The following is a 144,179-nucleotide window of genomic DNA, read 5'->3' on the forward strand; positions in this document are numbered from 1 at the left end:
AAGTCTAAAGAAAACTAAAAGTTTTAAACATTAAAAATACTTAAATATTTTACATGAGTCCTTCATAAAGTATCTACTAGAAGATAATCTTCAGCCATCTCAGAAATCACTGGAAAACTATGACAATAGACCACTGGTAAACACTTAATCCACTTAGCTGTAGAATTAAGATTAAAACAAGTATGGGGATTGTGTTTAGAGAAAAGAACACAATGATATGAACATGGGCAATTAGAAATGCTATAACTAACAATAGTTTGAAGAACGTAGGAAAAGATATGCAAAGTTTAAGTATAGTGATTTTCTCACGCTTAATGCTGAAGGTAAAAGCAATTACGTTAAAGCTAATACATCACAGAAAAGAAGTAAAAGTTTATTTAATGTTACAAAGGTAATTGTAAGAAAAAAACAATCATCTAAAATGAGATAGATGGTAGGAGGGAAGAACAGAGGGAAAGAAAAAGATACATATATATGTATATAAAAAAAAATTATATATATGTATAAATTTCAGTGTTACCCATGGTGGGGAATTAATAGATAATGCCAAAAGTGAATTATGAAAGGTGGTAGTTATAAAGGATAAACAAGTACAAAAAATATATAATTCTTCAAATTTATCATAAAAAACAGACACACACCTAAAGTGATAAAAACAAGCTACATGATGAAAGAATTTTAGACTAATAAAAACAGAAGCCAAACACAAAGTAACATAACAAAACTTGGAACAAACATACCTACCATATCATTACATACAAAAGGACTAACTTCACCAAGTATAAGAAAATGATTTGTAGATAGTATCACAGAGCAAACCCCACTGTGTGCTATACAAAAACAGATATAAAGCAAAAAGATTCAGAATGATTTAAAAGAATACAGTAAATGCATATAAAAAAAAATGCATATAAGGCAAGTATAAACAAAAAGAAAATAGGATTGCAATCTTAATCTCAAAGTTTAATTCAGCACATAAAACATTAAGACCAAGAATAACATTTTATAATAGCAAAGGGTACAATATATGGAGAAGTTCCTCATATCTATTCGTCAAATAATATATTGACATTCCTGAGGCAAAAACAAATGATACAGTAAGAAATAGACAGAGCCACATCATCGATAGGAGACTTACTTCAATTCCTTTAGAGTATAACATATCAAAAACAAAAACTAATAATAACAAGGACATAGAAGGACTTAAAAACAATATATAAGGTAGTTCTCATTGATGCGTATCAGTCCTATATCCTGAAAATCAGAGAATATACTTGTTTTCAGATACCCAGTGAATAGTCATAAAGAAAAATATATATATTAGATGACAAAGAAAAAAATACAAAAAACAGTAATATTGAAAACATTACCTGGTCACAATGCAACAAAACAAAATCAGAAAACAAAAATCACCTACTTCCTGGAAATTCAAAAGTTTTCTGTCAAACAATTATTAGGTCAATGAAGATAGTCATATACAGGAAGTCCTCAACTTATCACAGGGTTCCATTCTGACGACTCTGTCGTAAGTCAGTTCTGACCTAAGTCCAATACCTCATTTTTTTTTTCCTTAGTTTTCATTATTATTGCCTTTTATTACCAGTATCTTTATAAATCCAATCTTCATTTTCCTTGGGGGTTGGAAACATTACATAGAAACTTACAGATACAGACTTTAATACATACATCTGTACATAGACACATAAAACATACACAGTCATAAAAAGTTCCTCTGACAATGAAGAAGATTTGGACAGCATTGGCATTTTGTCAATTGTGGTAAGAACTCCATTTGTGGAAGGTTCTGGATCATCTGGATTATCCCTGGGAATAGAGATGGCATTTCTGGTCAGAAAATTAGTGAAAGTTGTTGATATGGTCCTTTTCTTCTTCATATACTTCGTGGTAACATTTCACTGCTTCCCAAATCTGCCTATCAACTTTACAAAGCCATCAGCATTTGGGTCCATGTTTTTAAGCAACTAAAGTGGGTTAAAACCCCTAATTTAGTGTAGAAAAAACTCCAGCTAATTCTTTTACTGTAAATTTTTTTTTTACTTCTCTCCTTCCTCCTCCTCATTATTTCTTCTTCAGCATTTCTTTCCTCTTCAAAATCCATTAAGTCTCAATCTGTCAATTGCCCTTTTTCATGATCTACGAGATGTTTCACAACGGCAATGCCAAGTTCTAAATTCAGCACTCCATCCAGATAGACAATTTTTCCAGTGATCTCTTTCATCATATTACCCTGAACAAATGCTTGGAGCATGTTCACATAACTCAGGAATTTTTTCCACATCACCTGCATGCATTTTCCCATAACTTCCTCCCAGGAAGATGCAATGTTCCAGATACGCTGAAGAGTCTTATAATCCTTCCAGAAATCATGTAATGGTACTGTAGTTCCATCTGTTGCACCTATTGCCTGAGCCAATGTAGTTCGTAGGTAGTACGCCTTGAAAGTGGCAATCATGCTTAGATCCATAGGCTGAATCAGAGCTGTCGTGTTGGGAGGTAGATACACCACTTTCACATCTTGATTCAGATCTCTGATTTGGAGTCTCCTCGATGGCGAAGGGTATGTGAGGAGGATGTCCTGGGCATTATTAAGTAGCAGCAGAATCTTGAAAGCAATGCTCTTTTCAAGGCACTGGGCAGGCACTTCTGGGATGAAATAATTTAAAAACCAATCTCCAAATAACACAATCATTATCCAGGCCTTGGAGTTACTCCTGTAGTAGATCAGCAGCTTATTTTGTCAATGGTTTTGAATGCTTGGAGGTTTCCAGAATGGCAAACAAGAAAAGGTTTTAATTTAAATGCAGCAGCATTTCCTCCAAGTAGCAAAGTGATTCTATCTTAAAATGTCTTGAAACCAGGCACCAACTTTGCCTCTTTGTGAATATAGGTCCCTTCTGGCATCTTTTCCCAAAAAACAAACCTGTTTCATCCAAGTTGAAAATCTCTTGTGGAAGATATTCTTCATCATGTATTATCTTGTCTAGCCCCCCACTGAATTTTTCGGTATTTTCAACATTGGCGTTTACTGCTTTTTCAGTTATGTGCATGTTAAAAAAAAAAAACTGTTGCCATCGATATTATATAAACAAATTCTATGTCTGAATCGATGACATCAGCCCTTGCTAGCATTAAATTACTCACGGTTGTCTCCTTGCTGTTCCTTCAGGTTTTGGAAAAGGCTGAGTGGATCATAACAAATTATGGATAATGTTACAAAGAATAGGAATTCCAGAACACTAATTATGCTCATGAGGAACCTGTACATAGACCAAAAGGCAGTATCTTGAACAGAACAAGGGGATATTGTGTGGTTTAAAATCAGGAAATGTGTGCGTCAGAGTTGTAGCCTTTCACCATACTTATTCAATCTGTATGCTGAGCAAAAAATCTGAGAAACTGGACCATATGAAGAAGAATGTGGCATCAGGATTGGAGGAAGACTCACTAACAGCCTGCATTATGCAGGTGACACAATCTTGCTTGCTGAAAGTGAAGAGGACTTGCACTTACTGATGAAGATCAAAGACTACAGCCTTCAGTATGGATTACAACTCCACATAAGGAAAACAAAAATCCTCACAACTGAACAAATAAGCAACATCATGATAAACCAAGAAAAGACTGAAGTTGTCAAGGATTTCGTTTTGCATGGGTCCACAATTAACACCCATAGAAACAATAGTTAAGAAATCAGAAGACTTATTGCATTGGGCAAATCTGCTGCAAAAGAGCTTTTTAAAGTGTTAAAAAGCAAAGATGTCACTTTAAGGACTCAGGTATGCCTGACCCAAGCTATGGTGTTTTCAGTCACCTTGTATGCATGCAAAAGCTGGACAATGAATAAGGAAGACCAAAGAAGAATTGATGCCTTTGAATTGTGGTGTTGGTAAAGAATACTGAATACACAATGGACTGCCAGAAGAAAGAACAAATCTGTCTTGGAAAAAGTACAGCCAGAGCGCTCCTTAGAAGCAAGGATGGCAAGACTTTGTCTCACATACTTTGGACATGTAATCAGGAGGGACCGGTCCTCAGAGAAGGACATTATTCTTGGTAAAGTAGAGGGTCAGCGAAAAAGAGGAAGACCCTCAACAAGATGGACTGACACACTGACTACAACAATGGGCTCAAGCACAACAATTGTGAGGATGGGGCAGGACCAGGCTGTGTTTTGTAGTGTTGTACCTAGGGTTGCTATGAGTCAGAACAGTCTTGACAGCACCTGATAACAAGGAAAAAAATCACAATCATTACCAAACATGCTAAAATAAGTATATGATAAAATTGAACATCTGTTTTTGATGAAAACTCTTGATAAAATAAAATAGAAAAGAGCTTAATATATTCTCCCTACTTCCACTTTTGCCCTCTCCTTCATAGGCTATTCTCCATACGTTCACCACAGTGGTAGTTCTTTGTTTTTTAAATAATTTTTATTGTGCTTTAAGTGAAGTTTACAAATCAAGTCAGTCTGTCACATATAAACTTATATATACCTTATTACATACTCTCATTTACTCTCCCCCTAATGAGTCAGCCCACTCCCTCCTTCCAGTCTCTCCTTTCGTGACCGTTTTGCCAGTTTCTAACCCTCTCTACCCTCCCATCTCCCCTCCAGACAGGAGATGCCAACATAGTCTCAAATGTCCACCTGATACAAGTAGCTCACTCTTCATCAGCATCTCTCTCCAGCCCATTGTCCAGTCCCTTCCATGTCTGATGAATTGTCTTCAGGAATGGTTCCTGTCCTGGGCCAACAGAAGGTTTGGGGACCATGACCACCGGGATTCTTTTAGTCTCAGTCAGACCATTAAGTCTGGTCTTTTCATGAGAATTTGGGGTCTGCATCCCCCTGTTCTCCTGCTCCCTCAGGAGTTCTCTGTTGTGCTCCCTGTCAGGGCAGTCATCAGTTGTGGCCGGGCACCATCTAGTTCTCCCGGTCTCAGGATGATGTAAGTCTCTAGTTCATGCGGCCCTTTCGGTCTCTTGGGCTCATAGTTATCATGTGACCTTGGTGTTCTTCATTTTCCTTTGATCCGGGTGGGTTGAGACCAATTGATACACCTTAGGCCGCTTGTTAGCATTTAAGACCCCAGATGCCACACTTATTTTACCAATTGACTTAGAAGTCCCCTTAAGCCATAGTCCCTAAATCCCCGCCCTTGCTCTGCTGACCTTCGAAGCATTCAGTTTATCTGGGAAACTTCTTTGCTTTTGGTCCAGTCTAGTCGAGCTGACCTTCCCTGTATTGAGTATTGTCCTTCCTTTCACCGGAAGTAGTTCTCTTCTACTATCTAATCAGTAAATAAACCTCTCCTACCCCACCTCCCCCCTCTCGTAACCACAAAAGAATGTGTTCTTCTCAGTTTATACTATTTCTCAAGTTCTTATAATAGTGGTCTTGTACAATATTTGTCCTTTTGCATCTGACTAATTTCACTCAGCATAATGCCTTCCAGGTTCCTCCATGTTATGAAATGTTTCACAGATTGATCACTGTTCTTTATCGATGCATAGTATTCCATTGTGTGAATATACCATAATTTATTTAACCATTCATCCATTGATGGACACCTTGGTTGCTTCCAGCTTTTTGCTATTGTAAACAGTGCTGCAATAAACATGGTGTGCATATATCTATTCGTGTACAGGCTTTTATTTCTCTAGGGTATATTCCGAAGAGTGGGATTTCTGGGTTGTATGGTAGTTCTATTTCTAACTTTTTAAGAAAATGCCAGATAGATTTCCAAAGTGGTTGTACCATTTTACATTCCCACCAGCAGTGTAGAAGAGTTCCAATCTCTCCACAGCCTCTCCAACATTTATTATTTTGTGTTTTTTGGATTAATGGCAGCCTTGTTGGAGTGAGATGGAATCTCATTGTAGTTTTAATTTGCATTTCTCTAATGGCTAATGATCGAGAGCATTTTCTCATGTATCTGTTAGCTGCCTGAATATCTTCTTTAGTGAGGTGCGTCTTCATATCCTTTGCCCAATTTTTGATTGGGTTGTTTGTCTTTTTGTGGTTGAGTTTTGACAGAATCATATACATTTCAGAGATCAGGCGCTGGTCGGAGATGTCATAGCTGAAAATTTTTTCCCAATTTGTAGGTGGTCTTTTTACTTTTTTGGTGAAGTCTTTAGATGAGCATAGGTGTTTGATTTTTAGGAGCTCCCAGTTATCTGGTTTCTCTTCGTCATTTTTAGTAATGTTTTGTATTCTGTTTATGCCTTGTATTAGGGCTCCTAAGATTGTCCCTATTTTTTCTTCCATGATCTTTATCGTTTTAGTCTTTATGTTTAGGTCTTTGATCCACTTGGAGTTAGTTTTTGTGCATGGTGTGAGGTATGGGTCCTGTTTCATTTTTTTGCAAATGGATATCCAGTTATGCCAGCACCATTTGTTAAAAAGACTATCTTTTCCCCAATTAACTGACACTGGTCCTTTGTCAAACATCAGCTGCTTATATGTGGATGGATTTATATCTGGGTTCTCAATTCTGTTCCACTGGTCTATGTGCCAGTACCAGGCTGTTTTGACTACTGTGGCTGTATAATAGGTCCTAAAATCAGGTAGAGTGAGGTCTCCTACTTTATTCTTCTTTTTCAGTAATGCTTTACTTATCCAGGGCTTCTTTCCCTTCCATATGAAGTTGGTGATTTGTTTCTCTATCACATTAAAAAATGTTATCGGAATTTGGATTGGATGTGAATTGTATGTATAGATGGCTTTTGGTAGAATAGACATTTTTACTATGTTAAGTCTTCCTATCCATGAGCAAGGTATGTTTTTCCGCTTAGTTAGGTCCCTTTTAGTGTCTTGCACTAGTACTTTGTCGTTTTCTTTGTATAGGTCTTTTACATCTTTAGTAAGATTTATTCCTAAGTATTTTATTTTCTTGGGGGCTACTATGAATGGTATTGATTTGGTGATTTCCTCTTCGATGCTCTTTTTGTTGATGTAGAGGAAGCCAAGCGATTTTTGTATGTTTATCTTGTAACCTGAGACTCTGCCAAACTCTTCTATTAGTTTCAGTAGTTTTCTGGAGGATTCCTTAGGGTTTTCTGTGTATAAGATCATGTCATCTGCAAATAGAGATAATTTTACTTCTTCCTTGCCAATCCGGATGTCCTTTATTTCTTTGTCTAGCCTAATTGCTCTGGCTAGGACCTCTAACACAATGTTGAATAAGAGCGGTAATAAAGGACATCCTTTTCTGGTTCCCGTTCTCAAGGGAAATGCTTTCAGGCTCTCTCCACTTAGAATGATGTTGGCTGTTTCCTTTGTAGATGCCCTTTATTATGTTGAGGAATTTTCCTTCAATTCCTATTTTGCTGAGAGTTTTCATCATGAATGGGTGTTGGACTTCGTCAAATGCCTTTTCTGCATCAATTGATAAGATCACGTGGTTTTTGTCTTTTGTTTTATTTATATGGTGGATTACATTAATGGTTTTTCTAATATTAAACCAACCTTGCATACCTGGTATAAATCCCACTTGGTTGTGGTGGATTATTTTTTTGATATGTTGTTGAATTCTATTGGCTAGAATTTTGTTGAGGATTTTTGCATCTATGTTCATGAGGGATATAGGTCTGTGATTTTCTTTTTTTGAGGTATCTTTACCTGGTTTTGGTATCAGGGATATGGTGGCTTCATAGACTGAGTTAGGTAGTATTCCATCATTTTCTATGCTTTGAAATACCTTTAGTAGTTGTGGTGTTAACTCTTCTCTGAAAGTTTGGTAGAACTCTGCAGTGAAGCCATCCGGGCCAGGGCTTTTTTTGTTGGGAGTTTTTTGATTACCGTTTCAATCTCTTTTTTTGTTATGGGTCTATTTAGTTGTTCTACTTCTGATTGTGTTAGTTTAGGTAGGTAGTGTTTTTCTAGGAATTCATCCATTTCTTCTAGGTTTGCAAATTTGTTAGAGTACAATTTTTCATAATAATCTGCTATGATTCTTTTAATTTCAGTTGGGTCTGTTGAGATATGGCCCATCTCGTCTCTTATTTGGGTTATTTGTTTCCTTTCCTGTATTTCTTTAGTCAGTCTGGCCAATGGTTTATCAATTTTGTTAATTTTTTCAAAGAACCAGCTTTTGGCTTTGTTAATTCTTTCAATTGTTTTTCTGTTCTCTAATTCATTTAGTTCAGCTCTAATTTTTATTATTTGTTTCCTCTGGTGCCTGATGGATTCTTTTGTTGCTCGCTTTCTATTTGTTCAAGTTGTAGGGACAGTTCTCTGATTTTAGCTCTTTCTTCTTTATGTATGTGTGCATTTATCGATATAAACTGATCTCTGAGCACTGCTTTTGCTGTGTCCCAGAGGTTTCATAGGAAGTGTTTTCATTCTTGTTGCATTCTATGAATTTCTTTATTCCCTCCTTAATGTCTTCTATAACCCAGTCTTTTTTCAGCAGAGTATTGTTCAGTTTCAAAGTATTTGATTTCTTTTTCCTGATTTTTCTGTTATTGATTTCCACTTTTATGGCCTTTTATGGTCTGAGGAGATGCTTTGTAATATTTCGATGTTTTGGATTCTGCAAAGATTTTTTTTTTATGACATAATATGTGATCTATTCTAGAGAATGTTCCATGTGCACTAGAAAAAAAAAGTATACTTTGCAGCAGTTGGGTGAGTGTTCTGTATAAGTATCTTTGGTCAAGTTCATTGATTGTAGCAATCAGGTCTTCTGTGTCTCTATTGAGCCTCTTACTGGAAGTCCTATCCTTCTCCGAAAGTGGTGTGTTGAAGTCTCCTACTATAATTGTGGAGGTGTCTATCTCACTTTTCAGTTCTGTTAAGGTTTGTTTTATGTATCTTGCAGCCCTGTCATTGGGTGCGTAAATATTTAATATGGTTATATCTTCCTGATCAATTGTCCCTTATATCATTATGTAGTGTGCTTCTTTATCCTTTGTGGTGGATTTAACTTTAAAGTCTATTTTGTCAGAAATTAATATTGCTACTCCTGCTCTTTTTTGCTTGTTGTTTGCTTGATATATTTTTTTCCATCCTTTGAGTTTTAGTTTGTGTCTCTAAGTCTAAAGTGTATCTCTTGTAGGCAGCATATAGACGGATCGTGTTTCTTTATCCAGTCTGAGGCTCTCTGTCTCTTTATTGGTGCATTTAGTCCATTTACATTCAGTGTAATTATAGATAAGTATGTTTTTAGTGCTGTCATTTTGATGCCTTTTTGTGTGTGTTGTTGACAATTTCATTTTTCCACTTACTTTTTTGTGCTGAGACATTTTTCTTTGTAAATTGTGTGTTCCTCATTTTCATAGTAGTTGAGTTTATGTTTGCTGAGTCGTTACGTTTTTCTTGGTTTTTATTTTGAGTTATGGAATTGTTAGACCTCTTTGTGGTTACCTTAATATTGACCCCTATTTTTCTAAGTAAAAACCTAACTTGTATCGTTCTATATTGCCTTGTTTTCCTCTCCATATGGCAGTTCTATGCCACCTGTATTTAGTCCCTCTTTTTGATTATTGTGATCTTTTACGTAATGACTTCAATGATTCCCTGTTTTGAGCATTTTTTTTCTTTTTAAAATTAATTTTAATTTGTTTTTGTGATTTCCCTATTTGAGTTGATATCAGGATATTCTGTTCTGTGACCTTGTGTTGAGTTGGTATCTGATATTATTGATTTTCTGACCAAACGATTTCCTTTAGTATTTCTTGTAGCTTTGGTTTGGTTTTTGCAAATTCTCTAAGTTTGTGTTTATCTGGAAATGTTTTAATTTCACCTTCATATTTGAGAGAGAGTTTTGCTGGATATATGACCCTTGGCTGGCAGTTTTTCTCCTTCAGTACTCTGTATATGTCATCCCATTGCCTTTTTGACTGCATGGTTTCTGCTGAGTAGTCTGAACTTATTCTTATTGATTCTCCTTTGTAGGAGACCTTTCTTTTATCCCTGGCTGCTTTTAAAATTTTCTCTTTATCTTTGGTTTTGGCAAGTTTGATGATAATATGTCTTGGTGATTTTCTTTTTGGATCAATCTTATATGGGGTTCGATGAGCATCTTGGATAGATATCCTTTTGTCTTTCATGATGTCAGGGAAGTTTTCTGCCAACAGATCTTCAACTATTCTCTGTATTTTCTGTTATCCTTCCCTGTTCTGGAACTCCAATCACACACAAGTTATTCTTCTTGATAGAGTCCCACATAATTCTTAGGGTTTCTTCATTTTTTAAAATTCTTTTACCTGATTTTTCTTCAACTATATTGGTGTCAATTGCCTTATCCTCCATCTCCCCCACTCTGCATTCCAATTGCTCAATTCTGCTCCTCTGCCTTCCTGTTGAGTTGTCTAATTCTGTAATTTTACTGTTAATCTTTTGGATTTCTGAATGCTGTCTCTCTATGGATTCTTGCAGCTTATTAATTTTTCCACTATGTTCTTGAATAATCTTTTTGATTTCTTCAACTGTTTTATCAGTGTGTTCCTTGGCTTTTTCTGTAGATTGCTTTATTTCATTTCTGAGGTCACCCCTGATGTCTTCAAGCATTCTGTAAATTAGTTTCTTATATTCTGCATCTGGTAATTCCAGGATCGTATCTTCATTTGGGAAATATTTTGATTCTTTAATTAGGGGTCTTGTAGAAGCAATCATGGTCTGCTTCTTTATGTGGTTTGATATTGACTGCTGTCTCTGAGCCATCTCATTGAGTCTTGTTTTGTTTTCTTTCAATATATGTAGATGGGCTACTAGATTGCGCTGTCTTGATTGTTGTAGCCTTTGAATCACTTATGCCCTACTACCAGCTGGTTTGGGCTGTTACCAGATATATAAGCCTAAAAGAGTCCATTCGCTATTCTTGAGTAGAATCTGATTTTGGGTCATGAAGTGTGTGGTGTAGACTGTCACCTATTAACTTAGAGGAGTAGTGGTGATAGTTGTGTGCACCAGATTCTAGTAGCAGCAGGGGGTCACACTCCGGGGGGGGGCAGAATGTTGACAGGCTTCCCCCAAGTGCCAGTGAGGTAGGTGTGTCTCTATTACTAAAGCACTTTGGTGGGTGGGCTCTGCAGCTGTACCTTAGGCACCCAATGCATGTACCTCTACATATTGGTAGGTGTCACTATCCTCAGACCCCTTTGGCAGGAGGCTAGGTGGTTTGGATGGAGCTTCAGCCCTCAGTTCCCCGTTGTGGGTCCATGAGGGCTCTGTTTAATAGGTAGAGATATCAGACCTGGGAAACTTGTCTTTCCAGTAATCCGCTAAAACGATTACAGTCAGATCACTATCAGAATTGCCTTTGCATTATAATAGCCACCTTGTTCCCTGTAGGGATGAAAGCCCAAGACTGTGGATCTCATATGCTTGGCTGGAGGTGGCTCTGTATTTTTTTTTCCAATTTCGGGAAGTCAGGGAAGGATTCTTGGTCCCTGTGTTTTTTGTAGCTGCTTCTCTCAGGCCAGGAGAATGGATTAGGAAAAGACAAAAACAAAAACACACACAAAAAAACCTCAGAGCACTTCACTCTCCGGCCCAGGAAATTCCAATGTTAATGAAGCCACCTGGGAAGGGAGGGGAGGGATCAGATAGATAGGAGAGAGTAGCACCCAGGAATATAGACAAAGTTACTTATCTTGCTTGGTGAGGACTATTTTATCTGAGATTCCGGAGAGGTGAGGGGAGTGTAGCCTGTGTGTGCTGCGGTCAGGCCCACATCCTGTGCTTGTGCTGTCTCAGAAGCCATGGTCGGTTCCTCCGCTCCCACTCGAAAGCCCAGCGCCAAGGTTCCCCGGCTGGGATGCCACACTCCAGGCTCCAAAACCAGTCGCTGCCTCCCAGTGACTTCTCCTGTCAGCCGCATCGCTGTGCTGCCTGCATGCACTGACCGGGCTTCCCCCGAGGTCACTTCAGGGGGCTAGGGCTGCGTCCCATGTTTGGGCCCTCTCAGGATGCCATGCTCAGCTCCCCTGTGCCCAGCCCAAAGCCCGGCACCAAGGTTTTCACACTGGGACGCTGGCTCCAGGCTCCAAAAACAGACCCTGCTTCCCCGTGGTTGCTCATTCTCTCGTTAGCAGCCTGCTTGCACTGGCTGAGTCTCTACCAAGGTTACCCCGGGGGCTAGGGGTTAGGGTTGTGTCCCGTGCCTGCCCCGCCTCAGCAAGCCACAATCGGCCCACCACTCAGCACCAGGGAACCGCGAGGGCTCAAGGCTGTGGCGCCGGACGCCGGCTCCAGAGACAGTTGCTGCTTCAGGACGCAGCTTTTCACTCACCTGTCACTCAGGTCAACTCTTTAGATCTGTGTTTGATGGTCAGGGTTCGTAGATTGTCATGTATGTGATCGATTCACTTGTTTTTCCGAGTCTTTGTTGCAAGAGGGATCCGAGGTGGCTTCTACCTAGTCAGCCATCTTGGCCCCCAGTGGCAGTTTTTATATGAAATTAAAATCACTTTATTCTTCTACTCAAGATGCTCTAATGTTTCTTTATCTCATGCAGAGCAAAAAACAAGTCACTACAATTGCCTACAAGGTTGTCCATGTTCTACCTCGCTCCCTATTCCTCATACTCTTGCTCACTGTTCCATCCACTCTGGCCTCTCTGTCCTTCCCTGGGCATTCTGGGCTCTCCTCTGCTTCAGGCCCTTTGTAGCTGCCATTCTCTCTGCCTTAGAAATTCTCTGCCCACAAAAGTGCATGGCTTGCTACCTAAAATTCTTCAAGTTTTTTTTTTTTTAAATCTCTCTTTAGTGAGGCCTTTCGTGGTCTCCTTATTTAGAATTTCAATCATCATACCATAGCTTTTTATATTCCCCTTGCTTGCTTTGTTTTTCTGCATAGTATCACCTTCTATCATTCTATATAATTTGCTTCTTTTAAAATTGTGTGTCTTCTCCCACTAGAAAGTAAGCTTCAAATTAGCAGATGTATTCATCTATTTTACTTGTTTTGTTCACAGAGAGCCTGTCACATAATAAACACCTACACACATGGTGTTGCCATGAGTCAGTCAACCCAACAGCAACTGGTGGTGGTAGGTAATATTGTTGGAAAGAGAGGCCTGGCAATCTACTATGGAAAAATCACCCAATGAAAACCCTATGGATCACAACAGTCTGATCCTGTGGTATATGAGGTCACCATGAGTTGCAGGTCAACTTAATGGCAGATAACAACAATATATTACTTCTGGGTAAATAAATTCATGGGAGAATTAATGGTATATTATGCAAAAGTATAATGAAAACCAAAAACTAAACCCATTGCCAACAAGTCGATTCCGATTCATAATGACCTTTGGGACAGAGTAGAACTTCCTCATAGGGTTTCCAAGGCTGTAAATCTTTTCAGAAACATACTGCCACATTTTTCTCCTGTGGAGTGATCATGGCTTCAAACCACCAATCTTTTGGTTAGCAAGTGAGTGCTTTAACCATGGGCCACTAGGGCTCCTGGTGCTAAAGTATGAGGAAGTTCTTTATATACAGTTAAGGATGAATTTCCAAGATATATTGTTAAATAGTAAATCACAGTTACAGTATAATATGTAAAATATGCTATCACTTCGTATAGAAGAAGGAGGAGGTACAAGGAAAAAGACAGAGAAAGAGGTTGATGATGATAATGAGGATGAGAAACTGGAGGAAGAGGAGGAAGATGTGGTAAATACGGATCTATTTGTATATAAAAAAAAAAAAAACCGAACCCAGTGCCATCGAGTCGATTCCGACTCATAGCGACCCTAGGATAAACAATTTCTGGAAGACTACATAAGAAACTGGTAATATAGGATGTCTTTGGCTAGGACAATTAGGTGGATTAATCGAAAGACAGGGGAGGGAGATTGTTCATATACATGCTTTTGTTTCTTTCGAATGAAAGATGAGACTTAATTATCATTTCCTAAAAATAAATATTTTAAACAAATTTTAAACAGAAACCGTTAAATGTTGATAAAAAATACAAAATATTTTTAAATGAACAAAATAACATCTCACCTTTTTCAAACTCTGGAGCGGGAAAAAACTAATATTTATACAAGAAGACATCTGTATGTTATATAACTTAATCCTTGAAACAATAATTCAAGGTAGCTTTTATTTATTTTTTTTTTAGTGTACATAGGAGTTTTTTGGTTATTTTGTTTTGTCTTGCTTTTTTGCTCCACATCCAGTCCACTTCTTGTGCCATATCCTTGATTTTGACTTGAGAAACCATCCCTTCCCAGTGCTTCAGACTGAGCTAGAGCATGTAATACAGGTTAAGCCATCTAGTCCGTCTTAACACTCTCACCACAGTTACTAGTTCTGACATGGGCTCATAACTACCTCGACCAATTAGTGACAACAAGACTCAAGCCCAGAACCTTTGGCTGATCTATTGAGGAATCGGACTCTCTCTTATACAGTCAGGTGTGGGATATAAACCTAAAGTGGACAGGGGTTACAATAAGAAGCCTGATAATACATTCAGTCAGTGAAAATACAGTGGAGAAGTAAGTCCTTATGACAGCACTTGAGCCCCAGATCAAACCCTGCCTAAAGGTAGACAACTCTACTCATGGAATTTTCAGCTCAAATTTCCTTTTTCCTTACATGTCAATTTGTGTAAGATTATATATCACTTATAACTGAAGAGCCTGGACAGAAAAAGTAGCCATTATTCCTCAGCCCCCCAAAGTATTGAGAAGTTAGAAGTCATGTCTAATGTCACAATGTTTGTGTCATAGGTTGAATTGTGTCCCCCCAAAATATCTGTCTATTTGGCTAGGCCATGATTTCCAGTATTGTGATTGTCCACCATTTTGTCATCTGATGCGATTTTCCTATATGTTGTAAATCCTATCTTTACGATGTCAATGAGGTGTGATTAAAGGAAGTTATGTTAATGAGGTAGGACTCAATCTACAACGTAAGATTGCATCTTAAAACCAATCTCTTTTGAGATTAAAAGAGAGAAGCGAGCAGAGAGACATGGCGACATCATACCACCAAGAAAGCAGTGCTGTGAGCAGAGGGTGTCTTTTGGACCTGGGGCTCCTGTGCGGAGAAGCTCCTAGACCAATGGAAGATTTATGACAAGGACCTTCCCCCAGACCTGACAGTGACAGAAAGCTTTCCCTTAGAGCTGGCACCCTGAATTTGGACTTCTAGCCTCTTAGGATGTGAGAGAATACATCTGTCTTTGTTAAAGCCATCCACTTGTGGTATTTCTATTATAGCAGCATGAGATGACTAAGACAGCTAGGAATTGTTGAAACCAAGATTTGAACTCAGGATTATTGGGCTTCAAAGCCCTCATTATTCCTACAACACCTTGATGATAAGTTCTTAGGCACCACTGAGAGGGAAAGAGATAGAGAGAAAGACAAAGACAGAAAGCGAGAAACCAAGACTGTATTGTTGGACAACAACATCAAGTATGAGGAAAGATCAAAACTTGAAGGGGAAAATTTTCTCTTAACAAAGCTAATACAAATATTAAATAGAATAGTCAGGCAATGTTAAAGACCTAAAGGTTAGTAGTGCTCTAGCTGGTGATTGTATTCAAACCACCTTTTAGGTTTTCTCTTATGGAATGTGACCAAAGACTTTTGGCAAATGGCAAAGGGAGTGATTTTATTGACTGTTTCCTTTACACCTTTCTCTAAGCCCCTGAATGGGAACATAAGAGATGAATTAATGAAATATAGTAAATAATTTAAGTTATGACTTATTCTTTACAGCCAGTATTTCTTTTGACATTTTCTAAAAAGAAAAAAAAAGTGAACAAAAAACTTACCCCAGGATTCCAAACTGCCATTGGCATCAAAGGAACTAACACCAAACGGAAAGCTCCATTCATCGGCTTCCTGCTGGCCAACAATTTCTTCTGATAAGTGCTTGTGGAAGATCACTGTAAGACACGGTCATCCACATTTTCATTCTGTTTTCCCTGGTGGCAGCAGAATTGATTTTCTGAAACACATTCTTAGTGCTTTCTACACTATAAAATGTTAGACAAATGAAAGGTTTAATGCTAATAATGGCTCTCATTATTAGCAAAATGCTGTTTAGAGCAGTAATTCTCCCCCAAGGGGAGATTTTGCCCTCCAGGGTACATGTAGCAATGCCTAGAGATATTTTTAGTTGTCTCAATTGGTAGTGGGGGGTAATACTCGCATGTAATGGATAGAGAAATTGAAGAGGAATGGCATTGCATTCATCGTCAAAATGAACATTTCAAGATCCATCCTGAAGTACAATACTGTCAGTGATAGGATAATATCCATATGCCTACAAGGAAGATCAGTTAATATGACTATTATTCAAACTTACCCACCAACCACTAATGCTAAGATGAAGAAACTGAAGATTTTTACCAACTTCTACAGTCTGAAATTGATCAAATGTAATCAAGATGCATTGGTAATTACTGGTGTGTGGAATGTGAAAGTCAGAAACGAAGAAGGATTGGTAGTTGGAAAATATGGCCTTGGTGACAGAAATGGTGGTGGAGATTATATGACGGAATTTTGCAAGACCAATGACTTTTTCATTGCAAATATCTTTTTCCAACAACGTAAACAGCAACTATACATGTGCACCTTACTGGATGGAAAATATAGAAATCAAATCTACTACATCTGTGGAGAGACGATGATAAAACTCAAAATCATCAGTCAGAACAAGGCCAGGAGCCAGCTGTGGAACAGACTCTCAATTGCTCCCATGCAAGTGCAGGATGAAACTGAAGAAAATTAAATCAAATTTGTGAGAGCCAAAGTATGACCTTGAGTATATTCCACCAGAATTTGGAGACCATCACAAGAATAGATTTGACACATTGAACACTAATGACCTAACACTAGTAGAGTTCTGGAATGACATCAACAAACATCACACAGGAAGAAAGCAAGAGGTCATTAAAAAGACAGGAAACAAAGACCAAAAAGGATGTCAGGAGAGACTCTGAAACTTGATCTTGAATGCAGAAATGTTAAAGAAAATGAAGAAATAATGAAGTAAAAGAACTGAACAGAAGATTTCAAAGAGTGGTGAAGACAAAGGGAAGTATTATAATGAAACGTGCAAAGTCCTAAAGTTAGAAAGCCAAATGGGAAGAACACACTTGGCATTTCTCAAGCTGAAAGAAATGAAGAAAAAATTCAAGCCTCGAGTTGCAATATTGAAGGATTCTATGGGCAAAATATTGAATGTCACAGAACGCATCAAAAGAAGATGGAAGAAATACACAGAGTCACTGTACCAAAAAAGAATTAGTTGATGTTCAACCATTTCAGGAAGGAGCATATGATCTGGAACCAGTGGTACTGAAGGAAGAAGTCCAAGCTGCACTGAAGGCACTGGCAGAAAACAAGGCTCCAGGAGTTGACAGAATACCAACTGAGATGTTTCAACAAACAGATGCAGTTCTGGAGGTACTCAGTCATCTATGCCACTAAATTTGGAAGACAGCTACCTAGCTGACCAACTGGAAGAGATCCATATTTGTGCCCATTCTAAAGAAAAATGATCCAACAGAATGCGAAAATTATTGAACAATACCACTTGCCAGTAAAATTTTGCTGAGTATCATTCAAAAGAGGTTGCAGCAGTCCATGGACAGGGAACTGTCAGAAATTCAAGCCAGATCCAGGAGAGAATATGAAACAAGGGACTTAAAGTACTTACCAATGAAGATCAAAGACCACAGCCTTCATTATGTTTTACACCTCAATGTAAAGAAAACAAAAATCCTCACAACTGGACCAATAAGCAACATCATGATAAACTAAGAAAAGATTGAAGTTGGCAATAATTTCACTTTAATTAGATCCACAATTAACAGCCATGGAAGCAGCAGTCAAGAAATCAAACGATGTATTGCACTAGGCAACTCTGCTGCAAAAGAGATCTTTAAAGTGTTGAAAAGGAATGATGTCACTTTGAGGACTAAGGCAAGCCTAACCCAAGCCATAATATTTTCAATCGCCTCATACGCACGCAAAAGCTGGACAATGAATCGGGAAGACCAAAGAAGAATTAATGCCTTTGATTTATGGTGTTGTCGAAGAATATTGAATATACCATGCACTGCCAGAAGAACTAACAAATCTGTCTTGGGAGAAGTACAGCCAGAGTGCTCTTTGGAAGCGAGGATGCAAGACTTTGTCTTACATACTTTGGACATGTTATCAGGAGGGACCAGTACCTGGAGAAGGACATCATGCCTGGTAAAGTAGATGGTTAGTGAAAAACAATAACACCCTCAATGAGAAGGATTGACACAGTGGCTGCAACCATGGGCTCAAAAATAGCAACAATTGTGAGGATGGCACAGGACTGGACAGTGTTTTGTTCTGTTGTACATAGGGTCGCTATGAGTCTGAACCAGCTAGACAGCACCTAGCAACAACAAGAACCCTTATGGAAGTAGGGAAAAGCAGACGTATATGTAATAAGGATGGATTCGATAGATATAAGATTAACCTCAAGTCTGAGTCATTAAAACATCTCCAGGTAGGCTTTTGGTTTCTGCAGTTTCAGGGCAGCCTGCTTTCATCATTTTGGAAGTGTTGTCACGTCTCTGGAATTTTTTTTTTTGTCTTATCCCCAATTTTAGCACCTGTTCAACCGACAAAAATGAAAATAACTCTCTTTAAGCCTACTTTGCTAGGTACTAATTTCCTAAGCTTGCCTGTCTCCCTCATACATTATGTCTCCACTCATTGCCATTAATAGGTAAGTAATCTTCCAAACCACCTGTGGCCACACTTCAACACACCTTGAGAGGCTCTTGGAAAATGCATTTTAAATAAACTCATTAGCAGAATCTGTATGGTAATCAAATAACATGCTTAAAGGAACAGAAATCCTAAATAAAAAGTGAATCTGCTAGCAAAGCTTTCACTTTCTCTCACAAACCTGGAAGGTTCTTCCTGCAGATGGCCAGGGCGAAGGCTGGAAACTTCTCAGTGGTGCAGGCACTGCCCCCCAGACTTCGCTGAGATAGACAGTTACTGAAACAATGAATTAATGAATATTCATGACTTCCTAGCCAAGTCTGAATGTTTTAGCATAGTTCTACATTTTAGTAATAAATATGATGCAGGCTTACTATTTTAAAAATTAAATTATTCAGAAGAATTTGGAGTAAAAAATATAAACTCCCTTTACCCAGCTCCCCTACTTTCTACCCTCTTTAGAAGAAATGGAAATCCTGGTAGTATAGTGGTTAAGAGCTGTGGCTGCTAACCAAATGGTCGGCAGTTCAAGTCCACCAGGCACTCCTCAGAAACCTAATGGGGCAGTTCTCCTCTGTCCTCATAGGGTCGCTGGGTCGGAACTGACTTGATGACAACCGGTTTTGTCTTTTTTTGTTGTTTGTTTTGGTTAGAAGAAATCACTCTTAACAGGTTATTATGAAACCTTCCATATCAATTTTATATTTCTTTTTTTTTTTAATTTTTAATTTATTGTGCTTTAAGTGAAAGTTTACAAATCAAGTCAGTCTCTCATACAAAAAGCTATACACACCTTGCTATGTACTCCTAGCTGCTCTCCCCCTAATATGACAGCACACTTCTCCTCTCCACCCTGTATTCCCCACGTCCATTCAGCTAGCTCCTGTCCCCCTCTGCCTTCTCATCTCACCTCCAGACAGGAGCTGCCCACATAGTCTGTGTCTACTTGAGCCAGGAAGCCCACTCTTTACCAGTATCATTTTCTGTCTTATATCTAGTCCAATCCCTGTTTGAAGAGTTGGCTTCGGGAATGGTTCCAGTCTTGGGCTAACAGAGAGTCTGTGAACCATGACCTCTGGGTGTATTTGATCATTCGATAAATATTTATTATCTGAGTTTGGCTGCTGGGGTTAAAATAGTGAACAGAACAGATAAGGCTCCTGCCTTTAAGGACCTCGCCACTTGTCACATAAACCCACGCCCAAGCAATGCAGTCAGTGGAATGATTCTGGCCTGAGGTATTGATCCAAGTGAAAAACATGAGGGGCTCTGGGGGCTTCTGAGAAAGAAGGTAATCTGTTTTTCTGACAAAACCAGCATTTTTCTTGTATTCTAGTCAGCATGATATGTAGGGTATGATATGTAGATATGAAGCCTGAAACTGCCATAGCCATTCTGCCACCATGGGAGAAGTTAGCCTCAGGATAAGGTGACAATAAGGTAAGATAGGAAAGAAACTAGGACCTCAATGACATTGGTGGACTGCTGAATCAAACCAATCCTGAAACTCAGTGTGCTTCTAGACCTTCCAGTTACAGATGCCTACAGATATTTTTCATTGTTAAATCCAGTTTACATGCTCTGCTACTCATACTACAGAGTCAGATATTGTGGGACTATAACATTGTCTTGGAAGAAGTACAGCGAATGCTCCTTGGAAGTGAGGATGGCGAGACTTCATCTCATGTACTATGGACATGTTATCAGGAGGGAACAGTCCCTGGAGAAGGACATCATGTTTGTAAAGTAGAGGGTCAGCAGAAAAGAGGAAGATCCTCAATGAGATGGACTGACACAGTAGCTGAAACAATGGGCTCAAGCATAGCAATGATTGTGAGGATGGTGCAGGACCGGGCAGTGTTTTGTTCTGTGCGATTGCTATGAGTTGACAGCACCTAACAATAACAACAATAACATTTACATAAATATTTAAGTACTCCAAACTTATAAGTAAATGCTTTATCAAGAGTAGCTTCCCAATTGAACACTTTCAATGTTCACTTTTGACAAAATAAACAGGGATTGAGCTAGATATTCTCTGTGTCTACTTCCCAGATCTAAAAGCTTATGTCTCTTTGAAAAATCCAACTATAATTACATGAAATTTTTGAATTTTAGATGTTTCAAATATAAGCTTCAAGTGTCTTATGAAGCTATTGTGCTTTATGACAAACTTCCAATTTAGAGCAGATTCTGCCAGTCGTGATTTTATTCATATTTGTTGCTTTCGAAAGTGGAGAGAACAAGCTATAATTCTGGCAAGAGGGATGGAAAGGTAGACAAAGCTCATTAGCCTTATCAGACATTTGATAATTATAAACTAACCAACCGCTGTAAGATACAGGCATAAAGCCAACCTTTGATGTCTTTGGAAAACAAGCATTCCTACAACAATTTAAAACTTTAATCACACTTAACGTATCTTCAAGTACAAAGCATATAAATGTTCTTTCACCAATTCTGTCTGAATCCAGATTATTTTCCATAGGATTGTTAGTTAAGAAGCAGCTTCTACTATGCACCACATTTAAATAATGGGCTGGATTGTTGGCATATAATTTGGGAACTAATCAACAAAATGTTTACATACACTGAATGTACTCTGTCCTGAATTAACACTGTGGTTAGACTGTAGAAAGATTAACTACACCAAAGAAATATACTCATTAGTTTTTAATGATTGTAACGGGCAGATACCATAGCTTTAAATTGCTTTTCAAAGTCTGCTTTCTATTTTTATAATCAATTTTCTAACTAAACATTCATCATCAGGACGACAAATCATGTAAGTCATACACATATTTCTGTCTCCCTACGACAGACATTGATTTAGAAAGAAAAGACAAGATCCAACCTCCAGGAAACAGCTGGTCTCCTTAGATAAGGAAATCATTGAACTGGCTTTTAACGTTGTAAGAAAAAGGAGAGAGAAAGGGGAAAAAAAGAGATTTACTACAGGAGGAGACAACAATAACCTGAACTACCTGGATGAGACAACACAATTTATAATTCATACAATGTAACTTGATTATCACATTTCTAAATAGTCAATTTTAAACTCTAGGTTATGTTTGCTCCCAAATCAAATCTGCCAGCCTTGTCACTGATACAGTGAAACCTGTGAGGGCCAGAACTTGACAGCACTGCCTTGTTTTTCTGGGTCTTGCAAGTTTTCCACCTTTGACAAAGTGCACCCTTACCATTTTTCTATCACTCGTTTTAGTGGAAAATACTTGAGTTTTCCTTCTCTGACAAGTGTCCACCTTACACAAGTTCTGGCTTTTGCAGGTTTTACTGTAGCAAAATAAAACTTCCTGAGAAAAATCAGGTTGTCTGAAGGGGTTAAAATAGAACCGGTGAAATGCAATTTGGGGACATAATTAAGCTGCGAGACCTGACAAGCCACTCCTGAAGGCTCAGGCAGCATTACAGGTTTGAAGAAAGCTAAATGTCCAGGAAAACGCTTTATTTCCCTCTTCAACATAACCGTGTGTCACACAAAGATTTCATAGATATGGATACATGATGCTATTGGAATATCTTCAAATTTTCTGAGGCAATCAATGATGGGTAAGATTGGCCCAAACTACAGAAGTTTTAGAAACAAAAACCCAAAAACCCACTGCCGTCGGGTCAATTCTGACTCATAGCGACCCTACAGGACAGAGCTGAACTGCCCCGTAGAGTTTCCAAGGAATGCCTGGTGGATTTAAACTGCTGACCTCTTGGTTAGCAGCCATAGCTCTTAACCACTATGCCACCAGGGTTTCCTTTAGAAACAAAGGTACATTTAATTTTGGTTGCTAGGAATATCCCCTTCTAAGAAATTAGACATAAATCAGATTCTCCTTTTCTCAGTAAAAGTCTCTACTGGAAACTTCATGATGTCAACATTAAAAAAAAAAAAAATCTCTTCCATATTTAGAATTAAAATGTTGTTTTAAAAATAAAAAATGTAATTAATGAAAGACCATTTTTTTTTCCAGTCGTTTGGCTCTGTTTTAACAATAGATTTCATTGGTCAGCTTTTTAGACAACTCTGTAGAATTGGAGAACTTGGAAGTGCCTTCTCTTTCCTAATCTATGAAACGTTGGAGGCTTGGAAAAGGGAAATCCCACTGAGTATAGGAAAGACGATATTTAGAAACTTTTAATTAGCCCATCAATGCCTCCATGCTCTGCACAAACTACTAGGTGCAACGAAGAGAACAGGTGCTTATATTGTAGGTCATGCTGTTCATTCTCAGTATACATTTTGTTTTCTTATAACTCAAAGTGGTTTTAGGAAATATATTCCTAGGATTACAGAAAAAAATGGCTAATTTTCAATTAGCACAACTCCCGCATGGAGGAGTTCACTGGCATGGATAATACGAAGCAGGAGACAATTCCAAAATCCTTGTATTTGGGGATTATAATGTATTATATGATTTTAAAATAGATTTAATTTTCTAATTATATTTACCCTGCCTTAATACTAAACCAGGTTTGCCTTCCCAGGGTACACATCAACCATAACCTCTGAACGTTACAATGGTGAGAGAATCCTCCCTGGTATTTAAAAACAAAACAAAACAAAATGTTATGAATAAATACAAAATGGCTAATACTTATTTTTAGAGATAATTATAAAAGTGGAATTTATAATCATATTTTATTAAAAAACACATATGACATTAAACTTCAATATTAGTGATAGATTAGTAATGAAGTTATCCATAATCCTACCAAATACAATTGATATATTTTCACTCGAATTTGCGTGTCACCTTTCAAATCCATTATTTTATTTTATTGTACTTTAGATGAAGGTTTTATACATATTGTTTTATGACATCTGTTAACAACACAATGATATGTTAATACTCTCCCTTCTTGACCATGTGTTCCCTATTACCAGCTTTCCTGTCCCCTCCTGCCTTCTGGTCCTTGTCCCTGGGCTGGTGTGTCATTTTGTCTCATTTTGTTTTATGGGCCTGTCTAATCTTTGGCTGAAGGGTGAATCTCAGGAGTGACTTCATTACTGAACTGAAGGGGTGTCCAGGGGCCATACTCTCAGGGTTTCTCCAGTTTCCGTCAGGCCGGTAAGTCTGGTCTTTTTTCTGAGTCAGGACTTTGTTCTACATTTTTCTCGGGCTCTTTCCGGGACCCTCTATTGTGATTCCTGTCAAAGCAGTCAGTGGTGGCAGCTGGACTCACTCTGGTGGAGGCCATGGTAGATGTGGTCCATTAGTCCTTTGGACTAATCTTTCCCTTGTATCTTTAGTTTTCTTCATTCCCCCTTGCTCCCGAAGGGGTGACCTCAGACGCTACTCACCAAAGTAGAGTTCAGGACATTTTCTTTATAGACTATGTTATGCCAACTGAGCGAGCTGTTCCCTGAGACCATGGTCCCCACTGCCCTCAGCCCGGCAATTCAGCCTCACACGCATTCTTAATCCTTATTTACTTCGTTTTTAAAAGTGAGAAACTCATAAATAGAACATGAAAGAGACCTGGGGTGAATAATAAGGAAAAGAAAGAAGAGAAGCCACAGATGATGAAGGAGTGAAATAGAGAAAGGGATGGAAGAGAAAGTAAAATGAAAAGTCTGGGTAGAAAGAAGAGAGACCAAGAGATGGATAAACTGACATCATCAGAATTAGGGGATAAATTAAGGAAACAAGAGTCAGGTGATATTCCCCCCCCAAAAGAAACTATAAAAGGTCTCTCTCAGACATAAAAAAAGATGTTTGGAGGTGGACAGACCAGGGCTAGAATGAGGCTTTTATCTTTCTGCTCCATGTTCCAGCAAATAACTTCATGCTTATGGTCGTCTCATCATATGATTGCACCAACAATCCCATCCGAGTTGCAAGCTTAAAGATGGAGGAAAACCAGAAGGACGAAGAGCAGGGCCCTCCAAGTTGGATCAACTCCCTTTAAAAAGTCTTCCTGGGATTTGCACATGTTACTTACTCTTGAATCCCATTGGTCAGCACATGGTCACAGGTCAAATGCAGCTACAAGACAGGTTAGGGGATATAGTCTAAATCTGGGCAGCAATGTCAACAGCTAACATTAGGGCACCGTTACCAAAGATGAAAGGGAGAATGTTTGGTGGAGTAGACCACCAACCATTCTCAGTGCACTGCAAGTTACTGAGTTAGTGCAATCTCATCTGTACTAGAAAATAACAATCTGGACCCAGATTGACACTGATAAATCCTGACTCAGCCCCTTGTGAGTTATGAGGCCTTGTGCAAGATTCTGTGTTCAGTTGTCGTCTAAGGATTAAATGAATTAATGCATGCAAAGCACTTGGCACACAGGAAACTCAAGATATGCTAACTTGTGATGGTTTCTTTTCAAATGTTACTATATTCTAAAAATAATGGTTTGCTACACCCTGGAATTCCGTGGGTCTTAAATATGAGGGAAGAAATAATTTAGATTTTAAAAGGTTTCTTTAGGATCTGAACTGTGTTGGTCTATCTGGTAAAGATCTTCTAAAAGTCCAGTGACATTCAAAATTTATCAGGTTTTAAATTCCTTCTAGCAGTAACATTTTGTGATTCTTTGATTTTCTTATCTTTGTTATTTGAGAGATTAGGTAGGACTGCATCACTCCTAAATGCCTGAAGGTGATGTAACACTTGAAAATTGCATTTATTTCATGATGGTGGTACTTTATTTTAATGTCAGGTCTACTTTTTTGTAATCAACTTTGGGTGTAGTGGGATTAAAGCTCATAAGGACAAAAAAAAAAAAAAAACAGAGAGAGAGAGAGAGAAAGACATCCTTCAGAAACAAAAAGGTTGACCACTTTTAACCTGAACTGTTCTTATGAACTTGTGAGTCACTGACCAAGGCAGTAATAGCCCTGCTGTGATGGGGTTACCACTTCCTTCAGACCTACTGGTCAGACCTACTCCTCACCCAAGGAATCAATGATAATGCAGGCATTTGCTTAGCACATAGGTTGCCTCTTTTCATCTGCCTGCAATGTTGTGAGGTCCTGTATTATTCCCATGTCAACCACGGAAAAATGCAAAGTTCGGGAAGATGAGACCACTGACCTGAAATTCCAAAGTGGTGATTGGCTAAATCCAAACACAAATCTCAAGCAGCCTGGTCAAATACATCCCACCCTATTATTTTCCATCAAAATCAACCTCTAAAAGTGGACTTGAAGGGACTTTAATGGAGGCCCAGTCAGTGAGAGAGAGACCTTATCTCCAGCTATAGGAGGGGAGTTTGGCCTTCTCCGAGGGCCTAGAGAGAACACATTGTTTTAGTCAGGTCAAGAAGGGGCCTTTTTGTTTGCAGAACTGGTGACCAATACTTCAGTGGGCATCTCGACCAAGTGTTGATACGTGTAGGGGATTGGTTTGGTGGATTTGTTTTTGAAAGGGAAGGGAATTGTTTTATTTTGGCCACAGGAAAATGACTTATTGCTGCTTTGTACTGCACATGTGTGGTGTATGCACGTGTATACATAAGTTTGGAATTACCCAGGACAGGGAGAAATGAAGCAGATGGCAAAGACGTCGGCAGAGTGTCTGATGACCAGTAACTTTTCTCATGGAAGATCACAGAAGTCTAGAAGCTGAAGAGCTAGGTTCCTGAAGAACTGTAAAACTAAGGGAATAAGCAAAGCTACTTTTAGAAGACAAAATACTGAGCATACTTTTTAAATCAATCTCCAGGGGAAAGAATTCCACTAATTAGGAAGTGTGGGTGTGTAATGCTCTCACTTATTCAACAGACTTGTTTTAAGTACTTACTATTCATCTATGCCAAGAAGTATGGAAGAGAGCTTCCTGGTCAACTGATTGGAAGAGATCCATATTCATGCCTATTCCCAAGAAAGGTGATCCAACCGAATGTGGAAATTATAGAACAATATCATTAATATCACACGCAAGCAAAATTCTGCTGAAGATCATTCAAAAACGGCTGCAGCGGTATATCCACAGGGAACTGCCAGAAGTTCTGGCCGGTTTCAGAAGAGGACGTGGAACCAGAGATATCATTGCTGATGTCAGATGGATCCTGGCTGAAAGCAGAGAATACCAGAAGGGTGTTTACCTGTGTTTTATTGACTATGCAAAGATATTTGACTCTGTGGATCATAACAAACTATGGATAACCCTGCAAAGAATGGGAATTCCAGAACACTTAATCGTGCTCATGAGGCACCTTTACATAGATCAAGAGGCAGTTGTTCAGACGGAACAAGGGGAAACTGATTGGTTTAAAGTCAGGAAAGGTGTGCATCAGGGTTGTATTCTTTCACCATACCTATTTAATCTGTATGCTGAACAAATATTAGGAGAAGCTGGACTATATGAAGAAGAACGGGGCATCAAGATTGGAGGAAGACTCATTAACAACCTGTGTTATGCAGATGACACAACCTTGCTTGCTGAAAGTGAAGAGGAATTGAAGCACTTACTAATGAAGATCAAAGATCACAGCCTTCAGTATGGATTACACCTCAACATAAAGAAAACCAAAATCCTCACAACTGGACCAATGAGCAACATCATGATAAACGGAGAAAAGATTAAAGTTGTCAAGGATTTCATTTTACTCAGATCCGCAATCAACAGCCATGGAAACAGCAGTCAAGAAATCATAAAACACATTGCATTGGGCAAATCTGCTGCAAAAGACCTCTTCAAAGTGTTGGAGGGCAAAGATGTCACCCTGAAGACTAAGGTATGCCTGACCCAAGCCATGGTATTTTCAGTCGCATCATATGCATGTGAAAGGTGGACAATGAATAAGGAAGACCGAAGAAGAGTTGACGCCTTTGAATTGTGGTGTTGGCGAAGAATATTGAATATACCATGGACCGCCAAAAGAACGAACAAACCTGTCTTAGAAGAAGTACAACCAGAATGCTCCTTAGAAGCAAGGATGGTGAGACTGTGTGTTACATACTTTGGACATGTTGTCAGGAGGGATCAGTCCCTGGAGAAGGACATCATGCTTGGCAGAGTACAGGGTCAGTGGAAAAGAGGAAGACCCTCAACGAGGTGGATTGACACAGTGGCTGCAACAATGAGCTCAAGCATAACAATGATTGTGAGGATGGCGCAGGACCGGGCAGTGTTTCGTTCTGTTGTACATAGGGCTGCTATGAATTGGAACTGACTGGACAGCATCTAACAACAACACTACGTGCTACACCAACTTGGGAAACACTGCCGCCTATGTTCTGCATTAGGTTTTCAAAAATCCTACACTGGGGAATATCAGAGTTCTATGTCTAGAACATATATGTCTAGGGTTGGGGTGGCGCAAACCGTTAATGTGCTCAGCTGTTAACCAAATAGTCAGAGGTTTGAATTCACCCAGAGGTGCCTGGGAAGAAAGGCCTGACAATCTACTTCTGAAAAAGCCATGGAGCACATTTCCAGTCTAACATACATGGGGTTGCGATGAGTCAGAGTTGACTCAAGGGCAACTGGTATTTCTAGGGTAAGGCATAGTTTTTGTGCTTTAGTTACGTATAATCGAGAAGACATTAACAGCACACATGGATTTCTCTATATAAAAAGGGAATATTTCTGTACCAGTAATGTGTAGGACTGAAATTAAAATGACCAAAACAATCCATTATAATTGCCCAAGCTTATTATATGGGTGAGGGAAGAGTAGGGAGTAAATAAGTATAATCCAAATGTCAGCAGAATTCCCCTGATCTTTGAGTTATCGATAAAGTAACAATACTGATACTAGTAGTAATTATAAATAAATAAAAGCTTTATTTGTGCTTACAATACCAGTCCCTGTTCTAAGTGCTTTGTGTGCCTTATTTAACCCTCTTACCACCCCTTTCAATGATGAAGGAATAATTATCTACATTATACACCCTACTTTACAGATAAGGACACAGGGTAGTTAAGTAAGGGGAAGAGATGAGATTTGAACCAATTGCAAATTGTGTTAAATCACACTTCATTCCTATTGATTTCTCCAGGAATTTTTGAGACAGGGTGGAACTCTGGCTCCAATTTCTTGCTTTTGCTAAATTATTTCAGTTCACAGATTACTTCAGCATCCCCCATATATTGCCCTTATTCTATACCATAACACTATCTGATACGTAACTCCTTTTTCTGAAATTTTAATAGATAGATGATAGATAGATAGATAGATGATAGATAGATAGATAGATAGATAGATAGATAGATAGATAGATAGATAGATAGATAGATAGATAGATAGATAGATGATAGATAGGTAGGTAGATAGATAGATAGATATGGTCACACAAGACATTTGTACTAGCAGCAGAACTGACCTGGAAATTTTAAGAATTCATAAAACAAAGATTAGATTTATGAGTAAAATCAGTTCATTAATCCCATTATGCTTGAAATTAAAAATCGTAACTACAGAGTAGTATTCTCAATCTGGTAATACAAATGTGTTATATTTCTCTAACACAACTTTTTAAATTTTGAATTTGTGTTCAGAAGGAGCAAGCACTTTCCAACTTGCCCCAGGCCTTGCCTTTCCAGATTGCTTCCAGCAGATCAGCTCCATTAGTTTATATTATCATCCTGGACTGCGAAAGCTTTCCATTCACCATCTTCATAACAACTCCGATGCACTAAGCAAGATTAATGCGTGGGTTGTCAGCTTTTAGAGTCCTGAGTTGGAAATCAAGAGGCAGGATATGGGATTTGAGGTATTGAGAGTCTGGTGGAAATTTCACCCATATTTCTAGAGCTGGGGAAAAAAATTCACTGCTAAAGTAAACTAAATAATAATGACAATAAATGAGAATAGGAAAAAATCCATTCCTAAATGAATTTTCAGGATCTAAAAACTGTAGCCTTTTTCCTCAAATCAAAGTTGTTTACATTTTTGTCACTGCACCTGGACTAGGGAGAGCCAAACCAAACTCATTACCATTGAGTTGATTCTGACTCATAGCGACCCTATAAGACAGAGTAGAACTGCCCAATAGGGTTTCCAAGGAGCACCTGGTGGAATTGAACTGTCGATCTTTTGGTTAGCAACCAAACTGTTAACCAGTACGCCATGAGGATTTCCAGGGCTAAGGAAAGAGGTCACAAATTTATGAAAAGGAAAGTTAGGCTACTGAGAAAGAAAAAATTGGGAAAAGGAAGTGCTGTTAGAACTTTAAAGTAACTAGAACGTTCAGATACCAGCCAACAGACTTAAATAAATTCACATTATGTAGGCTATCAGGACCCATCTTGATCTCCTCCAATATTTCTGAAAGCCTTTAATGGTAGTTCTAATCCCATCACTCATTCATTGATTCAAAAAGTATTCGTCATGTACCCACTCAGAGTCAGGCACTGCTTTGGTACTTGGAAACAAAACAGACAAAATCCTTTCATCTAGTAGGGGAAGCCAGACCAGAAACGAACCCATAAAATATATGATCGTTCTAGAAAATGATGAGTGCTCTAAAGAAAATCATGGGCAACACTATGGAGTGTGCCTAGGGCTGAGAGAGCCACTTTGGACTTTAGCAAAGGTTTTGGGAGTGTGAGGGAGTTTACGTCACTGATCCTTTGCCCATTTGAGTTGCCTCCAGCTGACAGCGATCCCATGTGTTACAAAGTAGAACTACTCCATAGGGTTTTCTTGGCTGTGATCTTTATGGAAGCAGATGGCAGGGCTTTCTTCTGTGGAACCACTGGGTGGGTTCGAACCACAAACCCTAAATTAGTAGTCGAGCACAAACCATCTGCACTACCTAGGTACCTAAGCCATTCAAGGCCCAACTTCTCAACAGCTGTCTTAACGTCCATTTGCTCCTGCTCTCCTCACCCCAATTTGTTCCCATCTATTTTTTTTTATTATATATATATATATTTTATTATATATTATACACCCATTTTTTTATATATTTCAACTAGTTTCTCTTTCTTTTGTTTTTATTCTCCTGCCAACCTAGGCTGTCAGCTCTCATCTTCCACGCCTAAGTGGTTGACTTAGGCTGGGCTCTCTAAAGAGCTAAAACCAGTAAAGCGTATAAATATATATAGAGAAAGACTTATATCAAGGAAATGGGTCACGTGGTTGTAGAGGCTGGACTGTTCCAAGTCTGTGGGTCAGAAAAGAGGCTTCTCCTGATTCACATAGCCACATGGGCTGGCAAATTTAGGATGGGCAGATCAGAGCTCAGGGCTCTTGCTCACAGGCTGCAAAGACCAATGAATCCCAAGACCAGCAGGCAAGGCAACAGGTAAGCTGCTGGCTCAAGTCCCAAGAGCTGGAGGTCAGATGAACAGGAGCTAGCTACAGGACCCAGCGAGAGCAAAAAGGTCCTGAACCATGCCAGAATGTCCACTTATGTTCAATGCAGGCCACAACCCAAAGGAAACTTTTCAACTGATTGTCTACTCATAGCAGATCCTATAATGGGGGTGATCATGTATCAAATCTCAACAGGGAAGTGATCACAACATTATACGACTGCCAAAATACTGAGAATCATAGCTCAGTCAGGTTGACACACAACCTTAACCATCACAGTGGTTATCAAGTTGTTTTCCTACACAAAGTTTCCTTTCTTTCTAAGAGTAGTTCTGGAGCCAGATGTTAAAAAAAAAAAAAAAAAAAAATTAACCCAACTATATTAGTAAATGGAGTCCCTGGGTGGTGTAAATGGTCATCATGCTTGGCTCCTAACTGAAATTTTGGAGGTTCACGTCCACCAGAGGCACCTCGGAAGAAAGACCTGGCCATTTACTTCTGAAAAATCAGTCACTGAAAACCCTGTGGAGCACAAGTCAGCTCTGACACACATTGGGGTCGCCATGAGCTGGAATCGACTCAACAGCAACTGGTACTGATAAACAGACAAAATCCAAACTATTTATCATGGCCTCTGAACCGTATACCATGGGCTCTTCTATAACTCTTACCACCTCAGTGCCTCTCGCCCACACTGGGCCTCCACCCTGCCCTGCCAAAAGCCCATTATGGCCTTTTCACTTGTTGTTACTTCTACCTGGGCTGGCTCCTTGTCATACTTTAGGTCTTAGTGCAAAAGTTGTCTCTTCAAAAACACCCTTCCTGGCCACCTATTTCCCCTTCCCACCCAGTCAATCACACTGGATGTCATAGAGTGGGCTAGAGCATAAAATATTTCAGGCTTTGCCCCATTTAATCTCTGTCACTACTCAACTCTGCTATTGTGGTAGAAAAGCAACCATAGGCAATGTATAAATAAATGGACAAGACTGAATTCAAATAAAACTTTATTAAGAAAAACAGGCATCTGGCCTGTGGATTGTAACTTGCCTACCCTTATTTTATTATGTCACCCTGTTTATTTCCTGGCTGTTTTCCCAATGTGGAATTTTTTTGTTACTTTGTCTTCCCACTCTATGGAGTAAGCTTCCTGAAAGATGTGAGTGTATCCTTCTCCTTCACTAGTGTGTATCAGCACTTAGAATAGTTAATTGCACATAGAAAATGCTCAATAAATAGCTGTTAAATGAATACTGCCATCACCCATCTGTCAGTCTGTTGTACTGTGGTGGCTTGAGTGCTATTATGATGCTTTCAAATACCAGCAGGGCCAGACATGGTAGACAGGTTTCAGCAGAGCTTCCAGATTAAGAAGAGTAGAAAGAAAGGCCTGGTGATCTACTTCTAAAATTAGTCAGTGAAACTCAGCCAATTGACTCAAACATACCAATCATCACGAAGATGGCACAGAACTGGGCACCGTTTCATTCTGTTATAAAGTCGCTATGAGTCAGAGCCAATTTGATGGCAACAAACAACAATAATAAATGAATGCATGAATGTATTTTAATGCACTATATTATGTGCTATGATAAAGCTCAGCACAAGGCCTCAAGGAGTAAGAAAGAGAGAATAAACCCTGTCTATCAAGGAGGGTAGAGAAACATATCAGAAGAAGCTTCTTGGAGGAGATGAGGCCATTTCCACATCCATCATCTTTACCCAACAGAGAAATGTATAGCAAATTAGTAAACCATCCTGAATCTACAATTCATCTCTATTCTCTTGGTATTGTTCCTCTTTCCAAGCTGGTTCTTAAATGTCTGTGCTGAGCCCTTGTGTTCTATCTGGAAAGCAAACTGGAATACAGCCATTACTTTGAATGGTACTATTTGCACAGTGACTTTTTCCCCCTCAAGCGGCAAAAACTTTGATATTTTGTAGGAAATGTGAGAAAGATTTCCACATTCCACTTTTGCTAGGAATATTATTGTATTCTAGAACAAAACATATATGCAGGTATCTGAGGGAAAAACGTCTTTTCTTTTACAAAAAATATTTAATTTTAGGAAAAACTATTAGCGAATATGGCCGTTCACTTAAGCATTGCTACAAGCAATTTGAGTTGCGGGAGCTAAAGAAAATGAACCACTTCTCTTTTGCTTATCACTGGAAATGGCCAAATCACTATGGATCTCGGTAGTAACTAATGGGCTAAGACAACAGGGTTTGGCAAATGAGTATTTTTATAGCTCAGTGACTCTTCGAATGCAGGCTAGGCCATTCAGGTATTAAAGTGTTATCCGTGACCTCTTAAATGGAGCAAATGGCTCTATAATAATTAAAATACTGTAAACACTGGTGACACGGTTTCTGAGTTTTAAAAGAAATCCTCTTTATTCCTAAAGGAAGGAAATGAGGCGTTGCCTTGTTAGGAATGCACTGTTTACACCTAGAAGCCTCTTGACAACCAACGTACTCAGCTGGTGGAGGAGCCTCATCTGTGAGCCCCGGCCTCTCATTCATCCTCTCTTTGCAGGTTCTGGAAGTTTCTGTGAAGGGACAGCGAAGGCAGCAGCAGCCAGATGCTCTTCAATGCTCCTTTCAGGGGCTTTGCATCTCATCGAGAGCCTTCTCACTTCCTGAGTCAGATTTCACCAACATGTCACCCTCTACACAAGATCTCAACCCTTCAGGGAAATAAAAACTAGTTTCTATTTTTAAAATGATTGGAGACACCTACTCTGCATATAGGAATGCCTTCTTTCTCCTCACCTTTTGCAGATATGCCATTTTCACTACAGAAAACGTTATCACTATCTCTTCTGGGGAAAGAAGCTGTCAAATGAAGCAATCTTTATACATAACTATTTTAACTCTAGGCAGAAAACAGTCATTGGGGGAAATTTTCTATGGCTTTAAAAAAATATATATATTTTTTTTTAAGAACAAAAGCTGTGTTATTAATTAGAGCTCCCAAATATTTTTTTGTTGACTTTCTGCTAAGGGCACATGAGAACACTGAACCAAAGTATAACAAAATGGCACCAAAAGGAGGTCAGGCAGCAAGGTCAGGTTCTAACTTGTTGAAGTTTAATTAGTTGTAGCTCTGAAAGCTGAGAGAAACTACCTGAGTAACCACGATAAATTGCCTTGCAGGAAATAGGAAAAAATATCCTTACGGGGACATTTTCAAGAAGACATGACCTAAAAAAGGATGCGGTTGATTCTTGATTGACTGGGGGAATATCAGCTCTTAAAGGACAGCATTTGTGTCTTTTTTAAATTAATTCCAGAGCCATCTAACCTAGGGCATTTACCAGATAAAGGTTCAAGTTGTTCACAGAATCACAGGACTGAAGGAAGCCCAAGAGGCCACAACCTCGAGTCTCTTACCTATGTAGGAAGTGTCCCCATTCAAAACATGACATTTTTTTAAAAAGATATATATTACCTTTTTTTTTTTTTTTCTCAGAAGAATCCAGAACAAGATATTCCAAAAATTTTCTTGAAGGCAAGTTCTTCCTAGTATCTCTTTCACTAGAATCCCTCTTAACCTGTCAAATGTAGGAGCAGAGAACAGCTGCTTAAAATCATTCAAATAGCATGGCTTCACTCTTGTGCAGGTGGTGATTAAGGTCTTTCTCTCCCCAGGGTTCTCAGCCTGGGGAGAAAAACCCAGTTCTTTAACATTTCCTCATAAGACTGTTTCCCAAACCACTAATAACATTTTTTAAATGATGCATTGAAGGTCTCCAATTCCTTTCAGCACCGTTCTAAGATTTAAGCCCTGAAAGAAGCCACAAAGCTCTAAAATAGTGGCTTTTAACATCCATTCCCATATCCTTCAAGCAGAACCCTTTCCTCTGAAGAACGATGTTTCTTGTCCAGTGTACTCTAGGGTGAACAAATGTCCCAGCTTACCTGGGACTGACACGGCTCTTGGGACACCAGACTTTTGGTGCTAAAGCTAAGAAAGCCCTGAGTACAGTTAAATGAGTTGGTCATCCTACAAATAAAAGTCAGCCTGCTCTGACTGGGTTGGGTGTGGAGGAATGGAGGGCTAGGGACCCTAAGGACCTATCACTCTCGCCTCAACCTTGCTACCTGGAGTGGTTCCTCACTTTGACAGAGCTCCTATGACTCCAAGGAGCCCAGACTGAAAATTATGCTCTAAAGAACTTTTGGAAGAATGCTTAGAGCTGAGTTTCTCAGTAGCAGCACTATTAACATTTTGAGCTGGCTAATTCTTTGTTGTGGGGGCTACCCTGTGCACTCTAGGATGTTTTACAGCATCACTGGCTTCTACACACTAGATGCCAGTAGCACACCCACTGAATTATGACAACCAGAAACAGCTCCCAATATTGTCAAATCCTCCCTATTCCTAACCCCTACAGAGAACCACTGGTATAGAGTGAGATAGAGTGATAATCCTACCATTTTTACAGGTTGCAAAGGCATTAAAAAAAAAAAAAAAAAAGTTGTTGTCAAGTCAGTTCCGATTCATGGTGACCCCATGTCTCTATTCATTGTATTTGCATATATTAATCCTTTAGGACACTCCACACTTTACTTGCAACTGCCTGCCCCACCATGCCTCAGGTACCTAGCTGTAACTCTTCTTGCACATTCGATTCTGTCGGTTGCTTATATTTACAAATTTTTAGTTATTCTACTAGAATTTTCCTGTGAAACCTCCCCTTGTTTGCATGTATCCACTTCTCCAAATTGTCAAGGTCACCTTGAACTTGATTTAAGTTCACAAAAGCAGGTGTTACTGACAAATATAATACGAATACGCTTTATTTCATTATTTAAGCTACTCACTGCAATTGTGAAAGCTCACAGAATTCAGCTCTCAGTGTGCGAGTTTCCCCTACCTGGCAGTACCATTTGTCTATGTCCCTTCTAGTTCTGTGAGCATGAGAGGCACTGAGCTCCAAGCCATTTCTCTCTCTGGGCTTCATTTTACTGCCTTTCTCTGAGCTATGTGGAGAAGTTAGTCCATCCACGGAGTTTCACTTTAAATCAAGGTTGTTCAGCATGTAGCTGACTTTCTTGGATTATGCACAGACCACACCTCACAGATATAGCCGATAATAAAACCAGGACTTGGAGAAATCTGGCTGAGTGCCTAGTAAAGAAAGTAGCTGACATTTTAGTCTTCTCGAAGCTGTGAGGACTGAGGCCTTGGTAGATTTGTAGCCTTGATCAGGGGTCACTTGGGCCATTAGACAGAAATTATGGTGGGTTTGATTTTTAGTGGAAATAAACCTTGCCAGTAGTCCATCAAAGATAATTTGTCTTGGTTCTCTGTTCACTTATCTTTAGGGAGTAAAAGTCAGTGAAACAGAAGGATTTGTGTTTTTCAGATGCTGCTGAGCATAATCAGCCTGGGCTGGTGTGACCTCAAGGCCAAGGAATGGGACATCTCAGAAGCAATTCTCACTTCTGACCTACTCCCAGATGGATGTAGGGATGACTGTGAGGGGAATTCAGGACAGCACTCCCATGTCCCTCTTCTCATTTATTGTCTCCTGCTATAGTGGGGAATGGAATTATATTTTTCTTATCAACACCCACAAATACTCACATAACACATACACACTACATAAAGCACATACTACATATATAATGTACATGCACACCACATACACATATGTACACAGATGCAGATAGACACACTGCACACACACCACACACATGCTACACACAAACACATACTACATGCATACATTTACCAGACACATACACGGATACTATATACATATGCACCACACAAGTACTACACATATATACAAACATGAATACTACCCCCCCACACACATCATGTCACACACATATACACACATACTGCACAAACACACACACTCTGACACTTTAATTTCTCTTATCTTTTTTATTCATTTTTGTGGCTAAAAGATCTCTACAGAACCAGGGCTTTAAACTGACTCTTCCCAGCTCAGTCATGCCGATGAAGTGAAACCAGAACAGACCTAGATTGGTAAACTATGACTAAACCAGAAAGTAACCAGAACTGGAAAAATTATGGGTCTGTGCCCTGCTAGAAACTTAATCTCCCTATTAGGAAACAAGGGCAGCATGCCCGTTGCATAGCAACCAAACCTCTTGACCAGCAGAATCAGTAACAGCGGTGCTTGGCTCAAAGGTGGTGGCCAACCATGCTACTTTGAATATAGGTCACTTTCCACAGTCCTGGCAATAATCTAATCTCCCATGTCAGGCTTCTGAAAGGGCTCACTACACCTCCTTGTAGTCCCCATTCCAGGGCTTCGATCCATAATTTTTCCCGTTCTGGTTATTATTCTGCTCCACTCAAATTTTAAAAATCCAGATCTATTCTGATTTTGTTTCATCAGGCATTATCTGAACTGGTTCAAACCAGTTCGAAGCCCTGTATAAAACTAATTAGAATCCTAGAAAATAAGACATCCTTCAGACTAACCTTTCCCTCTTTTTTTCTATGAGAAAATGTGTAGAGAAATCTTACAAAGCACATACCCTAGGTCACATTTTTGCTAATAGCAAATTTGAAAACAAAACTTAGATTTTTTGCTTCAGAATCTAAGTCTTTCACAGCAGAACTTCTCAAACTTTCACACGCACGTTTATGAAGGCTGAAATGCAGATTCTGATCAATGTATTAAGTCTGGGGCGGGGCTTGGGATTCTGCATTTCTAACAAGCCTTCAGGTGAGACCAGTGCTGGTGGTCTGCAGGCCACACTTTGAGCAGTAGGCTTTACAGAAAATCAGCATTTTCCAAATCTGCCCACCATTGGAATTCATCTCAGACCTACTGAAATCAGAATTTCCAGAGATTGGGCCCAGCCAGGAACTTTTTTTTTTTTCTATAAAGAAAGGTCCTTAGGTGATTTGTATCATCAGCAAGGTGTGGGAATCACTGCTGTGTATCCCACTGCATTTTGATTTAATTTTCACACTATGGGGACAAGGAAGAGGGAACGAACCTCTGGAATTAAGCAGCCCAGACTCAGACCTCATGATGAGAGGCCCACAGGAGGATTCCTGACCTAGCTGGGCATGAGAGTTAATAAGCATAACAGCAGAGTTGGGTAAGCCTTTTTGAAATCTGTTTTTGGGAGGGGGTGGCCATAGAAATGAATAAAGGAAGGAAAAGGCAGAGGTGATAGAGACCCTAAATGCAATTAGAAACCTATTATGTCACTGACACAGGCTTACTTTGAGTTTCTAGGGGTACAGCTAAAATAACTAATAGAGGAGGATTTGAAGAACTCAAAAAGTGTAATGAAGTACTTACACCAGGACCAGGAGATGGCAGAGATTTGGGCCTCCCTGGATATGGGCCAATTTCCATACCTACTCTGTGAATTCTACCACCTCAACAACGGCTTGGTAGCAGATTTAGTGTAAATTTCTGGATTAAGAATAAATGAGGCACTCTTTGCCAGTATGAAGCTCTTAACCATACCTAAATATCTTAGGAGTTGAGAGAGGTTATGGTTTATGCCTGGGGTGTGGTTCAAAGTTATGTGCCCTGTGGATGCTCGATGAATACTTGTTGACTATCAGATTTCACTTTACCATGAAAGCTGAACACCTGTGCATTTTCTATAATCATGTCAGATACATTGGAACTCTAGAAGCACAGGGTGGGAGATTTTTCTCACCTCTATTCTCTGCAAGAACTCCCTGCACGGCTTATAAATATGCTGATCAAAACCTGCATCAAAGAGAAATCGCATTTCCATATTCCCAGTTTCCTTCATGATCAGAGAATGGATCAAAGAGAAAGCACATCTCTACATTCCCATTTTTCTTTTCATTCCTGATTTGGAGGTCAGAAAAGACTCACAGGTGGGAATAGGCAAGGGATACAAAGTCCATTTGGGGCAGAACCCATAAGAGCTCAAGGCACAAGTATTTTCAAATTATTTCCCCAGACGTACTTACAGAGATTTAAAAAAAAAAGTCTTGTCTTTTACTTAATCCATTCTATTTTAATGATAGTGACAATAAACTATTTTTACACTTTGATATTTGAAATAAAAATGAAAAGTATTATAAGCTTTAATGTAGTACATGATGCTATATTAAATTTTAGTCATAATGCCTAATTTAAAAATAATATTTTAAGGTTGAGTTGTACCTTAGATATAACTAAGATGAAAATGAACTTGCTTCCTTTAATTGAAAATGTTCTAAGATCCACCTCAAAACTGACTCATTTCCTTGGTTGTTAAATTGATGACTAGGTTAAGTTTGAAAGTTTTTAATTGTTGAATTTTCTCTTAATGTTTTCATGTCATCTCTTTTTGTTTTGGTTTTACCAGCCCAGAAGTAAGAACTCATGCTGTGAACATGAGTAATTTTCCTAACAACTTAGTGTGAATTAAAGAAATTAAAGTGTGCTGCTGTATTTATTTGAACAGCTTGCCTAGGATTATAATATTAATGTTTCTGCTTTCTTTTTGTGAAGGTGCTATTGACCCTAAAACAATCTTATTACACATTTTAAAGAAAGTGCCCACACAGAAAACAAATAAGCTATGTTACTTCACAGTTTCAATTACACAAAGGGATTCAGAATAAATTTTAATACATTAAGCTATTTGATTCCAATAACAATTTATTGAGTATGGTGAACTGAAATAAATGCAATTTCTCAATATCTACAAAGTAATTATTCATCCTGTTATTAAAGGGACTTCTAAAAACCTTCCTAATTTGAAAAAAGAAAGAAAGGAAGAGAGAGAGAAAGGAAGAGAGGCGAATGCCTAAGAAATAAGTTGCTACAGAAATCTAAGTTCTCTGTTAGCTTTAAATGAACTAGTTGCATCTCTACTGCCACCTTCCTGAGGCTTAGCTTCTTGAAAATGAGGGTATTGAATCAGACAGCATCTGAGATCCTTATCAGTTCTGCCAGTCTATGATTCTGTGCAATAAAATTAGTCTCAAAATGTTCATAAAGGTTTCTTTATAGATTAAACGGTACTGTGGATCTTACTTTGGAAGCTAGAATTTCTAGATTTCCCCGCAGTCCTTTGAGGTGTTACAAAATTATCTACAACTTTCACAGGGAGATTTTACAACCCTCATCGTTGCCCAGAGCAGAAAATTCCAGGGTCTGCAGCACTATCAGTTGTCTTTTTCTTTTAACTCAAAGAGAAGTCACTTTCTTCACAGTTCACAACATGGGCACCCAGCGCTAAATGACCCCAACAACGCTCACGTGTGCCTCCCTCCACAGCCCAAGGAACATCCTTTCCCCTTCCTCAGCACAAGCAGCAGCACCATGATCTTTCTAGTCTTTCAAGTCCCAGCTCTTCTGTATGCCACTTATCAATGATAAATTTTTCTTGAAGCTATCCCTTCTTATGTGTTTCCATAGCTATCCATATCATCAGCTCATCATTGCTAAGTAAGTTTCCTTGGTACTACATGCACACACACATACCTACATACACATATAGGCATAAACATAATTTTACTTTTTTATTCAAGTGTAACTTCCATATGGTAAAGTGCACAATCTGATGAACTTTTAACTAACACTGTCAAGTGTACAGCTTCATGAATTAACACATGTATTCACCAATGTAACCACCACCCAGATCTAGACAAAGAACATTTCCAGTACCCAGAAAGCTACTTAACACCACCTCCCAGCCCTGGTGACTCAATTTTTACAATTCCAAATATCCCACTCATGCTTCAAAGAATCTTCCATACCCAACATTTGGTCACGTCATGGCCTCTGAAGACTGTTTGGTTTTCCACATCTCCTTCATCTCACTGCCTTCCAGATGGCTAAGTGGTTCTTGGCCTGCTCTAACACTCTCATTTTTTTTTTTTTGGTCCAGAGCAGGCCATGTGCCTAAGGATGATAATAACAGCAGACATTACACCACTGGGTATTAAGTCCCTACCAGAGGTTTTTTTTTATAGGTTAGCTCTATCCTTGCACTTAATATTCATTATCTCAATCAATCCCCAGCATAACTTAGTTGCTTTTGTAGACTCTGCTAATGTCTCTTTCAAATCTCTATTAACTCAAACACAAACAGTTGGTGGTGCATTGATTTGAATGCAAGGTGACCCCATGTGTGTTGATGTAGAACTGTGCTCCATAGGGCTTTCAACAGCTTGTCTTTCAGAAACAGATCACCAGGTCTTTCTTTTGAGGTGCCTCTGGGTGGCCTCAAACTTCCAACTTTTCAGTTAGCAACTGAGCATATTAACTGTTTGCACCACCCCAGAACAACTCAAAACCTACTCCTCCAGAAAGCCTTTCTGATAATAACAGCAATGGCTGTTATTTATTGGGTGACTGCTATACGCCATCCCACAGCTCCATGTGTTAAAAAATGGGCGTGATTACTAGGTTCACATTTACAATTCAGGAAGAGGCAGCATATTCAAGAACATTTGTAGATAGTAATGAAATGTGATAATCTTTACAGAGGAAGTTCACAGAGGTTTAGTGGTAGGCCTGGGATTATACAGACAGTGAAGTGCTGAGACAGGGCCTTTTAACTGTGAGACCTTCATGCTTTCCCCTTTTCTTCCATGCATTGCTTTCATTCATTTACTACACAAATATTTATTGAGCCCCTACTACGTGGCAGATGTGGTTCTACACACTGTGGACATAGCAGGGAGGAAAACACAAAACCTCTGCTCTTGGTGAGCTTACATTCTAGCAAAAAGTAAACATAGTAGGTAATCACATAGTACTGTTAGATACGGAGCCCTGGTGGCCCAGTGGGTAAGTGTTCGGCTGCTAATGGAAAGGTCAGCAGTTTGAACCCACCAGCCTCTCTGTGGGAGACAGATGCTGCAGTCTGCTTCCATAAAGATTACAGCCTTGGAAACCCTACGGGACCAGTTCTACTCTGTTTTATAGGGTTGCTATGAGTTGAAATTGACTTAATGGCAATGGTTTTTTTGTATTGTTAGATGGTGTTCAATGCTCTGGAGAAAAATAAAGGGTGAGGGAGTGTGGGCCGTGCTATTGAGCAGGTGTGACAGTTTTAAAGAGAGAGCCAAGGTAGGCCTGAGAAGGTGATAGAGTCAAGTCTTGAAGGATCTGAGGAAGCCAGCCATGTGGTTACCTAGGGATAAAACATTCTATAGGGAGGAACCAGCAAGCACAGAAGTCCTGAGGTAGGAAGAGCGAGTCAGTCATTGTGGCTGGATGGGGTGAGTAGGGTGAGATACAGAGAAAGCTGTAGAGGATAAGGTAAAAGAAGCATGTGAAGGAGTGGGGTAGGAAGACAGGGGAGGGTCATATCCAGATTGTGTAGGCACTTATAGGTCACTGGAACAATTTGGGCTCCTCCTTATACTTATCACTACAGAAAAATGTAGTGTGTGTGTGTGGTTTACTATATTATTAGAAATCCAAATTTATTTTATATTTGTGTGGCTCATTTACCAACTAGATGATGAGCTTCTTGAGGACACATATCAAATTTTTTTTTTTTTTTTACTATTTCTCTGAGATTCCAAAATACTATGCAAAAGAGGGCAAATATACTGTCAATCCCCACCTCCTGTGCCCATAGGGTCCCTGTTATCAATCCTTTCCTGCCAAATACTGACATAGCCTCAGCTCCTAAAGAATTCATTAAGCTTCAAAGCATTTCTGCATATCTATTACCATTTTTTTTCAGCTGAATTTATGGTGATAATCATTTAAGACATCAAAAACCATTAGAACCTGGCATTCTTCTCCATAGAAAATTTGTAGCTATATTACATCAACAACTGTGTACATTATATTACAAACAAAACACACTGACAAGGATGGTGACATTGTAATTGTGTGATGTGAGTTACAAAACATAACACCAGAAATGAGAGAGCAATATAACATTTCATTTTTCAATAGGCATTAATGGCATTGCTATAGATTGTGAGAACACATTACACTAATTGCCAACACACTGTGCCAGGGCAAACCGGAAACATAATGCATCCTGACACAAGCATCCAAGTCAGAATTTCTTAAGTGTAATCCACAGAACACAAACTATTCATTTGTTTAGCCAATACATATTTATTGAGACCCTACTGTATGCCAGAATTAGAAAATCAATGGTGAACAAAAAATAGACACAGTCATTGCTATCATGGAGTTTTCATGAACCAAATTGTCAGGCAGGGGCCACATGACAAACGTTATAGAAAAAAAAAATGTACTATGTACATCTGTTCCATAGGGTTTCCAAGGAGTGTCTGGTGTATTTGAACTGCCAACCTTTTGGTTAGCAGCCTAGCTCTTAACCACTGAGCCGCCAGGGCTCCATGAGAGCTTTAGGAAGGGAATTTGACCAATCAGATGAAGACTTACTTAAGAAAGTAAAGCAGAAGCTGCAATCTGAAGGATGAGTGAGCGAAAGGGAAAGGAACAGTTTTCCTGAGAGAGGAAACAGTCTGTGCAAAGGCCCTGTGGTAGGAGGAACATGGGAAGGACATAGGGATTACCAGTGGTGTTACCACGTTCTTCTCAGAGTATGCATAAAAAAACTGAGGAGAAAAGTACGGATATCACGTGGGAGATTCAGGAAGTTGCTACTGGAGAGAGACAGTTGAGTTCAGTTGATTTGTCTTTTGTGTGCAATGTTTTCTTCTATCACCCCTTCCCTGGATGTGCGTTCTGTGTCTGCTGCCCAGTATTAAATTTGGATTTTATTTGACACTTAGAGTGCCAGAGTAGCTGCCTCATTTCTGCTGAGATAAATGCAATGAGGGTAAAGAACTGGACAAACAGCAAGGTCATCTAAGGAAGTAAGAGAGTTAAAACAAGGAGGGGAGAGAGAAAAGGTGGGGTGTGAAAGAGAGATAGCAACAAGAAAGGGTTCTAAGAAAAAGCTATCCTTCCTCATGCCATATCAAATACTATAAAACTATAATACTACAGTGTCTAATGTACTCTTAATAGTTGGCAAAATATTATCTCTTTTGAAAAGTATATAATCAGATCTAGTAATATGACTATTTATTACAGCTAAAATTAATATTTTGAGGAAAGTAGCAGTGATTTAAATTGAAAGGCTATATACTGAAGGAATTTTTATGCACCTTATGGAGTCCTGGATTATTTTAATATTACTACTTTTTTGCTAATGGACAATCACGCTGATTTAGCTTACAAAATCAGCGTGAGAACTACTTAGTTACCCCAGTCTTGAAGTTTTTTTTGTGTGTGTGTGATGAATCTGAGACCGTAATGATATTTATTCATTCCATTTTTAATGATATATCAGGTTACCACAGCAATTCTTGTTCCCTGGAAACTTCTTTCTTGCAACACACATTTATCCTATGCTGTATTAACAGCCTGATCCTATTGTCTGAGCTGTCTCATTAGCTCTAGTAATCTGGAGCTATTTCAAAATGTTAACCAGTAAAAAAAAAAAAAATACATATATATATATATATATATATATATATATATACACACACACATATATATACTATATATAATATGGTTATTTAGGAATAATATTTACTTAAGAAAAGAACCCACCTTCAAATCCCCCTTATACCATGAAGTTTTCCTTGATCCTATAAGCGATCACTTTTACTACAAATACTTAGAGTTAATGCCTTTGAGTTTAATGATTAAGTATATACTCTTTTAGATTGTTCATCAGTTATTTTTATGTTCGTCTCATATCCCCATGTAGGTTATAGGCTCTATAAATTAGAAGCTAAGACTAATACTTAATTTGTATTCTGCTCATTTTCTTATACAATGGCTTTTTATCAAGTTAAGAAGTAAATTAATTCTTTGACAAGAAGTGTCTTGACCATTCATTTATTCACTGGTTCATTTATTTACTCAACAAATATCAGCCATCATATCCACTGACCAAGGTACTAAGTATGGGGTGAGCATAGGAATACAAAGATCAATAATTGGCTTGTTTCCTCCAGTTCTAATAATAGTAACTTCCTTATACTTATTGATTACTGTTTAACACAAGCTATGTCAGATGCTTTACATGCATTGTCCCATTCCATCCTCAAAACAAACCTCCAAAAGTAGGTATTATTGTCCCCAATATTCAGAAAAAGACAAAGTCATTGAGTAACCTACCACGGTTTGAAAAAATTTTCAAAGTTTGAGTAATTTAACGAAAATCACAAAGCCAAGAAGCGGCAGAGTTGGGATGCAAAGTAAAGCCAGTCTGACTCTGTTGCCTAATTTTTTTCTACTCTATTTTGCCTCTCATTAAGTACTTAGAATAATATGAGTGACTTTAACAGGGGGCAGAATCAAAGTAAAAGACAGAAAAAGAAGCAAAGCATTTTAAGTATTCAGAGAAGGAAGATATGAAGATTGGTGAGCTGGATCAGATAAAACTTAATGGAGGAGGTTATCTATGAGATAGAATTGTTGGATAGAACTTCCAGAGAAAGTCTAAAGAGGAATTTCAGATGTTGCAAATAGCAGGAGTCCAGAGGGTTCCCCCATTTCCCATTTCAGAAATAGTTTGTTAGTTTTCAGGAAAATGGAGTAAATGAATTTGTATTCAATAAGAGTCTAGAACAATATGCAAAGTGCTTGGGTTTAATTTGGCAGGAAACAGGGAGTCAGTAGTAATTTAAGCAGGGAAATTCTTCAGGAAGTTAATTGGGATGTATACTGAATTAAGGAAACATTTAGGGGATCATCATCATAGTCAAGGCGAGAGGTAGTGAAAGACTGAACCAGAATGACAAAATTAGGAACATCACAGAGAAGACAAGAGAAGGCGATTATGGAGAAATACGGAAGAGCTTTGTAAGTAAGAGAACTACAATATTTTGGTGTGATTGGGATGGTGGCAATGTGATTACTAGAAACAGGAAAATCAGAAAAACAAGCTAGCTTTTGAAAGGGCCCAGAGTTGGAGATACTGATGAGTCAGGGAAAAGTAGAATTTGGAGATAAAACAGGTTGAGGATTAACGATATCAATTAAAAAGTCAAATGCATTGACGTGATAGTTAAGGCTGTGATTCTGAAGGAGATTATCATACAAACAAGGACAGAGAGAGTGAGAGAAAGACAGAGAAAGAGAGAGCAGTGTTAGATTCCCATCAACTCACACAATGTCTAGCATGCAGGAAACAACAGCACATATTTGTTACTGAATAAACAGGATGAGGAGGAAGAAGAGACTAACATAATCAAAGGGTCAGGAAAAGGAGCAGGGCATGGAAGTGTCAAGCAAAAGATAACATCAAGACTGAGGTTGATCCATAATGCCAAACACTGTGAAGAAATCAAGGTATCAGAGGCTGAGAAAGTCTGGTGATCAGAAGAATAGAGGATGATCAAAAGTTGGGAAAGGAGAACTAGGTGAAGGATGAAAGAAGAAAGGGATAGTAGATAGAGCAAGTGCCCAGATCAAGGTCAGGTCATCAGAGTTGAAAACAAGTGAAGAAAGCAGGTTAGCAGCCATCAACATAGATGTTGCCATCAAGGAGGTGCTGGCAGGGGACAGGATAAAGACAATTATGTAGTGAGTTATCCGGGCAAGACTGATATATCCCAGGTGGATCGTATCTCTCCAAAAGATTTCATCCATATTCAAGAGGAAGGATTTGTTGAGTGAAGGTGGCAATACAAAGATCTCAGAGTACCAGTGGGGGTATAGCAGGCTGATCCCTCTTCCTAAACAACAGAATCAAAAGGGTAGCCTTCAACAGGTACCTTCTAAGGAAATGCTGTCACAGAAAAGTCTAATTTTTTTGTCTTTTTAAAAAATTTTTATTCTGGTAAAAGTATAGGGTCGCTATGAGTCGGAATCGACTCGACTGCAGCGGGTTTGGTTTTGGTCTGGGTTATATAAACCAAACCTGCTGCCGTCAAGTCGATTCCGATTCATAGCGACCCTATAGGACAGAGTAGAACTGCCCCATATGGTTTCCAAGGAGCGCCTGGTGGATTCGAACTGCCAACCTTTTGGGTAGCAGCCATAGCTCTTAACCACTATGCTACCAGGGATTCCAAAAGTATATATGTCATAATATTTTTCATTTTAACCACTTTTAAGTGCATGATTCAGTGGCATTACATTTATAAGGTTGTGCAAACATCACCACAATCTTTTCTGTCACCTCAGAAAGAAACTTTGTACCTTTCAAGTAATAATTCCTCATTTTAATTAAACTTTTGAGGCAAAGATGAGAGTCGGGCTTATTTTTGATTGAATAAGGATCCCACAGTTTATAATGGAAGGGCTGGCTGATGGGCAGGAGATGAGGAGTGAGTTTGGGAGAATCTCTACCACATTCCTGGGAAGAGTCTCTCCCATAGAAGGGTTAGAATTACAGATCCAAGAAAAAAATCCCTCTCTCCTGACATTTATGATATGCTTCATTTTTAGTGGGCAGTGATGCATGCCTCCTGAGCCCAGGTAAATCACAACATAAAAAAAAATTATTTTTTCCTACAGTTCCAAACTTGTGGTCTTCATCATAAAACCCTGTATTTTACTTTTCTCTTCATTGCTAAAACCCTGGTGGTAATATTCATCATTCCTAATAACCCAACTGAATGGAATTTGACTTTGACTAATATAATCAAGATCAGAAGTGCATTATACACTGGCCTCTCTCCTTCCTTCCTGAATACAAACATGATTAAAAGGTTTGGAAGAAAACAAATGTTTCTGATGCAAATGAGAAGAGGAAAAATACTGGCTTCACTTTCTGTCCCAACATCAGTAGAGAAGAAGTGTGATAATTCAAGTCTACGAACTTATTGGGAAGAAGAAAATAACAAGAAAGCTTAAAATTACAGAGAAATCAAAGAACACAAACCCAAGTATGGTGCCCAAATAGAAAATAACCTGGAAGGATAGTGTAGGAATAAATATTGATTGTAAGCTCTGATAGCAAAACAAGACTCTGTTTCCAGTGTCCCACTCTCTAGCATACAATCAGTGGCCCACACCTGGGACACCAGAGAAAGCACAGGCCCAGGGTCCTGTGTGAAAACTTGCATCGCTCCACACAGAGGCACAGAAAGAGAGGTTAGTTCCAGAACTGGCTTAAGATTAGAATGGATCTAATTTCAAGGAATCTGAAAGTTGGGGTTTGAGGTTGGAAATCATACGCCATTTGCAGCCAGAGTTTTGAACAAATTAAGGGACAGAGTAGTCAAGCAGATGGAGACCAAGTGTCAACTTTATAAGCAATCGCCGTCAAGTAAATCCCAACTCACGGTGACCCGACATTGATCAGGGCAGAGCTGTGCTCCACAGGGTTTCCAATGGCTGATTTGGGAAAAGTAGATCACCAGGGCTTTCTCCTGAGGCACCTATGGGTGGACTTGAACTGCCAACCTTCTGGTTAGGAGCTGAGTGTGTTAACTGTCTCCACCACACAGGGACCCTATCAGTTTTATTAGCATATTGGAAACCATGGTTTAGGTGTGCAACAACAATGGACTTGCTCCTTCTGAAGCTGGGGATTGTGCAGGCCACTGAGTCACAGACAGCACAGTTCATTGCAGATTTCCCCCTTGTACCAATGAGAAGCACAGCAGAATGGGAACTTACTGGCTCAGAAAGGAAAAGGAGGGGGAATACACCCAGTTACAAGTCCTGCTTCCAAATCTCTGTTTAGACGATTGACTCCTCCACCTCTGAGGAGGAATGAGTGAAGAAGCAGAGAGGAGAGGATGACACACTGATATCCCTTGGCATGGAAACAGGAAGCTATGAAAATGAAGGTGCCCACCGACAACCCCTACCTCCACGCAACCTTGAGTATGATCTAGATTACCCTGAACTCGACCCAGGGAACACCTGAACACTTATAGCTTTGGTGTCCCTCCTTACTGGAGGTGAACTGACCTCAAGCAACCGTGAGATCCAATCTCCAGGGGCAGAGCCAACAATAAAAAAAGAAAAGGCAGTGTATTTCTATAATAACCCCAGTGAATAAGGAGGTTATAAAGGGGCACTGCAGGCCAGTTTCTGCCGACTAGTACATTTTATTTTCCCTCAGGGACTTAAAGAAAAAGCAAAACAAACAAACATTGAATTAGATGCCAGCATTTAAAAAACAGGATACTTTACTTAAAAATTTGGGTTACTGTCTTCTGTGGAAACACTGAATGGTCTGGCAACCCTGGACCCATGCCCCAGCAAGGATCATATTCACCTAGGTGAACTGTGATTGTCTCTTTGCCCCAGCCCCAATCTGCTTGCTTCACTCATTTCTATATTCACCTGGCCCCGGGGCCATTTGGGTTACTAACCCTTCTCCAAGTAATAAGCAGATGGCTTGTTTTGCATTTGGGCTCCTGTGGAAAGATTTATTAAATGAGAAAGCTCAAGAAGAAACAAATTGAAAAGGGCAGAAGGGAGGGAAGAAAAAAATTTAGTATGCAAATTAGAATCTGGCAGATTTACAGGAACAAGGAAAAAGTAGCAACGGAAAGGAACAAATGGCAGCTGAACAGTCAAGGACCTGATTCTGGTATGAGAAAACCTAGGAAGCAGAACTGCTAGACAAGTGACAAGAGGCAGCCGGGAAGAGTAATGCTGAGTAAACTAAAACACTGTGTTTAGCCAAGAAAAATATTACTTCAAAAATCACTAGCCTTCTTGTCTGTTAGTCTTTGCAGGAGGCAATGTTCTTTATAACCAATCACCATTTGAAAGCATTACTGTGCTCAAAGACAATTCAGACGCACAAAGTGCAATGCAGAGAAAGGAGTGGAGACGGATTCTGACTGAAATTCACCTCCAGTATGAGCAGGATGCCTGATACCATGTGATCCTGCTTCAGGGGCAGATTACCCAATAACCAAAGTAAGCTCAGTGTTTACCTTACTTACCAGATCATCCGTAGTGAACAATCTCACATGGGTTCCACCACATCAAAGAGGTTTTGGTTCTATAGGACGGTGCACTGGGGTTGGGAGACAGATGCCAGTCATACCTAGAAGCAGAATCTTTGATGTGGTGATAAAAAAATTGAAATCGTTCACTACAAAATGATCTGGTAAGCAAAGTAAACACTGTGCTTACTTTGTTTACTGGATAATCCACCCCGATCAAGGGCATTAACTAGAGTTTTACAAACCTGGTTTCCTCAGAAAATATTAATAACTTCAAAGTTAGAGATAGCCACAAAAAACAAAATTTTAAAAGCCAAAAAAAAATCAAACTACTATCATATTATTTCACATACTAATATAGACTAGACTCTTCAAGAAATGTATAGAAATTAGCAAGCCACATAAAGCAAAAATGTAATAAAAATAGCTTTCTAGGCACTTTAAGGTACTTTCAAGCTAACTTCTTTTAATGACTCTCTAATTTAAATACTTGCAGTGAATCCTTCTCTCAGCCTATCAAGGATTTGCCTTGGTTTCATACACAGCATACCCGTAGCCACCCAGTCAATTCCGGCTCATAGTGATCCTATAGGACAGAGTAGAACTGCCCCACAGGGTTTTCAAGAAGTGGCTGGTGGATTCAAACTGCTGACCTTTTGGTTAGCAGCCAAGCTTTTAACCACTGTGCCACCAGGCCTCCATAAGACCTTCTACATAGCAAGAGGTCAACCTAGTGGCATGAAATTATTTGTTGAATTTACTAAGAAAAATCTCAAGACATGTAACACCTTGCTCAGTAACTATGCACTTATCAACTAACTAGGTAAGGCATTTAATTTTTCTGGACTTGATAGGTAAAGTGAGATGGAGGGAAGGGTTTGATTAAAGCGATAAATTACCAATGAGAACCATTTCATGTCTAATAATCATAGCAAACAGTTATATAGTGCCAACCACTTACATATGTCAGGCACTGCTCTAAATAATACCAGGATAAAAAACCAAACCAAACCCACTGCTGTCGAGTTGATTCCAACTCATAGCGACCCTATAGCACAGAGTAGAATTGCCCGATAGAGTTTCCAAGGAGCGCCTGGCAGATTCGAACTGCCAACCTCTTGGTTAGCAGCTGTAGCACTTAACTGCTACACCACCAGGGTTTCCAGTATAAGGATAGATAAGAGTATACATGTATTTACATGCAACTCCATAACAATCTTGTAACAGCCCATGAATTAGGTCCTAACATTATCATCCCCATTTTATCAATGAGGAATTGAGGTATAAAGAGGTTATGTGACTCGCCCATGAGGTTCATGGCACTTGCCCAAGTGGCAAATAAATGAAAAAGCTAGGATTTCAGCCCAGAATATCTGAGTATGCTGCCTCTCTTAGAATCAACAACTTTGTTTTTCTGTACTAAAAAAAAAAAGCTTGACAAAATCTGGAACTCTTTATAAAGCCAGCCACGTTAAATTTATAAGTCTTAATTAAGTCTTTTTCACTTCTAACATCTAAGGATACAAATGTATTATTAGATATTAGAAGTCTAGCTCACCTCATTGGAATAGGCCATTACCTAAAATAAAACAAACCTGATAAAATAACCATCATTATACAGCATGCTCTGGCCTACTTTTTTGTTGTTATTGTTGAGAATATGTATGGCAAAACATATAACAATTCAATAGTTTCTACATGTACCATTTAGTGACATCGATTACATGCTTGGAGTTGTGCAACCATTCTCACCCTCCTTTTCTGGGTTGTTCCTTATTAACATAAATTCACTGCCTCCTAAGGTTCCTATCTAATCTTCTTAGTAGCTGTTATTTGACCCCGAACAGATAGTTCTTAAAAGAGCATAATGCTCAAGGGAGACATTTTTTAATAGTTAAGCTAAACTATTAAAAAAAAAAAAAAAATTTTTTTTTTTTTATTTTGGCTTTAAGAAGGCTACAGGAGGTGTTTTTGGTTTAAAGTTTAAAGATCATCTCAGAGCAATAGTTTCAGGGGTTCGTCCAATCTTAATGACTCCAGGAAGTCTGGAGTCCACGAAAGTTTGAAATTCTGTTCTGCATTTACCCCATTTTGATCAGAGTTCTTCTTTAGAATTTTTTATCAAAACGTTCAGTAATGGTAGCTGGGCACCATTCAGTTCTCCTAGTCTCATGGCAAAAGAGGTAGCTGTTCATAGAAGCAATTAGCCATAAGTTCCATATCCTCTTCCTATTCCTGACTTGCCTTCTTCTTCTGTTGCTCCAGGCAAATAGAGACCAATTGTTTTTCCTTGGACGGTGGCTTGCAAGCTTTTGAAACCCCAGGCACTATGCAGTGAAATAGGAAGTAGAACAGAAGCACTAAATGTGTAATCAGGCCAGTCAACTGAGGTGTCCCATGAAACCATGACCCTAAACCTCCAAACCAAGGAACCAAATCCCATGAGGTTTTTTGGTTGTACATAAGCAGCCTCAGTAGCTACTTGTGTTGCTATTGTAAATATATCACACTACTTTTGCCAATTGGACTTTTTACGGGTGACGGCAATTACAATAATTGCGCAACCCTACCCATAATCAATAGGATATTTCCATCACCGTTAACTCCCCTTCCCCACCTCGCTTCACGCCTGGTAACCACTAATAAACTTTGTTCTCTATACATTTGCCTTTTGTCTTTTTTATAAGTGAGGTCATACAATATTTGTCCTTTTGTGATTGACTTAATTCACTCAGCATAATGTCTTCCATTTCCATCCATATTGTAGCATGTATCAAGACTTCATTTCTTCTACTTGCTGAGTAATATTCCATGTATGTACCACATTTAGTTTATCCATTCATCTATTGTTGGGCATTTAGTTTGTTCCTACCTTATGGCTATTATGAATAGTGCTAAAATGAACATTGGTGTACAGGTACCTGTTTGGGTCTCCCCTTTCAAGCCTTTTGGGTATATACCTAGGAGTGGAATTTCTGAGTCGTATAGTAGTTCTTTTCTAGTTTTTTGAAGGCTCTAGCCCATTTTGACATTTATGGAGAATTTTTCCTATGCCAGGCTCTGAAGTAAAAGGGGAAATACAAATATGGATAAGAAGAGAGCTGAGCTAAAAGAATCAACAACCTAGAGAAGAGCTGAGCACCGTTTTTGCTGACATGTAAATCACGTGTTGCTAACTTTTCTTGAAATGTCTACTGTATGGAGTTTCTTTTATTAATTTTCCCAAATCTTTTACTTTTATTTATCTGCTCACAATTTAAAAGCATATTTCTTAATGACTCACCTTTACTTACCCTTTCTAAAGCAACTGAATTTTTTAGAAATAACAACTCCTGTCTTCTCTCTCTCTCTCTCTCTGTCTGATATTTCATCAGTTTTACATAATATTTCATTAAATTGTACCCCGTTTGGGAAAAAATACAACAGACTCTTAGTAAGCACACAAAAACAGCTGGTGAGAGTGGAAGCGTCCAAACTTGGGAGTCATTAAAAGGGCTTCTATTGGCCTGAGTTGCTGACTTACATCAGATATTTTAAATCACATTTAAATGGAAAAAGAAAAGTAAAATTTCAAAAAAGAGAAAGTGAAGCAATTTTACTCCAACTAAAAATTTCACTTTGAAAGTCAAGAGTTATAAGACACTCAATATTGCGGTGAAGTTTTTCAGCCACTTTGAAATTCTGTCTCAAATGCCAGCCTTTATGTAAAGCCTTTCCTGATTCTGTAGATTGGCAGTGCTCCCTCTTCTTAGGAACCCCTCAGCAATATGTTTAGACCTTACTTACGGCAGGTTTTATGTTATAATAGGGACGTTTATGAACCTATCTCATCTCCCTACATAGGGTATAAACTACTTGATAAAATGAACTTTGTCCCTCTCATTTATAAAATTTGCAATGTTAAAGGGTTTTGTACATAGTGACTTTTCATATATGTTACATTGCAGGGAATGTGTACATGTACGTATTTGCGTGGGTTTGTGTGCAGTGAGGCAGGAGGCCTGGCATTGGAGGCTGACAGAAAATCTACCTCTTTCTTCCTTCACAAATGTTCATCCTTCCATGAGATAAGGACATATTCCAGAAGTTTCCACTTCCTTCTTTTCGTATATGTACATATGTTACTATCTCACAATGTTTACAGGCTTCCTTACCCACTACACTTCTATTGAATAGTGTCCTCCAAAATGATATGTTGAAGTCCTAACCCTTCACACCTGTGAACAAGATCTTGTCTGGAAACAGGGTCTTTGAAGAGGTTGTCAGTTAAGTTTTAACACGAGGTCATACTGGAATGGGGTAGGTCCTAATCCAATCTGAGTGGTGTCCTTGTGAAAAAAGAGAAGAGGCACAGAGAAACAGAAGCTAGATGTCCCTGTGACAACTGAGTTATGCTACACCTTCAACACAAGGAATATTTGGGCAAACAGAAGCTGAGAGAGACAAAGTATCTTACCCTAGATCCTTTGGAGAGAACATGGTCCTGTTAACATCCTGAATTTGGACTACTAGCCTCCAGAACAACGAGACAATAAAAAGTCTCTGTTATTTAAAACCACCCACTTTGTGGTACTTTGTTATGGCAGCTGTAGAAAACTAAAACAAATCTCAGCAATAGAGATAGTATTTTATTGATTTTTATGGCCTGGTGTCTGTCACAGAGACTATCATCAGGATATACTAAACAAATACTTCTTGAATGAATAAATGAATTAAAGTCTGAAGTAGAAAATCTCCTAATGATTCAAGGAGGGTAGGGAATGATGAGGATACATTAAAACCAGAAAAAAAAAAAAAAAACAAACCCAGTGCCATCGAGTCAATTCCGACTCATAGCGACCCTATAGGACAGAGCTGAACCGCCCTATAGTTTCCAAGGAACGCCTGGCAGATTCGAACTGCCAACCCTTTGTTTAGCAGCTGTAGCACTTAACCACTACGCCACCAGAGTTTCCGAGGATACATTACCACCACTAAAAAAAAAAAAGGTGAGTGTGACTCTATATGGGCTATATAAGGTTGTGCTGGTTAAGGCTGTATGTCAAATTGGCTGGGCCATGATTCTCAGTGGTTTGGCAGTTATGATGTAGTTTGGCAGCTATGTAATGATGTAATCACCTCCACAATGTGATATGATATAATGTAATCACCTCCATGATGAGATCTGTTATGAGTAGCTGATCAGTTGAAAGGGAGTTTCCTTGGGGGTATGGCCTTCATCCAATATACTTGGACTTTCTGGAAATGCTCTCTGGCCTTTGCTTGCTCTGGATCCTGCAGCTGGCTCCTGATATGACCTCCAGTTCTTGGGACTTGAGGTAACATCTTACCTGCTGATCTTGGGTTTGCCCAGCCCCTGCACCTACATGAGTCAGGAGAAGCCTCCAGCCTGACCCACGGACTTGGGACTTTCCATCCTCTACAACTGCATGAGCCAGTTCCTTGATATAAATCTCTCTCTCTCTCCTATATATATATTTGTATGTTTCACTGGTTTTGCTTCTCTAGAGAATTCAGCCTAAGACAAAGGTATATTCAAATGTCGAACACATTTTTTCCAAAAAATGTATATAGAATGTTAATAAATTTCAGAGCTAGAAAGATCTTTAGAGATTATCTAGTGCACCCTATTTTAAAGATGAGTTAACAGATTGGCCTACATCTAATCATTAGAATAAAACCAAAACAATGATAAATCATTTTGGCCATATCAACTCCAACTGCCTTCTGAAGAAGATAGATCCTGTAAATAAAAGTCTTTGTCAATGGGAATCACTGAAGGCAGTTGGAGTAGACTATGAAGCAGAATGGATGGGACAAGAAGGAGGGTAGAATGGTCCAGCTTTGGTCTGTCTGACTCCCACGTTGCCCTCACAACTGAGGTATGTTGTTCTGCTTGCTAGAAAGTGGCCGAGTTATGGCTCAAACCCAGATCTCCTGACTGTATACCAGAGTTCTCGCATCTCCCAAAAGAAAACCATTTGTTCATAAATATATCTTTAAAAAGTCCTGGAAATCAGTTAAATTAAAAAATAAACGAGGGCGGAGCCAAGATGGCGGACTAGGCAGACGTTACCTCGGATCCCTCTTACAACAAAGACACGGAAAAACAAGTGAATCGATCACATACATAACAATCTACGAACCCTGAACAACAAACACGGATTTAGAGACGGAGAACGAACTAATACGGGGAAGCAGCGATAGTTTCCAGAGCCTGGAGCCAGCGTACCAGTCAGGTACGGCACAAGCACAGAGACCTGCTCCACCCCCCTGAACTAACCCCGGGAGGGGGACCAGCCTGTTCCACGGGCGGCGTGGGACGCAGCTGGTAGGAGAAGTCCCCGGGAGGCAGTGACTGATCTTGGAGCAGAAAGAGCAGCATCCGAGCCGGGGAACCATCCCGCAGGGATTTGGACTGCTCGCAGGTACGCCATAAACACGGAGAGTTGCTCCACCCCCTGAACTAACCCCGGGAAGGGGACCAGCCGGGTCGCGCGGGCGGCGTGGGACGCAGCCGGTAGGAGAAGTCCCCGGGAGGCAGCGACTGGTATTGGAGTGGGGAGAACAGCGTTCCAGCCAGGACACTTGGTCGCGGCACAAGCACGGGGAGCTACTCCACCCATCTGAACTAACCCCGGGAGGGGGCCCACCTGGTTCACGGAGGCGGCACGGCCACGCGGCTGGAGGGACGAGAAGTCCCCGGGAGGCAGCGACTGATTTTGGAGTTGAGAGTGCACCGTCCCAGTAGGGGAGCCTTGACGCTGGGCGTGGGGCTGGAAGCGGAGGATCTGACCGTGACTCCAGCGGGCCAGACCCCCTGGGGGCAATCTCCACACAGCCAGCACACATAGGCGACGCGCCCGCGGGAATCTCAGATATAACAGTCATTCCAAGCAAGACAAGCAACTCTGGCTATATTCTGAGGTGCTACTCTCCTATCTCTCTGTTCCCTCCCCCACCCTCCCCAGGCGGCTTCATTAACATCTGAATAGCCTGAGCCAGAGGGAGAACTCTGATAGGGATCTGACTGCAGTTTTTTTTTTAGCGGATTTTCTGGAAAAACTAGTTTCCCAGTGATGGCTCGGAGACAACAATCCATATCAAACCACTTAAAGAAGCAGACCCTGACAGCTTCTCCAACCCCCCAAACAAAAGAATCAAAATCTTTCCCAAATGAAGATACAATTTTGGAATTATCAGATACAGAATATAAAAAACTAATTTACAGAATGCTTAATGATATCACAAATGAAATTAGGATATCTGCAGAAAAAGCCAAGGAACACACTGATAAAACTGTTGAAGAACTCAAAAAGATTATTCAAGAACATACTGGAAAAATTAATAAGTTGCAAGAATCCATAGAGAGACAACATGTAGAAATCCAAAAGATTAACAATAAAATAACAGAATTAGACAACACACTAGGAAGTCAGAGGAGCAGACTCGAGCAATTAGAATGCAGACTGGGACATCTGGAGGACCAGGGAATCAACACCAACATAGCTGAAAAAAAATCAGATAAAAGAATTAAAAAATATGAAGAAACTCTAAGAATTATGTGGGACTCTATCAAGAAGAATAACCTGCGGGTGATTGGAGTCCCAGAACAGGGAGGGGGGACAGAAAACACAGAGAAAATAGTTGAAGAACTTCTGACAGAAAACTTCCCTGACATCATGAAAGACGAAAGGATATCTATCCAAGATGCTCATCGAACCCCATTTAAGATTGATCCAAAAAGAAAAACACCAAGACATATTATCATCAAACTCACCAAAACCAAAGATAAACAGAAAATTTTAAAAGCAGCCAGGGAGAAAAGAAAGGTTTCCTTCAAGGGAGAATCAATAGGAATATGTTCTGACTACTCAGCAGAAACCATGCAGGCAAGAAGGGAATGGGACGACATATACAGAACACTGAAGGAGAAAAACTGCCAACCAAGGATCATATATCCAGCAAAACTCTCTCTGAAATATGAAGGCGAAATTAAGATATTTACAGACAAACACAAGTTTAGAGAATTTGCAAAAACCAAACCAAAGCTACAAGAAATACTAAAGGATATTGTTTGGTCACAGAACCAATAATATCAGATATCAGCACAACACAAGGTCACAAAACAGAACGTCCTGATATCAACTCAAATAGGGAAATCACAAAAACAAACAAATTAAGATTAATTAAAAAAAAAATACACATAACAGGGAATTATGGAAGTCAATAGGTAAAAGATCACAATAATCAAAAAGAGGGACTAAATACAGGAGGCATTGAACTGCCATATGGAGAGTGATACAAGGCGATATAGAACAATACAAGTTAGGTTTTTACTTAGAAAAATAGGGGTCTATAATGAGGTAACCACAAAAAGGCATAACAACTCTATAACTCAAGACAAAAACCAAGAAAAACGTAACGACTCAACTAACATAAAGTCAAACACTATGAAAATGAGGATCTCACAATTTACTAAGAAAAACGCCTCAGCACAAAAAAGTGTGTGGAAAAATGAAATTGTCAACAACACACATAAAAAGGCATCAAAATGACAGCACTAAAAACTTATTTATCTATAATTACCCTGAATGTAAATGGACTAAATGCACCAATAAAGAGACAGAGAGTCACAGACTGGATAAAGAAACACGATCCATCTATATGCTGCCTACAAGAGACACACCTTAGACTTAGAGACACAAACAAACTAAAACTCAAAGGATGGAAAAAAGTATATCAAGCAAACAATAAGCAAAAAAGAAGAGGAGTAGCAATATTAATTTCTGACAAAATAGACTTTAGACTTAAATCCACCACAAAGGATAAAGAAGGACACTATATAATGATAAAAGGGACAATTGATCAGGAAGACATAACCATATTAAATATTTACGCACCCAATGACAGGGCTGCAAGATACATAAATCAAATTTTAACAGAACTGAAAAGCGAGATAGATACCTCCACAATTATAGTAGGAGACTTCAACACACCACTTTCGGAGAAGGACAGGACATCCAGTAAGAAGCTAAACAGAGACACGGAAGATCTAATTACAACAATCAACCAACTTGACCTCATTGACTTATACAGAACTCTCCACCCAACTGCTGCAAAATATACTTTTTCTTCTAGCGCACATGGAACATTCTCTAGAATAGACCACATATTAGGTCATAAAACAAACCTTTGCAGAGTCCAAAACATCGAAATATTACAAAGCATCTTCTCAGACCACAAGGCAATAAAACTAGAGATCAATAACAGAAAAACGAGGGAAAAGAAATCAAATACTTGGAAAATGAACAATACCCTCCTGAAAAAAGACTGGGTTATAGAAGACATCAAGGAGGGAATAAGGAAATTCATAGAAAGCAACGAGAATGAAAATACTTCCTATCAAAACCTCTGGGACACAGCAAAAGCAGTGATCAGAGGTCAATTTATATCAATAAATGCACACATACAAAAAGAAGAAAGAGCCAAAATCAGAGAACTGTCCCTACAACTTGAACAAATAGAAAGTGAGCAACAAAAGAATCCATCAGTCTCCAGAAGAAAACAAATAATAAAAATTAGAGCTGAACTAAATGAATTAGAGAACAGAAAAACAATCGAAAGAATTAACAAAGCCAAAAGCTGGTTCTTTGAAAAAATTAACAAAATTGATAAACCATTGGCTAGACTGACTAAAGAAATACAGGAAAGGAAACAAATAACCCGAATAAGAAATGAGAAGGACCACATCACAACAGAACCAAATGAAATTAAAAGAATTATTTCAGATTATTATGAAAAATTGTACTCTAACAAATTTGAAAACCTAGAAGAAATGGATGAATTCCTGGAAAAACACTACCTACCTAAACTAACACATTCAGAAGTAGAACAACTAAATAGACCCATAACAAAAAAAGAGATTGAAACGGTAATCAAAAAACTCCCAACAAAAAAAAGTCCTGGCCCGGACGGCTTCACTGCAGAGTTCTACCAAATTTTCAGAGAAGAGTTAACACCACTACTACTAAAGGTATTCCAAAGCATAGAAAATGACGGAATACTACCCAACTCATTCTATGAAGCCACCATCTCCCTGATACCAAAACCAGGTAAAGACATTACAAAAAAAGAAAATTATAGACCTATATCCCTCATGAACATTGATGCAAAAATCCTCAACAAAATTCTAGCCAATAGAATCCAACGACACATCAAAAAAATAATTCACCCTGATCAAGTGGGATTTATACCAGGTATGCAAGGCTGGTTTAATATCAGAAAAACCATTAATGTAATCCATCACATAAATAAAACAAAAGACAAAAACCACATGATCTTATCAATTGATGCAGAAAAGGCATTTGACAAAGTCCAACACCCATTCATGATAAAAACTCTTACCAAAATAGGAATTGAAGGAAAATTCCTCAACATAATAAAGGGCATCTATGCAAAGCCAACAGCCAATATCACTCTAAATGGAGAGAACCTGAAAGCATTTCCCTTGAGAACGGGAACCAGACAAGGATGCCCTTTATCACCACTCTTATTCAACATCGTGTTGGAAGTCTTATCCAGGGCAATCAGGCTAGACAAAGAAATAAAAGGTATCCGGATTGGCAAGGAAGAAGTAAAGTTATCACTATTTGCAGATGACATGATTATATACACAGAAAACCCTAAGGAATCCTCCAGAAAACTACTGAAACTAATAGAAGAGTTTGGCAGAGTCTCAGGTTATAAAATAAACATACAAAAATCACTTGGATTCCTCTACATCAACAAAAAGAACACCGAAGAGGAAATAACCAAATCAATACCATTCACAGTAGCCCCCAAGAAGATAAGATACTTAGGAATAAATCTTACCAAGGATGTAAAAGACCTATACAAAGAAAACTACAAAGCTCTACTACAAGAAATTCAAAAGGACATACTTAAGTGGAAAAACATACCCTGCTCATGGATAGGAAGACTTAACATAGTAAAAATGTCTATTCTACCAAAAGCCATCTATACATTTAACGCACTTCCTATCCAAATTCCAATGTCATATTTTAAGGGGATAGAGAAACAAATCACCAATTTCATATGGAAGGGAAAGAAGCCCCGGATAAGCAAAGCACTACTGAAAAAGAAGAAGAAAGTGGGAGGTCTCACCTTACCTGACTTCAGAACCTATTATACAGCCACAGTAGTCAAAACAGCCTGGTATTGGTACAACAACAGACACATAGACCAATGGAACAGAATTGAGAACCCAGACATAGATCCATCCACGTATGAGCAGCTGATATTTGACAAAGGACCAGTGTCAATTAACTGGGGAAAAGACAGCCTTTTTAACAAATGGTGCTGGCATAACTGGATATCCATTTGCAAAAAAATGAAACAGGACCCATACCTCACACCATGCACAAAAACTAACTCCAAGTGGATCAAAGACCTAAACATAAAGACTAAAATGATAAAGATCATGGAAGAAAAAATTGGGACAACCCTAGGAGCCCTAATACAAGGTATAAACAGAATACAAAACATTACCAAAAATGATGAAGAGAAACCAGATAACTGGGAGCTCCTAAAAATCAAACACCTATGCTCATCTAAAGACTTCACCAAAAGAGTAAAAAGACCACCTACAGATTGGGAAAGAATTTTCAGCTATGACATCTCCGACCAGCGCCTGATCTCTAAAATCTACATGATTCTGTCAAAACTCAACCACAAAAAGACAAACAACCCAATCAAGAAGTGGGCAAAGGATATGAACACACATTTCTCTAAAGAAGATATTCAGGCAGCCAACAGATACATGAGAAAATGCTCTCGATCATTAGCCATTAGAGAAATGCAAATTAAAACTACGATGAGATTCCATCTCACACCAGCAAGGCTGGCATTAATCCAAAAAACACAAAATAATAAATGTTGGAGAGGCTGCGGAGAGATTGGAACTCTCATACACTGCTGGTGGGAATGTAAAATGGTACAACCACTTTGGAAATCTATCTGGCGTTATCTTAAACAGTTAGAAATAGAACTACCATACAACCCAGAAATCCCACTCCTAGGAATATACCCTAGAGATACAAGAGCCTTCATACAAACAGATATATGCACACCCATGTTTATTGCAGCTCTGTTTACAATAGCAAAAAGTTGGAAGCAACCAAGGTGTCCATCAACGGATGAATGGTTAAATAAATTGTGGTATATTCACACAATGGAATACTACGCATCGATAAAGAACAGTGACGAATCTCTGAAACATTTCATAACATGGAGGAAGCTGGAAGGCATTATGCTGAGCGAAATTAGTCAGAGGCAAAAGGACAAATATTGTATAAGACCACTATTATAAGATCTTGAGAAACAGTAAACCTGAGAAGAACACATACTTTTGTGGTTACGAGGGGGGGAGGGAGGGAGGGTGGGAGAGGGTTTTTTTATTGATTAATCAGTAGATAAGAACTGCTTTAGGTGAAGGGAAAGACAACACTCAATACATGGAAGGTCAGCTCAATTGGACTGGACCAAAAGCAAAGAAGTTTCCGGGATAAAATGAATGCTTCAAAGGTCAGCGGAGCAAGCGCGGGGGTCTGGGGAGCATGGTTTGCGGGGACTTCTAAGTCAATTGGCAAAATAATTCTATTATGAAATCATTCTGCATCCCACTTTGAAATGTGGCGTCTGGGGTCTTAAATGCTAACAAGCAGCCATCTAAGATGCAGCAATTGGTCTCAACCCACCTGGAGCAAAGAAAAATGAAGAACACCAAGCCCACATGACAACTAAGAGCCCAAGAGACAGAAAGGGCCGCATGAACCAGAGACCTACATCATCCTGAGACCAGAAGAACTAGTTGGTGCCCGGCCACAATTGATGACTGCCCTGACAGGGAGCTCAGCAGAGGACCCCTGAGGGAGCAGGAGATCAGTGGGATGCAGACCCCAAATTCTCATAAGAAGACCAAACTTAATGGTCTGACTGAGACTGGAGGAATCCCAGCGGCCATGCTCCCCAGACCTTCAGTTGACACAGGACAGGAACCATCCCCGAAGACAACTCATCAGAAATGAAAGGGACTGGTCAGCGGGTGGGAGAGAGATGCTGATGAAGAGTGAGCTAATTATATCAGGTCGACACTTGAGATTGTGTTGGCAACTCTTGTCTGGAGGGGGGATGGGAGGATAGAGAGAGAGGGAAGCCGGCAAAATTGTCAAGAAAGGAGAGACTGAAAGGGCTGACTCAAGACGGGGAGAGTAAGTGGGAGTAGGGAGTGAGATGTATGTAAACTTATATGTGACAGACTGATTGGATTTGTAAACGTTCACTTGAAGCTTAATAAAAGTTATTATAAAAAATAAAAAATAAATAAAAATAAAAATAGAGTCTGTGTAGAACAGTCAACATCACTTGTGTTTGTCAGTAAATCTTGCAGCAATAAAATTGTAAAACAAACATCTCATAAAAGATTGAATATCAAAGATATTTAAAAGGAAAAAGAAATGGGGTGCTTTAGAGAGTTGAGCAGTTTTACTGAAGCCCAGAAACTTAAACATTTAAATGGGGGACGGGTGGGTAGAACAGCCTGTTTTTTTGAAAACTACAGCTCAACAATAATAGTGGGATAACTATGATGAAACCCATAAAGAGCTAGTTTATTGCTCTGCACTTTTTAAATCATCCTTTGGGACTAAGAAAAAGAATTGCTTTGGGAGAGGGGAAGTATCGGTTGTTGAAGAAATTGTGTTTGGGTTTTAGTTTTCAATACCAAAAAAATACTGTTTGAAAATGGCAACATGTTAAGGACCACCCCCTCACCCCCAGAAGGGGATTTTAAACTCCTTTTGTAATATTTTTCTGCTATGCAGATATCAACTCGACTGACATGTCTATTGCTGCCCATTTCAAAAGAACCCACTAGATCTGAAAGTGTCTGAGACATAGTAGGCACCATAAATATTTGTTGGTTAAACAAACAACTATCACACCCAAGAAAATCCCTGTGATTTGGAAGGTGAATGTCATTTCTTTGAGGAAAGTTTGCCTGACGCTCTTACAGGGGGAAATCCTCATAAAACAGAATGTGCGCTCCAGGAATCCTTCCCTGGCTGAGAGTTTATAGCTAGTGCTGGAGGCTTAACTTTCTCACTTTCTGTCTAAGCCCCAAGCCAACATTCACTCTTCAAGGCACAAGCATACAGCTAAACAGTAGCCCCTGAAGAAGCTGAAGAAGAAAAGTAGGAATGCCTTGCGTGAGGAGGGGAGGGGAAAATTGAGAAGTTCAGTTCAACAAACACACTGAGCATTGTCTAAGTGCCAGGCATGATACTGTTGTTGTGTGACGTGGAGTCCATTCTGACTCATAGCGACCCTATAGGACAGGGTAGAACTGCCCCACAGGGTTTCTTAGTCTTTGCAAGAGCAGATCACCAGGTCTTTTCTCCCGAGGAGCAGCTGGTGGATTTGAATTGATCTTTCAGTTAGCAGCTGAACTGTTATGCCACCAGGGTTCCTTCAGCATGATGCCATGATACTAGGCACAAGGAAAATAAGATAAATCCTAGAAAGTTTGCAATGTAGGGAGAGAGGCAAACTCACACTCAGATACTTAAATGTAATATCACAGGTGCTATAGTCGAGACAGGAGCTCTGGTGGGCATAGTAGTTAAGAGCTCAGCTGCTAACCAAAAGGCTGGTAGTTTGAATCCACCAGCGACTCCTTGGAAACACTAGGGGGTAGTTCTCCTTTGTCCTATAGGATCACTATGAGTCAGAATCAACTCGATGGTGATGGATTTGGTTTTTTTTTTTTTATGTTTGTTTGTTTGGATAATGCAGACATATCTGGGATTAACGAATACTGACAGCAGTAGAATTTAGCCAGATTTGGGGGGCATTTTCTGGAGCAGGACAGAAGCCATTTAAAAAATGTATTCCAGCATCAAAGTGAAAGGCAATGAATGCCTTTGGAGGGCAATAACAATTTAACATTTTTAGATTATGTGAAAATGATGATTTGACTAAACCACCAGATCCCATTGAGTTGATTTTGACTCATGGCGACCCCATACGTGTCAGAGTAGAACTGTGCTCCATAGAGTTTTTAAAGGCTGATTTTTTGGAAGCAGATCTCCAGGTTTTTTTCCTAAGGTGCTTCTCAGTGCAGTTGAACCTCCAGCCTTTTGTTTAGCATCTGACAGGATTAACAGTTTGCACCATCCAGAGACTGATGTGACCAAAGAACTGTATCAAACTTGTGTCTGCTGTGGTTAAAAATCTGTAGCCAAATATAATGTGGAATTATAATAGCAAAGGCCCGTTTTGTGTAAAAAGTAGATTTTACACAAGGGAAGATTAAATGTCCAAATCTCATATGGGTTTTCTTGAATCTTTACCTCCTTCCCTAGAGGAAACCGTTCTACTGTGTTTGTTCAAAACTATACTGTGTTGTTACATACACAAGGCATTTCAAACATCAATCCATCCATTCATTTGTCAAATATTTATTGGAGACTTCTATGTCCAACATTTTATCGTCTTAAAAGAAACAGGTTTAGTCAGTTAAAGAAGGTAGATCAAATTTGTGCTTAAACTGGCAAGTCAGAAATAGAGAATTATAAAATGCAGACTCCCTATTACATGTGAACGAAGGCTGAGAGTCACTGTGAATTCTGGGTTGCCACAGTAACTGAGGCACCTCAGGGCTGCCTGAGAGTAGAGTACCAGAGAGTTGGGCCGGATCTTGTAGATAAACACATAAAACTTGGCTCTGCTTTTCTCCCCTTTTTTTCTCTTCTGTCTTTGAGGAAGGAAAAATTGAAAGGTAGGGTCTAGCAGGGAGAAAGGTGGTTTCGAGAGACCAGAAGGTAGTCTCATAGAAGGGTATCTGCTAGGTGTTAGGGTAAGCATTTAATTGAAGGCTGAATATCTAGAGGGAACAGGCAGCAACACAGGGGCTTTTCAGCACTGAAGCTACAAACCCAGAGGTGCCAGGCTTCTAACGCTCAAAGAGCCAAAACTGCTTGAGGCGATTTAGAGCCAAAGCTGCTAGTGGCTGCAGGGCTGTTTGCATCCTGGAGTCCTGGAGCGAATACAATGCCAGGGGCTCCAGCCACTGATGGGATAAGAACAGAGCCAGATCTTAAGGAGGCTGGAGGTTCTGAGGCTGCAGGGGCTATTTGAACCCTAGGGCAAACAACTCCAGGTTTCCAGCTCAGAAAGGAAAGGAGAAATGGGCAAGCCAATGACAATGCTGGGGCTCCAGAGGTTTCCTTCAAAAGTTGAGACTGCACAAGAAACCTAGTGAATTGTTTTCCTAGACCTTTGCATTCAAATTCAACAAGCAATTACCGAACACCTACAAAGTCCATGGGACTGTGTGATGTGCTTCACTTACAAACTCAGGCTACTCTTCTGTGTTATTAGTGTTCCAAATTGGATCTTCTTTCTTCCTAAGTTATAATGATAATGTATATGTACATTATCAGGTTATATTTTGCCAATAAAACTTTTAATTTGCCTAAGGAGGTAGCTTTACATTGTGGAGTTCTCCAGAGACCCATTCAGTGGAAAGAGAAACAGGCTGCTTCCCTATTAAGCTTCCAGAGATGCCGGCAAGCCATCTAGTGATAACTGGAGCAAACTGCAAGCACAGAACAAAGCAAGAAAAAAGAAATCAGGGTGCCAGGGGGTTCTGCACTTGCCATATGCTTTGTACAGAATAAAATAAAGCTAACAGTGGCAGGGAACTTAGAATCACCCAGTTTAACTTGTTTTACAGGATTTTGAGAACCTGAGAGATTAGTCAATTGCCTCAAATTTTATAATTTTTTTTTTTTATGTAATACACACACACGCGCGCGCGCGGTGCAAATGGTTAACATGCTTATCTGCTACCAAAAAGGTTGGAGGTTTGAGTCCCCCCAGAGGCACCTCAGAAGGAATCCTGGCAATCTACTTACAGAAAATCACCCATTGGAAACCTGATGATGTACAGTACTACTCTTACACATGTGGGGTCCCCATGAGTCAGAGTTGATTCAACAGCAACTGGTTATATATATATAGATATAGATATCCCTTCCTTAACAAACATTTGCATTACATACATATACATATTTTAGAATAATGACATAGGAAAATATATACTCCTATTCATAATTAAGAAATACTTTTTCATAATAACAAAGAAGGAAAGCCTCAGGTCTGAAACTATGCCTCTTCCCTCACCACTCTGCACACTTGCTTCAGCACCAATGTTCAGTATCAACCACAAAAGGAGCCTTCTCCATTTTGTCTTAGCTTGGATGCATAGGCCAGGTCTTCTTCTGATGAAGTGTCATGTACAAACGTTGGCCAAACAGCACTTCTCTCTGTAGCAGACTGAATGGTGGCCCCCAAAACGATGTGTTCGTATCCTAACTGCTGGAACCTATGAATGTGACCTTATTTGGAAAAAGCGTCCTTGCAGATATACTTAAAGGTCTTGTCATGAGGAGTGTCATGAGGAGTGTCCAGGTGGGCTTTAAATCCAGTGACAATGTTTTTATAAGAGACACACAGAGAAGAACGTGACGTGAAGGCAGAGTAAGAGATTGAAGTGATGTAGTCACAAGCCAAAGAATGCCAACAGCTACCAGAAGCTAGGAAAAGGCAAGGGACAAATTCTTCCCTAGAGTCTCTGACTCTGCTGACACTTCGCTTTTGAACTTCCACCCTCCAGAAGGAAACCCTGATGGCGTAGTGATTAAGTGCTACAGCTGCTAACCAATATGTCGGCAGTTCGAATCTACTAGGTGCTCCTTGGAAACTCTGTGGGGCAGTTCTGCTTTGTCCTATATGGTTGCTATGAGTCAGAATCAACTCGACAGCAACAGGGACCAACAGGGAGTGGGGGACCCTCCAGAACCGTGAGAGAATAAATTTATGTTACACCAAAACCCAACCCAGTGCCATCTAGTCGATTCCGACTCATAGTGACCCTATAGGACACCAGTTTGATTGAATTTGTTACAGCAGCCACAGGAAACTCCAACTGCACACCCCAATCCTTCCCCACCAGTTGTTTCTCCTCTGAAATGTCTGTAAACCTGGTCACCTCAACACTGGAGTGGAACTCAAGGTCAAAAACAGCAGCCATATTTTTCTCTTCATATTTTTTCTTATGATTGCTTTTTCTAAAATAAATTAAGCATATTGACTTTAGATTTCCCCTCCATCTTAACAATTTCCTCTCTTATTCAGCGTCCTGCAAATGTCAACTTAGAATAGGTATATAACAAAAAAAAAGAATTAGCACAAACCTAGCCCTTTGCAACAAAACATGGCTGCCTAGACCAGGCCTTCATGATGTTCTGCTTCAGGTGAAAATATAGCCTGTCTTGCTGCCTCCATTTTTCTAAACTCTAATCCAGTGATTCTTACATGTCTTTAAAACTGTTTTTGTCCAGGACATTGTAAGAAATACATCATTTGCAATGCTGAAATTCATTAAAAACAGAGAGGGAAGTGCATGCAATTTTTCTGTTTGTTCTCTCTTTCTCTCTCAAAGTATGAGTCATGACCTAACTGCTATAATCCATATTCTAAATCTGTACCCCATACCAATGCTATGGTCACCTTTCTACAAGTCAGATATAATCATTCACTCCCTTAATTACAACCTTCCAATGGTCCCCCATCACCTTCATTCATCCCAACAATTCTTTTTCACCAAGAACCTACTAGGAGCCAGTATGTGATAATTTAGGGTTAAAAAAAAAAATCATCTATGCCTTGTGTCTCCTGCATTACCCTGCCAAGCAGTGGAATGCTCATACTCAGTATGATACTCTCATGCACTCAGCTATTTACTCATCTATCCTTCAAGATGCTGATGGTCTCACTTCTTCACTAGTATCAGTTGTCATTGAGTCAATTTCAGCTCATGATGACCCCATGTGTGTCAGAGTAGAACTTTGCTCCATTAGGTTTTCAATGGCTGGTTTTTCAGAATTAGATCACCAGGTCTTTCTTCCAAGGCACCCCTGAGTGGAATCAAACTGCCAACCTGTTGGTTAGCAGCCGAGGCCTTGACTGTACCACCCAGGGACTCCTTTTAATGTCTAAGTGATACCAACTACACTGTGCTAGTAACTCATCAGGAACCCTCATGGAGCTTAAAGTCTAATTCTAGAACCCTTCCCAGGCTTCCTGGATGTCCTTCTCCCCTAGCACAGAAAGAATATCTCCAACAATGCACTTATCACCTATATTATAATGGTTGGTGCACATCTCTGAATTCTCACAAGGCCATAAGCTTCTGAAGTGTCTTTTTTCTCTGTATCTCCCAGTACCAACACTATTCCTTACCCATAGCAAGGCTTGAGGAAGAAATGAAGAAGGAAAGTTTGAAGAAAAAGAAAAAAGGAGGATCTGAATGTTGTTAGTCTACTCCGATTCATGATGACATTATGTGTAACAGAACAAAATGTTGCCCAGTCCTGCACCATCCTCATGATTGTTGGCGTATTTTGGTCCATTGTTGCAGCTATTGTGTCAATTCACCTCATTGAAGGCTTACCTCATTTTCACTGACCCTCTACTTTACCAAGCATGATGTCCTTTTCCAGCAATTGTTCTTTCCTAATGACATGTGCAAGCACACTGAAGCCTAAGTCTCGTTATCTTCACTTCTAAGGAGAAATCTGGTTGAATAGGGTCACAAAAAATAGCTTCTACTATAATATGAAACAAGCAAAAACCTGGGAAAGGACATTGCAATGTCAGTGGGGAGAGATTAAAAAAAAAAAAGGCGGGGGAGCAAATGTCCCAACCCTTTCAAACCCAGACTAGAGGTAAATCTAGAAAGAATTTCAATTTATATGAAGCAATAGACCATTCAAATCCCTACCCCACAATCCAAAGTCTTGGCCAGGCACCATGAAATGTGCTTTCTCTTTTCTGGAAGCCACGTTCATAAATTCACCACTTCTCAGTGGCATTCCATTGAAACAGTTGCTGCTCCCACCTGATAGAACCCAGGACCTGAATCACACTGAAACTTGGCTGAAGGTAATTTTCAGAGTTTTAAAGTATATAATGATATCTCTAGTTCCCTGCGCCAGGCTCTGTTTCCAAGTGGTGCCACATTGGCACTTCAGTTAAGAAACAGGTCCACGCTCTGCTTAAATCTTGCTAGTGTCATAAAGAATGCTTAATGCCCTGAAATACAGACTTCTGTTTCATGAAAAAATTCTCATTTGATTTGCACTGGAAACTGCAAGTGGATAACCTTAACCACACGGTCAGGGGGCACCACTTCTGAGCAGGAAGATGGCTTTATTGAGACCTAATATGAGGGACCTAATTCAAGTAGTCATTTGGTGATGATAAGGAATATAGATCTCTGTATTCTGCCAACAGGTTTATTAGCGAGCTGAAGGTAAAAGAGTTAATGAAACCTACTGGAATCCATGGTCTCCAGACAGACTTACTATAAATTACCTGAATATAACTTCATAAGATAATACCTCTCTTTTGCTCCCATCTCCAAATTAATAAGTCACTGTCAATTTCGCGTTTTTTAGCTGTGATTCCATTGAAGACCAAATCATCTCTCATGTAAAAAGGCACCTCAGAAGACTGCCCAACTGATAGTAAGGTCTGCCTGCATGGTCTTCTTGATGGTTTTCATTGTTAAATTTGTGGGAATTTTCAATGCTTTTGAAATTGTTTCGAGGAAACTCTGGTCAAATTCAAGGTCAGAGACAGGCGCTTAAGAACATTCATCTTGGCAAGGTACAAGCCACTCTGTAGTTATCAGGACACCAAGAGGACAACCCTTTTTAGAAAAATTATGTAATTGATTTTGCCTACCCTAGGAAAAGAAAAACATCCATTTGTGTAAGTATGTGGATACTCCCTGTCAGGTGAAATAATGCTTGAGTTAACTTTCCATTTTCGACTTGAAAAGTCTTTGTTCCATCACGGTCATAGTGACCTACCTGTGGTCAGACGTTTGCTTGAATTGGCTCATCAGCTAATATTTTTCTATCCTGCTACCAAGATTACTTATTTCTGAATTTAACATTCACTCTAAATTTTAGTCTTTTTCTGCTAAATTACAACTCTTCTCATACCTAATTTTTTCTGTTTAACAGTTAAACAGTCAAAAAGCACTGTGAGCAGATGCCACGGGGTGGGGAAGAAGACAGAAGAAATAAAGTAATTGCTCTTTGTCCTGGGGAAATAGTGGAAGAAACATGAAACCCACATGCATGGTAACAATAGGAAAAAATTTTGATCACAAGATGATTGCATATTAAGAGAGAAAATGACTACAATATAATAACAAATAGGGAGGTTATGTGAGAATTTTCAGGGACTGCTTCCTGAAAAAACAGGAAGACCCTCAATGAAATGGACTGACACACTAGCAGCAACAGTGGGCTCAGGCATAAGGACTGTGAGGATGGTGCAGAACCGGGTAGTGTTTCATTCTGTTTTACATAGGATTGCTCTGTATAATCCTACCGACTAGACTTGATAAAAAAATAGCTTCCTAAAAAAAGCAAGAATTGCTTAATATGGTTTAGTTTCTTGTTTGTTTTAATTTGTTTTGGTGGGGCCATTTTATCTCCCTTTGGTATTAGCTTCTTTTATTTGCCAATAGCACATTAATTTTATCTATCTTGAAATTTATTTCCTCTCATTTGCAGTCAGAACTCTTAATCCTAAAAGAGAAATAGAAAATGCCTTATTTTCCATCTGCTCTGTCTATTCTAATTCCTATTATATTCATATCATTTCTTAACTATTTAATCTGATGATCTTATATTACTGTTGAATATTCATATTTTCATCTCAATATGTTATTCATTACCACTAAAACCCATTTTCATGTTTTAGAATTCATTCTTTTTCTTTCCTTCACCCAGGCTCCTCAAGTTTATTTATCACCTCCCATCTTGATTTCTGTAATTCACCCATATTGGTCTTCTGACATTCTGGCTCAAAATACTATTGAAAACCTATTTATAACCTTGAATCTCAACTAATTTATTCCCCCACTCCATCAGCTTCACTGATTACTAGTTCATCTTTGCCTTACATTTAAATGGCTGACTCTCATTTTCCCCCAAGCACTTTATAAACCTTTAACTAACATTATCTATTTCTTCCACAAAATTACACATATTTTCATCTCTTTGTGAAACCTGTTTTCTAATTGGTTTTGTTTGTTTAGCTTATCTCTCCAATTTTTTCCTTTTATACTCATTCTTTACAACTCTTCTTATTGGGCCACTTTTAATCATGGAAATGCACCTTGGTTTAAATGGTCTGAAGATAAATATTGAAAATGCATATATGAATAGTCTAAACTTGATTACCTAATGGTTTGGGTGAAGATAAAAGGAACATAAAGATAAATTGTCACCAGCGAGATTTAAATACATAACAGGCTTTGGCATTTATACTCTTATATCCAATACCTCCTATCGCCCCTGAACACTGATCTTTCTCAAGGCTACAAACAGGAAAATAATCCAAGATGCATTTTCTCCCAGTTCAAATGTTACTATTCATTGGTAGAAACCAGTCTCTTCAAACATGGGACAGATCATTTATAAAACAGAAGTTGAGTTTTGAGCAAAGACAAAGGAAGTTCAAGAACCTTAATGGTTCCACCAACACCTTTTCACGTTTCAGTTTTCCAATCATTTCCATGATTATGATATTATTTAATCCATTTACACTCATATAACAATGAGGTCAAAACAAAAAATTTGCTGGTTAATCAACAGTGTGAACATGATTTATTAACATCATTTTTTAAAACCCTCAACAACTTTTTTTTTTCAGTTGAGCAGATCTCAATCAGCAGTTTATAGCATAGTTCTGTTCAGAACATGGGTCCACTATTAAAGTTGAAGTCTTTCAAATTCATAGTCTGGTTTATACCAGAAAAGGCAAAATTAAATTACAAGATACATTTTTCTTCCTTTAAATAGATGGCAGGTCTTCTCTGTTTTTTTTTAGAGAAAGAGATTCTCATAAACAGGATATATTGTATTCACAGAAAACAGGTATTCATATATCTCGTCCTGGGTTGATTAAAAATCAGAGATTACGTGGCTCACTGCTTCTAAACCAAAGATGCTCCCCATCCAGCCCCTTGGGCCTTTCTTTTCATGTTAGCCCCTAATAATGCTTATACCATTTGCCCTTTCAAGGCTCAGAGAACCCAACTCAATCCACTACACAATTGCCCACATGCACTCTCTACCTGCGGGCTTCACTAGGATTTTAACAATGGCCATCACCATGCATCTGAAATAGAGGGATCATTGGGAATTCGCATAAACTGTATTATAACTTGCATGTATTTGCCTAAATTATGCCATCTAATCCAATGCAGTTTTAGAATTGAAATTAAATTCTGGTTATCTTCTGCGGAGCTGTCTTTCTAAAAGGGGTTATCAACTCAATGGCTGGGGAGAGGGTGCAGGCAGATAACATAAATGAGTGAAACAGGCCAAGGGCCAAGTATAAAGAATTAGATAGGTAGAGACTTTGGTGAACAAAAGGCATGGCATCAATGGTAATAAATGAGCCAAACAAAACACATCTCTGAGTCACAGGCAGCTGCAGGGTAAAGACCTACAGTTCTTATTACTCTCTGGGCAGAAATTGCATCTGAACTCCTCCCACAAGTACAATGGCCCCTTTATACAAGGATGGTTTTCTCTACCATTACCCACGCCCCTCATGCTCAGTCAACCTATATTCACTACAAGAGCATAAGTAGCTTTGGTGCTGACGTGGGTGGATGGTAGAGACTGAGTGGTAAGTTGTGGAGAGGGACTCAGTTTGCTGGCCCTTCTTTTTGAGAATCCAGGCTGACCAAGATTTATGGAATGGACTTTCTCTTCCACTGTCGCCATATCTCCCAGGAACAGAGTTGTAAGATAAAATATAGGACCCCTATTTCAATTTGAATTCAGATAAACAAACAACAAATAATTTTTTAGTATAACTATGTTGCAAACATTGCATGGGACATATTTATAGAAAAAATATTTCTTGTTTATCTGAAATTCAAATCGAACTGAGCATCCTATATTTTCATTTTATTTCTTTTATTTGCAACCCTACCCAGGACCAGCACTTTTTTCTGGGTGGTGCCTTCAACTTCAGGTCTTCCTGGTCTTGTGTGACAGTTCTAGGTAGACAAGGCAATCACCAGTAGTAGAGAAGGTTAGTATATAGACTCTGGAATCAAGGCGAACTGCTTGGGTTCAAATTCCAGCTCCACGACTTCATGGAAACTTATTTAACTCCTGTCAGTCTAAGTTAGTTTCCCAATCTGTAAAATGTTGTTGCTATGTGCCGTGGAGTCAGTTCCAACTCATAGCAACCGTACGCATAACAGAACGAAAGGCTGCCCTGTCCTGCGCCATCCTCACAATCATTGTTATGCTTGAGCTCATTGTTGCAGCCATTGTGTCAATCCATTTCACTGTGGATCTTCCTCTTTTTCACTGACCCTCTACTTTACCAAGCATGATGCCCTTCTCCAGGGACTGGTCCCTCCTGATAACATGTTCAAAGTATGTGAGATGAAGTCTCATCGTTCTCACTTCCAAGGAACATTCCTGCTGTATTTCTTCCAAGTCAGATTTGTTCATTCTTCTGGCAATCCATGGTATATTCAATATTCTTTGCCAACACCACAATTCAGAAGTGTCAATTCTTCTTTGGTCTTCCTTACTCATCGTCTAGCTTTTACATGCACACGAGGATATTAAAAACACCATGTCTTGGGTCAGGCACGCCTTAGTCTTTAAAGTGACATCTTTGCTTTTTTAACATTTTAAAGAGGTCTTTTGCAGCAGATTTGCCCCAATGCAATGCATCTGGGTTAGTTTCCCAATCTTTAAAATGGGGATGGTAAAAAACACTCTACATTATGAGGCTATTTTTAGGAGGAAATGTGACAACCAACACCAACGTGTGAGGACCCCTGTTCAGAACATAGTAAGCAGTCAAAAAATGCTAGCAATCATTATTAAGCCCCAGGAATTCCCACAGGTTACCTTGCTTGGTAATTAATAATCTACCCAATAATTAAGGATGCTTTCTAGCTAACATTTTCAATGAGTTTATTGATTTGACAAGCATTTATTTAGAACTTTCCATGTCTTCCACGCTGGAGGAAACTATTATTTTAAATTGTAATTTGGAAAAATATGGTTTTTAATTTAAATACGGGGCTCCAAAAACTTCTTAAGGAAGGTTATAGTAAGCTCACAGGATAGATGGTCAATTATTCATTTATTCCTCAGTCCTATTTATCTCTTGTCTCCCCATCTCTCTTTTTCTTTATCTTATCAGAAGGCGAGTGTAGGAGCTGTAGTCACTTGTCTTATCCACTAGACAGAGCAGTATGCTTTCTCCATTGTAAATGATTCACTTGCCTACCAGACACACCCCACAAGACACACACACACACACACTCCACCTCCACCCCCTACCCTGGAACTCTGCATCTTTGGGTATTATTGCATTATTGTTTTCCTCTTAACTCAATAAGCTGGAAACGCAGACAGAGCAGTTAAGAACCTGCTCAAGGGGGCACACGGGAAGCCAGTTGGAGAGCTGAAATGAGACTGTCCCAGTTCTTGGCTTCTCGCCCAGTGCTCTGTCCAATAGACCATAGTGGAAACCTGGGTCTGCTGAACAGGGGCCCCATGGTTGCTAGGGCACAGGACGAAGCCAAAGTTGGAAAACTCTTATGATGCTCCCCATGGCGATTAATCCGTTTGAAGGTCTGGGCTCTGAACCTTGGATTCCAGGTCCGCATTCCTTCATAAAACCTCGTGTTTTGAAAGCCACAGTCAATGACCCTGTGAATTTAACTAGATGCATTCTTACAAAGCAGCGTCATAAAGGAAAGCTCCTAAGTGATTGGAATCTGCCAACATGCTGTCTTATGCTCCTGGCTCCCAGCATGGGGGCCCAGGAGAGGAGAATCCCACGCCAAGTCAATTTTCACTGCTTGGGCTACCAGTGTGGAATGCTGGGCTTCCTCAGAGGCATGGCTGTCATTCTGGATGCTCTTCTTAATGAAGGCTTAGGCACTAATCTAAAAGGTCAGTGCCTGCTCGCACCGAGGTACTTGTGGCCACGCCTAAATTGCATATCCACAGTTGGTAGGGTAGGGTCTGTTTCAGGCATGATGAAATTTACATCTCTTCAACCTGATAAAATGAAATCTATATGCTTGTTGCTTTTAAAAGCTTCAAAGTCTTTATACATTTCAGTGAATAAAGTAAAGGAAAGGTAGAGTCAAGTACCTCAGCCTTCCAGAAAGGAAGCTGCGGTCTTTGTGCCTTTGTGTTTCTTTCTCTCTCATTAACTGCCTTCATGGAAACTAGAGACAAACAAAACAAATGGTTCTGGTTTAGAAAGGAAAATGGTCTCCATCTCATCCAAGAATCTTCACAAAATTTTATCCCAAGAAGGTTCACGGTACTTATCCTAATTAAATAAGTTCCATTTTGTTGTTCAACCTTATTTACTGATCTACCTCACACCAACTACATGCCTACAACTGAGATAGCACCATTACTCAGAGGGACTTAGGTCCCAAACTGTATGTCCACCTTGCTCAAGTATTTGTGTTCAATCGTGCGTAGAGCAATTTGGAACTTTATGAAAACAAGTCCAACTTGACTAGTAGACTCTTGTGGTTTTACTTGCCCAGGCTTCATTTCAGTATGATCTGATAAGAACATTCCAACTTTCCTATTAGGAAGGATACTTCCTCCCCTGTTTTCAGTCCCTGTGGCTAAAATGGGCAATCCCAACCACAATGGGGCATATAACCTAGGCTTGGCCAATCAGCATTTTCCTTTCTCCTTGCCAGAACAATTGGTTTTATATTGGGCCCAAGACCCCGTTCAGGCCAACTGGAGTTAGGCCTGGGATTTTGCTAGAACTATGAGGAAGGTGCCACTCTCTTCCCATTGGGTTTGCAAGGCAGGCAGGTCATAAGTGTATCACTCTGAGGAGAAAGTCTGACCAAGTCAGAATGAAGCCAAGACAGAAAAGCAGAGCTGAGCAATGGAGAGAGACTGAATTCTAATGTTACTGCATGAACACTTCTAGGCAACTTTGCAGGTCAGTAATAACCCTGGTGTTTTCAATTACAAGAGTCAAGTCAATGCATCCCCCTTTTTGCTTAAAGCAGTTTGGATTGGGTTTTCATCAGTTGCAATTGAGGGATTGTTGATAATGGGGCAAAAAAATAATGGGGGGGGAGTATTGTTGAAAAGGCCTAAACTCACACTTTATAATGAGAATTATGTACCAGGTGCCATATATACAAGCAACTACAAAGGATCATATAGACTTTGTTATCAGTCTCTGGTTCTTCCTCACCAAAGTGTAGGTACAGACCCCATCTCCACTCTCTTAAGCAAAACAGCTAAGCATATAATTCTTACTTAATCTGGACCTTCTTCCTTATCTCCTGCATTGTTATTGTCATTGTCCCAGACAGCTCTACTAGTGGCCGAAATGTTTGTTTGTTTGCTGCTTATTATTGATCTAGATCATGGGTCAAAAAACTATGGTGTACAGGCCAAACCTGGCCCATCACCTGTTCTTGGAAATAAAGTTTTATTGGATCACAACCACTCTTATTTGTTTGCAAGTTGTTTATGGCTGCTTTAGCACTACAAAACAGCAGCTTTCAGTAGTTGTGACAGAGACTCATGCCTTGCAAAGTCTGAAATATTTACTATCTGGCTCTTTATTTAAAAGAAAAAAGTTTCTTGGCCTCTGATCTAGATTATTAACCTGAGATTAACTGTAGGCCTTAGTGTCTTTAGAGAGCATCTGTATTTGCCATGTCTTTGGTAGCTTTATTATCTCTACAGGCAGTATTCTTTTGCTGGCTCTGGTGAAGAGAAGGTTTAAATGCCTTTTGATGAAAAAAAGGCACTGCCTACTTAAAATGGTAATGTAACCTAGTAGAGGATTTTCCTTTCCACAAATGAACACGGACACCATCTATGACAGATCTTCCGTTGACAATTTGGCACTATTCTGTTCTCTGTATTTTCCCCTGTATCTCATGGGCTAAAAGTCTGGAAACTACATTTCCCAGAATCCCTTGCCAGTAGGCTTCCAGACTAGATTGCACCAATAAAAACAATTTCCCTAATATGTAGAAAGCAGAGGAGAGACAAAATGATATTGTTGCTTTTCTGGCAGAGGAGAGGCAAATGCATGGGCTTCAGCCAGAGGGTGAAAGGTTTTACACTGGGCTCTGAAAATCATCTAATTCAGTGCTCCAGGCTGTGTTGGTTATCCTGTGGGTCCTACAACCTCCAATCTCTGAAAGGCAACAGGAACCTGAAAGCAGAGCTAACCCTGACTTTTCAGGCCCAGACCTTCCAATAGTTTTATAGATACACAATCCTCTATTTTAAAGCCGTTCCTACTTGAGATATCTAGAATGATTTCTGTTTTTCTGTCTAATCCTTGACTGATAAACCATGATACTCCCTGGATAACATAATTAAATATTCCCTCTAGCCCCAGAAGGAACTGATGACAATGGTATGGTTTTTTAATACCCCTGCTTGGTAATGCGGTGTACCAATGTTCAAAGTCATTAAGTGACTTTCTCAGACAGAGGTACGGCATGCGCAAAGATGCAAAAGTAGTACCAGCCATGTATAAGGGACAGTGGGTGCATTAGCTTTGCTGAAGTATGAGCCCTGATAAGGTTGGAGAGGATGATGTGAGTGGACAACCTTTTATGCTAGGCCAAAACCTGTTGTCATCAAGTCAATTCCCACTCATGCTAAGCCAGGGTATTCAAAGTTAATATGATTGCCTATTTCCTCAGCCTCCTGGAAAAGCATGAGAAAAATTAATGTATTTGGCCGTATTTTCCGGAAAACTCAAATATCATCAATTAGAGATAAAAGGAAAGGCTTTCCTTCTTAACTAAATGAGCAGTTTGCAGACACTTTGCAGATAATTGCAGATAGCAGTGACAAAAGCCCTGATTTCCACAGCTGGAAGAATGACCTTGGCTGAGTCACACTTTACAAGGCCTTCGTCCTTTTCTCTACAAAATGAACTAGACAAACTTGAAAGCTTTTTCTAGGCTGGGATTCTATTATTTATGGTTTATAGGGAATTGAGTCAATGAAGGGCTTCAAGAACTGTGAGCCCTTTAAGAAAACAGGAACAGAAATTTCATCCAAAACACAGAATTCTTTCTAGTCTTGATAAGTTATCACAGCATCAGTTAGACACAATGGATACAAGCAGGAAAGCCAAGAAGGCAGTAAGATCTCTCTCTTTTGCTCCCACTGTTTCACAATATTACTGATTTCTTTGCTTCTTCTTTCCTTCCTTCCTTCCTTCCTTCCTTCCTCCCTTCCTTCCTCCCTCCCTCCCTCCCTCCCTCCCTCCCTTCCTTCCTCTTTCCTTCCTCCTTCCTCCCTCCCTCCCTTCCTCCCTTCCTCCCTTCCAGTACACAGAGGAAAAACTGACTTCAGAGTCGGTGGGGAAAGGCCAGGGGGTAGAAATTACTGGAAAGAAAACATACTTGAGCCTTTTACCAGCCTTTAGTTTTTCCTCTGCCAGGTGTGTGCATATACCATTGTTACTGCCAATCCTGTTTTTCTGTAGAGAAGCAGAGAAGGGATCAGAAGAAAAGACAGTGAGGATAATGGCATGCTATTAGGAAATTTCAAAATTAATCTAGAACAGAGTCTATTGGAATAGGGACACCCTCTGTAGAGGAATCACAGTTTCAGCTGCTTTTCAAATTGTAGCTTTCATAAAAATCAAGCCATTTAAGATGCTGTCTTATTCTCTAACCATTTACAATTAGCTTATACAATGTGTTATCCCTTTTTCGGTGGGGGAGGGGGAGGTCAAACTAAAAACATTTTATATTTGAGGTGTTTAGGCTGCCATGGAATTATCAGCAGAGATTAAAGGCTTGATTACAAGTGTTCCTTCTCTACAAAGTCAATGGATGCTTTGCTATTTTAAGATAGCCAAGTCCTTTTAATTAAGAAAGTCTTGTTTGTTATCCACCCTGCATTTCTTTATACCACATATTGATTTATTTACAAGCATTATCTGTGACAGGCTGTGTGGCTGTCATCTGTTTGGTGTCTCTCTAGAACTCACTGTTACAATAAAATAGGACATTCTGCATTTATGAGTGTCAGAAGGGACTTCAGCAAGGACTTAAAATTAGACTTGCCAGCTGCATGCTCTGGGCAATAGGAACTCATGGGCCTGTCTCATTGTCCCTCAACTCTGACACTCTTTGTCTAAGCCAAACAAGGAATTTCAATATCTGAATCTCTTGTTTTTCAAATGTTTGGAATGGAGCCCTTGGATCAGCCAGATCAGACAATGTTTCAACATGGAACCCATAATTAGGCCAGGGAAACAGGGAATACCTGCTGAGAGGTCACTTCTGGAGGGAATGCCAGGTTGTAGATCAGGGATGCAGTACTATATCAGCATCCTGGCTACCATTTCCTATGTAACTGCGTGCCATTCACAGGCCAGGCAGACATTTTATACATGCTAATCCTTTCATCTAAGCCTCACACTCAGGCACATAATGCCCATTATACAGATGAGAAAAATTAACTTCTCAAAGCCCATGAATGACTTAGCCCACAGGCATTTAGCTAGTTAGAACATGAGCCAGAATTAGAAGTCAAGGGTAAGATCATAGCTTACCTATACTAAAGTTTTGTGCAAATTAGGAAATGGGGCCTCCTCTGGGATGACAAAGTCGCATGGACACATGGGTTAATTAACAGACTATATGCACTAACTGGAGTCCCTAGGTGGTGCAAATGGTTAACGTGTTTGCTGTTAACCAAAAAGCTGTATGTTCTAGTCCACCCAGAGGCACCTCAGAGGAAATGCCTGACAATCTAATTCTGAAAAACCATCCACTGAAAATCTTACGGAGCACAGTTCTATTCTGACACACATGGGTTCACCATGAGTGGGAGTCACTTGATGGCAACTGGTTTCAGTTTAGGTATGGCCCTTCTGCAAGTAGATGCAGCCTTACTTCAGGGCACAAGGATTGGTGAGTGGTACACTGCCTAAAATTCAGCACCCACGCACTCCCTCAGCAGGGCACCTTTGTGAAGGGTCTTCCCACCACAACAAAGTTTTTCTTGATATCCATATCGGAAGATGACCAGAGTGCAAATAGGAAAAGTTTTAGGTGTTCAAACACTTTACTGAAAGAGTGCCAATTAATAACACTGTGTCAGTGTAGAAGAAAGTCTTTATGATATGCTTCAGGGCTCCACACTTGCTTCTGTCCTATTCAATGCTTCTGTCAGTGTCTGATGATGTAGGATCATGCAAATCCAATTTGGGGATGAAATGAAGCTGGGAGGGATAACTAACATGACAGACGACAGGATCAAGATTTTGACAGGTTGAGTTGTTGTGCTGAAACTAACAAGGAGGATAATGGTAAAATCCTACATCTCAGATTAAAAAAAAAAAAAATCAATAGCTATAGCACAGCTAAAGATTTAGAGAGGTGGGCCACAGTTGAAAAGCGTATTTTAAATGGTACAATTGAATTTTGTTCTTCCCAAGTTCAAAATGAGTCAACAACGTGACACAGCCTCTTTAAAATTTTAATAGCATTAAATCAAAAGATAAAAAATATTAATGCATGCCAGGTGGCAGTCCTTCTGTAATCTCCATGGATCTGAAAATATCGAAAGTATCATGACCGATTCTAAGCGGTGCCACATTTCTGCATTTTGGCCAGGGGTGGGATGGGGTGGGGGGAGGGGAGCACAGACAAATAAAGCACAGAAGAGAAGGACAGCCAGACATGCTTAGAAATTATTTTCAGTGAAGAGCAATGTGAGGAACTGAAGGTTGATATAACCGAGAAGGAGAAAAAGGAAGACATCAGAGGGATCTGCAAGGAAGAAGAACTGGTCTTATTTTGTACACTTCCAAAGGGCAGAATTGGACACAAATATAGAAATTTCAGAACAACATGAGAAAGTCTTTCTAAAAATTGGACATAGTTGATGAAAAATCTCAAATACTCTGAAAAAACAGGACCCTTGGTTAAAAGCATCCAAACTAGGTTATATAGTAAATTTACGCAGCGCTTTTCTAAAACGGACCCGAAAAAACCCGTTGCCATCGAGTCAATTTCACACCCCCATTCTCTGTGTCTTCTGAAAATTTAAAAAATGGATAAGAAGTTTATTTAGCATGACCTGTTCTTGGTGAACCCTTGCTGACTCTTAGGAATCACCTGCTTCTTTCGTAAGTAATGGAAATTTGCTTAATGATTACTCTTAGACTTTCTAGGGATTGGTGTCAATTATACCAATTATTAACTTAGAATTAAATAATTGTGTTCTTTTTGAGGATCCCTGAATTATTTTGTAATAATCATGAGCACAAATAACTACTACTATTATTTTTACTGTCATGTCTATTATTGTGCCAGTTACTGTGATGTTTTAAATATTTAATCTCATTTAAAACTTTCAACAACAAGCTCAGAGATCTTGGTTCTCTTATCCCAGGACACTAGCTTGCAAACAGCAAAACTAAGATTCAACCCTAAATCCATCTGATTTCAAAGTCCTTCTTCTGAACTGCTGTACTCTGTGGGCCTAGCTATCTCCACAAATGCCATATATATCCAGTTCTCCCCTGTGTTTTCATTGCAGTGTCACCTAGAATGTTTGTCTCCCTCTTCTCTGTGCAGTTTACAATATCTAGCTCACTCTCATCTCTGAAGTAAAATCCTCCCACCTTAAATAGCTCAGCCTACAATGACCTTTTCTTTCTGTATTAGATATTTGGTTTACAATTACAGACACTTAAATTGAACTCTTTTAAGCAAAAATGGAGAATTTTTTTGCTCCTGAAGCACAGAAGAAAGCCCTGAAAACAAATGGAACAAGGACTGATACCTGCAGATGCTCCCTCTCCTTGTTTCCCTTTTCTACCTCTGTGTACCGGATTCCTTCTCTCAGGCTGGCAATTCCCACAAGGCTAGAACCAAGGATCTAGGCAACTCTGGGTTTATGTTGTTAGCTTCACTACAGAGCACAGTGTTTTTTAAATCACCTTTATTGAAGGCATTATGGTTGGTAAAGTAGAGGGTCAGAAAAATGCAGTAAAACCCTCACTGAGATGGATTGACACAATAGCATCAACAATGGGCTGAATATATCAAAGATCATGGAGATTGTGCAGGACTGGGAAACATCTGGTTCTGTTATGCATAAGGTCGCCATGGATTGGAGCCAACTCAATGGCAACAAATAGCAACAACATTGAGATATACTTCATGTACAATAAAATGCAGCCATCTTAAGCATACGTTTCAATGATTTATGCACCCAGATAACTATCCAAACTAAACCCCTTGCTATCGAATCGATTCTGATTCATAACAACCCTATATCTCAGTGCTGTCGAGTCAATTCCGACTCATAGTGACCCTATAGACAGAGTAGAACTGCCCCATGGAGTTTCCAAGGAGCGCCTGGCGGATTCAAACTGCTGACCCTTTGGTTAGCAGCCATAGCACTTAACCACTATGCCACCAGGCAGACTAGAACTGCCCCACAGGGTTTCCAAGGAGCACCTGGTGGATGTGAACTGCTGATCTTTTGGTTATCAGTTGAGCTCTCACCCACTGCACCACCAGGGCTCCCCAGATAATGATACTACAACTATGATACAGAATATTTCTATAACCCCAGCTGAAGTTTTAAAAAACCCAAGGAAGGACTCTAGTCAGCTTTTATCTAGGACCTGCGCTATAAACCAATCACCAGAAAGTTGAGAAGCATGGCAGACAGTCCACACTTAATCCAATGGTTGGAGTGAAGTAAGAACGGGTATGGGGTCTGTAGCCCAGACACAGCCCCTGGGGAAATCATTATGAGTTTGGGAAAACAAAACTATACCTGTATCAGTCTGGGTCTAGGAGGCAGAAACTATTCGGTAATTTTAACAAGGGAAGATTAATATGAAGAATTATTAACTGTGATATGGTATTGGAATAACAAAGGATTGGCTAATAAGAAGTAGAGAGAATTCCAAAGAATACAAAAATAGCATTCATAAGGGATAATCACTATCCCTAAGTCTGAGACAGAGCCCACTGAATGGCAGAGCAACGTAATGCCAGTGGAACTTGCTGGAAATCTAGCCTTTAGGGTGTTGAGGAAAACTGTTCACCAGGAGATGCCTCACAGAGGCAATCTGCAACAAGCAATCTGAAGCGGAATGCTGAGGGAAACTGCTGGATGTTGTGAATGGTGGAGTCTCACTTTGGGGAAGCCACACATACTGCAGGAGCCAGGTACCAGAGAAGCAGCATGCCCTGCAAGAACATGCCAAGCAATAACCACAGAGGAATCAAGAAGCAAAACCCTTTCAGCCTGTAATTTCTCTCCATTGCCCCCATTGGATAAAGCATAACATTGTCCTCGCTGGAAAGAGAAAAATTTTTTGAAGTCCCAGATCCATTTTCACACACTAGGCAAAAAGGATGAATTGAAACATGAAAGGCAAAAAAATCAACAAGGAGCACACACCCCAATTTATTTCTACTGAATATCCTCTGAATTCCTATAGAATCTATACTTAATAACACCCAGTCTAATTCTGAATACATGTGTCCCCAGTTATTTTTCGTATAGATTACTGTTATTGTTGTTGTTGTTAGGTGCCATTGAGTTGGTTTCGACTCATAGCGACCCTATGTTTTTACAGAACAAAATGCTGCCAGGTCCTGCCCCATGCTTACAATCATTGTTATGCTTGAGCCCATTGTTGCAGCCACTGTGTCAATCCATCTCGTTGAGGGTTCTCCTCTTTTTCACTGATCCTCTACTTTGCCAAGCATGATGTCCTTCTCTGGGGACTGATCCCTCCTGACAACATGTCCAAAGTATGTAAGACTTAGCGTCACCATTCTTGTTTCCAGGGAGCATTCTGGTTGTACTTCTTCTAAGACAGATTTGTTCATTCTTTTGGCAATCCATGGCATATCAAATATTCTTCACCAGCACCACAATTCAAAGGCATCATTTCTTCTTCCGTCTTCCTTATTCATTGTCCAGCTTTCATGTGCATATGATGCGACTGAAAATACCATGGTTTGGGTCAGGCTCACCTTAGTCTTCAAGGTGACGTCTTTGCTTTTGAACACTTTAAAGAGGTCTTTGGCAGCACTTTTGCCCAGTGCAATGAGTCTTTTGATTTCTTGACTGCTGCTTCCATGGGTGTTGATTGTGGATCCAAGTAAAATTTCAATCTTTTATTTATTGTGTTGTTGCTTAATGGTCCTCTCGTGAGGATTTTTGTTTTCTTTATGTTGAGGTGTACTACACACTGAAGGCTGTGGTCTTTGATCTTCTTTAGTAAGTGCTTCAAGTCCTCTTCACTTTCAGGAAGCAAGGTTGTGTCATCTGAATAACGCAGGTCGTTAATGAGTCTTCCTCCAATCTTGATGCTCTGTTCTTTTTCACAGAGCCCAGTTTCTCAGATTATTTGCTTAGCATACAGATTGAATAGATATGGTGTAAGGATACAACCCTGGCACACACCTTTCCTGACTTTTAACCACGCAGTATCCCCTTGTTCTGTTCAAAAACTGCCTCTTGATCTATGTACAGGTTCCTCATGAGCACAATTAAGTGTTCTGGAATTCCCATTCTTTGCAATGTTATCCATAATTTGTTATGATCCACACAGTTGAATGTCTTTGCATAGTCAATAAAACAGAGATAAACATCTTTCTGGTATTCTCTGCTTTCAGCTAGATTTCATCTGACATTGGCAATGATATCCCTAGTTCCACGTCTTCTCAATCCAGCCTGAATTTCTGGCAGTTCTGTCGATACACTGCTGCACCCACTTTTGAATGATCTTCAGCAAAATTTTACTTGTGTGTGATATTAAATATCATTCAATAATTTCCACATTCTTTTGGATCACTTTTCTTGGGAATATGCATAAATATGGATCTCTTCCAGTCAGTTGGCCAGGTAGCTGTCTTCCAAATTTCTTGGCATAGATGAGTGAGCACTTCCAGCACTGCATCTGTGTGTTGAAACATCTCAATTGATATTCCATCCATTCCTGAAGCCTTGTTTTTTGCTAATGCCTTCAGTACAGCTTGGACTTCTTCCTTCAGTACCATTGGTTCTTGATCATATGTTACCTCTTGAAAGGTTGAACGTTGACAAATTTTTTTTGGTATAATGACTCTGTGTACTCCTTCCATCTTCTTTTGATGCTTCCTGCATTGTTTAATACTTCCCTCAGAGAATCCTTCACTATTGCAAGCCGAGGCTTGAATTTTTCTTCAGTTCTTTTGCCTTGAGAATTGCCAAGAGTATTCTTCCCTTTTGGTTTTCTATCTCCAGCTCTTTGCACATGTCATTATAATCCTTTACTTTTTCTTCTGGAGCTGTCCTTTGAAATCTTCTGTTCAGTTCTTTTACTTCATCACTGCTTCTTTTAGCTTTAAAAAACCAAACCACTGCCATCGAGTTGATTCTGACTCATAGCGAACCTGTATGACAGAGTAGAACTGCCTCATAGAGTTTCCAAAGAGTGCCTGGCGGATTTGAACTGCCAAACTCTTGGTTAACAGCTGAAGCAGTTAACCACTATGCCACCAGGGTTTCCTCCTTTAGCTTTAGCTACTCGATATTCAAGAGCAAGTTTCAGAGTCTCTTCTGACATCCATTTTGGTCTTTTCTTTCTTTCCTTTTTTTTAACCACCTCTTGCTTTCTTCATGTATGGTGATATCCTTGATGTCATTCCACAACTCCTCTGGTCTTTGGTCATTAATGTTCAACCTGTCAAATCTGTTCTTGAGATGGTCTCTAAATTCAGCTGGGATATGCTCAAGGTCGTACTTTGGCTCCTGTCAACTTGTTCTAATTTTCTTCAGTTTCAATTTGAACTTGCATAGGAGCAACTGATGGTCTGATGCACAGTCAGCCCCGGTCTTGTTCCGACTGATGATATTTAGCTTTTCCATCATCTCTTTCCACAGATGTGGTTGATCTGATTCCTGTGTATTCCATCTGGTGAGGTGCATGTGTATAGTTGCCATTTATGTTGGTGAAAAATGGTATTTGCAATGAAGAAGTCGTCGATCTTGCAACATTCAGTCATAGGATCTCTGGCATCGTTTCTATCAACAAGGCCATATTTTCCAGCTGCCAATCTTCTTTGTTTCTAACTTTCACATTCCAATCACCATCAATTATCAATGCATCCTGATTGCATGTTCGATCAATTTCAGACTGAAGAAGATGGTAAAAATCTTCAATTTCTTCATTTTTGGCCTTAGAGGTTGGTGTATAAATTTGAATACTAGTCGTAGTAACTGGTCTTCCTTGTAGGCGTATGGATATTATCCTATCACTGACAGCACTGTACTTCAGGATAGATCCTGAAGTGTTCTTTTGGAAGATGCATGCAACACCATTCCTCTTCAAGTTGTCACTCTTGGCATAGTAGACCATATGATTATCTGATTCAAAATGGACAATACCAGTCCATTTCAGCTCACTAATGCCTTGGATATCGATGTTTATGTACTCCATTTCATTTTTGATGATTTCCAATTTTCCTAGATTCATACTTCATACATTCCAGGTTCCTATTATTAAAGGATGTTTGTAACTGTTTCTTCTCATTTTGAGTCTTGCCATATCAGCAAATGAAGGTTCCAAAAGCTTCACTCCATCCACGTCATTAAGGTCAAGTCTGCTTTGAGGAATCAGCTCTTCCCAACTCATCTTTTCAGTGCTTTCCAACCTGAGGGGCTCATCTTCTGACAATATATCAGTGTTTCACTGCTATTCATAAGGTTTTCACTGGCTAATTCTTTTCGGAAGTAGATTGCTGGGTCCTTCTTCCTAGTCTATCTTAGTCTGGAAGCTCAACGGAAACCTGTCTGCCATGGGTGACCCTGATGGTATCTGAATTCCGGTGGCATAGCATCTAGCTTCACAGCAACACACAAGCCCCCACAGTATGACAAACTGACAGACATATGGGGGGGGTATTGTTTTTAGGTCTCATCAAGTCAATTGCAACTCATACCAACCCTATATACAACAGAATGAAACACTGCCCGGTCTTGTGTCATCCTCACAGTCTTTGCTATGTTTGAGCCCATTGTTGCAGTCACTGTGTCAACCCATTTCATTGAGGGTCTTCTACTTTGCTAAGCATGGTGTCTTTCTCTAGGGATTGATCACTCCTAACAACACTTCCAAAGTATGTGAGATGAAGTCTCGCCATCCTCGCTTCTAAGGAACATTCTAGCTGTACTTCTTCCAAGACAGATTTGTTCATAGATACATATATATTGGTCTTTCCAACTGAGTTAATAATGCCCAGAAGATAAGAACATGTCCTAAATTACTGTAGGTTTCTCCTATTGCCATCCCCATAGGATTTAGTATAAATACCTTTTAATTTATATCACTCAATCTAATTGACTACATGTATACCTTTTCTTAATACCTAGTTATTTCTTATCTGTATGTATATATATATGCATGTATGTATTATCATCCACCTTTCTTGTTATTTGACAGCTTTGCCACAGTTCTTACATTGCCAAGAAAGCAACCAGGACAACAAAGAGAGGCAACTGTATTACCTCATCCATGAAGATAGGAATGTCAAGAGCAAAAAAACAAAACTTTAACAATGCAACTGGCTTTATTCAATCAATAAATATTTATAACATGTCCAGCACTGTACGTATGTTGTGTATTGTATTTTTACACAAATAGCTCAAACGTTCTATGTTTTTTCCCAACTATACCCTCCCCTCTCCCAGATATTTTCTTAAGCGTGCTATGCTAATTTTTAAAAAATGTTGCTGTGAAAAAATTAGCATAGCACACTTATGAAAATAGGCATTATCTGCGCAAAAATACAATATATGTTTGGCCCACCTTTGCCTTACAATCAGCACACGTATTAAACTTGTGCCTATACTCTTAATTAGGCTTTTAAAAATGCAAATTGTATTTTAGTCAAATGTATTAAAAATAGATACTTCAAATTGTGAATATTAGTGATGTAAGGTCACCTAATTGCTAATCTCACATTCCGATGTGTAAGGAAAATATAGACTATGTATTTATTTACGTACTCATAAGCTTCTTCCTGCTGGGTAGAAACTTTTGAGAAGTTATTCTAATAAAATAATGCAAGCAGTCCCTTTTATTAGATGCTATGTTTTAGTGTTTTGGATCTCATTTCTCTGCCATGCTCCCCCTCAGGATGGTGACTGGACAAATGCAGTACAAAGAGTGTTGTATGTCACCTTATAGAGAGATGTCAGGAGTCCTGGATCCACACTGTGTCCTCTGGAATCTTGCTGGTCTGTATTACAGAGTGGTGGGACAGTGCTGCTCTCTGCTCCCTAGAGCATCACCAGCATTTGACATAACTGAGTCTTCCCTCTTCCTTCAAACACTTTCTTCATTTGGCTTCTGGCCACCATTCTCTCCTAGTTCTCCTTACCAGCCAATCCTTCTCATTCTCTTCTGTTAGTTTCTCCTGATCTCCTGACCTTTCAGCATTGCAGACCTCAGGTCCTTGGTCCTCTTCTATTTTTTACCTACACTTACTCCCTAGGTAATATTACCAGCCTCACGGCATCTATACGCATCAACTCTCAAATTAATATCTTCAGACCAGAGCTCTCCCCTGAATTCCAGACTCATTTGTCCAACTTCCTACCTGACAATTTTGTTTAGACATCTAAAATCCATCTTAAACTCAGCATGTTCAATCCTGAATTCCTGGTTATCACCCCCAAATGTGTTCTCCTATACTCCTGCCACAACATGAATATATTGTTCCTGGTGCTCATGCCAGAAACCTTTGAATCACTCTCAACCCCTCTTGTTTCTCTCAGATCCTACTTCCATTAGTGAATAAATTCTATTGGCTCTGCCTTCAAATATAACCAGAGCCTGACCAATTCTTTTCAGCTCTACTGCTCCCACCTGGTTAAGCCACCATCACTTCTCACCGGATTAAGGCAAAGTCTCCATAATGGCCTCCCTGCTCCCACGCTTCCCCCCTGTAGCTTAGCACACAATAGCTAGTGTGATCTAGTTTAAATGTCATTTGTGATGCTTCACATCTCTGTTCAAAACCCTCCAATGTGTTTCCATCTCACTCAAAGTACAAGCCAATGCCCTAATGTACTCTCATTTCCCACCACCTCTCTGACTTCGGCTGCTACTATTTTCTCCCTTGCTGATTCAAGCCAAACTAACTTCCTAATTCTTCTACAAAGGTGGCAAGCTAGCTCCTACCTCAGAATCTTTGTACTTGCTGCTCCCCTACCCTGGAATACTCTTACCTAAGATAGCTATGTGGCTTACCTTTTAATTCCTTCAGATCTCTGCTTAAATGTCACTATATGTTCGTGTCCTTCCCAGACCACCCTCTGTAAAATACTAAACCCTCTATTTAAATCCTCCCTATCACCTTTCCTTGCTCTATTTTCTCTATCACACTGCTCATCATCTGACATATTCCCTATTTACTTGTTTATTTGTTGTCTATCTCTCCCCAGCAGAATGTAAGTTTTACAACCATAGGGACCTAATATGTTTTGCTCACCGCTATATCCCCATCACCTAGAGAACTCTCCAGCACATAGCAGCTGCTTAATAACTATTCATTGAATGAATGAATGGATAGGTGACCCCTGAGGTTTGTCTGATCCTTATCTCTTGCTAACACCCACTGCTTGGCCCTTTTGCTCCTACTCTCATTGCCACCTGTGACATTCTCTTCAGCCTGACACTAAACCTCTGCCATTCATGGCACCTTCAACATCCATGTCCCTGTGCTGGAGCACATAAAAATTTCTGCATGACAAGCACCTCACACACAAATCATGAGTTGGCAGAAGCACCTCTTGGCCTTATCTGCTTTCTGCTGCCTGCCCCTGCCACAGCAATGACCTCACCCCACGTCACACTGAAGTGGCTGTGTGTGCACCTTCTCCTAATGACCTACAGTCTTCCCCCAGTAGCTTGGAGGTAGCATGTTCTCAGATTGAATGCTCTGTGGCTTTCCCATACCTAACTGTGAACTTAAAATGTTTTCTCTTATGAAAATTTCAAACATATAACAAAATTGGAAAAATTTTTTGGTAAATATCTATATACCCACAACTCAGTTTCTACCATTAACATTGAAATACACTTTCTTTTTATTACACCCTCTATCCATCTACCCATCCCTCTACTCACCCATCAATGCATTTAATTTTTCTGATATATTTCTAAGTAAATTGCACACATCTGTAGACTTCCTCCTAAATATATCAATACACATATCTTTAGTTGCATATGTTTACAGTTTTTTCTCTTTTGATGTAAAATTTACATATAGTGAAACACGAATCTAAAGTGTACACTTGCAGATGTTGACAAAGGCATATATATGCTTACACAGAACATTACCATCACCTCAGGATGTTCCCTGCTGTCCTCTCCCAGTCCATGTCCAGCGGTAACAGTGCTCTGATTTTTATCTACCATAGATTAGACTTGCCTTTTCTAGAACTTCATGTGAATCATACTACATGAGCCTTTTTAAAAAATAAAGCTTCTTTCACATAACTGAGGATGAGAGAGTATACAGAGACAACACCCAGCCATCTCAGAATTCCTAGCTGATACCCTAGGCTGTCAGTGAGGCCATCCTAGACCATTTAGTCCCAGACCTAAAGAAACACCCAGGCAACCCAAAAAATCAAAAATAATAATAATAATAATAATAAATGTTTGTTGTTTTCAGCCACCATGCTTATAGGGATTTGCAATGGAACAAAGCTGACACACAAAAAAAATTTCTATTGAGAGATATTTCAAAAATTGTATAATAATATACTAATATTATAGCAATGTAGTAATATAAACAACTTATGTAACAGAACAACTTTGTTTACACTGAGGAACAAGGACACTTGTTCCAGATAATTTGTGTTACAGAATTGATCCTGTTTCCCTTTCACCAAGAAACGAAGAGCCAATTTATGGCACATCTTTAGCAACTGTGTATTCTTCTTTACCAAAGTCCTCCCCGAGTTTTGACTTTTTTTTTTTTTTTCTCTAGTTCCCTGTTCCTAATTTATTACCCATTTACGATATTTCTATTTTGGTTTATGTGTTCTTATGAGGTGTCTCCGATGATTTTTGGAATGAAATTAGATATAAGCATATAAAACTAATGTAAGCATTTATGAATATAATGCTGGAACCATAAAATGCACAGCATTTTCATTTGTAATAAAGCCAGTAGGCTTCATTGTATGAAGCTCACTATTTGCAAAAGATTAAAATAAAATTGGTGAGCTCTAGGACTAGAGACATTCATTATCTTAAACTAAAAAGCAAACAAACAAAAAATCTCTGTTAATAAAATCTCAAATTCTATAAAATTGAGAAGGATATCGCTTGTCTATGTAATTAGCATAAAACAGAACATAAGTCCAAAACAAAATTTAGTTTCATGAAGTCTTTAGAAACAATATTAAAACAATCACATAGTTTTCAAACATTACAAATGTTCCTCATATTATTGTTAATCCAAGCTCGAAAGAACTTAGTTGTTTTGGCTTCTTTAAAATATAATTTTTAACTAGATACTTGGATAATGTTAAACCATTTTGCTGTGTTGATCCACTCCTCTTCCAATCAACTTGTTCTTGAAAGAAATATGATAAAGTTAATAGACCAAAACAAGTTACAGATCTTGAATTAACCAGAAGTGATCTTTTCAAAATGACAATATTGCCCTTTTATGATAACAAATGTGGATCTACTATTTGAAAAATGGACCAGAATTCCAGATTGGGAGGGAAAGGCCGGTCAACTGTGAAACAGGTTGTCAAAAATGTAAGTCTAAAATATGATTCAACCAGAAAAAAAAAAAAAATCCCAATTGTGTTGGAAAGCCTGGGAGGTTCATTTACCTTGCGAACAAAAGCAACCAATACTACCTATAAAGTTGGAATTCCACAAATAAAAAAGCTTGCTGCAGTGACAAATCTTTACCTCATAACTGGAATACTTCGACATATAAAACATGTAAGCCAAGAGTAATCGGAAGGCTATGCACGTTTCCATAATTAGTCCATCACTTTTATTTACTTCATGTATAATACATGGCAGCCCACGTCGTAAAATAAATTAACAGCTAAATGTCAAATCTCTCCTCTTATTTAGGCCATCTGCTTAGGTGTTCAGACTGTCACCCACTGGCATGAGAAATTATAGAGACCCAGGAAATCCGACTATCATAGATGAGCTATTGGCAAAAGGATCAACTATCAGGACTTGTTCTTTCTGACTTCACTTTTCAACCAACCCCAGCACCTACCAACTCCCACAGTCTGAATATTTCATTCTCTAAATTACTATTGTTGCAAGTCCTGACCACATTTTAGGACACAGGAAACCGAATCAGGTAGTCTCTATAAGATTTGGCCCTTTCATTACCTTCAATTGCATTTGAAGAAAGCAAGACTGTGGGTTCACTGCCACTCACCACCTCAGTACAGAGGAGTGCTTTGTGGCTAGAGGACGGTCCATTAATGAACCTCATTCTTGCTTCTTGGTTTTGTTTTTCCGGAAGGAGAATTCTGGAGAATCCTCACCAAGTCCTCTTTCTTCACAAGGAACAGGTTTACTAGTATTCCCTCAATCCTGAAATCAATTTTGGAGACTCTGATAGTTACCTTCAAGATTGGAGGGTGGATGGATAATCCTTATAAGTCTTGTGGAGGCCCAGAGGCTAAAGGGCACAATTCAGAGCCAATATTTTCTGGGTTTTCCTGTTTCTTCCTTCCCTCACCACGCTCAGATCCTTAATTGTGCAGTTCATGAAAGCCAACCGAAGGAGTTTTTACCCTCACTACTTTCCCATCTGCCCAAGCAAGAACAATATCATCATTTCACCAATTAAAAAAGGCTCTTAGAGTTCAAAAGCAAATTACACTCCAACCGTATTTGCCCTGTATAGGATGCTGCCCCCTGCTGCCTCCCATCCTTCTCTCTCATGAACTTCAAGGCCTCTCTGCAATATTTTCAAACTTCTCATCAGGTTCATTTCAATAAGTGCATCATTCAGAAAGGAAAGAAGGAAAGAAAGTGACTCAAGTGCCAATAACGCTGTTCCCCCTGCAGAGAGGAAAGTGAAGCCAGCTGATTGGTTCAACACCCACAAGACCGTCTTCACAAGGGAACCATGTCAGAACCCATAGGAGGACCTGTGATTCAAGTCACTTTATCCAGCTAGACTAAAATTTCAGCTATAATGTAAATACCTTCTGTGGTTTGGGAAAAATTACATAACCATCTCTTCCTCCTCCAAAGAATAATAAAAAATAATTTATTGTACTTGTAACACACCTTTCATCACCGTAGCTCAAATGCTTAGATTAGCTCCCTACCTACCTATCATGCTGTGATGTGAAAATTAATTAGCTAATGTCTGTAAAGTGTTTTCAAGATGAAAAGTGCCATATGAGTGCTAAGTGCCACCTATGAGTACCAATAAAGACAACCTCATAGAGAACATAATAGATCAGCAGGGGAATGAGTGAATAGCCAGCTTGAAAAAGCAAGAGGACAAAAAATAAATAAATACAGTAACCATGCAGAATAGACTTCCTAAGTCATAGACTTTTTGGGGCCAGAAAAGAAACAGACACACAAGTATGGAATCAAACTTTCAGACAGACCAGGGCTAGGGCCAGTGGTATGCTCACTGAAGTGCCATCATATCCACAGTGTGCTCTTGGTGGGGTATTAGTATAATCAAATGTTCTCAGAAGAGTTGTAATTCAATGAGATGTGATGGACTATCTACCTGACAACCACTGTCCCACTCTGAAAGAGGGACAAAGGAATGCCTTATATTTTATTCATCACTTTACAATTTTCAAAATCCTTGCTCCATATCTCGTCTCTCTTCACCTGCATAAACATCCTTTGAGGTTGTTGGTAGTTGCCACTAAGTCAGCTCTGACTCATGGCAACATTACGTACAACACTGCTAGTCCCACTTTTCAGATGCGGCCATCGAGACTCAGGGAGACTGATTTGTTCAAGATTATAGAGCTAGCAAGCAATGAAATAGGAGTCCTGCCCAAGTCTTTTCACCACAAACTCAGTGTAATTTCCATGACAATATATCAGTTTATGGGCTTTATACAACTAAAAGGTATTGCTGATACATTTCAGAATATTTCAATGTGTGTGTATGCTTTGTTCAAACAATCTCATCTCTAGCAATTTATCCTAAATAATTAAGAATATGCTTGAAGTTCTAGCTACAGGGGTGTTCACTGAAGCATTATTTATAAAAATGAGAAACAGAAACAACCTACATTTCCGGTAGAAATAATTGAATAAATACTGTTATCCCCATAAGATGGAATATTAGGTAGCCATTTAAAATGCCATAAATATATACTTAACAGTATGACAATTTTTCACTACAAATTTTTCCATGCTGTACAATATGATCTTTTCAGAAATTGATTTATGTACATATGATAGAACAGTTTCTACAAGGATATACAACCCAATGTTATTGTGAAACTAAGATCTGGGAGGTTGAGGGACTTGAGAAAAATTATGGCAAAGCTGGAACAAGAATCTCTGGATGATGGCATAGCGGTAATTGTTGTTTTTATCTACTGGGTCATCTGTTCTTTCAAACTTTATTCCATTTCTTTGTATAATAAAAATCACAATAAAAATTACTGCCATAACCACCTAAGTCCCTCAAACTCACAAAGAGACTGGACTCAGGAAAGGTCGCTCTCATTTACGATGGCTCCCTACAAATGCCCCAAGTGGAACAAAGGCCCTGAATGCTTCCTCTGCCTTTCATCTGCTGCCCACTAGTAAGTATGTATGAAGATGTCATTGCCTCTTTTAGATAGCAGTGCAATTAAGCAACTGTCATGGTTGTTAGCTGCTGTTGAGTTGGTCCCTGACTCATGACAACCCCATATACAATAGAACAAAATGCTGCCTGGTCTTGCACCATCCCCATAATCAGTTGCAGATCTGACTATTGTGATCCATAGGATTTTCATTGACTGGTTTTTGGAAGTAGATCACCAGGCCTATCTTCCTAGTCCATTTGTAGTCTAGAAGCTCTACTGAAACCTGTTCAGCATCACAGCAACTCTCAAGCCTCCAGTGATAGATGAGCAGTGGCTGTGAATGAGGTGTACTGGCCAGAATCTAACTCGAGTCTCTGCAAAAAAGGTGAGAATTCTACCACTAAACCACCAAAAATCACTGCTCCCCATTCTTCAAGGTCAGTCTCCTCTCTATGCATCACTGAGGAAAAGCTGGTTCTGCACTGAGCTGAACAACAGGCTGTAGAAATGCCCCAGTGTCTGCCAACACTAACAAGTGCAGTAAAATAAAGCCTGATTTCAGAAGACTACAGGCAGAACAAGAAGAAGAAGCAATGAGTTTAAATAGCAACAACTACAATAAAAAACTAAAATTAGATAACAGGAGAGGATTGCCACATGGAAGAGATGGAAGCACAGAACTCTATGGAAAGCCATACTCTGAAGACTTGGGAAATGGAGAAAAAAAAAAAAGATTTTTAGAGCTAGTGTGGTAGGTAGAATTCCAAAATGGTCCCCAGAGATTTCCCTAATTTCTTGAATATGATGAGATATCATGCCCCTGATTATGTTATGTTACATAGCAAAAGGTATTGCGCAGATGTTATTAAGGTTACTAATCACTACCTTATTAATACTGATAGAACAATGTCATTAATATCACATGCAAGTAAAATTTTGCTGAAGATCATTGAAAAATGGCTGTAGCAGTATATCGACAGGGAACTGCTAGAAATTCAGGCCGGTTTCAGAAGAGGACCTGGAACCAGGGATATCACTGCTGATGTCAGATGGATCCTGGCTGAAAGCAGAGAATGCCAGAAGGATGTTTACCTGTGTTTTATTGACGATGCAAAGGCATTCAACCGTGTGGCTCATAACAAATTATGGATAACAATGCGAAGAATGGGAATTCCAGAACACTTTTTTTTTTTTCAATTGTGCTCATAAGGAACCTTTACATAAATCAAGAGGCAGTTGTTCGGACAGAACAAGGGCATACTGATTGGTTTAAAGTCAGGAAAGGTGAACCTCAGGGTTGTATCCTTTCACCATACCTATTCAACCTGTATGCTGAGCAAATAATACGAGAAGCTGGACTATATGAAGAAGAATGGAGCATCAGGATTGGAGGAAGACTCATTAAAAACCTGCATTATGCAGATGATACAACCTTGCTTGCTGAAAGCAAAAAGGCCTTGAAGTACTTACTAATGAAGACCAAAGACCACAGCCTTCAGTATGGATTACACCTCAACATACAGAAGACAAAAATCCTCACAACTGGACCAATGAGCAACATCGTGATAAATGGAGAAAAGATTGAAGTTATCAAGGATTTCATTTTACTTGGATCCACAATCAACAGCCATGGAAGCAGCAGTCAAGAAATCAAGAGACGCATTGCATTGGGTAAATCTGCTGCAAAGGACCTCTTTAAAGTGTTGAAGAACAAAGATGTCACCTTGAAGACTAAGGTGCGCCTGACCCAAGCCATGGTATTTTCGATTGCATCATATGCATGTGAAAACTGGACAATGAATAAGGAAGACCGGAAGAAGAACTGACGCCTTGGAATGTGGTGTTGGTGAAGAATATTGAATATACCATGGACTGACAAAAGAACGAACAAATCTGTCTTGGAAGAAGTACTGCCAGAATGCTTCTTGGAAGCAAGGATGGCAAGACTTTGGACATGTTGTCAGGAGGGATCAGTCCCCGGAGAAGGACATCATGTTTGGCAAAGTACCGGGTCAGCAGAAAAGAGGAAGACCCTCAACGAGATGGATTGACACAGTAGCTGCAACAATGAGCTCAAGCATAACAACAATTTTAAGGATGGCGCAGGACCTGTCAGTGTTTCGTTCTGTTGTGCATAGGGTCGCTATGAGTCAAGTCAGAACTGACTCGACGGTGCCTAACAACAATCAGTTGACTTTGAGTTAATCACAAGGTAGATTATCAGGGTGGGCCCAATTTAATCACATGAACCTTTTAAAACCAGAGCATTTTCTTTAGCCAGTAGTAGGAGGGGAAATCAGAAAGATTTGAAGCATGAGAAGAAATTGACTTGCTGTTGCTGGCTTGAAGATGGAAGAGGCCATGTGACAAGGATTGTGGGTGATCTCTAGATGCCTGAGAGTGACCCCTGACTGACAGCCAACAAGGGAACAGGGACCTCAGTCCTGCAACCACAAGGAACTGAATTCTTCCAACAAACTGAATGAGCCTGGAAGTGGAATTTCCCCGACAACCTTCAGCTAATAGCCCAGCCCAGTCAATACCTTGATTCTCGCCATGTAGGACCCTAAGCAGAGAATCCAGCTGAGCTGTTTAGGTCTTCCCATTAAAAAAGAGAAGAAAACCCACTGCTGTCAAGATGATTCCAACTCATATCAATAAGGAAACCGAGACCAAGAAAGCTGAGGAGTTTAGGGAAAATCGTGGCAAAGCTGGAAAAAGAATACAGGTCACAGGGGTTCATAGCCCAGTGTTCCTTCCACATCCTACTTCTCTGTTCACAGCAATCTTCCCAGGATCACATTACCCAGCTTGGCTTAGAGACTAAGATGAAAGACAAGATTGTCACTTGAGGTCACTTCCAGCATTACCATTCTAATGTATTTCTTGATTTCTCAAAAATGAACTAAAATTGATATTGAACGCACAGACACTTCTCTAATTTAAAAACAATCAATAATATTTATAACTTTCACCTGAGATTGAATATGCTGGCAATACCACACAATCCTCTGCATTCTCCAACAAGTGACAATTTCAGTTTTCAGTTCAGTGAAGTTCAGCAAATTTTACTGCATTCAAATTCCCTTGGAGGTTACAGATGGAAGAATCTTTCAAGGCAGGGTTCTATAATTTTTCCTCACTAAAGTGACTTAAATTATTTTGAACCAAATATAAAGAAAGTTAAAGAATTTTTATGGAGCCAAACCTTCTTAAAAATCACCTATATTTTCACATCGTTTCTCTGATAGCATGTCAAAGTACTATCACATCTATTTAATTCTAGTAACATTCTGAAGGCAGTGCTATCAGTTGCATTTCTAGTAATTGTCAAGACTAAACCAGCAGCTAGTCCTTGCCTCTTTTGGGGTTAAACAAGTATCATCAATAAGCATAATGCAATTCATGATGATGTGTTGGCTAACTTAGAACTTGGAGAAGAATGAGTAACCAGGACTGAGCTTGCTCACCTCCTAAGCATGATTAAATTCCAGCATGCTAAAGAAACCACCAAATCACTTTTTGTTTGAAGAGACAGTTTTTAAGATGACACATATGGTTCCAGATTCACTTTTGTAACAAACTACTTTTCCCTTGTATGATCCTCTGGATATTTTTCTCCTCTTGCAGTGCCTTAGGGACTCATGACTTCCTCTATCCTTGATGGAGGTGATGCTGAATGGTGATTGATGATACTCCTTGTTTGCCTGCCCCAGACCTGCCAGTCACAGTAGTCACTCGAGGGGGGGCCAGGGTCTTGAAAATACAACTACGTGGCGCAGTTTGATCTTCTTTGGTTTTTCACTAATTGTTTTCTACAGTAAACAGCCCTGGTACTCACTTGATTGCACAGTTTCTTGTGTTTTGAAGACTTCAGGTTCCAAAATCTGAGATCTTTGCCAGCGCTTACCCTAAAGCAGCGCTGTTCAACGTAACTCTTGTGGTTGATGGAAATGTTCTCTGTGCTGTCCAATATGGTAGCCATGGGTGACAAAAATAGTTAAATGTTCAACTACTAGCTGAAAGTTTGGTGATTCAAACCCACCCACAGGCACCTCAGAAGACAGGCCTGGCAATCTGCTTCTGATCATACCCTTGAAAACACTATGAGGCAGTTCTATTCTCCAGACGTGAGGTCATCAAGAATCGGAATAGACTCCACAGTAACTAACAATAGCATCCACATGTGTTTATAGAGTACTTGGAATGTGCCTAATGCTACTAAAGAACTCATTTTTTATTTTTATTTTATTTTAATTAATTTAAATTTAAATAGCCACATGAGGCTATTAATAACTGCGTTGGGTAACTGCATTCCTTCTTTGGAGGAAAGCACAAGGTTGGAATGTTTGACAATTGGGTGATGCAGTTCTAGAGATTTAGGTCAGCATTGGAGTAAGCTACTTAAGATCCAAGCCAAGAAAACTCTGGGAACAGTGTGCTGGTTCCTTAGATGTGGGTTTCTCCGGGAACTCCCACTCATTCTGGTGGTCTTGCTTTGACCTAGATTATTTGGACATTCACCAGATAAATGTGTATATTATTGTTGTCATGGATTGAATTGTGTCCCCAAAATATATGTGTTTCAATTTGGCAAGGCCATGATTCCCAATACTGTGTGATTTTCTACCGTTTTGTCATCTGATGTGATTTCCCTATGTGTTGCAAATCTTATCTCTGTGATGTTGTTGAGATGAGATTAGAGGCAGTTATGTTGATGAGGCAGGACTCAATCAACAAGACTGGATTGTGCCTTGAGCCAATCCCTTTTGAGGTATAAAAGAGCAAAGCAAGCAGAGAGACATGGGGACCTCACACCACCAAGAAAGCAGCACTGGGAGCACAGTGTGTCCTTTGGACCCAGGGTTCCTGCACTGAGAAGCTCTTCGACTGGGAAAGATTTATAACAAGGACCCTCCTCCAGCAAGAAAGCCTTCACGTGGAGCTGACACCCTGAATTCGGACTTCTAGCCTACTAGACTATAAGAGAATAAACTTCTGTTGTTGAGGCCATTCACTTGTGGCATTTCTGTTATAGCAGTACTAGATAACTAAGACAATCATTATATTCCTTTTACTTATATTAATAATGACGCTAATAATACTAATGACTACTATTTATAGTGTGGGCCAGATCTTATGCCAGAGACAATTGAACGGCATCTTCTAAGGGTTTCTGCATGAATATATTGCTTCATTCATTTTACAAGCATTATAATTAAACCTAAATAAATAAACCCATTGTTGTTTAAATATTTTATTTGCAGCAACTGAAGTATATCCATGTATTTTTTTTTTTTGCACAATGTACCCTAATAATCAAAATACAGATAAATTATTAGCATTGTTTCCTTCTGTAAAGGTAGAACATGTTAGGTATCACATTTCATCATATAAAACACACCTCATTGCTCTATGCCAAGATTTGTTTCTATTACTTTGTCAATTTCTCCTGGTTTCTTTGTGACAATGAACCAAATTGTGAGTACAAGGAAAAAAAATTTTAATCTGAAAGAGAGTTGGTACCAACTAATCTCTCTAGACATTATGGACCAACGTGCACCCAGAAACAAACATCTTGGTAGCTGTGAACTAGAGCAAGTTTTCTTTGCAGGAAGGCACAGGGTTGGAATGTTTGACAACTGGGTGATACAGTTGCTGGGTGTGGAAAATCAGGGGTCACAGGGTGAGGAAGACACCCAAGTTTCACATAAGAAGCTTCCTCCTAACCCTGATGCTTCATTTTGAGAGGACCCAGAACTCAGGTTTCTGAACGTGGCACCATTCCCTCCCCAGTGAAGAAGAACAGCAGTCCCCACCACAACCCACCGATACTTTCTGCAGAACTATTTTCTTATTTTGTTCTGAACCTTTTATACCCAGTAAAACATTAAGGTGTTTATGATCAAGTGTAATTCACCCAAGTTGGTAAAGTAGTCTCTTAAAGCTGAAGACTTAATAACCACACAGCTCAGAGATTGGCTGTCACCAGCAGGCAGAGAGCTATGGTACACAAAAATACCAGTTTGTGTGATAAAAGCTTGACAGCCTTGCCCACACACAAACCAAAGAAAATAACACGCCCGTGACAGCTACAACAGCAGCAATTTTAAACTTCTCACTGATGAAATACATGTTACAGTCATAACTCTTGCATAAATCTGGATGTCACTTTTTTTTCATGTTATAATTTTGTGATCCAATGGATCATTGTGTGGACCCTATACTGCAAATGAGCTCGATAATGCAGAATATGCACAAATTGTTGAGCTATCAGTGACATCAGAGGTTTGGCTGCTGGGGTTATTAACAGATATTTTTTCACCTAGAAGCACAGACTAAAATCAATCATTCTGATAACTACATACACATGGCATGAGCTGCCTATGCTTTCATTTCAATCTGATTAATCACATATACACAGACCTTTACCTTAAAGGAACAATTGTTCACCTTTAATCACAAAGAAACAGTCATGCGTACCATCAGCCATTACTAAATTTAAACACAATTTATGCTTCCTGTTTTAACAAATATATTTATGGTAATATGGTTTTCTGCATATAAATACATTGTTTCGTTCATTTTACCAACATTAAAATCAAAGCTAAGTAAATGAATCCACTGTGTCTTATACCATTTATCATTCATTACGTGCCGCTTTTGTAGTTTCCATTACATCCCTATATTTTATTGCACAAGTTACCCTGATAATCAAAGTACAGGTAAATTATTAGCATTGTTTTCTTCCGTAAATCAGAACACGCTAGATATCAGATTTCATCATGTAACATGTCCTACTTCTTGCCAAGATTTGGTTCTATTACCCTATCGATTGCTGGTTTCTGTATTGCAAGGAAACAAATAACCGTTGTGGGTGCGGGATTTTTTTTTTTTTTTTTTTTAATCTGAAATAGAGTTGGGACCAAGTAAATCTCTCTTATGATCCTCACAACAGTGTCTCCAGGAAACATAACATTCCAGAAGGGACATCTGCTGTTACTATAACAACAGAAAGGCAGAGTCTAAAGAGGATCATCTGCACTAGAGGGCAGTTTGAAAACGAGGCAGATTCCTGGGTTCCTCTCTGAGAGGCCAAAGATGACTTTTCATTAAAAGAAGCAAAACTCAAGAGAGTTTTAATGTGTAAATAGGGCATGGGGGCAGGCAGAATTTGGGAAGGGTGGTAGGGCAATTCAAAGTATAGAAGCTGCTTCTAGACCAAAGGTGTAAAATGGATATTAGGGAAGTGAGCTATCAGGACTATAGGATAACGTCATCCTATTGGTGGGATATGTTCAGAGTCAAGAACCAGTAAAGGATAATCTCAGAGAGAAGAAAAAATCACCCTTCAGTTGTCTGATGCAAGGATAGATAGCATTGCCTTCAGAGGGAGTTGTAGTTACTGGCCAAGGGGACCAAGACCCACCATGATCATCCAGGCCCTTGAAGATACTGAGAATGGTCTTAGACTTGGCTATGCAGGAAAGTGCTCTGTTGAAGAGCTGGACATGGAGGTATATCTCAGTCTGTTTAAGACTTTCTCTGTTTCCCTGACTTAGCTTCTGGTTCATTGACTTCTTCTCAAGTTCTTAACCTTCTTGGTCTTGACCATTTTCTATCCAACTCCCATACTAGATTGACCCTCTATCTGGAAATCTACATCAGCCTGTCTGCCAGCCACATCATAAATCCCATTCTCCATTCTTACTCTCTTGGTTTTAATTTCTCCCTAGCTATGGAGCCCTGGTGGCACAGTGGTTAAACGTTCAGCTGCTAACCAAAAGGTCGGCAGTCCGAATCTACCAGATGTACCTTGGAACCCCTTCGGGACAGTTCTACTCTGTCCTATAGGGTTGCTATGAGTCAGTCAACAGCAGTGGGTAAGCTTAGCTTGCCCTCAACAAAGAATTTTTAAATAATCTTGCAGTCATGGATTGAATAGTGTCCCCCCAAAATAAGTGTCAACTTGGTTAGACCATGATTCCCAGTATTGTGTGGTTGTCCTCCATTTTGTGATTGATATAATTTTCTTACCCAGTAACCCAGTGCCGTTGAGTCGATTCCGACTCATAGCATAATTTTCTTATGTGTTGTAAATCCTAATCTTTGGCTGTAGCTAATGAGGCAAGACTAGTTTATGCTAAAGAGGATTAGGATGGGATGTAACACCCTTGCTCAGGTCACATCCCTGATCCAATGTAAAGGGAGTTTCCCTGGGGTGTGGCCTGCACCACCTTTATCTTATAAGAGATAAAGGAAAAGGGAATTGAGCAGGGGTGGAGAGGAACTTTGTACCACCAAGAAAGTATCGCCAGGAGCAGAGCACATCTTTTGGACCCGGGGTTCCTGTGTGAGGAAGCTCCTAGTCCAGGGAAAGATTGTTGACAAGGACCTTCCTCCAGAGCTGACAGAGACAGAAATCCTTCCCCTGGAGCTGATGCCCTGAATTTGTACTTCTAGCTTACTAAACTGTGAGAGAATAAACTTCTGTTTGTTAAAGCACTCACTTGTGGTATTTCTGTTATAGCAGCACTAGATAACCAAGACACCCGTGATTGAAATTTGTCCCTTTTATTGTCAAAATGGAGTCTCTGGGTAGTGTAAATGGTTAACGTGCTCTGCTGCTAACTGAAAGGTTGGAGGTTTGAGACCACCCAGAGGCACCTCAGAAGAAAAGCCTGGCAATCTACTTCTGAATAATCAGCTATTGAAAACCCTATGGTGCACAGTTCTACTCTGACACATGTGGGGTTGCCATGACTGGGAATAGCGTTAACAGCAACTGGTTATGGTCAAAATGGATCATCAGCCAATTAAGTCACTGTCCAAGAGGGGAGATTAATGTCCAGCTGAAAGTAAATAAGCAGACATCTAAATAAAATTAATTCCAATTGCTATAAGAAGTATGAAAGAAATTAGCTATACTGAAGAAAAAATGGAGTGGAGAGAACCTCCTTTATGTAGGGTAGTCAAGGAAGACATCTCTTAGAAGACCTACGAAGAGAAGTAATCAGCCATGTGAATAGCATGTGCAGAACCCTAAGTCAGGAAAGAGCTTGTGGCTATAGAACAGAAAAAAGATGACATGCTGCTTCTCAACAGTGATCAAAGGAAAGAGAGTTGTAAAATGAGAACATGAGGTGAGCGTGGGCCAGATCATGGAGAGACTTAACAAGTTGTGGTTAAAGGGTTTGGATTTAATTCCAAGTTTCTTTCACAGCGTATTGTCACAAGGCCAGAAGAGACCTTTGGGACTCATCCCATCTGTCAGGTAAGAGGTAATTCTTTTCCTTTTTATCCATGCACCAACTTTTGTAAGTAAACATGACTAATGTTTGTTTATAATCAGTGAGCAAGTTTTTTTAAGCTGCTACTTTAATACTGCTACCCTGGAAGAGGCCCCTTCAAGGCATGTTAAATTAACTATTGTGAATTAAAACAATGAATAAAAATACCTCTCTCCTTTAATGAGTACAGCGACTTCTGTTTCCCTGGGATTTTTGGTCCCGTAAGACCTTTTAAAGCAGAGTGAATGTGTTCTAGTTCAAATGCTAAAAACTTAATCTCATCTCTCTCTTGTTGTGTTATGTTTCAAGAAGTGATTTTACATCAGTCTTTTTAAAACAGAAGCTCTCAGCAAGTCATTTCTAAAACATACCTAACACCACTGTTAGGGTGACCATTCTTTCTGAGGCTGTTCTTACACAGAACCACAAGGGCTTGCAATACTTTATCTGAAACATGGGTCAACAACCCCAAGACTTGACAAAACAAGCCCCAGAGTTTGTGTTCTGCAAGGGCCTGGCTATCCATGCTGATTTCCATGGAAAAGGTTAGATAAAGCTCCACTTCTCTAACTTTCTAGAGGGTTTATAATTTTTACACAGACATTTTTCTAATTTATTCATATGTTCTGCATGTACAACTTCTTAGGTATTAGATTCCATGCGTTTATTACTCTCTCTACAAAGGGGTAATGTTGTGTAAAGAAAAGAGCTCCACACTAGCCTGGCTTTAATTCCAGCTCTGCGACTTACTTGTTCTGTGACAAAGTAAAAATCGTTTCCTCTCCAAGTGTTATTTTATTTGCGAGATGACCTCTACGGCTCCTTCCAGCTCTATTACTCTATGAATCAAGACAGACTCAATAATAATGCAAGTATTAGTTGCAGTAGGCTAAACTGCTGTTACAATAAGACCTATAAGTGCAAAGGCTCAAACAAAATAAAAATTTATGCCCCTCTCACAAAATGGTTCAGGACAGGGGTTCTAAGTCTGTCCCTTCCCTTTTTGATTCAGGTTTAATGACACTTGGCTTCCAAAGTCACTCTGCTAATTAACCTTCCAATCCATCAGAAAGGGGACAAGTTGAAGTCCAGGGCTTGAGATTTCTTGTAATGTAAATGAGGCAAAGATTATACACATCTTTCCCCCCCAGTAGAGCTTAAACACATGGTCATATGTAGCTGCAAGGGAGGCTAGAAAATGCCTCATCTTGTGTCCAGGCTGGATCCAGACAGAAACCCATTACTGGGAAGAAGAGGAGAATAGATTTGGTTGGACAGATGGCAGCCTCTGATATATATCTAACATCTGTAGGGTGCTTCAAAGTCTGCAAAGCCTTTTATCTACAGGATTTTCACTATAATTCTGCAAGACAGTTATCATGATCTCCATTCTACAGAGGCGAAAACTATGTCTTAGAGGGATTAAGTAGAATATATGAGGTTTCACAGTTAAGAGCTATGATAAGCTTCAATTTCAGGTCTACTAGGCATTGCTTTTCCTATTACAAATACTAAATTAAAATATTTGCATAGCAAATAATTATTACCATAAATCTGCATTAATATGATAAGGTTTGAATAAAAGGGGATTATTGTGAAAAGCAGTGAGAGTAGCTAAAGCAGGCCACCAACCAAGGGATGGTCTCCAGGTGTTGAACTTTCAAATCACCTGGGGAAGTCCCTGGGTAGTGTAAATGATTAAAAGCTTAGCTGCTAACTGAAAGGCTGGAGGTTTGAATCCACCCAGATGTGCCTTGTAAGAAAGGCCTGGCAATCTACTTCTGAAAAATCAGCCACTAAAAATCCTATGGAGCATAATTCTACCTTGACACATATGGGGCTGCCATGAATCAGAGTCAACTCGCTGGTAACTGTTTAAGATAACTTTCAAAGCTTTGTTGGTTCAGTAGTAGAATTCTCACCTTCCATGCGGGAGACTCAGGTTCTATCCCGGATCAATGCACTTCACGTGCAGTCACTGGCCATCTGTTAGTGGTAACTTGCATGTTGTTGTGATGCTGAACAGATTTCAGCAAAGCTTCCAAATGTCTGATCCACAACCAATCACAGGGATGGCACAGGACCAGGCAGTGTTCCATTCTGCGTGGCATTGCCATGAGTCAAGGACTGACTCCTCAACAGCTAACTAACTAACTATGTAGACAGCCTGGAGATAATTTAAAAGTAAAATTTTTAAAAAAGGAATTTTATGAACAATTGAGGTTTGTAATTGAGGTGTTTACTCACTTCATTCTCTCAGTTGGCCTAAGAAGTACATGTAAGGACATGGGGATTGCAGGAAACACCCTGGAGGTAAAAGCAAATCTCTAAAGAAGCTTAAGAGTCTAAAAATATTAAAAATAAAAGAAATAGGAAGAAAGGGCTGGTGATCTGCTTCCAAAAAGTCAGCCACTGAAAACCCTATGGAGCACAGTTTTATTCCGACACACATGGGGTCATCATGAGTCAGAACCTACTCATGGCAACTGGTTTTGGCTCTTAGATAATTTGGCCTCTTTGTGCCTCTTATTCTTATCTGTAGAGAAGATGTTAACACCTACCTCACAGGGTTGTTGTGAGGGCTAAAGACAAGGTGGGTGAAGTACAGGGTGGTTGCTGGAAAAAAAAAAAAAATATATATATATATAGCATTATACTGTTATCCAACACACAGAGAAGTGGTTTTGTATGGGCAGGTGGGTTTGCAGATTGCTACATAGAGCAATATATCCCTCTCCACTCGACTCATCACATATACTTGCAAGGATTTGCTGCTTCAACTATTTTATGCTTGCTATTTTTTTTTTTTTTTTATGAAAGTCTAATCATAAACTATCAATAGACTGACCTCTTGTCTTTTGGAGAAATAGTCAATCAATCCCTAAGCACAACTTTGAAAAATTCTACCTAGATTCTTCCTGTCAACCAAATTTCTTTGAAATAAAGAATCCCCAAAGAATGTACTAACGTATACTTAGTTTTAGTCTTCACAAAGGATTGAAGGAAGTTTTCTCCTCCAGCTCTTTCCCTATTCACATTAATAGGATTTCGCACTTTAAAAGTAAAGGTCTCCCTTATCAAATCTCTTCTAAATTGGTCATTTTTTAAAGGGAGGGTAGTTTAATGGATTACCATAGCTTTTTTTTTTTTATAGAAAAAAGGTTGTGATGAGTATCAGAGCTTAGCCATCATTCACAAAGCATTCAAGATGAACTCTCAAGAAACGGACGTTGGTAAAGCCCACCAAGTCAGTTATAATGTGCCACGTGTGACAAGGTAATTTATTATTTCATATAGCAGGTTAATCCAGTTCTACCTGTGCCCTTTCTGAGAAAGGTAGCAAAGCTTATCAATGGATATGATTCCTCATGGAGAATTTTAAGAATTATGCCACCAGACATCCTCTTATGACAAAGCTCTCTTCTAAGTCCCTTGGACCTTTTTCTCTAATTTATTTTTATTCTAGACACTCGGGGCATTATGGAGACAGCACTGGTTACCTTTTGTCATCATTTAAGGGGAGCTGGGAATTCTACCAAATTATACCATCATGGCCTTTAAAAAAAATCTAACTATTATAACCAACTTTAGTAATTCTGAGTACCGTTTTACTTTTATATCCATGTCTGTCATTGTCAGTTTATATTTATTGAGCACTTCTATGTTTACAGCACTGAATTCAGTAGATAGCAGGAGAGGAACATGACAGAAGCCGAGGATTTTTACAATAGAGAAAAGAATCTCTACCACGGAAGCTAACAGCGTTTTATAAATGCAGTTAGTCTAATGCTAATTTCTTTGGTCTTTTGTTTTCACAAGAAACCTCCAGGCTGGTTGATGCTGTCACATTTATCACCAAGCAGGATATAAACAAATTCCATTACACCTGAATTCAACCACCCAAATGAACCAAAATGTGGATTATGATATCTCTTTATGGTGCAAGTTCTGCTTAAAAACAGAAGTATAATTCTGATGCTCAGCAAATACCGACAGAGAGCAACCTGTTTTTCTTAACGATTCTTAATTTGAGTCTCTCATCATTGTCTGAGCCCATAGGCTCATCAGTAATTATGTAGAAAGAAAGAAAAAAAATGTTTAGAAATGTCACTAAATGACCCAAAGCCAAGAAAGCCTGGAGTTGGGTTTAAAGTAACATGTCTGTGGTATGTCTGCCTATCTTTTCAACAGCACACCTCTTCCGATATTCAGGCTATTCATCAGTTTCTCAAAACCTTACAGGTTCTCAAATGTCCCCATCATCATCTAACTTAGAAAATGTCCATTATTTATCAGAGCATCTGCTATTTTTCACAACATCCAGCTACTTCATCCCTTTCTGCCTCCCAAGGACGTCACTGAGATGGGAACAAAGCCTCATCAACTAGAGTTTCAGGACAGGCTAAATTCTGAGGTGACAGTGTCAGGGAGGGACAGTGACCCTATTTATTATACTCTTTCAGGGACTTTTTAAAACCTGGACTGAAGGAGTAAGTGGAACTTTCACAGGCATCAAAGACCAAGGACATGATTTTCCCAGTGGGGGAGTCTGGGCAGGTATGTAGAAAATACATCCACAGCACCTCACATTAAAGGAGGCACCCTTTCAAACTTAAATGCCACAGGGTGAGTGTATCAGTGAACATAAAGTTTCACCCTTGAAAATAGAAAATTCCAGTTCTATACAACTATCCCTTTGGTTTCTTTTTCTCTACATATCTATTCATTTGTACTTTGCCCACTTTTATATAAATTACATTACCCTTCTAGTTAGAAGAATGAACAAGTCTGTCTTGGGAGAAGTACAGCCAGAGTGCTCCTTAGAAGCAAGGATAGTGAGGCTTTGTCTCATGTACTTTGGACATGTTATCAGGAGTGACCAGTCCTTGAAGAAGGACATCAGGCTTGGTAAAGTAGAGCGTCAGCAAAAACGAGGAAGACCCTCGATGAGATGGATTGACACCTTGTTACTGCAACAATGAGCTCAAACATAGCAACAATTGTGAGGATGGTATAGGACCAGGCAGTGTCTTGTTCTGTTACACATAGGGTTGACATGAGTCAGAACCAACTCAACAATAATTTAGTTAGATATTGGAGTTTCGTAAATCTCAACATCAATTATAAGAACATAAACTCACTTTAAAACTGTCATCCACCCATCTAACCATTCGTTCATGGGCTAACAGATACAAATACGTAACGTGGGAGATATATATATATATATTTTATTTTTGGATGCCCAATATATAGCAGTTCTCTTACTGACCCAAATTCTGACTCAAGTGAGAAATAAGACAGAGATAAGACAAAGGAACAATAAGTGAGGATTAAATAATCACTTTTTTTTTCTGAAGAAAAGCTGAGAGGAGAATGTGTCTTATACATTCAGACAAGTTGACTTCTTAATGCTGAACAACAGACTTAGAGAGATTTATCACCCAGCTGCAGGCAGCTCTAAACCACCACAGCCCTCCCCTGTGGGATGTAAGGCTTACCACTTGGCCCAGAGCAAGCCAGAGCACAAACTCAACTGCAGGCGGACCAGATTCTAAGCAAACACAGGGAGGAAGGGGCAGAGTTATGCAAGTCACGTTCCTTATGCCCAAATCTACCGGTCAGGTAAGTAAGTGAGTAAAAGGCTGGAACAAGGCTGGGAGTATCACACTTAGTAATGCCTTTTCATGTGAAAGGAAATATTGGGAGCAAGGTATAAGTTCCTCCAATTCCTACAACATCCACTAGGAGTTTGCTCTCTTAATCTCTTGGGCTTCACTGCTAAGCAGCGTGTAGCCCTCTCCCTGGAAGAAGGGGATCATCACTGTCAGGAGATGGTGTCCCTAGATGCACTAGAACCCTTCTCCATACTTAGTCTCACTCTTCCTTTGTGGATACCCCTGGAACTACTGACTCCAAAAGGTTCTAAAATGAGTCAGAGCCATACACCAATTAAATCAACACTTGATATTCCTCAGATTTTTGCATGGCTCATCCCTTCACCTTCTTCAGGTCTTAACTCAAATGTCACGTTCTTAGGGTTGCCTTTCCTGGCCACTTCATTTAAAATTGCAAACACTCATCTACCTCAGCACTCCTTTCTCCACTTTATTTTTCTCTACAGCATCAATTCCCTCTTGACATTGTCACTTTGGAAATATAAGAAAGGTAAATATATGTACTTCTTGGCTAGCTCTTCAGCTACAGTGAAACAGTGTAAGCTCACTGAGGGCTAACCTTTTCATTTGCCTTGTTAACTTCTACATCCCTAGTGCCTGGAATGGTATTTGGCACAGCAGCGACACTCAGTTAATATGTGTTGGGTGAAAGAATGAATAGGCACCATCCCTCAGCCGAATACAAAGCAGCACAGGCTGTTGCGACTACCGAGGTAGGATTCCCAAAGGTCCAGGCTCACCAAGGCTTAAATATATCTACCCTAATCACTCCATGTCTATACTCCTCCCAAACTTAAACCCCTGGGTTTTTCTCTCAATATTCCCTACTTTTGCACCAGATGTTGGTACTCCTCTGAGTTGAATTAATTCCCCAAACTTTAAAACTTCTACTTACTGTAATAGGAAGGGGCACAGTGACCAGTGATGTCTTCCCAGTTTCTCACCCCAAATTCACCAGTCAGTTAAGTCACTCATCACCTACCTCCAAGGGGTGAAGAGTGTTCAAAAGTATTACACTGATGGATATTTTTCCACATGGAAGGATACATTAGATACGGGGAACAGATCCCCCCCTCCGCAAATTTTTTTTTTATAGTTTAGAGAATTTTTATAGTTTAGGCCATTATGGTCTAGAGAAACAGAGATATAAACTATTAACAGGAAATATAAGTTCTACAATGATATTGATATGTTATAGGAATATAAATAAGGAAGTAACTAATTCTATTTAGTTCATGTGTATCTGCCATTATGTTATCATGGAACAGTGAACTCAAGCTAATTATTTTTAACGTTATGCATGTAACCCTAAAATATATTTATGCTAGAATGACTCCTTAATTTTCTAGAGTCCTTTATCCATTTGTGGAAACACTGGTGGCATAGTGCTTAAGAGGTACAGCTGGTAACCAAAAGGTCAGCAGTTCAAATCCACCAAGCGCTCCTTGGAAACTCTGTGGGGCAGTCCTACTCTGTCCTATAGGAGTGCTATGAGTTGGAATCGACTCAAAGGCAACAGGTTTTTTTTTGTTTGTTTTTTTGGTTTTTATCCATTTGTAACGTATCTTCTTACATATCTTCTCATTCATTCTTCAGCCCTTCCCCCTTGCCACTTCTGCATGCACATATGCACAGGCACACATAAGCACATACATGGCACACATACACACATACATGGTACGCACCCAGATACACGGTACACACACACACCCCTTAGATATGCCAGATATCCCCCAGTGATCATTCCGTCCTTGCTTTAGTAATAATAATAAAAAAAAAAATAGCAACCCCATAATTATCTGGTCACATAACTGCCCAGAACAAAGACTATATTTCTAGGCCTCCCTTCCATCTAGATGTGGCTCCCAGGTTTACAAGTGGTATGCATAACTACCATAGGGATTAGAATAAGTGACTGCCTTCCCTCTTTTGTTCCTTCTTGCTTTCAGGAGTGTGGCTTTCATGGCTGGAGTTGGAGCAAACATAAGTTGACTTTGAGAATGAGGGCACACATGGCAGAACAAGATAGAAAAAACTTGTGTCCCTGACACCATAAAGTACTATGCTAGCCCTGGGCCCTACCTCCAAACTTTTACATGAGAAAGAAACAAACCTCCATCTTGTTTAAGCCTCTGCTCTTTTGAGTTTTCAGTCATTCCCAGCCAAAACTAAATCTAGTCCATTCTTAATATTTCGCTCTCTCTCCTCTTTCTCCATCTCACACATGCTCTGCACATGCACACATGTGCACATACACACGCACACACACTCCTATGCTCCCATTATAGAAATCTTTGTGCTTCCTTTCGTTTATTATTGCTTTCCCAAGGTTGTCTTTCTCCCACTTATTCTTCTGTCTTCTCTCATCTCTGCTTTGAACAATCACTTCAAATATCACTTCACTTCAACAGCTTCCTTACTCCTATCCCTGGCTATCTCCTCCAGACTCTCAAAGCAACCTCTGCCAACTTCAATAACCCACAGTGTAATCTTTGATTGACTTACATTCTTCTCAGCAGAACCATGAGCCATGAGCTTTCTAAGGGCAGGAATCAAGGCAATTTGATCTGATATCCCCAGAGTCTAGCAAAGTACCTGGTACATAGTCATTCAGCACATGTTGGATGAGGTAGGTGAGCTAAGTATCATTATTCCCACTTTACAGACAGAGAAACTTAGGTTAGTGATTTAGGCAAGGCCACAAAAGTTAATGTTACTCAAACTGGGTTTTCCTACTTTACCAACATGCGTTCAAATTACAAAATAATTGTGATTTCAGGCATTTAGATACATTCTTCTGTTCCAGGCTGCTGCTTGTTCACAAATAGACCCAAGCCTGAAGAAATCGTTCATGGAAACCTATTATCTTAGTTTCCTTTACTACTTTATTTACAGTTTAAACACATATTCCACAGTCCTATAGTGTAGCTAAGGTACCCACTGAGTTAGTCTCTTTAATGTTATATCACATTTGGATTTCTTCCTTCATGTTCATTCCTCTGCCTCTTAGTTTAGCAATTTATGACTTTTCAGGAGGTTATTGATAAGTACTAGGCAATTTTTTTTATGTAACTGTAGCATTTACCATATATTTTTTATTTTTCCTGCATAGTTAGCTCACTGATCCAACCTACAAATTTTCATAAATGATATACAAATGCTTACATTACCAGACAAACTGAAAAACATGATAACCTAACAATAAATTCAAGAAAGACATATATGGAAACTGGAAGAAAATTATTACCTCTAGGGTCCAGAACACTTGGAAAGGGTGGGTTCATGTGAGCAGGTTTTGCAGAAAAGGTCTAGCCCTTTTTCCATTCTGCTCCTCTGGCTCTGAGAAGAACCCAGATGCATGGGTATTAAAGCAACCAGGTGCTTGGTAGCAATTGTCTTAATTTCCTAATGCTGCCATAATACAAATGCCACAAATGGGTTGCTTTAAAGAGCAGAAATTTATTTTCTCACAGTTCAAGAGGCTAGAAGTACAAATTCTTAGAGGAGGGCCTACCTTGTTGGTAGCCCCCGGTGTTCCTTGGTGTCTGTCTTCCCCTTGTATATGCCTCTGTCTCTATTCTGCTGTTTTTATAATTCAGAAGTGATTAGGTTTATGATCCACCCTACTCAGGCATGACCTAATGAACATAACAAAGAGACCTCTACTTCCAAACAGAATCACATTCATAGGTTTAAGGGGCCAAGATTTCAATACATATTTTAGAGGGATACAATTCAATCCACAACAGCATTCTTTGAGATCTGCTGAGCAACCCTGACTCTGCCATTCATCCATTCATTCATTCTCCTAGAAGTGGATGCTTCACATATCCACCACGTAAACCTTTTCAAGCAAGTCAGACCATAATAATAATGAACACTTGAACACTTGTTGAGTACTTTCTGTGTTCCAAGAACTACAAAAATAAATGCATTTAATGTATCACAATAATCTTAGGGGTTACTATCTTTTTACAGAGGAGGAAACTGAGGCACAAAGAAATTAATAACTTGCCTGTTGCAACAGTTATTTAATAATAGAGGCAGGAATGAACCACAGTGTGGCTCCACTCTATTGTTTCTGAAGTCTGTTTTGTAGTTCCCCTGTCTTACTTGCCTTCCTCGCCTGTGGCCATGCTCCATCATAAGGTGTAGCATTTGTTTCCCTCTCCCTTACGGGAGTCTGAACTCCTTGGGAGTTTTCTGCTGTTCTGAGCTCTGCAGTACATTGTGTGGCTGCTCTCCTTATGTGACTGCTTTTGGCTCTGGGGCGCTATGTGACATCGCTTCTTCTCCTTGATAATCGTAATAAAGTAAGGATCTCACTATGGGTCTGTTCCAACCTGATTCCAACCTGATGTTGAATTAGACTTGAATGTAAGGCCTTTTAGCTGTTTGGTCTCTCAGTTATAGCAAACACATTTTCCCATATGGGCAGGAATTGGCAAGTGATGTAAGTGAGGGGCCTTCTATAGCATGAACGGCCCCCTGCCCCAAGCCCTGTGCACTAGTTCTAATCATGTAGAATTAGTGGGTATGGATAGACCCATAGCTCCCCTTTGGTCTTTCAATACATCACACACATAGAACTCTTTACTTCCACTATTTTTTTTTAATGAGAAACACAGAGTGGTTGGCAATCTTGATTGCTTTCATCAAAAATTGTTTACTGAGGTAACTAGGCACATTTTAAAGGTCAACACAACACATGATTAAACTATTATACTCACAGTGCTGCTTCCCTCAGGGAGGAAACACACCAAATTTTACATCTTTTCCACATTCACAGGAGTCCCTATTGGGTGTTAATGGTTACGCACTGGACTACTAACTGAGAGGTTGGCAGTTCATATCCACCCAGAGGTGCCTTGGAAGTAAGTCCTTGCGATCTGCTTCTGAAAGGTCATTGCTTTAAAAACCCTATGGAGCAGTTCTACTTGCACATAAGGTCACCGTGAGACAGAATCAACTCAATGGCAACCAACAATAATGAAAACAACCCCACATTAATTAAAAGACCTTCTTGCCACCAACTGAAGAAATGAAACTCCCTGTATTAGTTTCCTAGGACTGCTGTAACAAAGTACCAAAAATTAGGTGGCTTATAGGAACAACAACAACAAAAAAATAGGAACAGAAATGTATTATCTCACAGTTCTTCAGGCAGTTCAAAGTATCAACCATGTTGATTTCTTTTGAATACTCTGAGAGAGAATCTGTTCCTTTCCTCCCTTCTAGCTTCTGGGGGCTCCTTGGCCTTCCTTGGCTTATAGCTGTGTCTGCCTCCATCACCACATGGCTGTCCTCTGTCTCCGTGAATCTTCTCTTGTATAAGAACACTAGTCATATAGGGTTAGGACCTGCCTTACTCCAGTATGAACTCATGTTAACTGATAACATCTTTGAACACTCCATTTCCAAACAAAGTCATGTTCACAGGTACTAAGGGTTAGGACTTCAACTTGTCTTTCTGGGGGACAATTTAATCCATAATATTCACCAAAGTAAAAAACTAAAATAGATTTCTCTCTCTCTCTCTCTTTTTTTTTTTTATCCACGAGGTAGATAGAAAATACATTTGAGCAACAAATACACTAGAAATAGAGAATTGCAGATAAAGTTTGAAAATGTCCAGGGAGAAAAAAAAAAAATTTCAATGGACTACAAAGTAAACCAAAAACCAAACCCAGTGCCGTCAAGTCGATTCCAACTCATAGCGACAATTTAGGACAGAGTAGAACTGCCCCATACAGTTTCCAAGGAGCGCCTGGTGGATTCGAACTACCGACCCTTCAGTTAGCAGCTGTAGCACTTAACCACTATGCCACCAGGGTTTCCAGACTACAAAATACCAGAGAAGAAATCAATATAGTGATAAATATTGATTATAGTTAGAAGAAATTCATATTTAAAAAACAACGACAAAAAAACTACTGCCATCAAGTCGATTCTGACTCATAGTGACCCTGTAGGACAGAGCAGAACTGCCCCGCAGGGTGCCCAAGGCTATAAATCCTTATGGAAGCAGACTGCCACAACCTTCTCCTATGGCATGGCTGGTGGGTTCAAACCACTGTCCTTTTCGTTAGCAGCCAAGGGCCTTACCCTCTGCACCACCAGATCTCCCTAACTCATATTTACAGTACTTTAAAAAATAAAACATGTTCCCAAAAGGTGAAATTTCTCAAATATATATAAAAAGTTTATTTTGAGCAGTTATTTATTTGAGATCAGAATTAAGCTATCAAAATCCAATAGCTTTTGTGTTTCAGAGTTGTGGAATGTTATATGCATCCGTATCTATCATAGAATCTTCTGGCAGAAAGGTATCACTAGAGGTTGTCTAATCCAGGCCCTCTGCTTGGGGATGAAGAATATTTACACCATTCATCCAAAAGGTGATTACCTATTGCTTATCCTATTTTACAGTTCTCCAAGGATATACAGCCTCCGACTTTTTAAAAAATATTTATTAATACTTTGTTTGCTATATGATTCTATAGAGCTAACTTGAGGAGAAAGGAAAGGAGACTCAGGGATTACTAATGTCTGTAACAATGGCACAACAGGGGTGGAAGTGGGGTGAGAAAGAAGGAAACGATAAGGTCAGAAGAATTTGGACATTTCAAAGAATAAGGCAGACTGAAAATCTTTGGAAGAGAAAAGAAAATATATACCTTACAGGGAAAAGGGACCCGAGAAGTAAATTTATCCCATAATTTAAGGACTCAGAGTAGGAATCCTCCTATTTTTGGCCCTGCTGATAAGTGTGCTAAGAAATCAAATAGAAGTAGGGGAGGAGGGATGTGTTCTAGTCATTACTGTGTAACAAACTACCCCAAAACTTTGTGGCTTAAAACAACAACCACTGTATTATATCACACAAATTTTAGCCCAGGAATTTAGGCAGGGTTCAGCTGGGTGATTCTTTTGTTCCATGTGGTGTCAACAGAGGCTACTCGGTAGCATTCAGCTGGCAGATGAGCTGGACTGGAGGTCCAAGAAGGACTCACTCACATGCTGATCCCTTGGCAGGGATGGCTGGAAGGCTGGGGTTCAGCTGTGCCTGTCAATGAGAACATCTGTGTGTGGGATCTCCTGAATGGTGGTCTCAGGGTAGGTAGACCTCTCACATGAGAGCTCAAGGTTCTCAGAGTATTCTAAGAGGAGCAAGAGGAAGCTGCAAGGCATGACCTAGCCTCAGATGTCCCAGGATGCCATTTCTCTACATTCTATTGGTTAACCAAGATACTAAGGCCAGCCAGATTCAAGGAGAAAAGAATTAGACCACCACTCTAAATGACAGGAGTGGTCATGAATTTGGGGACATTTTTAATCTACCAGAGTCTGAAATGATCTTGCTAGGCAAGCATTTTATGGAATAATTGCACAAAAGCAATGATGGATACACACAATTAGGATTTAGAATTAAAATAACAACTGCTATTTTTTTTTTTATGGCTATGTTTACACCCAAATAGAATTACAAATAAGCTAATGGAATTCAGTAAGAAATGTTCATTAATATATGATCCTGTGGGCTCGTCCAGTGAGAGGGATCAGAATGAGTGAGCGTGAATGGAAATAATAAACTTCAGCTCTGTTTTGTACAGTGCAATAAACATTTATTGAGTGCCTCCTCATTCGGATCTGCAGTATGCGCTGGGAACCTCCAATATGCAAAAATCGTGTCTGTCCCTAAAGAACTTAAACTTTAGCACCAACTTTATATGGAAGGGAAGGAGGCCCCAGATAAGTAAAGCATTACTGAAAAAGAAGAACAAAGCAGGAGGCCTTACTCTACCTGATTTTAGAACCTATTATACTGCCACAGTAGTCAAAAGAGCCTGCTACTGGTACAACAACAGATACATAGAGCAATGGAACAGAATTGAGAATTCAGACATAAATCCATTCACATAAAAGCAGTTGATATTTGACAAAGGTCCAAAGTCCATTAAATGAGGAAAAGACAGTCTCTTTAACAAATGGTGCTCACATAACTGGATATCCACCTGCAAAAAAATGAAACAAGACCCGTACCTCACATCATGCACAAAAACTAACTCAAAATGGATCAAAGACCTAAATATAAAATCTAAAACGATAAAGATCATGGAAGAAAAAAATAGGGACAAGGTTAGGAGCCCTAATACATGGCATAAACAGTATACAAAGCATTACTAGCAATGCAGAAAAAAAACTAGATAACTGAGAGCTCCTAAAAATCAAACACACCTATGCTCATCCAAAAAGACTTCACCAAAAGAGTAAAAAAATTACCCACAGACTGGGAAAAACTTTTTAGCTATGACATTTCCGATCAGCGCCTGATCTCTAAAATCTACATGATACTGCAGAAACACAAGTACAAAAAGAAAAATAACCCAATTAAAAAATGGGCATAGGGTATGAACAGGCACTTCACTAAAGAAGACATTCAGGTAGTTAACACATACATGAGGAAATGCACACGATCATTAGTCATTTAAAAAAAAAAAAAAAAACAGTGTCGTTGAGTCGATTCCGACTCATAGCGATCCTATAGGACAGAGTACAGCTGACCCACAGATAAGGCAAGTCAAAACTACAGTGAGATTCCATCTCACTTCAACAAGGCTGACATTAATTCAAAAAACAAAAAATAATAAATGTTGGAGAGGTTGTAGAGAGACTGGAACACATACACTGCTAGTGGGCTTGTGAAATGGTACAACCACTTTGGAAATTGATTTCATGCTTTCTTAAAAAGCTAGAAATAGAACTACCATATGATCCAGCAATCCCACTCCTTGGAATATATCCTAAAGAAATAAGAGCCTTTACACGAACAGATATATGCACACCCATGTTCATTGCAGCACTGTTTACAATAGCAAAAAGTTGGAAGCAACCAACGTGCCCATCAATGGGTGAATGGATAAATAAATTATGGTATATTCACACAATGGAATACTATGCACTGATAAAGAACAATGATGAATCTGTGAAACATTTCATAACATGGAGGAATCTGGAAGGCATTACGCTGAGTGAAATTAGTTGCAAAAGGACAAATATTGTATGGACCACCATTATAAGTACTTGAGAAACAGTTTAAACAGAGAAGAAAATATTCTTTGATGGTTACAAGAGTGGGGAGGGAGGGTGGGAGAGAGGTAGTCACTAATTAGACAGTAGATAAGACAACTATTTTAGGTAAAGGGAAAGACAACATACAATACAGGAGAGGTCACCACAACTGCGCTAAACCAGGAGAAAAGAAGTTTCCTGAATAAACTGAACACTCCAAAGGACAGCCTAGCAGGGGTAGGGGTTTGGGGACCATGGTTTCAGGGGACATCTAAGTCAATTTGCATATAAAATCTATTAAGAAAATATTCTGCATCCCTCTTTGGAGAGTGGCATTGGGGGTCTTAAGTGCTAGCAAGCGACCATCTAAGATGCATTAATTTGTCTCAACCCACCTAGAGCAAAGGAGGATGAAGAATACCAAAGACACAAGGTAATTATGAGCACAAGAGACAGAAAGGGCCACGTAAAGCAGAGACTACATCACCCTGAGACCAGAAGAACTAGATGGGGCCCAGCTACAACCGATGACTGCCCTGACAGGGAACACAACAGAGGACCCCTGAGGGAGTAGGAGAGTAGTGGGATGCAGACCTCAAATTTTCGTAAAAAGACCAGACTTAATGGTCTGACTGAGACTAGAAGGACCCCAGAGTTCATGGTCCGCAGACCTTCTGTTAGCCCAAGATAGGAACCATTCCCAAAGCCAACTCTTCAGACAGGGATTGGGCTAGATAACAGGATAGAAAATGATACTGGTGAAGAATGAGCTTCTTGGATCAAAGAGACACATGAGACTATGTTGGCATCTCCTGTCTGGAGGGGAGATGAGAGGGCAGAGGGGGTCAGAAGCTGGCGGAATGGACAGGAAAAGACAGAGTGGAAGGAAAGAGTGTGCTGTTTCATTAGGGGGAGAGCAACTAGGAGTATATAACAAGGTGTATATAAATTTTTGTGTGAGAGACTGACTTGATTTGTCAACTTTCACTTAAAGCACAAATTAAAAAAATAGTCTAGCAATTATTGATAAATCCTTGCTTGCTTCAGTTTAGTCCATTTATTCTTGTTAAATTATTCTTGAACATTCGCCCTTGGTGGGTGAAGATGGCATCTCCTTTTCCCAGGGTTGAGATGCCTTTCCCTCTTGATATAGGCTAAGAAAATCCTTTACAGCCCTATTACCTGCTCCAAGGGATACACAATCTGATTGGAGATGCTGTCATTACAGCTTTAAGACCCCCTCTGCCCAATGAGCTCTGAGCAACCAAAACACAAAGAACTGCTTTGGCTCCAGCATAGAGCAGGTCCAAATGTTTGCTTTTTTTTTTTTTTTTTTTTTTTATTACAGAATTTATTTCAGTTTGACATTCTTTATGTTGCTGTTTCCTTCTACCATGTTATAAATCCTTCTTGGGCTGGAAACCACTTCCAAATCCTTCAGTATCTAAGCTGCTCAGCAGTAAACCCATGAAATCAGGCCACGATGGGCTAGTTTCACATTCAAGGTATGTGCTTTATATTACAGCAAGATTACTTTTCAGGATTAGAGAGGACAGCACATATAATATATACTTTTAAAAGTATATAAAGATGTTTTATTGAAAACTTTGGAAGGTTTGTATGAAATCACTGACAGACAGATATGCGGAGGAATTTTCTTAAAGAAACAAAAGTATCTCTATGAAAATAATGCCGATTAGTCTGATATCCAAAATAACTTCAGAAAGTATTAAATATCTCACTTACGAGAGTTCTTTTTTTTTTTTGAAAATTCTAATTTTTTGACATTGTAAACATTATTATATTTATTTTTCAATTTAGCCATCTGAGGGGAAATAAAAGCTATATGTCCAGCATGGACAAATTGAAAAAGCAGATATTAGTCATTTGTGATGCATCGTCTCCTTCCATAGGTGAAGAGAGAACAGTAGCCAGTTGGCTGCTTTCCCTAACTCAATAGGCTACCTGAGCCACAGTGAGAAAGCCTGGATGTTTGATGAACTAGAATGGATTTATCATGCTGGACTGCTTCCTATTTGAAATACCCTTGTAGCTGATCCCTTAACCCAACCTTAAAAAAAACCTTAAAGGCACCCTTTATTGCACGAACAAAACTGCATTTGTCTTCAAGTGCAGCAGATGATGCTCGGTATGAAAATTAATTTTATTTTTAATTAAGAGCTGTTTACAGGGTCTGGCTCATATCTCGTCCTGTCAGCACACCATGTTACCGCGTTCTGCAGAAACAGGGCTTTTTACCAGAAGAGTTCCTTTCTAGCAAAGATATATTTTACATAATGCCTACTGTACTATGCATGTCTAATGCATTTCCTGAAGATCATATCCTTATATTTCATTCAAAAGAGTCCAGGGAGAACTAGAATAATATTTTGACATTTATGCAAAAAAATACAAATTAAATGGAAAAAACAAAAAGAATTTCAACCATTAGAACAGTGGGTATCAATTCTGGCTGAACATTAAGAGTCACCTGGAGAGCATTTTAAAAACACCGGCCCCCGTGTTGTACTTGTTGGTATTTGTTCTTAGAGGATCCCAGGAGATTCTAGTGTGCAGTCAGGCTTCAGAACCACAGCACCAGTTATAGAGAGAGCAGCTTGAATAATAACATTTGAGAAATATTTTCTTTGTGGTGTATTTGCGGCTCTTAAATAACATGCATAATACTGTATAAAATATTCCAAAAAAACAACGTAAATCTAAATTAACTTTAGCAACTAATAAGAACTCATTGTAAGCTGGATAGTCTATTGCATGATATAACTGTGTGAAATGGACAAAAGCTTACCTCAAACAGAGTAGGATTTAACAGGAAGCTAATGCTTTCAGTTGCAGGATGCTTCATTTGCATAGACTCCTTTCAAGGCCATGGAAGGGGCCCTAGCAATGTGCTGACATGTTCATATATTTATATGAAATCTGCAAAAACACTACAGTTTAACCACTATTGTCTTTTTCCCCTCTGATTTTCTCATCACATTCCTCCTCGTGCTCAGTGATGTTGGAGTGGTCCGGGGTATGTTTGGGATCCGATAAAGGAGAAACTGAGTTGAGGATACATTTAGTTTGAGTTTAATAGGATATATTTATGTGGCTGATTGTCACTTCTGTTATTTTTAGCTGTCCTGGTACAGAAATGGCTTGCAGAAATACTTCTATTGCCCACTGCGTCAGCTCAGCCACAGCAGTGACATGAAATCTCATGGCCAACAAAAAACTCATAATGATGTTGACAAAATCGGTTAATGAGTGTTTGCAGCTCAAGTAGAATTTATGATTAGTAACTGCACACAAATACTTGAAATGATCTGAAATTTTATAGCTCATTTATAAAAGAAACTTAATAGAAGCTTTCCCAAATTCAATAATAATTCTTAAAATATATATGACATTGTTGTTTTTGTTAGATGCTGTCGAGTCGGTTCTGACTCATTGTGACCCCATGTACAACAGAATGAAACACTGCCTGGTCCTCCGCCATCTTCACAATCATTGTTTTGTTTGAACCCATTACTGCAGCCACTGTATCAGTCTATCTCACTGAGGGTCTTCTTTTTCGCTGACCCTCTACTTTACCAACCATGATGTCCTTCTCCAGGGACCGATACTCCTGATAACATGTCCGAAGTACATAAAATGAAGTCTTGCCATCCTTGCTTCTAAGGAGCATTCTGGCTGTACTTCTTCTGAAACAGACTTGTTTGTTCTTTTGGCAGCCCATGGTATATTCAATGTTCTTCACCAACACCATAAATCAAAGACATCAAGTCTTCTTTGGTCTTCCTTATTCACTGTCCAGCTTTCACATGCATATGAGGTGATTGAAAATGCCATAGTTTGGGTCAGCCACACCTTAGTCCTTAGAGTGACATCTTTGTTTTTTTTAACACCTTAAAGAGGTCTTTTGCAGCAGATTTGCCTAATGTAATACGTCATTTGATTTCTTGACTGCTGCTTCCATGGGCATTGATTGTGGATCCAAGTCAATTGAAACCCTTGACAACTTTAATCTTTTCTCTGTTTGTCATGATGTTGCTTATTGGTCCAATTGTAAAAATTTTTGTTTTCATTATGTTGAGGTGTAATCCATACACGAAGGCTGTGGTCTGATCTTCATCAGTAAGTGCTTCAAGTCCTTTCCACTTTCAGTAAGCAAGGTTATGTTATCTGCATATCGCAGGTTGTTAATGAGTCTTCCTCCAATCCTGATGCCCCATTCTTCTTCATATAGTCCGTCTTTTCGGATTAGTTGCTGAGCATACAGATTAAATAAGTATGGTGAAAGGATACAACCCTGGCACACTACTTTCCTGATTTTAAGCCATACAGTATCCCCTCGTTCTGTTCAAAAGACTGCCTTTTGGTCTATGTACAGGTTCCTCATGAACACAATTAAGTGTTCTGGAATTCTCATTCTTCACAGTGTTATTCATAATTTGTTATGATCCACACAGTCAAATGCCTTTGCAGAGTCAATAACATTAACAATAACAAATTTTTAAGATGAGACAAACTTTCCAAATCTCTCAGTAATGAATGAAATGAACCACACTGGGGGAAAGGCAGGATTATCTTTTCATTTTCTCCAAAGAAAATAATTTTGCAAAATAATTTAGCAAGCACTAAAGGATGCAGCCAAGAAATTTAAAAATGTGAGGGAAAAATATTACAGGTATGTGTCAGTGTGATGGTTAATTTTATGTGTCATCTTGGCTGGGTTATGGTGTCCAGTTGTTTGGTCAAACACTAGTCTAGATGTGGCTATGAAGATATTTACATGTGATTAACATTTAAATCAGTTAACCTTAAACAAAGCAGTTTACCTTCCATGGTGGGGGTGGGCCTCATCCTATCACTTAAAGGTCTTATAAGCAAAAACTGAGGTTGCCTGCAGGAAAAGAACATTGCCTCAAAAAAAACAGGCATTCCACTGGAATTTTTAGCCCGCACTGGGCTACAGATTTGGGAACCAAGACTGCTGGAGTGTCTAGTTTATCAACTGATCTTTGGATTCTGAACTTGCCAGTCCCAACAATTGTATGAGCCAATTCCTTATAATCCATCAGTCTCTCTAGCTATATATCTTTATCTCAGTATCTTATAGGTTCTGTTTCTCTGGGAGAATCCTGATTAAGGTAGTCAAGAAGTTAATCATGTTTTTAAATTAAGTTTTTGTTTTTTCTGAATTTTATGTTTGTGGACTTTGGTAGGTTTTCAAAAAACTTCAATTTGCTGTGATTTCTCATTTTAAATAAATATTCACTTTTATATCTGTTTTTATATTTGTAATTTTGCATTCTTTTTCTTAAAGGAGCCCCTTACACCTGGATAAACTTCAGTCTTCTCCACCAGGATCTACCCCTCCCTCGGGAAACTCACAAGCGTTAGCCCAGAAAGACATGACCTGGAAATCAGATATATGGTTAAGATCTCAGCCTCCTCCAAAAATTAAAACATTTGGTTTCTAAGGGAAAGAAAACTAAGAGTGGGGGTAGATGCTGATGGTCAGTGGGAACTGAATCAAAAGACAAGGATTTTTTGGTATGAAATGGTGAGGGGTTACACTACTAAAATAATGTTTGTTGTTGCTTCTAGCTGCTGTCCAGTCAGCCCCAAAATGATGGCAACCCCATGTGCAACATACACAGTGCTTCTTGGTCCTGTGCCATCCCCATGATCAGTTGCAGATTGGAACATTTTGTGATCCAGAGGGTTTTCACTGGCTGATTTTCAGAAGTAGATCGCCAGGCCTGTTTTCCTAGTCCATCTTAGTTGGAGAGCTCTGGTGAAACCTGGTCAGCGTCGTAGCAACACACACGCCTCCACCAAAGGGTCAGTGGTGGCTGTGTGTGAGGTGTATTGGCCAGGAATTGAATTCGAGTTCTCCTATATGGAAGGTGAGAATTCTACCACCAAACTGCTAAGGTTCCAAAATAATGTTTAATAAAAAAAAAAAAGACCAAACCCAGGGCCATCGAGTCGATTCCAACTCATAGCGACCCTATAGGAGAGAGTAGAACTGCCCCATAGAGTTTCCAAGGAAATAGATTGTAAATATATTATTATACACAGTGTTGTAAGTTTACCAAAAAGTCCATTATTTTAGTTGCCTCATGCTTGTGTTGAATCAATACTAGATTCGACTATACCAGGTAGGTAAAACAAGTTACAAAGAGAGAAATTAACAATTTCCATAGCGTTAGTCCTTCTGCCCTCCATGCCAGTTCCTGAGCTTGGGCCCCCAAGTGATGTGATATGGGAGACCCAGATCTGCTGCTGGTCCTTGCTCTCAGTTGCCCCGGGCTTCTCATACCGTGAGCATCTCCTTATCCTATGTGTCTAGTGTTTAAAGATACATTTTTTTTTTCATACAACATGGACCCTAATCAGAAACCAATGTCTTTATCTGAAAACACTGGAGGGAATTTTGTTCATACTCACTTTTCGCCCCTCATTCTGACTATTCAACCTGAAAATTTCAAGTATATAAAAAAGTTGAAAAAATAGGACAATGAAAACACATGTATCCACATTTTGCTGCTTCATCTCCATCTATACATCTATATTTTTATGAAATTGTTACAAGTTGCAAACAGCAAGTCACTTTACCCTTAAAACTTCCAAATGTAGCTCCTGAAATAAGGAGTTCCTGTATAACCCTGATACCATTATCATGCCTTACAAAAGTAACAAAAATTCCCTATTATAATCCAAACAACGTACACTCAAATTTCCCCAATTGTCCTTAGCATAACTTTTAGAACTATTTTTTTAAAGCAAGATGTAATCAAGCTTCATACACTGCATTTAGTTGATATGTCTCTTACTTGTTTTTTTTTTTACCCATAATAGTGACTGTTTAAGAGATCAGACTTAATACAGAATATCCCACATCTTGAATTTATCTGATTGTTTCTTCTCGCTAATTAATTTGTTCCCTTGTCCCCTGACTTTCCTGCAACTAAGAGATTAGATCTATATGTTTGATTAGATGTAAGAAAACTTCATAGGTGATTTGAAGTACTGACTTTTCAATAGAATCTCTTTTAAGATGCAACTTCACTGTCTCATCTTAATTCATCCTCAATGGAGCCCTGGAACTGAGGAAATCAGGAATTTCTAAATTTACAAATGAAGATACCAAAACTGGGGTGAATAAATGATTTGCCTAAGGACACAGAGAATGGGCTTAACATGATTCCAGGTTTGTTTATCAGTCTTAGGCAGTTAAAATGGGTGCTTTCCTGAAGCTTGAGAAAGAAGATATTAGAAGAAATAGAGATTGATATTCCTTTGTCCAGATATAATAATTAAGATGGGAAATACAATTGAACTTGAGACAAATTCATAAACCTAGATTTATAAGATAAGGAGACCGCACTTATGGGATGTTAGTGTGTCAAGGTATGATCTGGGTCATCTGAACTCAGTGGAGCCAGACTCTTGAGAGTTATCCCTGACAGCTCCCTCTCTCATACCCCTTTGGCCAAGTCTGGTTGATTCTATGTATAAAAATTGATCTGAAGTCAGTCCTCTTTTCTCCAAAGCCACTGCCACCATGCTCATCCAAACTACCATGCTCTCTCACCAGGACAACTACAGCAGCCTCTAGCAGGTCTCTGTGTTTCTACTTCTACTCCTGGTCCCCTTCAAGAGTTCTCCACAAAGCTACCAGAGGAATCTCTTTTAAAAAGCAAATAACAATAGCAAATGTGATCATGTTTGTCCCTACCCCTTTCCTAACATACAGTTTAAAACTCTTTGATAGTTCCCATTGTACTCATCAAAAAGTCCAAAAATGTTAATACAGCCGACAAGGCTTAGCATGGTCTGGCCTATGCCTCCCTCTTTTAATAAATTTTACCTGCTTTTCTCTTTCAATCTTTTGCTCAAGTGACTGGCCTTCTTTTATTTCTCTGGAAAAAACATTTTCTATGCTGCCTTCACACTATCATTCAAATTGTTCCTCCCACCTGGACTATTGTTCAAATTGCTTCCTTTCACCTCTACCACACAGTCTCCTGACCCCACTGCCTTTGCCTAGCTACTTTCTATTCCTGCTTCAATTCTTGGATCAAATGTCTCTTCCTTAAGGAAATCTGTTCTGACTTTGCAAACCCAGCTGGGCCCTCCTGTTATCCCTTGTTGTCATACCCTGTGCTTTGCTTTCACAGATCTTACCATCATTTGAAATTTATATTTAGCTCTGTTATTGCCCTCACCAGACAGAAGGCTCCATGAGAGTCAAGACTGTGATTTCAGTCACAGATGTAGTCCATAGACATCGCTTACAAACTTGCTGTTGCATCAATGCTGTTCTTGATAAACTGATGGAGCTTACATCTCTAAATGCTTAAGACCGGTCATAAAAAAAAAAAAAAAAAAAACAGGCAAAGGTTGAAGATGACTGGGCCATAATGTGGGCAGGATGCAGCCATTATGGAAACCTTCCATATGCTTGCAGGACAAATGCACTATGAGAAAGGGGCCTAGAGCTAAACAAGTACCCTAGGTAAGGAAGTACCTTGTTGTTAGCTGCCACTGAGTCAGCCCCGACTGTGATGATCCCATGTACAATGGAAGGAAACACTGGCCGGTCTCATTGCCTGGGTTGTGGCTTGGACCACTGTGCTCCACAGAATTTTCATTGACTGAATTTCAGAAGTAGATTGCCAGGCCTTTCTTCCTAGTTCACCTTAGTTCAGAGACTCTGTTGCAACCTGTTCAGCATCATCGCAACACACAAGCCTCCACTACTAAACAGGTGGTGGCTGTGCATGTGGTGCATAGGCCACCAATTAAACCTGGGCTTCTCACATGGAAGATGAGAATTCTACCACTGAAACACACTGCCCCCCAAGATAGTACCTTAAAAACCTGAAAAACTTTTACTTACTCTTCTGAAATCCCAACCACTCTTCATGGACAAAAATAAAATAAATGGCTAGGAGTAAGCTCTCTTAACTCACCATTCTTTTCCATCTCAAATCTATCTGCCTTCACACCCACCCTTACCAACTTTCCTCCAACCCCAGAGGATAGAGTGACTCCTCTTGTTTAAGGGTCCTAATTCACTTCCCTCAATTTCTCCCCCAATGACTGCCCTTCTGTCTTCAACTTGTTCTTCTCACTTAAGTTTCTCTTCCCCTCAGTCTATCAGCATATTCAAGTCTCCTCCACTCAAAATATACAATTCACCCTTGACCCTGCCTCCTCTTGTTGTGATCCTCCTTGTTGAGAGAGTAGATCACATTCATAGTCTCCATTTCCTCACCTTCCATTCTTCCCACATTTCCTTTTGCCAAATCCACCAATGAGCTCCATGTTTAAAACTTTTAAAGAACAATTTTCATTGTCTCACTGGGCTATGCTGCTGTATCTGGCAATGTTGGTGACGCTAAGCTAAATGAAGCTCTTTCTTCCTTTGGCCCCAGTGGCCACATTCTCTGTTCTGCTGCTTCCAGAACCAGTCTCAGGCTCCCAGGGCACCTGTTTGCAGCTTGCCCCCAAACTTTCCCTTGGGGTTTGATGAGTTACTTTTCTTACTCTCTTCAACTACTACCACCTACATGTTAATAACTTCCAAATTGCTATCTCTTCAAAAGTTTTGACTGCTGGATTTCCTCCTGAACACACCCCAAACTGAACTACTCACCTTCTTCCTCATCTCCTGATTCTCCTTCAATTTTCCTCACTTCAAGTCCTTATAACCACATCACACAGCACCATACCTGAGACAAAATTCCTATTTAATATGTGTTGTTCATTCAAACAGAACTGGGGGAGGAGAGTAATTTAGGGTATAAAATTTAATGCAAATATGGAGAAACCTAGCATGTGTTGAGTGTTGACTGTGTGCCAAACACTGCACAGGTAATTTTCATGGATGATGAATTAGTTTCCTAGGGCTGCCAAAGGATTACAAAATAAAAATAGGTGGCTTAAAAGAACAGAAATTTATTATCTCACAGTTCTGGTGTCTGGGAGTTCAAGATCAGGGTGCTGACTGTGTTGATTCCTTCTGGGAGAATCTGTTTCATGCCTGCCTCCCAGCTTCTGGTATCTCCAGGCATTCCTTGATTTGTAGCTATAGCATCACATGGTGTCCTTCCTGTGTCTCCCTGTCTCTTTTTTAGGACACCACTATGATGGGATTAAGACCTGCCCTGTACCAGCATGACTTCATGTTAACTGGTAACATCTTCAACCTTATTTCCAAAGAAGTTCACATTCATAGGTACAGGGGCTAGGACCCAACAATTTGGGACACAATTCAGTTTATAACAGAGGATCTCAGTTAATCTTCACAGCTCCATGTTGAAGGCATAATTACCTCCATTTTATATACGAAGAAGCCAATGCTCAGAGAAGTTAAGGTACAAGTCAAAGTTATCCAGCCAATAAGTGGCAGAGGAGAATTTAAATCCAGCTCTGTCTGCCTTAAACATTCTTATCTGTCCCACTCTATTGTGTTGTTATTGTTCACTGCTAGTCAGCCCCAAATCATGGTGACCCCGTGCACAACGGAATAAAATGCTGCCTGGTCCCCACGACAGTTGCAGATCAGACTGTTGTGATCCACAGGGTTTTTACTGGCTGATTTTTGGAAGTAAATTGCCAGGACTTTCCTCCTAGTCTGTCTTAGTCTGGAATCTCTGCTGAAACCTGTTCAGCATCATAAGCAACACCCAAATCTCCACTGACAGATGAGTGGTAGCTGTGCATTAGCCATGAATCCAACACAAGTCTCCCACATGAAAGGGGAGAATCTCATCACTGAACCACCACTGCTCCCTTCATTTTACGTCTCCTAATTATAAACTGAAATCTTGGACCCCACTATCTGCATTATTCCCACTGCTGCTCTTTCCTTCACTGTACTTCCCATCTCTCTGTGAGTTTGGAAGAGTAGCAACATTTTATCTTATTTGATCTCGAGGATAAGCATGTGATTTGTAAAGCAGGAAGTTCCTCTTAACAGGTCAAGGTTGGAAGGCTTCCTGACCTGCCTGGGTAGCCAACAGGAAGGTTTCCGTGCACTGAATTACACCAGCAAACGGAGCTGAAGCACATTGTCCACTACAGCTTTATTCTGGGCATCAGTTCATTCTACAAGTTGGATAAGTTAGTGAGAGAATGAGACAGACAGAAGGCCCCACACATTTGAGAGAACTGAGAGAGGAAAAGCAAAGAATGAAAAAGTTTTCACTTAAATAATCCCATTCAGGACCTTCTACCTTTTTTAAACCAGTAGTAAGTGTTTCTAATTTGAAAATATTCAGCAATTTCTTTTTCAAAAAATGTTTGCAGCAGTACATTGACAGGGAACTGCCAAAAGTTCAAACCGGATTCCGAAGAGGATGTGGAACAAGGGGTATCACTGCTGATGTCAGATGCATCTTGGCTGAAAGCACAGAAAATCAAAAAGATGTTTACTTGGGTCTTCTTCACTATGCAAATTATGGATAACATTGAGAAGAATGGGAATTCCAGAACACTTAACTGTGTTCATGAGGAACTGTACATAGATCAAGAGGCAATCGTTTGGACAGAACAAGGGAATAAAGTCAGGAAAGGTCTGTGTCAGGGTTGTATCTTTTTACCATACTTATTCAATCTGTATGCTGAGCAAATATACCAAGAAACTGGACTATATGAAGAAGAATGGCGCATCAGGATTGAAGATTCATTAACAAACTGCGATATGTAGATGACACAACCTTGCTTGCTGAAAGCAAAGAGGACATGAAGCACTTACTGATGAAGATCACAGACTACCGCCCTCAGTATGGACTACACCTCAACATAACGAAAATAAAAATCCTCACAACTGGACCAATAAGCAATATCATGATAAATGGAGAAAATATTGAAGCTGTCAAAGATTTCATTTTCTTTGGATTGACAATGAACACCCATGGAAGCACCAGTCAAGAAATCAAACGACATATTGCATCAGGCAACTCTGCTGCAAAAGACTTCCTGGAAGTCTTAAAAAGCAAAGGTGTTACTATGAGGACTAAGGTACACCTGACTCAAGCTATTGTATTTTTAATTACCTCATATACATGCAAAAACTGGACAGTGAAAAACCTATTGCCGTCAAGTCGATTCCGACTCATAGTGACCCTGTAGGAGAGAGCAGAACTGCCCCATACGGTTTCCAAGCAGCGGCTAATGGATGCTGACCTTTTGGTTAGCAGCCACAGCCCTTAACCACTGTGCCAGCAGGGTTCCCGGACAATGAATAAGGAAGGCCAAAGAAGAATTGATACCTTTGAATTATGATGTTGGTGAAGAATACTGAGTATTCCATGGACTACCTGAAGAATCATCAAATCTGTCTTGGAAGAAGTACAGCTAGAATGCTTCTTAAAAGTGAGGATGGTGAGACTTCATCTCACTCTCTTTGGACATGTTATCAGGAGAGGCCAGATCCTGGAGAAGGACATCATGCTTCATGAAGAAGAGGGTCAGAGGAAAAGATGAAGACCCTCAATGAGACAGATTGACAAAGTGACTACAACAATAGGCTCAAACATAGCAACAACTGTGAGAATGGCGCAGGACTGGGCAGTATTTTGTTCTGTTTTACATAGGGTCCCTATGAGTTGGAACTGACTCAACAGCACCTAACAACAGCAACAACAAAATCATAAATTAGTGAGCTGAGAGCCAAGGGTCAAGATGAAAGCTGTATTGCATGCTTATTTCGAGAGGCTTTGCATCGTTGTTTTTTTTTTTTTTTTTTTGTCTATATGCCTTTAGGTTTTTTACTTGTTAAACGCAAACCAAGTCTGCATACATCATACACATGCTTTTTTTCTGACTTGACAACGTCAATTAAAAACTTTCGTATGTGAGGTATATCTTAGGATCACCCTACTCCAAATAGGATTGTTCCAAGAAGAAAATATACAAAATAATCAGACCATTTTTCTGGCATGGGCTTTGCCCTATGAATTGTACATTCTTCTGAAGAACAGAATCGAAAATAAGAGAACAAATAAAAGTTACAAATGCTATGAAAGAAAAAAAAGATTGATAGAAAGATGATTAAAAGAGGTGAGATTTTTCTATTCATAGGTCTTTTTGACTTGGTAGAAAATGACCAGTTGATGTTTAATATCAGGCTTGAATCCCCAGTTTTCCATGGTCGAATTTCATTCTAAATTCCTTTAACTCCCGGAATGCAAACACAGCCTTCTGAGCTCAGGGGCCTTGCACTCTTGATAATCTTCAGCTTTCTTAAATCTTCAACCTCTTTTCTCTACTGGGGCCTTCTTGTCAGCACTTAAACTTGCATAACTCTCTCTTTTTTCAAAAACAAAAGCAAGCAAACATTCACAACCTATGTTGATCTTGAGTTATCTTCCCGTTTTCCTCCTCCTTTTAACCAAACATCAAACTGTGTTCACTTGGTCTCTTTTCTCACCTCCTTTTCCCTTTTCAACTTGCCGAAACAGTTCTCACCAAGGCCATCAAACACCTCCTTATCCCCATGTCTCCAAACCCTAACGACATTGTCCACCGGGACACTTTTGATAATATTTCTTTTGATATATGACCTTCTTGATCATTCCTTTCCTTTTGAAACTCTCTTCCCTGCACTTCCTGTAATACCATGCTCTCCCTTCCATCCCACCCCCACCCCGCCTGTCTCTACTCTTTCTCATTCTACTGAGGATTCTCTTTTTCTTCCTCAGTCTTAGAAACTAAAGTCCACTAATATTCTTTCCCAAGTCTCCTTCTTTTCTCCTGCTTCTCTTCTGAAGCTCACCCTCATGGCTTTGAAGCAAAAACAAAACAAATAAAACCAACTAGCTGCCACTGAGTCGATTCCAACTCCTGACGACCCCACACGTTTCAGAGTAGAACTGTGCTCCGGGGGATTTTCAATGATTGATTTTTTGGAAGTAGATTGTCAAGCCTCTCTTCTAAGGTGCCCCTAGGTGGACTCCAGCCTTCAACCTTTTGGTTAGCAGCTGAGCGTGGTAACCATTTGTACCACCCGGGGACACCCATTGCTTCAGGTACCATATAAATGTTGATATCTTGCCAACATTCATCTCTGGATTTTCCTCTTGAGGCAGACTTGAACTGAAGGCAGCTGCCTAGCTCAGGGTTTCTTATCCTCAGCAGTGTTAAACTTTTGGACCAGATGATTCTTTGCTGTGGGGGCTGCCCTGTGCATTGTAGGGTGTTTAGCAGCATCCCTGGCCTCCACCTACTAGATGCTAGTAGTACAGCCCCTTCTGTATTATAACCAATAATGTCTCTAGACATTGTCAAATGTCTTCTAGGGAGCAAATCATCCCCAGTTGAGAACCACTGTACTAATTGTAAAATGTTCCTGACAATGGATCATGATCTCAAAATTTTGAAAGCCACTGAATCACAGGAGGAGTTTTTATATTCTGTCATGCCCCTTCACCACCCTGACTTCTCACTTTCTATCCCTCTCATTTCTTATCTCTACAAATGGCTTCCTCCACTTCCAGCCTTTCCTCTCCTTTCCATCTCCTGCTCCCACTTCATTTTCTCTACCCTGTCCCTCTCCACTCAAAAAAATCAAGACTAAGCTAACTCTCTGAATGTTATTCTTGTTAGTTTCCATCAAGTTAGTTCCTGACTCATAGTGACCCCATGTACAACAGAAACAAACACTGCAATCCTGTGCCATCCTCATGATCTGTTTGGATCAGACCATTGTGATCTACAGGGTTTTCGCGGGCTGATTTTCAGAAGTAGATTGCCTGGCCTTTCTTCCTAGTCCATCTGAGTCTGGAAACTCCATTGAATCTGTTCAGCATCATAGCAACACGGAAGCCTCCACTGACAGTTGGGTGGTCACTCTGTGTGAGGTGCTTTGTCAGGAACGGAACCAGGTCACCTACATGGAAGGCAAGAATTCTACCACTGAACCACCAGTACCCTTCTCTGAATAAAAACCCAGCTGCCATTGAGTTGATTCGACTTACGGCAATCACATGTGTGTTAGGGTAGACCTGTGCTCCACAGGGCTTCCAGTGGCTGATTTTTCAAAACTAGATCACCAGGCCTTTCTTTTGAGGCATCTTTGCCTGGATTTGAACCTCCAGCATTTTGGTAAACAGCTGAGGCATTGACCGTTTGCACCACCCAGGGACTCCTTCCGAACAGCACTTTGGAAATGTGCAAATCATTATCTTTGTAGAAGAGGCCTTGTGGGAGAGAGCAAGAGCATCTTGCTTAGGCAGTGTGCGCCATCCATACCGTTTTAATGAGCACCAAATAGGTGTCTGTTTCTGGACTCAAAGCTTTTTTCCCCCCAGTTGTCTTTTCTTCCTTTATGGGTCCTGTATGTATATTCCGAAACAGGAGGTTGAAGAAAGATCATCCACTGCTGGCAAAGCCTTTGGAGGGGAAGGACTGGGTGCAGCAATCTAGGAGACATTTTAAAATTATGCTAAAAAAAGAAGGCAAGGGGCCCTAGCAGTGGTGGGGAGCGGGGATGACCTAACAGGTCGTTTCCAGCCGGAATTTCTCTGCTTACCCCTGATCTGTGCTGCCTCTCTCCTCCCTGCTGTGTGCATCTGCTGTCTGTCTCACACTCACACCCCCTCCCTCTGCAGAGGACAGTGCAGACTCCGGGTCTCCCCTATGAGGCTGTCGCTGTCCCCCACTGTGTGCATCCACCATACCTTCCTCTCTCCTCTCCTGCTGTTCATGTGTCCACCATCACTTTCCCTTTCTGCGAGTCCTCATCGTGCCTCCTTTTACATAAGCTAGATCGTTTTCTTTTTTCACTGTCTGAATGCTCACACTCAGCTTTCATGTTCCCCTTCCTTCCTGCCCACAATCTGTCATCAGGATTTTCTCCTTCTTTCTCCTTGGCTTTCTCCTCATTCTCTCTTCATGCTCCAAAAACACACACAAGCATAGACACCCAAATACTTCCTCATCCTAAGTATTCTATAAACGTGCTAGTGGAAAACAGACGGACATGAATAGCTATTCTTTTTCCAAGAGCTTTGTAAAAATGCAACTTAGTTCAAACTTGCTTGCCCCTCTCTGCTTGCTGGTGTGTCTCTAAGAGATTATGGATTTCTAAAGGGAATGCAGGCCATGCGTCTCCAGTCCTGGATGCTCAGTGTGGCCAGTCAATATTTAAAAAAAAAAGGAAATATCACCAGCAACATAGGCAGTACAGGTATCTAAGGTTCTCCAGCTAAACTCTTGTACATTTGTACATGTTGAGTTTCCCTCTCTTTGTCTCACTGCTCCAACAAAAATACCATTAAGCAGATTTCATTGCATTTCCCTTGCTCATTTGCCTGTGGGAGAATAAGAAGTCTTTCAAATGGGCCACAGGTGTCGCCATTGTGGTTGTACAATGGACCCACCAGACAACAATAAAACCACAGTGTATTTGTATAGATTTTCAGAATATTTGCATCCATTATTCCCTTAGCAATCTGTAACAGGCCCAGAAGGAAGGAAAAGAGGGAAGAAGGAAAAAACGAAACCATCCTTAAATGATTAACTACTACAAACTAACCACCCTTAAAAAACAAGCCAAACCCGTTGTTGTCGAGATGATTCCAACTCAAAGTGAGCCCACAGGACAGAGTAGAATCGCCCTATGTGGTTTCCTAGGCTGTAATCTTTATAGAAGCAGGCTGCTACATCTTTTTCTGGTGGAGTGGCTGGTATGTTTGAATTACCAACCCTTCTGTTAACAGCCAAGCGTTTAAACACTGTGCCACCAGAGCTCCTTTAGGCACGCTTAGGGGTTCCTATATACATGATCTCATGTAATCTTTGAGCAGTCTTATGAAGTTGCTATGATGATCCATACTCAGAAAGATGAGAAAACTGGGGCTCAGGGAGGTTGAGTAATTTATCCAGCCAGTGCTTAGTGGAGCCAGATTTATTTACTCATTCATTCAACAACCATATATTGAGCCCTGATGCTGAGCCAGGCACTGTCGTAGGCTCTGAGTCTAAATCTTATAGAATCCAAGTCTGAATCCTATGGGATCTCCACACTAAGAGGCTGCTTCTCTCCTGAGGTTACAACAAAGCAAAAAGTTGCTTACAAATAAACACAACCTGCATTATCAGCAATGACAAGAGGAAAGAAAACCAAGATCACCGTCATTAGTGTCAAAAGAACCCAGACATATAATTGCATGAAGAGAATAAAGAAATATGTACTATGGTTATCAAGAATTCTGTCAGAAATTCCTGTTTTGAATTTTCTGCTGTCTGTGGCAGGAAAAGCTTCCTTCATGAAAGAATAACTTCCTATACCCCTGTTGAATAAGCTCATCAGAGCAGGGACTCCTTACACCAATGACCCAGGCTCATAGGACAATGCAAAATCAATTGCTTGACATTCTCCTCTGGCCATGCGGCCTTTTCCTCACATGGGAAGCCATCTTGGGCTGCACGTTTGCTCCCTCAAGGGCTACATGTTATCTGTAATAACTTTTCCTGTTAGAACACAAACAGTCTTTGTCTGTGCCTTCCACTTTCCAGTGTTTATATCTTTCCTTCCTATCAGGGGAAAGAAAAAATGATTGAGATAGTTGTCTTTCTATTATGGGGAAGGAAATGTCCCTTCAGCTGGGAAGAGAGAGGTGAGCACAGTGTTCCACGTTAACTGCTTTGGCAACACAGAGGCCGGGCTCCTGCATGACCCCCCACTGGTCCCCAGAAGCAAAAACACTGCCAAAGAGCATCTACAGCATTTGAATGCTATAAAGAAGCTACTTAGAACTGTTAATGCGGAGCAAGATAATGAAGGGAGGCCAGGAAGTACTCAGAAAAGTGATAATAGGGAAATTATGACATCTGTGGCCCTTCTCAGTCTCGAGTCAATAAAGTACATAGCCCAAATAACTCCCCCATCTGCCAAGAACTGTTAGAAACAAGGCTGGTCCCAGTAATTGGAAAGGTCTGAAAGACAATGAATGAGAATCTGCGTTTCAGCCCAACTCAACTCAACCCGCCATCATCTTCCCTTGCCCTAAACAGCATAAGCTCAGATGCATTCATGGGCCACCATTTCACAGCCCCCATGCCTCATATATTCACCTATTTCTGCAGCCCTTCTACAGCCATCCCTGTGTGCACTGTAGTATATATTTTTTCCTCTCAGACTTAACTTAAAAGGAGAGGGTTGCTCTCTCTAAAACATCTGAGCTTTCTGAGAGTCTAACGTTTATATTTCCCCTTTCTGACCTAGCGCAAGAATGTGGCAGTTTCCCTCTACTGTGAGAGAAGAGGAGCTTCTTAGCTCAAGATAAGCAAGTTAAACATAGACAACAGCAATGTCGTCTTTGGAGACCACCGGCAAAAAGCCTTGCATTCTACCAACAATCTTATTTTTTCAGTTTCACAAAACTGTCATGGGCCCTCTGCCCTTTTTTTAAGAACAAAATTCAATACAAAGACTCAGGATGGGGGGAGTGAATCAGCCAATCATTTTAGCATGAACGTATGGAACCTACTCTTTGTTAATACAGATCAAAACCTGACTAGCACAGAGTGAGCAATATTATCTGCCGTCATGACATTCCTTCAAACGCATCCTGGGAACAGGTCTGCTGCGTTAATGAGAAGCAGGATTGTTGTCATGTAATTTCTAATTCAGACATGTCTAAATATGTAACTAATCAGCTAACACAATCATAATATTTCTTCAGCCACAATCTGAATTTTATTTTAATCAGCTAGGGAAGAAGAGGTAATAATCCCAAGTTAAGGTAATGTCTTTAAAACAAATTTCAAAAAGGTTTTTCCTACAAATCAACAGAAGGCATCACTTGAAGAAAGAGATGAGCTTCAGAATAGAAGTACCGTACACTCACTCTCAAATTCAATATAAAATGCAATTCTCCACAGAAACACAGCCCAGAAAGCTAATAAGGGGGCATCTAGATCTGGGACTTTATTTTATTATACGCATGCATGCATGCGCACACACACACACACCACCTTATTTACAAACTATTTTATCAAAGATGCTGGGATATTTTTTTATAAAACCTAACCAAACACAGGATGTGTGGAGAAAGAGTTTACTGAGCAGAACACATAAAAGTGGTAATAGCATTAAAGTAGGAAAAAGTATACACATACACACAACTCATATATACCTATTAGGGTTTCACAGCCAACAGAAAAGGGGAAAAGGCAGAGGGAGTGGAATAAGGCATAAAATGTCTAAATTGTCTGAATGACAACAGCCCTTTTATCAAAAGTGGCTATCAGGAACACTTTCATAACTGATGCACATTTTACCGGTGCCCTCTCACCCTGTGGAACAATTCTCAGATTTGCTGAGAGAAGCATTCCAACGACGATAACCCTACTCATCCATGTACCTTTCCATTCCCAATAATATATATAATATAGTGATATCTGTGATCCTTGAATGTTCAGTCTCTGAGCTGGATGGAGGACAGACAACAGAAGGTAGACTGGAAGACTAGTCTTGCACAGCCTACTATGGAGGTCAATAGACTTTGAGTCAGCATTAGGGATTCAACAACTAGAAGGAGTCTCACATTAGAAAACAAAGAAGTCCAGTTACAATGGGAGTGGGGGAATAAGAAAGATGACCATAGAATAGCTATGAAGTGATAATTTCCCAGGAGAAGGAAACAATGACAAACTGTTAGTCTAACTGAATTTTAGCCAGGTCTGTACACAATTTAGGGAGAACAAGGTAGGGCAGAGCTTTGATACAAACTGATATCCTGAGAGCTGGGTTCAGTCCACAGACATGTTTTGTTTAGCACATACAATTTGTTTAGCTCAAAATTCTGCAGAATGACAATTTAGGCTGAGCTCAACTGGGTGGTTCTTCGACTCTTGGCTAGGCTTTCTTCTGTATCAGCAGTCATCTGCTGGTTGGGTATGTGGATTTGCCAAACTGGTCTGGGCTCTGTTACATCTCTACCTGGGGACAACTGGCCTGACTCAGCTCTAGTCCATGTGGTCTCATCCTCCAGCAGGCTAGCCCAGGCTTGTTCACGTGAAAATTGGACAGTGTTCCAAGAGAATAAAAGGAAGCACACAAGAACTGGCACACTGTCTGTTTTAGTCATCTAGTGCTGCTATAACAGAAATACTACAAGTGGACGGCTTTAACAAAGAGAAGTTTATTCTCTCACAGTCTAATAGGCTAGAAGTCCAAATCCAGGGCACCGGCTCCAAGGGAAGGCTTTCTCTCTCTGTTGGCTCTGGAGGAAAGTCCTTGTCATCAGTCTGGGAGAATCTCAGCATAGGAAGCTCAGGTCCAAAGGATGTGTTCTGCTCCCAGTGCTGCTTTCTTGGTGGTATGAGGCCCCCAACTCTCTGCTTGCTTCCCTTTCTTTTTCTCTTGTAAGATAAAATGTGGTGCAGGCCACCCCCAAAGGAAACTCAGGGATGTCACCTAGGTAAGGGTGTTACATCCCACCCTAATCCTCCTTAACCACAGGCAGAGATTATAATTTATAACACACAGGAAAATCACAAAATGGATGACAACCACACAATACTGGGAATCATGGCCTAACCAAGTTGACACATATTTTGGGGGGCATATTTCAAAGTATGACACTATCACTTCCATTTAATTCTATTTTAAAGTAACTTACAACCAGTCTGGGTTTAAAGGGTGGAGAAATATATTTCACCTGTTGATAGAAGGAGCCACAAAGTCCCATTGTAAAGGGGAGTAAATATAGGGAGGCATGAAAAATTGCAGCCATTTTTGCAAACATTCTGCCACATCTGGTAACAGTCTGCTTTCCTACATGGTGATAACCATCTGGATCAAAAGTTATGGCTGCCTCCTTTAGAAGACGATGCTCATCATGGTTCCTAGCAACTCTTACCATCTCTCTCTTGTTACAACCAGCCAGTCTTACATCTTCACATTTCCTCCTTGTCCCCTGTTTTCTTCTGAATCTACTACCCTTGAAGTAAGGCAATAGAAGGGGAAGAGAGTGGCCTAATTAATCCTTTCCATTTTATTAAGGAATCTATCCTTTCCATGTATCCTTTCTCTCATTCTTTTTCTTCCATAACGAAATTTCTTTTCATGATTATCTCTTTTGACTTTGCTTATTAAACAAATATGTATAAGCTCTGACATTAATAACAACTGATACCATTCTGGAGGACAAAATTTCCCACAAAGTTTCCTTTAAGGACTTCATGACCTAGCTACGTCATCCCAAAGCCAAAAAAGCACGGCTGATTTGTCCTACAATAGCATGTATCTGTCTGCTGATAAGGAGCAGAAAGGCTAAGTATATTTCAAAACACTTTTCAAAACCCTTGGACTAGAAAAAGATATTATTCAGATCATAAATTTCCTAACCATCCTCTCCTTCTACTGCTGGCTGTTTCACCAGTAATTCCAGGCAAGGGAAATCATTCCTGCTGTACCCATTGCCTGTCCAAGAAGCACTTCCCCAATTAAATTTCTTCCTCCTATGCTCCTCTGTTGCCATGATACTGGAAGTTATGCCATCAGTATTTCAAATACCAGCAGGTTCACCCACGAAAGACAGGTTTCAATGGAGCATCCAAACTAAGACAGGACCTTGCGGACTACTTCTAAAAACATTGGCCAGTAAAAACATGAATAGCAGCAGAACAGTGTCTGATATACTGCCAAAAGATGAGCCCCTCAGGTTGGAAGGCACTCAAAATACAACTGGGGAACAGCTGCTTCCTCAAAATAGAGTCGACCTTAATGAGGTGGATGCAATAAAGCTTTCAGGACCTTCGTTTGCTGGTGTGGCAAGACTCAAAATGAAAAGAAAAAGCTACAAACATCTATTAATCAGAACATGGAATACACGAAGTATGAATCTATGAAAATTGGAAGGCGTCAAAAACAAAATTGAACACATAAATAATTGATATCCTAGGCATTAGTGAGCTGAAATGGACTGATATTGGCCATTTTGAATCAGACAATCATATGGTCAACAAGGCCGGGAATGACAAATTGAAGAATGGTGTCACATTTCTCATCAAAAACATTTCAAGATCTATCCTGAAGTACAACACTGTCAGTGATACTATGATATCTATATCCCTACAAGGAAGACCCCCACGTTTCTGTCAGTTTTTCATACTGTGGGGGCTTCCGTGTTGCTGTGATGCTGGAAGCTATGCCACCGGTACTAAGATACAAGCAGGGTCACCCATGGAGGACAGGTTTCAGCTGAGCTTCCAGACTAAAACAAACTAGGAAGAAGAACCTGGCAGTCTACTTCTGAAAAGCATTAGCCATTGAAAACCTTATGAATAGCCGCAGAACATTGTCTGATATAATGCTGGAAGATGAGCCCCCCAGGTTGGAAGGCACTCAAAAGATGACTGGGGAAGAGCTGCTTCCTCAAAGGAGAGTCGACCTTAGTGACGTGGATGGAGTAAAGCTTTTGGGACCTTCATTTGCTAATGTGGCGTGACTCAAAATGAAAAGAAACACCTGGAAACATCCATTAATAACTGGAACCTGGAATGTACGAAGTATGAATCTAGGAAAATTGGAAATCGTCAAAAATGAAATGGAATGCAAAAACATTGATATCCTAGGCATTAGTGAGCTGAAATGGACTGGTATTGGCCATTCTGAATCAGACAATCATATAGTCCACTATGCTGGGAATGACAACTCAAAGAGGAATGGTGTTGCATTCATCATCAGAAAGAATGTTTAGAGATCTGTCCTGAAGTACAACGCTGTCAGTGGTAGGATAATATCCATACGGCTACAAGGAAGACCAGTTAATATGACTATTGTTCAAATTTACGCACCAACCACTACGGCCAAAGATGAAGGAATAGAAGATTTTTATCAGCTGCTACAGTCTGAAATTGATCAAACATGCAATCAAGATGCATTGATAATTACTGATGATTGGAATGCAAAAGTTGGAAACAAAGAAAAAGGATCAGTAGTTGGAAAATATGGCCATGGTGATAGAATGATAGAATTTTGCAAGACCAATGACTTCTTCATTATAAATACCTTCTTTCACCAACATAAACGGCTACGATACTCATGGACCTTGCCAGATGGAAAACACAGAAATCAAATGGACTACATCTATGGAGACAATGGAAAAGCTCAATATCATCAGTCAGAACAAGGACAGGGGCAAACTGTGGAACAGACCATCAATTGCTCATATGCAAGTTCAAGCTGAAACTGAAGAAAATCAGAGCAAGTCCACAAGAGCCAACATATGACCTTGAGTATACCCCACCTGAATTTAGGACCATCTGAAGAATAGATTTGATGCATTGAACACTAGAGACCGAAGACCAGATGAGTTGTGGAACGAGTTGTGGAAGAAAGTAAGAGGTTATTGAAAAGAAAGAAAAGACCAAGATGGATGTCAGAGGAGACTCTGAAAATTGCTCTTGAGCATCGAGCAACTAAAGCAAAAGGAAGAATTGATGAAGTAAAAAAACTGAACAGAAGACTTCAAAGGGTGTCTCGAGAAGACAAAGTAAAGTATTATAATGACATGTGCAAAGAGCTGGAGATGGAAAACAAAAAGAACATGCTCAGCATTTCTCAAGCTGAAAGAATTGAAGAAAAAATTCAAGCCTCGAGTTGCAATAGTGAAGGATTCCATGGGGGAAATATTAAACGTCACAGGAAGCATCAAAAGCAGATGGAAGGAATACACAGAGTCATCGTACCAAAAAGAATTAGTCGATGTTCAACCATTTCAAGAGGTGGCATATGATCAGGAACCGATGGTACTGAAGGAAGAAGTCCAAGCTGCTCTGAAGGCATTGGCGAAAAACAAGGCTCCAGGAATTGATGGAATATCAATTGAGATGTTTCAACAAACAGATGCAGCCCTGGAGGTGCTCACTCGTCTATGCCAAGAAATATGGAAGACAGCTTCCTGGCCAACTGACTGGAAGAGATCCATATTTATGCCTATTCCCAAGAAAGGTGATCCAACCGAATGTGGAAATTATTGAACAATATCATTAATATCACACACAAGCAAAATTTTGCTGAAGATCATTCAAAAATGGCTGCAGCAGTATATTGACAGGGAGCTGCCAGAAATTCAGGATGGTTTCAGAAGAGGATGTGGAACCAGGGATGTCATTGCTGATGTCCAATGGATCCTGGCTGAAAGCAGAGAATACCAGAAGGATGTTTACCTATGTTTTATTGACAATGCAAAGGCATTTGACTGGGTGGATCATAATAAACTATGGTTAAGATTGCAAAGAATGAGAATTCCAGAACACTTAATTGT

Source organism: Loxodonta africana, chromosome 4 (genome assembly GCF_030014295.1).
Source record: "Loxodonta africana isolate mLoxAfr1 chromosome 4, mLoxAfr1.hap2, whole genome shotgun sequence".
NCBI lineage: Eukaryota > Metazoa > Chordata > Mammalia > Proboscidea > Elephantidae > Loxodonta > Loxodonta africana.